At 39.9% G+C, this 144,179-nt stretch overlaps 1 protein-coding gene and 1 pseudogene across 1 annotated transcript; one reads left to right on the top strand and one right to left on the bottom strand.

The window, feature by feature from the left end:
• The first annotated feature begins 32,254 nt into the window (after positions 1-32,254).
• Positions 32,255-32,894, top strand: LOC116472288 (cofilin-1-like; annotated as a pseudogene).
• A 5,135-nt stretch (positions 32,895-38,029) lies between these two features.
• CUNH1orf185 (chromosome unknown C1orf185 homolog) lies at positions 38,030-128,904 on the bottom strand. Its single transcript, XM_058442800.1, has 5 exons — positions 128,835-128,904; positions 74,135-74,240; positions 69,123-69,258; positions 40,102-40,138; positions 38,030-38,412 (listed from the first exon to the last, which is right to left on the bottom strand). The coding sequence occupies exons 1-5, from the start codon at positions 128,902-128,904 to the stop codon at positions 38,108-38,110; spliced, it is 654 nt and encodes a 217-aa protein (XP_058298783.1). The 3' UTR covers positions 38,030-38,107.
• Between the last annotated feature and the right edge of the window lie 15,275 nt (positions 128,905-144,179).

Raw genomic sequence — 144,179 nt, 5'->3', positions numbered from 1 at the left:
GTTGTTTTCATGCCTGCTAATACAACATCCTTTCTGCAGCCCATGGATCAAGGAGTAATTTAAACCTGCAAGTCTTATTATTTAAAATTACATTTCATAAGGCTATAGCTGCCATAGATAGTGATTCTGCTGATGGATTTGGGCAAAATACATTGAAAACCTTCTGGAAAGGATTCACCATTCTAGATGCCATTAAGAATATTTGTGGTTCATGGGAGGAAGCCAAAAACCAACATTTACAGGAGTTTGGAAGAAATTGACTCTATAACTCATGGATGACTTTCAGAGGGGTTCAAGACTTCACTAGAGGAAGTAACTGCAGATGTGATGGAAGTAGCAAGGGAACCAGAATTAGAAATGGAACCTGAAGATGTGACTGAATTGCTGCAATCTCATGATAAAACTTAAATGGATGCAGAGTTGCTTCTTATGGATGAGCAAATAAGTGATTTCTTCTTCTTTTCTTTTTTTTTTCTCTTTTTTTTTGAGGTGGAGTCTCGCTCTGTCACCCAGGCTTGAGTGCAGTGATGTGATCTCTGCTCACTGCAACCTTAACCTCCCATGCTCAAGTGATTCTCTTGCCCCAGCCTCCCAAGTAGCTGGGATTACAGGTGTCCACCACCATGATTGGCTAATTTTTGTATTTTTAGTGGAGACAGGGTTTCACCATGCTGACCAGGCTGGTCTCGGACTCCTGACCTCAAGTGATCCTCCTGCCTTGGCCTCCCAAAGTGCTGGGATTACAGGTGTGAGCCACCATGCCCAGCCTCTTTTTTTTTTTTTTATATAGAGACAGGGTCTCGCTGTGTTGCCCAGGCTGGCAATCATGGCTCACTGCAACCTTGACCTCCTAGGCTCAAGCCATCCTCCTGGTTCAACCTTCCAAGTAACTAGTACTATATGTGTGCACCACCCTGCTCAGCTAATTAAAAAGAATTTTTGTGAGGAGATGGGGGTCTCACTATGTTGCCCAGGCTGGTTTAGAATGCCCAAGCTCAAGTGATTCTCTCACTCTGGCCTCCCAAAGTTCTGGGATTACAGGTGTGTGCCATTGTGCCTAGCCAGAAAGTGGTTTCTTGAGACAGAATCTACTCCTGATGAAGATACTGTGAAATGTAGAATGGTAGAAATGACAACAAAGGATTTAGAATACAACATAAACTTAGTTGATAAAGCAGCAGCAGGGTTTGAGAGGACTGAGTCCAATTTTGGAAGATATTCTACTATGGGTAAAATGCTATCAAATAGTACTGCATACTACAGATAAATCTTTCAAGAAAGGAAGTGTCAATTCATGTGGCAAATGCTACGTTGTCTTTTTTAAGAAATTGTCACAGCTGGCATGGTGGCACATGCCTGTAATCCCAGCTACTTGGGAGGCTGAGGCAGGAAAATCGCTTGAACCCAGGAGGCAGAGGTTGCAGCGAGCCAAGATTGTACCACTGCACTCCAGCCTGGGGAAAAAGAAAAGAACCTTCACCCAGCAAAAAAAAAAAAAAAAAAGCCTGGGCACAGTGGCTCACGCCTGTAATCCTAGCACTTTGGGAGGCCAAGGCAGGTGGATTACTTGAGGTCAGGAGTTCAAGACCAGCCTGGCCAACATGTTGAAACCCCATCTCTACTAAAAATACAAAAATTAGCTGAGCATGGTGGGGCATGCCTGTAATCTCAGCTACTCGGGAGGCTGAGGCAGGAGAATCGCTTGAACCCAGGAGGTGGAGATTGCAGTGAGATGAGATCGTGTCACTGCACTCCAGCCTGGGCAACAAGAGGGAGACTTGGTCTCAGACAAAAAAAAAAAAGAAAAGAAATTGTCACAGCCACCCCGCCCTTTAGCAAATACCACACTGATCAGTCAGCAGCCATCAACATGGAGCCTCCACCAGCATGAAGATTATGACTTGCTGAAGGCTCAGATGATTGTTAGCATTTTTTCTTAGGAACAAAGTATTTTGGGGCCAGATGCAGTGGCTCACACCTGTAAGCACTTTGAGAGGCTGAGGTGGGCAGATCGCTTGAGCTCAGGAGTTTGAGACCAGCCTGGGCAACATGGCAAAACCCCATCTCAGGCTGGGAGCGGTGGCTCACGCCTGTAATCCCAGCACTTTGGGAGGCTGAGGCGGGCGGATCACTTGAGGTCAGGAATTTAAGACCAGCCTGGCCAACATGGCAAAACACCGTCTCTACTAAAAATGCAAGCATTAGCCAGATGTGGTGGCATGTGCCTGTAATCCCAGCTACTCAGGAGGCTGAAGCAGGAGAATCACTTGAACCTGGGAGGTGGAGGTTGCAGTGAGCTGAGATCATGCCGCTGCACTTCAGCCTGGGCAACAGAGTGAGACTCTGTCTCAAAAAAAAAACAAAACAAAAAAAACTCTACAAAAAATACAAAAATTAGTCTGGTGTGGTGGTGCACACCTGTGATCCCAGCTACTTGGGAGGCTGAGTTGGGAGGATCACTTGAGTCCAGAAGGTGGAGGCTGCAGTGAGCCAAGATCACACCACTGCACTCCAGTCTGGGTTACAGAGCTAGACCCTGTCTCAACAACAACAACAACAAAAAGAAAGTATTTTAAAATTAAGATAAGTACATTTTTTTCTTTTCTTTCTTTTTTTTTTTGTTTTGAGATGGAGTTTTGCTTTTGTTGCCCAGGCTGGAGTACAGTGGCATGACCTCAGCTCACTGCAACCACTGCCTCCCGGGTTCAAGCGATTCCCATGCCTCAGCCTCCCAAGTAGTGGGGATTACAGGCACCTGCCACCACACCTGGCTTATTTTTATATTTTTAGTATAGATGAGGTTTCACCATGTTGGCCAGGCTGGTCTCTAACTCCTGACCTCAAGTGATCCACCTGCCTCAGCCTCCCAAAGTGCTGGGATTACAGGTGTGAGCCACTCTGCCTGGCTAATAAGTACATTTTTAAAGACAGAATGCTATTGTGCACTTAATAGACTATAGTATAGTGTAAACATAAGTTTTCTATGTACTGGGAAACCAAAAAATTTGTGCGACTCTCTTTATTGCTATATTCACTTTATTGTGATGGTCTGGAACTGAACCCACAATATCTTTGAGGTATGCCTCTATACCATATTTTAAAGGTAGAGCTTAGTAAGATTTTGCTGACAGGTCAAATTCAGGTGTGCAAGAGTAGAGTCAAAGGTTATACCAAGGTTTAAGCATAAGGAAATGAAAGACTGGAATTGTTTACTTTGAAGAATGAGACTGAGGAAGAAGTAGGATTTAAGGGAAAGATCTGAAGCTCAGTTTGGACATGCTAAGCTTTATATGCATTTTAAATATTCAGGTGGAGCGGCTAAGTAGGCAGTTTGACACATGAGTTGTAGTTCAAGGGAGAGACCCGGGCTAGAGATAAAAATGTGGGATTTATCAGTATGTAGATGATATTTGAAGTCACAGGACTGAATGAGGCCACCCAGGGAGCAAGTACATACAAGAGAAAGGTGCAAGGAATGAGCTTCAGGAACTCCAACATTTAGAGGTCAGTATATGGGCAACCAGAAAGAGAGACTGAAGGGGAATTATTCAAATTAGATTACGTGAAAAAAACCAGGCACAGAAAGACAAATACTGCATGTTCTTACTCATATGTGAGAGCTGTAAAATGTTGATTTCATAGAGGTGGAGAATGGAATGATAGTTACCAGAGGCTGGGTGGGGGTAGGAAGATGCAGAGAAATTTGTTAACGGGTACAAACATATGGTTAGATAGAAGGAATAAGTTCTAGAGTTTGGCAGCACAGTAGGGTGCATATAGTTAACACCAATGTACTGTATATTTCCAAATAGCTAGAAGAGAAGATTTGAAATGTGCTTGACAAAAATAAATGATAAATATTTGAGGTGATGCATATCTTAAATACCCTGATTTGATCATTACACATTGTATGCATGTATCAAAGTATGACATGTACCACACAAATATGTACAATTATCATGTATTAATAAAAAAGTAAAAAAAGTAATTAGCATGAACCTAAAAAAAGAGAATAGAAAGAAAGCAAGGAGAGGGTAGATTCTAGCAGTCAAATGAAGGAGGCACTTCTAGGAAAAGGGAATAATCAATTCAATCATGTGCTGCTGAGAATTGACACTGGGACTTAACAACATGGAGGCCATTTGTGGTCTTGACAAAAGCAATTCCAATGGGATATTGGGTCACAGCCAGATTGGGAAAGTCTAAGTGAGACTTAGAGGAAAGGAAGTGGACACAGTGAGATTAGATAAGACTTTTGAGGACCTTTCAGTAAAGGGGAGCAGGAAATAGGATTGAAATTGGAAGGGTATGTGGAGTCACGGGAGGGTGATTTTTAAAATGGGAGAAATAATAGCACTTGTGTGTGTGTGTGTTTGTGTGCTTATAGGAATGGCCTAGTACAGGGTTTCTCGATTTGGGACTGACATTTTAGGCAGAATAATTCTTTGTTACGAAAGGCCATCCTCTGCATTGTAAGATGTTTAGAAAGATTCTTAGCATTCTATCCACTAGAGGCCAGTAGTGTGCCCTGCTTTCCTGGGTTGTGATAACCACAAGAGTCTCCAGACATTGCCAAATGTCTCTTGTAGAAGGGGGACGGCAAAATTATTCCCGATCTAGTAAAAAATAAATAAATAAATAAATAATATTGGTGATGCAGAATATAGAATGGAAGAATTGCTGGGGGAAATTTCTTTGAGTTGATGGGAAGGGATGGAATCTACTGCATGATAAGAATGAGTCTGTTAGATCACAGACTGCATCCACATTAACAGAGAAAGCAGAGGTGTGAGCACTGATGTAGCTAGGAGTTAGATGGGGGTGGTGGGAACATATGGAAATTCTCCTCTAGTTGCCTTTGTTTTCTCAGTAAAATAAGCAAAGTAAGCAGCTCGAAAACAAGCACTGAAAAGGAGGTAAGTCACCACAGCATTTGCAGAAAAAAACAAAATCAAAAGGAGGTATTGAAAGTTTTAGGAGACAGGAGAGCTCATGGAAGTCATCTCAGAGAATGAAATATAAAATGGACTGGAGAAATACATTGTGATTGCTAAGCAGCTTTACTATTCAGCAGTAAAGACATTAAGCATAGAGTAAGACTAATTAACATTGGTATGTATTTTTCTCCAGTCCTACTCCAGGTCTTGGTCCAGGTACTGAGTAAGCAGAGAGTTGGATACAAGCAGGACTGCAGATTTGCCAAGAGACTACCATGAAGTGAAGGGAGCAAGGGAGTCCAGGGGATATGCAAGGGAGTGATTATAATGATTGACCATGATATTTAAGCTGGATACAGAAGAACTAAGAACAAGAAGGGGAGGGAAGATTGTGAAAAGGAATGTGGTAAGATCATCAGTGGAATATAGGTCCCTGTGGGATTGAAAGATTGTTGGAGTTGATATTAAATAAAGTGAGCTGGAAATATAGAAAGTCAGAGGGTGGGATCCTTGAAATTGAAATTATGGAGAGACATATTTATTGGTAGGGACAAGGTCTAGGGTATGAACATGGTAGTGAGTTTCAGGGCAGGGTCACAAAAGCAGATACACAGAGACATAAGGTATCCAATTCTGGGGGCTGAGGAGTTACAGCAAGACCTTACTGCAGTAACTAACATAAAAGGTCACCAACTTCCACTCTACCTTAGATGATCAGCCAAACTATTTATGGGAACATCATCCCCCTTGCTAGTGACTGATTTAGGGATGGCCAAATGGACAAGGGAAAATATTGTGGGGAGCTTCTGGAAAATATTTCCTTATTCTACCAAAAGAGGAAGTTCTTCTTCTTCCTCTGAATTTTGTGATGCTTGAAATCTCTGTAGCCATCCTGTTACCAGCCTGAAGATGAAGCTAACGGTGAAAAAGGCAGATAAAGGGAAAATACTGGGCACTTTTTTTTCTTTTCTTTTTTTTTGTTTTTTTGAGACCAGGTTGTCCAGGCTGGAGTGCTGTGGCTCCATCACAACTCACTGTAGCCTCAAACTCCCGGCCTCAAGCTATCCTTCCACCTCAGCCGCCTGAGTAGCTGGGACTAGAGGTGTGTGCCACCACACTCAATAATAATAATAATAATAATAATAATAATAATAATAATAATAATATAGAGAGACATGGTCTGGCTATGTTGCCCAGGTTGGTGACCTCCTGGCCCCAAGTGATTCTCCTGCCTCGGCCTCCCAAAGTGCTGGGATTATAGGCATGAGCCACCATGCCTGGCAGACAGGGACAGTATTTCATCCTAAATAAATTAGAGAGCCAAGGGAAGGGTTTTGGCAGGCTAAGCAAACAAAAGGTTTGTTTAGGCTAAACAAACAAAAGGTTTGTTGAAAACAAGCATTTTCAAAAGGGAAATTCTTTTTCTCTGCCTTTTCCTGTAAGTAAAATTCCTATTGATTTCAAAAATCTACTCATTCATTCAGTAACTATTTACTAAGCACTTACAATGTGCCAATGACAGTTACAGGAACTTAGGATACAGTGATGAACAAAACAAACACTCCTTACACCATGGATCTTTTGTCCTATTCAAGCCAGATAGTACCTTCTCCAAGATGTCTGCCTGAAGTCTCTCAATCATACTTGCTATTTCCTTCTGCTTTTATGGCACATTGTACTACGTTAATGACATTTATCGTAGTCTGCTTCAAGTTGGAGCCATGCTTCAGATGTTAAATATCTCACACACTACACCAAGGAGTTCTTGAGTTTAGTGTCTACGTTATTAAACTGTCTCCCAAGAACAGAATTGGTTTGGAGCAAGTAGCAGTGGATCTTGGTTGAATGAGCAAATTATTCTGTCTACAGCCTGAAGGGGTTAGTCCTACATGGTGGAGCTTTTATTGCAGCTGCTGCCAGGCATTCATTTGGAGGAATTGGGAGCCAATCTGTCATGGGCTTAGGCGATCTGGGAGCTGTATAGAAATGACATTCCCAATGAGTGATTATTACTGATAAGTGATAACACAGTTCATTTGTATGACTATGGGCATAATAGGAAATGAAGGTCTGGATAATTCTATTATGAAATTCAAATAGCTGTCCAGTTTAATGAATGTAAATGGCTCTTTGATGAAGACATGGAATGATGCCAATGAAAATGGTGACTGCAAGTATGAAAATTTTTCTTTGGTTTAAACTTCAAAGACTGAATAACTAGGTCTTATATTCGTTTGAATATTTCACAAATTATTGAAATTTAGAAGCAAGATCTCTGATTTTCTTAAAAAAAGGATTACTGTAAAAACCTAAAGCAATTGTTTCTGCTGGATGTCAAATGGCTGCTGTTTTGTTGCTACACAACCAACAGAGGGAGCCCTTGCTATAGAACCTAATAACTTCCTTACAGAGTTTGTACATTGGTAGAAAGCCAATGGAAGAACAGAAGAAAGAAAAAGAATAGAGGAGTTAAGATGTTAAACAATTTGGTTTTAAACTATATTGTGAATCTGGAATCTCTTTTATGAAACTGGGTTTGGGGGATTACAGATATTTCAAAAGAGTGTGTACGTGCATTGGATTTTTAAAAAGCTCTTTACATACTGCCATAGTGATCATTTATCTTTAAAGCACACAATTATATTACTCTTCTGCTTAAAACTCTCCAATGGTGTCTTCATCACTCGTATGACAAATCCAACCTTATGGGGTTGTAAAGATTAAAGCAGATAATATATAGCATAGTGCCTGGCGCATAGCTAAATTATCAGTAAATTCTTAGCTATTATTTTTTACTACTTTGTCTTTTATTGTACTGATCCTTCAGACCCAATGCTTTCCAAATGGCCACATTCCTACTCTGGCTTTAATCTGCTTAACTCCCTTCTTGTCCTAGAGGTTTCAGGACCTCAGAAATCTTGCCTCACTTACAGTGCGGGAGCTCTTTTGGTACATATCATATTGTAATGATTTGCTCACATGTCTCTCCGACTTGAGAGCAGAAGTCAAATCTCATAAGTTGTTCTGTCTACAGGGCCTAGTAATAGAGCAACCAACTGTCCAGGTTTGCTTGGGATTATTCCAGTTTTGTTTTGTTTTGTTTTGTTTTGAGATGGGGTCTTGCTATGTTGCCCAGGGCTGGGCTCAAGCAGTCCTTCTGCCTCAGCCTCCCGAGTAGCTGGGATTATGGGCACACACCACCAAACTCCAGGCTATTTTTTGTTTTTTAGTTTTGGTTTTTGGAAAAAAGGCACACACATTTATTCATTTTTTTTTTTTTTTTTTTTTGTAGAGACGAGGTCTTGCTATGTTGCTCAGGCTTGTCTCAAACTCGGCTCAAGTGATCTACCTCCCTTAACCTCCCAAAGTGCTGGGATTACAGGCATAAGCCACTGTGCCCAGCTCATACAAATTTATTAACATGTACACGGGGAGAACCATAGAGTGATTACCCTGACTGTTCCAGTTTTAGCACTGAAAATCTCATGTTCCTGGAACTCCTCAGTTCCAGGCAAACCAGGACAACTGGTTATCCTACCACAAATTCTGATACATAATAATAGTTCAATCAATAAATTTGTTTACCTAAGCAAATTATCTTTGATGAGTCAGTTTTGCTTCCTGGGCTTAAGTCTGTCCAACTATAACCAAAAATTTTAAACAAGATAATGTCTAAGGCCTATTTCAACTCTGATATTTTATTTTATTTATTAATTATTATTATTTTTATTTCTTAGGGAGATATTCTCACTCTGTCACCCAGGCTGGAGTGCAGAGCTGTGATTATAGCTCACTGCAATTTCAGTCTCCTGGGCTCAAGTGATCCTTCTGCTTCAGCCTCCTGAGTAGCTAGGACTATAGGTGCAGTAACACCACGTTTGGCTAATTTTTTTAAAAATTTATTTTTTATATTTTGAGACAAAGTCTTGCTCTGTCACCCAGGTTGGGGTGCAGTGGCATGATCTCGGCTTACTGCAACCCCTGACTCCTGGGTTCAAGTGCTTCTCCTGCCTCAGCCCCCTGAGTAGCTAGTATTACAGGCACCTACCAGCACACTGCCTGGCTCATTTTTGTATTTTTGGTAGAGACGAGGTTTCACCATGTTGGCCAGGCTAGTCTCAAACTCTTGACCTCCGGTGATTGCCTGCCTTGGTCTTCCAAAGTGCTGGGATTACAAGCATGAGCCACTGCACCCAGTCCCCTTTCTTTTTAAAGACAAGATCTCACTCTGTCACTCAGCTGGAGCTCAGTGGCAGGATCACAGCTCACTTCAGCCTTGAACTCCTGGCCTCAAGTGATCCTCCTGCCTTGGCCTCCCGAAGGGCTAGGATTACACGCATGAACCACTGCACCTGGCCTTTTAATTATTTTTAGAGATGGGGTCTCGCTCCATTGCCTAGGCTGGTCTTGAACTCCTGGGCTCAAGCAATCTTCCTGCCCTGGCCTCCCAAAGTGCTAGGATTACAGGTATGAACCACCACATCCAGCCCAACTCTGATGTTTTATAACTGGATGTCACATTTATTGCCTGCCTACACTCATCATTTTACTTTATACTCAGGAAATCTTAGTCACCATTCTAAATTTTAAAAATTACTGCTGAAAATAGTCATGATACATAAGTAAAAAGATATAAATCTTATATATGGCATAATACCAATTTTGTAAATATGTATATTTTTATGTTTAAGAGAAGAAAAGTGAGTGCAATTGTGAACTTTTAAGTTGTGGATAGTTTTTCCCACTTTCTGCATTTTCGAAACTGTCTACAATGATTGTATGATTTTATAGGCAGCCAGCAAGAGATACAAAACACTAATCTTTATGCTGATGTGGCAGTGGGTATACTTCATTTGTTTATTTATTTTTCGAGATAGAGTCTCACTTTGTTGCCCAGGCTGGAGTACAGTGGTGGGATCTTGGCTCACTGCAACCTCTGCCTCCCAAGTTCAAGTGATTCTCGTGCCTCAGCCTCCCAAGTAGCTGGGATTAAAGGCACACACCACGATGCCTGGCTAATTTTTGTATTTGTATTTTAATTAATTAATTAATTAATTAATTTTGAGACAGAGTCTCACTCTGTTGCCTAGGCTGGAGTGCAGTGGCATGATCTCGGCTCACTGAAACCTCCACCTCCCGGGTACAAGTGATTGTCCTGCCTCAGCCTCCCGAGTATCTGGGATTACAGGCATGCACCACCACACCTGGCTAATGTTTTTATATTTTTGGTACAGATGAGGTTTCACCATGTTGGCCAGGCTGGTCTCGAACTCCAGACCTGAAGTGATCCACCCACCTCTGCCTCCCAAAGTGCTGGGATTACAGGCATTAACCACCACACCCGGCCTTATATTTTATTTTTTTTGAGATAAAGTCTTGCTCTGTCACCCAGGCTGGAGTGCAGTGGTGTGATCTCAGTTCATTGCAACCTCCACCTCCTGGGTTCAAGCGATTCTCCTGCTTCAACCTCTTGAGTAGACTACAGGCATGCTCCACCATGCCCGGCTGATTTTTGTATTTTTAGTAGAGAGGGGTTTTTGCCATGTTGGCCAGGCTGGTCTTGAACTCCTGACCTCAAGTAATCTGTCCACCTCAGGCTCCCAAAGTGCTGGGATTACAGGTGTGAGCCACCATGTCCGGCCGTCAGTGGGTATATTTTAAATAATTATTTTTCAGAAAATTATTATCTTTGCATGAAGTTGTTTAAAAAAGTTAAGTAACTTGGCTGGGTGCTGTGGCTCATGCCTGTAATCTCAATGCTTTGGGAGGCTGAAGCAGGAGGATTGCTTGAGCCCAGGAGTTTGAGACCAGCTTGGGCAAAATGGTGAGACCTTGTCTCAAAAAAAAAAAAAAAAAAAAAGAAAGAAAATGAAAATGAAAAAATAAGTAACTGACTATATGTTTCCTTCAGTACAATGGTATTCAAACTTTTTTTTTTTTTTTGAGATGGAGTCTTGCTCTGTCGCCCAGGCTAGAGTGCAGTGGCACAATCTTGGCTCACTGCAAGCTCCGCCTCCTGGGTTCACCCCATTCCCCTGCCTCAGCCTCCCTAGCAGCTGCGACTACAGGTGCCCGCCACCATGTCTGGCTAATTTTTTGTATTTTTAGTAGATACGGGGTTTCACCGTGTTAGCCAGGATGGTCTCGATCTCCTAACCTCGTGATCCACCTGTCTCAGCCTCCCAAAGTGCCCGGATTACAGGCGTGAGCCACCGCGCCCGGCCTCAAACTTTAATGTAGGTCTGGAGGGGCCTGAAATTCTGCACTTCCAACAAACTTCCAGATGCTGTTGATGCTTCTGGTCTGAGGAACACATTTTGAGTAGGAGGCTTTAGGGTATATGAATTCTAATCCACATTTGACTATTAATGGCAAAAATGTTTTAAACTCTACACTCTATACAGGGTTAATTACAAAAATTTTAACCATCTCCTTCCTTTGGCAGTGCTTCCCAAACTAACACACCGGGTAAATACAGGCAGCTTCTCTTAACTTTCTGAGAGCTGGTGGAGGACGTATGGGAAACTGTAAAATTCTTGAGGCATAGTGGTTGGGAATTCCTGCCTTACAGTTAGGTAAATTATAGTTGTCTTTTGTAAACAAGATGTCAAATGCATCAAAACCTCTCAGACCAACCAAAATATCAGGATGCTAATGTAGCATTGATAGATGCTATGTTACTCAAAATATTTATTTACAAAAATATTGCCCATGACCAACCACATTCATTTCACAACTGACTAATGGGTCACTGCCTTTAAAAACATGGTCTAGACAATGTTGCTCAAAGTCAAGTTATCATTAAAGTCAAGATATCGTTAATTCTAAGTCAAATCAAACAGACTTCTTTTTCTTTTTTTTTTTTTGAGACAGTTTCTCTCTTGTTGCCCAGGCTGGAGTGCAATGGTGCCATCTTGGCTCACTGCAACCTCTGCCTCCTGGGTTCAAGTGATTCTCCTGCCTCAGCCTCCTGAGTAGCTGGGGTCACAGGCATGTGCCACCACACCTGGCTAATTTTTGGTATTTTTAGTAGAGACGAGGTTTTGCCATGTTGGCCAGGCTCGTCTCAAACTCCTGACCTCAGGTGATCTGCCCACCTCGGCTTCCCAAACTGCTGGGATTACAGACGTGGGCTGCTGTGCCTGGCCTCAAACAGATTTTTACACTTGCAGAATTTTTAAAGTGGAAACTTGGGGATAAATTTTCTAGCGATAAGGTATTGATTAAAATTTTTTTTTTTGTATTTTTATTAAAAAAAATAGAGACAGGGTTTCACTATGTTGGCCAGGTTGGTCTTGAACTTCTGGCCTCAAGCAATCCTCCCACCTCAGCCTCCTGAAGTGCTAGGATTACAGGCACGAGCCACCCATGCCTGGCCATGGTGTTGATATTTATTGACTATCTATTATATTTCAGTAATTATGATAACTATCTTACATCATTTATCTCATTTAATACTCATACCGAAGCTGCAAGGCAAGCACTCTTAACTGCATTTTTCTTATTTGGAAATTTAACCTTGGGGAAGATTAAGTAATGTGCCCAATGTTACAGGTTGAGTAAGTGGCAGAGGTGGAACTCAAACTCCAAATGCCTGGCCTTAAATGGCACTGACTCTTCCCTACCTACACCATCATCACATAGACGTTCTGTAAAAGCTTAGCAACCCTCGTATTTGGAATTCATTCAGATAACCTCTGGTTTTCCCAGTTAAATCCTATCACCTCTAAATATCAATTCCCATTTTTTTCTTTTATTATTATTTTTTCTTCTTTTTTCTCAGCCTTAGAAGGAGAAGATTAAAATTCCAAATTTAGGCCAGGCACAGTGGCTTACACTTGTTATTCCAGCACTTTCGGAGGCCAAGGCAGGAGGACTGCTTGAGCCCACAAGTTTGAGACCAGCCTGGGCAATATGGCGAAACGTCATCTCTAAAAAAAAAAAAAAAAAAAAAAAAATTAGCTGAGTGTGGTGACACGCACCTGTAGTCCCAGCTTCTTGGGGCTAAGGCAGGAGGATCACTTGAGCTCAGGAGTTGGGCTGCAGTGAGCCAAGATTGCATGACTACACTCCAGCCTGGGTGATAGAGCAAGACTCTATCTCAAAAAAAAAAAAAAATCCAAATTTATAAGAGAAAAATAATTTAACTCAACTTGGAGCAGGTGTAAACCCCTATCCAGTCTGCTATAGTCAAAACGATGTCATCTCCTAGTACAGTTATGGCCACCAAGCCCCTACTGTATGGGTTGTTGCTGGGGGGTGATTTCAAAGAAGGAGGCTAGGACAGGGCAGTCACACAAACATATTTACTATACCTGTATTGCTCCTCAGTTGAGAAGGTGGATTTTCTGTCTCCCGCCCCAGAAAAGTCCTCACTGTAGCAACATACTAGGAGAAACTAGATGAGAGTAACCTGCTTTGTCTCCCAATCCCCTGACAAACTCCTCCCTTCCCCTTCCCCAAATATGCAGAAGGGATAGTCCTGGAAGTTCTCACTGGAGGCAGTGGAGAGTGCCAAAATGAAAGGAGCATATGTTTTAGTTTTTGTGACTGAGGACAGTGACAGACTCTTTGGGTCAATAAAGATCTTAGAAGATCCAACAGTAGCCGATCCCTCTCTGTATTTGAGGAATACTGTTGTCCCTTCTTCCCTAGGTCCCAGCAGCTGGCTTTTGCTTCAGGCTCTGAAAACCTGGCATTGTTTATTACATAATTCAAACTTTCCATCCAAGTTGCTATTTTCAACCTTTGAAAAATAAAACAAAATGCAAAATTTCTTTCTGAAAGTTGTTGAATAAAGAAAAAAGCCTCATTCGCCTTCTTAAAAAGTATTCAAAATAGAAAATTGATGTGGTAGTTCTTTAACATATCTTCCTTTATCCTATTAATGTAGGCATATACCTCTGATCACGAGCCACAGTGAAAGTTTCAATTATGCCAAAAACTTAAAACTAAATGAATCAAAAGGCTGTAAAAGCATATGGAAATTAAAAATGCTTAAATCCTTTTCAGATAAATCAAAGAGTACTTTCATCTAATTCCTCTGTTTTTTTTTTTTTTTTTTTTTTGAGACGGAGTCTCGCTCTTTCACCCAGGCTGGAGTGCAGTGGTGCAATCTCGGCTCACTGCAGGCTCCGCCCCCCGGGGTTCACGCCGTTCTCCTGCCTCAGCCTCCCGTGTAGCTGGGACTACAGGCACCTGCCACCTTGCCTGGCTAATTTTTTGTATTTTTAGTAGAGACGGGGTTTCACCGTGTTAGCCAGGATGGTCTCAATCTCCTGACCTCGTGATCCGCCCGCCTCAGCCTCCCAAAGTGCTGGGACTACAGGCGTGAGCCACCGCACCCGGCCTATTCCTCTGTTTTTTTCCCACCCCTGAGGAAGACTGACTTGGTCTTTGATTAGAAGAACACTTTGATTGAAGTGCCTTTTTAAAGAATATTTTTAATATTTTGCTTTCTGTTATTTGCAATATTATTAAAAGTTTAAAAACACTGTTCCTCATTAACATGAAAAAAAGATTGAATTTTTTTAAAAAGTAGAGAGAGGGTCTTGCTATGTTGCCCAGGCTGGTCTCAAACTTCTGGGCTCAAGTGATCCTCCCACTTCAGCCTCCTGAGTACCTGGGACTACAGGTGTGAGCTACTGTGCCCGGACATTTCATTCTTTTTTTTTTTTTTTTTTTTTCAACAACAGTCTTGCTGTGTTGCCTAGGCTGAAGTGCAGTGGCACAATCTTGGCTCGCTGCAGCCTCTGCCTCCTAAGTTCAAGTGATTCTCCCATCTCAGTCTCCTGAGTAGCTAGGACTACAGTCGTGTGCCATCACCCCTGGCTAATTTTTGTATTTTTAGTAGAGATGAGGTTTTGCCATGTTGGCCAGGCTGGTCTTGAACTCGTGACCTCAGGTGATCCGCTCACCTCAGCCTCCCAAAGTACAGGTGTGAGCCACCGCGCCTGGCCCTATTTCATTATTTTGTATGAATGAATAGTATTCCATTATGTATATATACCACATTTCTTTATCCATTTATTCATGGCAGTTTTTTGGGTTTTTTTTTTTTGAGAGACAGTCTTGCTCTGTCGCCCAGGCTGGAGTACAGTGGTGTGATCTCGGCTCACTGCAATCTCCGCCTCCCAGATTCAAGCCATTCTCCTGCCTCAGCCTCCCCAGTAGCTGTGATTACAGGAGCCTGCCACCCTTCCCAGCTAATTTTTTTTTTTAGCATTTTTAGTAGAGACAGGGTTTCACCATGTTGGCCAGCGTGGTCTCAAACTCCTGACCTCAGGTTATCCACCCACCTCAGCCTCCCAAAGTGCTGGGGTTACAGGGGTACGCCACTGCACCCAGCCCATGATGGATGTGTATTTAGATTGGACATTCCATATCTTAGCTATTGTGAATAGTGCTGGAATAAACATGTGGGCATAGGTAACTCTGTAACGTACTGATTTCCTTTCCTTTGTTAAATACCCAGTAGTGGGATTGCTGGGTCATATGGTAGTTCTATTTCTGTTTTTCTGAGAAATCTCCATAATTTTTTTTCCAAAATGGCTATACTAATTTACATTCCCACCAACAGTGTATACGAATTTTCATTTCTCAGTATCCTTACCAGCATCTGTTATTTTTTGTCTTTTTGATAATAGTTGTTCTGACTAGGGTAAGATAATATCTCATTGTGATTTTGATTTGAGTTTCTCTGATGATCAGTGATGTTCAGCATTTTTTCATATACCTGTTTGCCATTTATATGTCCTCCTTTGAGAAGTGTCTATTCAGATCCTTTGCCTACTTTTTAATGGAATTATTTACAGGGTGGGTTTGTTTGTTTGTTTTTTACTGTTGAGTTGTTTGGGTTCCTTGTGTATTCTGGATATGAATAGTTTTGAAAATGTTTTCCCCTATTCAACAGTTTATCTGTTCACTCTGTTGATTGTTCCCTTTGCTAGGCAGAATGTTTCTAGTTTAATATTGTCCCATTTGTCTATTTTTGTTTTTGTTACTTGTGCTTTTGGGGTCTTAGCTATAAAATCTTTGCCTAGAACAATGTTCTGCAGTGGGAAGCAAACATTTAAGGGCATCAATAAACTGAAAGCTGGCTCTATGAAAAAATATAGTGAAATAAATCCTGGTAAGATCATTTTAGGGAAAAGAAGCAAAGGTACAAATAAATAAGACTTAAAAATGAGCAACAACTACCTGTATAGTAGAGATGAAAAATCCTTTTTTTTTTTTGAGATGGAGTCTCACTTTTGTTGCCCAGGCTGCTGGAGTACAGTGGTGTGATCTTGGTTCACTGCAACCTCTGCCTGCCTCCCGGGTTCAAGCGATTCTCCTGCCTCAGCCTCCCAAGTAGCTGGGATTACAGGCACCCACCACCATGCCCTGCTAATTTTTGTATTGTTAGTAGAGACGGGGTTTCACCATGTTGGCCAAGCTAGTCTTGAACTCCTGACCTCAGGTGATCTGCCCATCTTTGCCTCCCAAAGTGCTGGGATTACAGGTGTGAGCCACCGTGCCCAGTTGAGATGAAAAATCATAAGTGAGTAAATATAACTTTATGCCAGTAAATTTGAAAGCTTACATGAAAATGAGTAATTACTTAGAAAAGTATAAGTCAACAGGATTAACTCAAGAAGAGATTGGAAACCTGGCTAATACCATAATGATAACAAATTGAATTGAGCTGAGTTCAGTGGCTCACGCCTATAATCCCAGCCCTTTGAGAGGCTGAGACCAGCTTGGTCAACATAGCAAGACCCCATCTTTATTAAAAAAAAAATTAGTCAGGTATGGTGATGTGAACCTCTAGTCCCAGTACTCAGGAGGCTGAGGTGAGAGGATCACTTGAGTGCAAGAGGTCAAGGCTGCAGCGAGTCATGATCACATCACTGTGCTCCATCCTGGATGAGAGTGAGATCCTGTCAAAAAAAAAAAAAAAAAAATCAAGCTAGGTGCTGTGGCTCACATCTACAATCCCAGCTACTTGGGAAACTGAGGTGAGAGGATTGCTTGAGCCCAGGTGTTTGAAACCAGCCTGAGCAACATAAGCAAGACCCCATCTCAAAAAAAAAAAAAAAAAAAAAATCAGTAATTTAAAAAGTCTACTCACAAAAATGTACCAAGTGAGTTTTAGCACATTTTCTAAGGTACAGATAACCCTGCTGTTCCTGAGATTAGAAATAGAGAGGACTCCTTAATTGATTTTTTGAAGCTAGTATATGCTGTTTATTTATTTCTCAGAACATTAAAGTGGTTGAAAAATACTGAAAAGTAGGTGTTTCAAAACTCACATTATTTCAGGTTTAAATATTCTGTATATACACAGACCAGAATTTAGTATAACTTTATTTGTTCGGGTTTCTGTTTTGTTTTGTTTTTTTTTGTTTGTTTTTGTTTTTTTGAGATGGAGTCTCACTCTATTGCCCAGGCCAGAGTGCAGTGGTGCGATCTCGGCTCACTGCAACCTCTGCCTCCTGCCTTCAAGCGATTCTCCTACCTCAGTCTCCTGAGTAACTGGGATTACCGGCGCCTGCCACCATGCCCGGCTAATTTTTGTATTTTCAGTAGAGACGGGGTTTTGCCACGCTGGCCAGGCTGGTCTTTTCCTGATCTCAGGTGATCCACCCACCTCGGTCTCCCAAAGTGCTGGGATTACAGGCGTGAGCCACTGCCCTGGCCTGTGTTTTTGTTTTCTTGAGACACGGTCTTGCTCTTTGCCCAGACTGGAGTGCAGTGGCATGATCATGGCTCACTGCAGCCTCGACCTCCTGGGCTCAAGCTATCCTTCCACTTTGGCTTCCTGAGTAGCTGGGACTAAAGGTGTGTACCACCATGCGCAGCTAATTTTTTTCTATTTTTTTGTAGAGACATGGTCTCACTATGCTGCCCAGGCTGATTTCAATCTCCTGGGCTCAAGTGATCCTCCTGCCTCAGCCTCCTGAGTAGCTGGGACTACAGGTGCAGGCCACCATACCTGACTAATTTTTTTATTTTTTGTATGGATGGGGTTTTGCTAGGTGGCTCAGGATGGTCTTGAACTCCTGGCCTCAAGCAATCCCCCCACCTCAGCCTCCCAAAGTTTTGGGGTTACAGACGTGAGCCATGGCTCCCAGACTGGAATTTTAGTACAATAGGGAGGCATTGGAAGGTTTTGAGGTGATTGTGGTAATCTGATTTATGTTTCAAAAGATTACTTTGGCCATTGCATAGAGAATGAATTGTTGAAGAAAAAGCAGGGAGATACTTATAAGACTTACAGTAATCTAGGCGAGATAAAATAATGACTTGAATTAGGGTAACAGAGATGAGATAGAAGAGAACAAATCTGGGATATATTTTGGAGGTAGAGATGGTTGGACTAATTCTGAATTCTTAAATGAATTCCGAAAATTCAAATGAATTTTGAATTCATATATCTACTATGTACTATGCATTGTGCTAAATCCTGGAGATAGAAACATTAAAAAGATACAAGCCTTACTTTTAAGGAGCTCATAAAACAGTAGAGGGGATAGATATATAAATAATTATAATACTGTATGATGAACACAGAATTAAGCATGAGGTAAAACACAGGTCCAAAAGAGGAAGAAATTTACTGCCCGAATGCAGGGAGTAGTTACATAAATCTTCACAAAGGAACAGAGAGCTGTCTTTTACAGGATAAAAAGGTAGAAAGTAAAATAGGTGTAGGTGCATGAAACAGCTTGGTGAATTCTAAAAACCCTTTAGGATGAATGAAACCTAGAATTTAAGAATGGGTTTAGTCTCAGGTGGAAGCAATTGAGGAGGTTTAAGTGAGAAATGATAATATTAGATTTGCATTTATGAAATATCATTCTGACCTTATAAGGAAAATGATAGATTTGAGGAATGCAAAACCAGAGGTAGGAGGAACTTCCACTTCCAGCCATCATGTAATAACAGGGATTGTTCTACTTAATTAGAAACCCAGACAAAATTATGAAGTAACGTTTCTGGACATTGGGTAACAGGCATTGCAGGTATATCAACCCTAAGATACGGGAAATAAATGAAGTGAACCCTTGAGTTCCCGACTTACTGCCTGGAGGAAGTTTCCACACTGCAGATAAGGAAAGAGGAATTTAAAGAGTTTTGGAGAACTGCAGAGGATTCTCCCTGAATCTTTGGCTGAAGATTGATCTGTGCACATGTATGAGGAAATTATCTGAAGCTAAATATTGGAAAGCAGCAGGCCAAACAATTCCCATAGCTTACCTAGGGCTGGGAATATTTTGTGTGCAAAGCCGGAGTGGGAAGACAAAATAATATATAAAGGATCAGATAGAGTCCTCAGAAGGGGAACACCTTAGTGGTGGAGCTAAATTTTGCTTAAAGGCTGATCTGGACCCAATCTAACAATTTTTTTTTTCTCTGTTGCCCAGGCTGGAGTGCAGTGGTGCTATCTTGGCTCACTGCAATCTCCGCCTCTGGGGTTCAAGCGATTCTCCTGCCTCAGCCTCCCGAGTAGCTGGGATTACAGGTGAGCGCTACCACACCTGGCTAATTTTTGCATATTTAGTAGAGACGGGGTTTTACCATGTTGGTCAGGCTGGTCTCGAACTCCTGAACTCAAGTGATCCTTCTACCTTGGCCTCCTAAAGTGCTGGGATTACATGCGTGGGCTACTGCGACCAGCCCCAATCTAACAAATCTTAAAGCAAGACTCAAAAGGATCACACTGATTCTATGTCAGTGTGACAAAGTCCAACATTATTTAAATAATTTTTAAAAATCTACCAATGATGAATTTGTAAGCAAATACACTCAACAATGTAAAAACCACATTGTCAGCCAGGCGCAGTGGGCCATGCCTGTAATCCAGCACTTTGGGAGGCCGAGGCAGGTGGACCGTTTGAGGCCAGGAGTTCAAGACCAGCCTGGCCAACATGGCAAAACCCCATCTCTACTAAAAATACAAACATTAGCTGGGGGTGGTGGCCCACACCTGTAATCCCAGCTACTTGGGTGGCTGAGGCACAAGAATCACTTCAACTTGGGAGGCAGAGGTTGTAGTGAACCAAGATGGCACCACTGTACTCCAGCCTGGGTGATAGAGTGAGACCCTGTCTCAAGAAAACAAAAAAACAAAATATCCCACAATGTCTAGTATCAAATAAGAAATTACCAGGCAAATGGAGAAGCAGAAAAATATGACCTTTAATCAGGAAAAAAATCAATCAAAAGAAACACAGAAATGACAGAGATGATGGTATTAGCAGACACAGATTTTAGAACAGCTATTGCAAATACACTTCATAAGTCCGAGTAAGGTTGCTCTCAGAAAAAAGTATATTTATATAAAAGTATATCTATCTATCTATCTATCTATCTATCTATCTATCTATCTATCTATCATCTATCTATCTATCTATCTATCTATCTATCTATCTATCTATCTATCTATCTTAAAATGTAGGCCACAGGAACTGGCATTTTACTTGGTGTAGGAATTTAATGACAACCAAATCACAAAAATACCAGATCTCCTTTTGAGGCCATGGATAATCAGGCTGTTCAGACAATCACCACTTCCAGTGCCTGTTATGTGTTAAATTTAGATAACTACCATTTATATGCTAAAGCAAAAAGAGGAGATTCAAGTTTCTTAATGATGCTGTTGGTTTTTTTCTTATATTATTGTTTTGGTTTTGTGATTTTGGTGAATAATTTAAGTTCAAAGTCACCTGTGGCTTCTAAGGAAAAAAATAACATCCTGAAAGGCAGAAATTATTTGAAACATATTCTCACATGCCCCCTTTAGTTTTGTTTCTAGCAACATGTCTGTAGACCTAAGCTAACTTGACATTGCAATAATCTATTAGGCTTTAAGGATTTTTAGTGAGTTTTTTATATTTAAGTCTTTTTATAGAATTCTTTATAAAACTTTACTTAATTCTTGTTTTTGCTTTCTCAGAAACTCTGTTTTTATTACACCTGCCATCCTTTACTGGATTTTTCTTTTGATTTGTTGTTGACATTTTAGCAATGAGCATCATACTTCTGTCTCCGCCTTAAGAGACCGATGCAGAATGTAAAGCAGAAGCAGTGAACATGGAAGCGGCCGTGGGATTCAGAGACGACATCCATGTGTCTTTTTCCCTTTAGAATTGAAGGATTGACATTTCTCAGTAACTACTTGGCAAAATACGTGTTTTCATAATGTTGAATTTGCCTCTTAGGGAAAAATGTTTCATAAAACACTTGAAAGATACTTATTTTGAAATTAATTATAAAACATTCATGTTTTTATCTTAGGACTGAATTCAAAGGGAAAGGCTTCTTTGCCTTTTAAAAAATTGTTTGACTTTCAGCTTTCTGTAGTTATGATTAAAGCAGCAGTGATGGGTGCTATTTCCTGGTTCTGCAATGCTTTACTTTGCCTACTAAGTGATTTACTTTCAAACCTCATTACAGATAATCTTACTAAAAGAGTTAACATGCACTCTGCTAAAAGGTGTTTTACTGTTTTCCATGAACAGCATTGTATGAACAATGTTTTATGAAATGCTGTCTTTTTGTCCTGTAGATTGCCATATCTGTTATGTAGTTATCATATTGTCAAGTCTTTTGTTTTTTTTTCCTCTAAAAAATCCTCAGACTGGCCAGGTGCAATCGCTTACGCCTGTAATCCCAGCACTTTGGGAGGCCGAGGCAGGCAGATAACAAGGTCAGGAGATGGAGATCATCCTGGCTAACATGGTGAAACTCCGTCTCTACCAAAAATCAAAATTAGCCGGGCGTGGCAGCACACACTTGTAGTTCCAGCTACTCGGGAGGCTGAGGCAGGAGAATCGCTTGAACCTGGGAGGTGGAGGTTGCAGTGAGTCAAGGTTGTGCCACTGCACCCTAGCCTGGGCAACAGAGCAAGATTCCATCTCAAAAAAAAAAATCCTCAGACTCTGTGTCAATCTTCCATATTCTGAATATTATAATACTTTGGCTGTTTCTGTAGAAAGAGTACTTGCAAGTGTGTGTCTTGAAATACCCTCTTGTGTTTGTGTAATATTAGGTTGTTAACTTGAGATCTTTCTAGCTTTCTGATATGGCCATTTAGAGCTATAAATTTTCCTCATAACACTGCTTTAGCTACATCCCAGAGGCTCTGGTACAGTGTATCTTTGTTCTCATTAGTTTCAAAGAACTTTTTGATTTCTGCCTTAATTTCATTATTTACCCCAAAAAGTCATTCAGGATTCTTTTTTTTTTTTTCGGAGATGGAGTTTCACTCTTGTCACTCAGGTGTGATCTTGGCTCACTGCAACCTCCGCCTCCTATGTTCAAGTGATTCTCCTACCTCAGCCTCCTGAGTAGCTGGGATTACAGGCGTGTGGCACCATGCCCCACTAATTTTTGTATTATTAGTAGAGATGGGGTTTCACCATGTTGGCCAGGCTGGTCTTGAACTGCTGACCTCAGGTGATCCATCTGCCTCTGCCTCCTAAAGCGTTGGGATTACAGGTGTGAGCCACCACACCCAGCCAATTGAGTGAATTTCTTAATCTTAAGTTCTAATTTGATTGCACTGTGGTCCAAGAGACTGTTATTATTTCAGTTTGTGTTTGTGTGCTTATGTGAGTTCTGTCTAAGAAGTCAGATAAGCTCTGGAAGCTTTGTTGTATGTATCTGCATATGACTGTGTATCTGGGTTATACTGGCAGGCGAAATCCTGCTCTTGGATGGGGTGGCTGAAAGATAAAGGTTCCCAAACTCTACTTGCTATGTATGTACCCCATTTGTACTTTGGAGAGGTGGAATCATCTATGACACCGCATTTCTTGTAATTGTGCTGTTGCTGGTATAAAGTCAAGTGCCTTCAATGCTTAATGCTCAGACATTTTCCTTAAACTGATTTCAGGTCCTGTGAAAGTGTTTTCGACAACCTGTATAAGCAGTACTTTGTAAAACTTGTTTACACTTCAATAGTACATTGTGATTAAAAAAATTTTTTTTCTTATTTTTGTTATTGTCTTTTCCCACATGTTCTAATACATAGTGATTTTTAAAGAAATATATACTATTTTGCCCAGGCACGGTGGCTCACGCCTGTAATCCCAGCACTTTGGGAGGCCGAAGCGGGCAGATCATGAGGTCAGGAGATCGAGACCATCCTGGCTAACATGGTGAAACCCCGTCTCTACTAAATGTGGTGACCATACCTGTCCAGTATTGGGGAGAGGAAATGGATGAACCGAGTCAGCAGTGAGAAATCCAGACTATGATCCAGCCGGCGACAGAGCAAGATGTCAAACAAAAAAAAAAAAAAAAAAAAAGATTCTATTTTAATTTAGGTACTTCAAATTTAATTGTCTGTGTGAACATTGAAAATATACATTTCTTCTCTCTTTTTTTTTTTTTGGAGTGAATCCATCTCTGTCGGCCAGGCTCTGCTCACTGCAAGCTCTGCCTCCCGGGTTCATGCCATTCTCCTGCCTCAGCCTCCTGAGTAGCTGGGACTACAGGTGCCCGCCACCACGCCCAACTAAAATTTTTTTTGTATTTTTAGTAGAGACGGGGTTTCACCATGTTATCCAGGATGGTCTCGAGCTCCTGACCTCATGATCTGCCTGCCTTGGCCTCGCAAAATGTTGGGATTACAGGTGTGAGCCACCGCCCCCAGCCTACATTTCTCTTTTGAGCAACATTACACTTGTACAGAGGTTTTTAACTGGTTCCATTTTTCTACTGTTACTGATAAGCCTGTAACATTGACTTTATCCTACATATAGTTGGCATTTCAAATAAATGGCTTGTATAGAAAACAAAACAAATATGCTTCATGTGTTCAAAAAGGTAGAGGAAAACATGAATATAATGAGAAGAGAAATAGAAGATATAAAAATGGCCCAGATTGAACAGTGTGTGTGTGTGTGTGTGTGTTTGTGTGTGTGTGAAATAAAAAAATATACTGGATGGGATTAACAGCAGATAAGATACTGCAGAATAAAAATATTTGTGAACTTGAAGACAGAGCAACAGAAACTACCCAAGAGAAAGAGCACAGTGGAAAAAGAATTTTGAAAAAGAACAAATGAACAGAGGCCGGGGTGGTGGCTCACACCTGTGATCCCAGCACTTTGGGAGGTTGAGGCAAATGGATCACCTGAGGTCAGGAGTTAGAGACCAGCCCTGCCAACATGGTGAAACCCCATCTCTAGTAAAAATACAAAAAAATTAGCAGCTATGGTGGCTTATGCTTGTAGTCCCAGCTACTCAGGAGGCTGAGGCACAAGAGCCCAGGAGGCAGAGGTAGCAGTGAGCCAAGATCGCCCCACTGCACTCCAGCTTGGGCAACAAGAGAGAAACTCCATTTCAAGAAAAAAAAAAAAAAACCATCAACAGAGCATCAATAACTTGTGAAACAAAATAAAATGGTCTAATGTATGTGTAATTGGAGTTTAAGGGGGAAAATAGTAGAGGGAAAAATCAAGAAATAATAGTCAAAGTGTTCTAAATTTGATGAAAACTATATATTCACAGATCCAAGTAAAATAAACATTAGAAAACTACTTGAAGGGACATCATAAACAAAATGCTAAAAACCAGTAAAAAAAAAAAGAGACTTTTTAAAGAGCAGCCATATTATGTACAGGAACAAAGGTAAGAACAAATGTATACTTCTCATCAGAAACTATGCAAAATTCAATGGAACAACATCTTTAATGTACTGATAGAAAAACTCTATCAACTAAAATTCTGTAGCAGTGAAAATATCTTTCAAAATTGAAGGCAAAATAAAGATTTTTTTTAGACAAACAAAAGCTAAGAGAATTCATCACCAGCAGACCTGCACCATGTTAAAGAAAATTCTTCAAGCAGAAAGAAAATGATACAAGATGGAAAGCAGAACTACATGAAAAAGTTTAGTGCACTGGAAATTATAAATATATAGGTAAATAGAAAATACGTTTTCCTCACTTTTATTCTTTTTTTTTTTAAAAAAAGGTTAATTATGTATTTATTTTTTGAGATAGAGTCTCACTCTGTTGCCAAGGCTGGAGTGCAGTGGTGTCATCTCGGCTCACTGCAGCCTCTACCTCTCAGGTTCAAGCGATTCTCATGCCTCAGACTCTTGAGTAGCTGGGATTACAGGTGTGCACTACCCCAGCCAGCTATTTATTTATTTTTTTTGTATTTTTAGTAGAGACAGGATTTCACTATGTTGGCCAGGCTGGTCTTGAACTCCTGGCCTCAAGTGATCTGCCTGCCTCAGCCTCCTGAAGTGCTGGGATTACAGGCGTGAGCCACTGTGCCTGGCCCTCGCTTTTATTCTTTTAAAAAAATAATTTACTATTTCAAGTAAAAATAATAATGATGTAGTGTGGTGTTTTAAACAAAAGTAACAGTAAAATGCATGACACCAAAGCACAAAGAATGGTGGGGGGAAATGACATATACTCTTGTAAGATACTTATACAATATACTATATGCACTAGATACAGTCATGCACTGCTTAACAACAGGGATATGGTTTGAGAAATGTGTCATTAGGTGATTTCATCATTGTGCAAACATCATGGAGTGTACTTACACAAACCTAGATGGTATAACCTACTACATACCTAGGCTATATAGCATATAGCCTATAGCTTCTAAGCTACAAAACTACTGTACAGCATGTTAATGTACTGCATACTATACAAAACTGTAACACAATGGTAAATATTGGTGTATCTAAATGTATCTAAACATAGAAAAGGTAATATGTTGTGCTATTATGTTATAATGGATACAACATCACTAGGCAACAGGAATTTTTCAGCTCCACTGTAATCTTATGGGACCATGGTGATATATGTGGTCCATTGTTGACTGAAAAATTATATGGTGCATTACTGTATACAAAATGTATACAAATATGCTATAATAGCATTTTAAGGTAAACTACTATAACGTAAAGACATATCATACAATTATGGTGATAGGTCATTCTTTTCAATTCTCTTTCTTAGTTTCCACATCTGCTGTGAGGCCAATGAATACTGAAATAAGAACAGGGCATCATAGATTTTCTTTTGCCTGAAATCCAGCCATTAGATAAGTTTACCACCTCTTCTTGCTTGCTAGGACCTAGAACGGTAAAATTTTTAGATATTGGTTTGATCAATGGTTGGAGGCCTTTACAGACTATAAAACTGGAACACTGCTTTCAAGATAGCAGGCTGATCAGGCGTGGTGGTGCATGCCTATAATCCCAGCTACTCGGGTGGCTGAGGCAGGAGAATCATTTGAACCCAGGAGGAGAAGGTTGCGGTGAGCCGAGATCGTGCCACTGCACTCCAGCCTGGGCAACAAGAGCAAAACTCTGTCTCAAAAAAAAAAAAAAAAAAGATAGTAGACTGATTACATATGACAGTTGCCCTCAATAATATGCTTGAGAAATAACTGAAAAACTACTGAAAAAAAGTAGAAAATTCTGGTAATGACATAATAGCTTATACTGAATAAATTCTCTTGCAGGTAACAATTATAAACTGAAGGGCCACTAAAACAGAGCAGAAGCTGGAGATTTGGCATTTGAAAGAAGGAAACAATAATACATTAGTTAAGATATATGTTTAATAGGCTTTCCCACTTAGGATATTCCCGACTTTCTGTAATACCTGGAAGCTAGATCTGAAAGCAGAAAGCTAGAGCCTTATTGACCTGAGGAGTTAGAAAAGGAATTTCAAACTGCGAGAGTGCCTGGAAATTAAGGAAGGGAGAAAATCCTAGAAAGGAGGGAGATACGGATGTCACAGCCCCAAATTTGTATATAAATGCCCCTTAAATCCTTGGCTCACTTTTGAACTGCACATGCATGGGTGAAAATCCAAGGGATCTGGAGAAAACAACAGCTGGGGACTGATAGAGCCAAGCAGACGCTTCAGCTGTTGTCAACCACAGTGGAGACAGATTTTAATCTTCAAAGACTTACTTGACTTGAAAGAGGAAAAGCTCTAGCTCTGATAAATATGTCTGACTTGAGCTACCACAATATAGAATTGTGGCTCCTCAACCACTTCGCAGATTTGAGCCAGTTCACAGACCCAGATCCCTTTGGATAAAGAATGAGTTTTGAAGAAACCCTGCCTCTCTGTTTAAAATTTACACTGTAAATCTTTCTCCTAGGCTCTCCACAAAAGCTTTGCAGCCATTTACCAGAGTGACAGTATATTAGGCTAAGGGAAATAAAAACTAGATTTGTCTTATGGATTACTAGATAATGGCTGTGGACTGACATAATTCCTGGAGACCTAAAACATCACAGTGGTCTACTAGTCAAAATAGAGGCTTATGGAGGTCAGGTTATTAATGGAGTTTTGGTTTGGGTTCATCTCAGTGGGCCCATGGTTATTACTCCAGTTCCAAAATGTGTATTTGAAATAAACATACTTAGCAAATGGCAAAATCTCCACACAGGTTCCCTGACCCACGGAATGAAGGTTATTGTGGTAGCAAATGCCAAATGGAAGCCACTAAAATGGTTTTGCCTTTCACAATAGTAAACCAAGAGCAATACCACATAGATTGTAGTGATTAGTGTTGCTTAAGGGATGCAGAGGTGGTGATTTTTGCCACATCTTCTTTCAACTTGCCTATTTGGTCTGTGGAGAAAATAGATCTTAGAAAATGACAGTAGATTGTTGCAAATGTAATCATGTGATTCTTCCAACTACAGCCACTGTTTCAGGCATTGATTCATTGCTGGAGCAAAGAAACACATTCTTTTGAATCTGTTATCCAGCTCGCCACTGGCAAATGCTTTTCTCTCTCTTCCTGTTATTATAGACTACAAGAAGTAGTTTTATTTCACCTGGAAGGATCAGCACTGCACCTTCACTGTTCTACCTCAGGGCTGTATTACCTCTCGTTCTCTTGACCTCCTGATCTGCCTGCCTCAGCCACCCAAAGTGCTGGGATTACAGGTGTGAGGCACTGCGCCCGGCCCTATGCCAATTTTTTGAGGGTTTTTAATCATAAAAGGATGTTGGATTTTATCAAATGTTTTTTCTGCATCTATTGAGATGATCATATGATTTTTGTTTTTAATTATGTTTATGTGATATATCACATTTATTGATTTGCGTATAGTGAACCATCCCTGCATCACTGGTGTAAAACCCCGCTTGATCATGAAGTATTATCTTTTTGATATGCTGTTGGATTCTGTTAGCTAGTATTTTGTTGATGATTTTCTGCATCTATGTTCATCAGTGATATTGGTCTGTAGTTTTCTTATTTTGTTACGTCCTTTCCTGGTTTTGGTATTAGGGTGATACTGGCTTCATAGGATGATTTAGGGAGGATTTCCTCTTTATCTTTTGGAATAGTTTCTGTAGGACTGATATCAATTCTTCTTTGAATGTCTGATAGAATTCAGCTGTGGATCCATTTGGTCCTGATCATTTTTTGTTGGTGTTGGCAATTTTTTTTTTTTTTTTTGAGACAGAGTCTCACACTGTCACCTGGGCTGGAGTGCAGTGGCGTGATCTCAGCTCACTGCAACCTCTGCCTCCTGGGTTCAAGCGATTCTCCTGCCTCAGCCTCCCAAGTAGCTGGAATTACAGGCACCCACCACTATGCCTGGTTTATTTTTTTGTATTTTTAGTAGAGACAGGGTTTCACTATGTTGGCTGGGTTGATCTCGAACTCCTGACCTTGTGATCCGCCTGCCTCGGCCTCCCAAAGTGCTGGGATTACAGGCGTGAGGCACCACGGCTGGCCAGCAATATTTTTAAAAAACTACTGATTCAATCTTGCTGCTTGTTATTGGTCTGTTCAGGATTTCTATTTCTTCCTCATTTAATCTGGGAGGGTTGTATATTTCAAGGAATGCATCTGTCTTCTCTAGATTTTCTAGTTTGTGTACATAAAGGTGTTCATAGTAGCCTTGAATGATCTTTTGCATTTCTGTGGTAGCAGTTGTAATATGTCCAGTTTAATTTTTTTACTCTTTCATTTGTCAATGAGCACTTTGGTTGTTTCCATATGTTGGTTATTATAAATAATATTTGTAATGAACATGGGGGTGTAGATATCTTTACTAGGGGTTATTTCACTTCCTTTGGGTATATACCCAGAAGAGGCATTGCTGGATCATATAATAGTTCTATTTTCAGTTTTTAAAGGAATCTCCATACTGTTTTTCACACTGGCTGCACCAATCTGCATTCCCACTAACAGCATACAAGGGTTCCCTTTTCTCTGTACCTCAGCAGACACTTACTTTTTCTCTTTTTGATAAAAGTCTTCCTAACAAGCATACGATGATATTTCATTTCATTGTTGTTTTAATTTGCATTTCGTTGATGATTAGTGACATTGAGCACCTTTTCTTATACCTGTTGGCCATTTTATGTCTTCTTTGAAGAAAGTCTATTCAGGTCCTTTACCCATTTTTAAATTAGATTATTCTTTTTTTATTTTTAGCTATTGAGCGGTGTAAGTTCCTTATATATTTTGGATATTAGCCCCTTATCTGATATATGGTTTGCAAATATTTTCTCCCAATCCATAGGCTGCCTTTTAATTTGGTTGATTATTTCCTTTGCTGTGTAAAAGCTTTTAAGTTTGATGTAGTCCCACTTGTTTACTTTTACTTTTGCCGCTTGTGCCTATGGTGATCTATCCACAAAATCATTGCTGAGAACAATGTCAAGGAGCCTTCCCTCTATGTTTTCTTCTATAATTTTAGGTCTAATGTTTACATCTTTAATACTTTTAAAGCTTATTTTTGTATACGACGTAAGATAAAGATTCAGTTTTATTCTTTTGCATGTGGATATCTCATTTTCCCAACATGATTTATTAAAGAAACTATCCATTCCTCCATGGCATCTTCTTGGTGCCCTTGTTGAAAACTAGTTGACCATATACTCCTGGGTTTATTTATTAACTCTCTATTCTGTTCCATTTGTTTATGTGTCTGTTTTTATGCCAGTACCATATTTTTTTGATTACTATAGTTTTATGGTAGATTTTGAGGTAAGGCAAGGTAATGCATCCAGCTTTGTGCATTTTGCTAAAGATTGCCCTGACTGGCCAGGCGCAGTGGTACACACCTGTAATCCCAGCACTTTGGGAGGCCAAGGTGGGTGGATTACTTGGGTTCAGGAGTTTGAGACCAGCCTGGGCAACATGGAGAAACCCCATCTCTACTAAAAATACAAAAATTAGCCAGTCTGCTGGTACATGCCTGTGGTCCCAGCTTCTCTGTAAATTGAGGCAGAAGAATCATTTGAGCCAAGGAGGTGAAGGTTGTAGTGTGCTGGGATTGTGCCACTGCACTCCAGCCTGGGTGACAGAGCGAGACCCTGATTCAAAAAGAAAAAAAAAGAAAAAAAAAAGACAAGAAAAAAGATTGCCTTCGTTATTAGGGGGCTTTTGTGATTCCATATTAATTTTATGGTTTTTTTTTCTATTTTTGTGAAAAGTGATATTGAGATTTTGATGGAGATTGCATTGACCCGTACTGGTCCATGGCCTGGGGGTTGGGGACTCTTGGATTAAAGGCTTAAATGTAAGACCTAAAACTATGAAACTAATAGACAAAAACATTGGAGAAACACTCTAGGACATTGGTCTAAGCAAAGATTTTTTTGGGTAAGACCTCAAAAGCACAGGCAACAAAAGCACAAATAGGCAAATGGGATTGCATCAAGCCAAAAAGCTTCTGTTGCAGTAAATAAAACAATAAAGTGAAGAGACAACCTACAAAATGGGAAAAAATATTTGTAAGCTATCAATCCAACAAGGGATTAATAACCAGAATATTTAAGAAACTCAAACAACTCAACAGTAAAAGAAAAAAATGATTAAAAAATGAGCTAAAGACCTGAATAGACATTTCTCAAAACATACACGTGGCCAACAGGTATATTTAAAAATGCTCAGTATTACTTATCATCAGGAAAATGCTAATCACAACCACAATGAGATATTATCTCACCATAGTTAGAATGGCTATTATAGAAAGGACAAAAAATAACACATGCTGGTGAAAATGCAGAGAAAGGAGAAATATTGTAGACTGTAGTAGGAATGTAAACTAGTACAAGCACTGTGAAAAACAGCATGGTGGTTCCTCCAAAACTTAAAGACAGAACTACCATATGATCCAGCAATTCCACTGCTAGGGATATATCCAAAAGATGGGAAATCTGTATACTGAAGACTACCTGCACTCGTGTGTTTATTGCAGCACTAGCACTATTCACAATAGCCAAGAGATAGAATCAACCTAGGTGTCCATCGAAGGATGAATAAATAAGAAAACGTGGCATATATACACAATGGAATATTATTCAGCCATAAAAAGAATAAAATCCGGTCATCGCAGCAACATGGATGGAACTAGAAATCATTATGTTAAGTGAAATAAGACAGGCACACAGTGACAACATTTTATGTTCTCACTCATTTGTGAGAGCTTAAAAAGTGGATCTAACGGAGGTAGAGAGTGGAATGGTGGTTACCAAGGCTGGGAAAGGAATGGTGGAGAGGGGGGTGAAGAGAAGTTGGTTAATGGCTACTAACATAGAGTTAGATAGAAGCCATAAGTTAAAATGTTTGCTAGTAGAGTAGGGTGACTACAGTTAACAACAATGTTATTATGTATTTCAAAACAGCTAAGAAGTATAATGTTCCCAGCACAAAGAAAAGATAAATGTTTGAGGTGAGGGATGTCTCAATAATGTTAATTTGATCATTACACATTGTATATATGTATCGAAATACTAAAATACCCCAAATATGTATAATAATTGTGTATTAATAAATATAATACAAAAATTCTAAGTTTTAGTTTTGTTCATCTTTTCTATTGTTTTTCTAGTATCGATTTATTTCTTCTCTGATCTTTATTTCATTTCTTCTACTAACTTTGGGCTTAGCTTGTTCTTTTTCTAGTTCCTTGAGGTATAACATTAGCTTATTTATTTGAGATCTTTCTTCCATTTTAATGTAGGTGTTTATTGCTATAATCTTCCCTCTTAGAACTGCTTTTATCGAATCCCATAATTTTGGGGATAGTTTGTTTCTATTTAGCTCATCTCAAGATATGTTTGTATTTCCATTTTGATTTCTTCTTTGACACATTGGTTGTTCAGGAGCACACTGTTTAATTTACACATAGTTGTAAATTTTCCAAATTTACTCCTGTTTGTTGATTTCTAGTTTCATGCCATTTTGTCCACAAAATCTACTTGATTTGATTCAAATCTTCTTAAAGATGTTAAGACTTGGTTCAGGTGAGTCCTAGCAGCGGCGTCTTCTGAGGCTCTCCGTGCCCTCTTCTTTTCACTTCCGGAAACATGGCTTCAGGGGTGGCTGTCTCTGATGGTGTCATCGAGGTGTTCAAGGACATGAAGATGTGTAAGTCTTCAACGCCAGAGGAGGCGAAGAAGTGCAAGAGGTGGTGTTCTTCTGCCTGAGTGAGGACAAGAAGAACATTATCCTGGAGGAGGGCAAGGAGATCCTGGTGGGCGATGTGGGCCAGACTGTCGACAACCTCTAAGCCACCTTTGTCAAGAAGCTGCCATATAAGGACTACCGCTACGCCCTCTATGATGCAACCTACGAGACCAAGGAGAGCAAGGAGGAGGACCTGGTGTTTATCTTCTGGGCCCCTGAGTCTGCGCCCCTTAAGAGCAAAATAATCTATGCCAGCTCCAAGGACACCATCAAGAGGAAGCTGACAGGGATCAAGCATGCATTACAAGCAAACTGCTACGAGGAGGTCAAGGACCGCTGCACCCTGGCAGAGATGCTGGGGGGCAGTGCCGTCATCTCCCTGGAGGGCAAGCCTTTGTGAGCCCCTTCTGGCCCACTGCCTGGAGCATCTGGCAGCCCCACACCTGCCCTCGGGGGTTGCAGGCTGCCCCCTTCCTGCCAGACCGGAGGGGCTGGGGGGATCCCAGCAAAGGGAGGGCAATCCCTTCACCCCAGTTGCCAAACAGAACCCGCACCCCCTGGATTTTCCTCCTCCCTTCAGCCCTGACGGTTCTGGCCTTCCCAAACTGCTTTTGATCTTCTGATTCCTCTTTGGCTGGAGCAGACCAAATTCCCCCCAGGAATTCCAGTTGTGGAGTGGCCTGTATTTTTTTTTAACAACACCCCTACTCCCCACCTGTTCCTCCCCCTTCCTATGCTGCCAACTTCTAACCGCAATAGTGACTCTGTGATTGTCTGTTTAGTTCTATGCATAAATGGAATGTTGTGGAGATGACCCCTCCCTGTGCCGGCTGGTTCCTCTCCCTTTTCCCCTGGTCATTCTACTCATGGAAGCAGGGCCAGTAAGGGATCTTCGATTTAAAATAAATAAATAAATAAATAAATAAAAAGACAATAATAAAAAGGCTAAAAAAATGTTAAGACTTGTTTTGTGGCCAAACATATTATCTTTCTGGAAAATATTCCATGTGCTGATGAAAAGAATGTGTATTTTGCAGCAGTTGGGTGAAATGGTCTGTAACTGTCAGGTCTACTTGGTCTAGCATATAGTTTAACTTTGTTGATTTTCTGTCTGGATGGTCTGTTCACTACTGAGAGTGGGGTACTAAAGTCACCTACTATTACTGTACTGAAGTCTATGTCTTCCTTTAATTCTATGAATGTTTGCTTTATATACTTGGGTGCTCCACTATTGGGTGCATAGATATTTCTAATTGTTATATTCTCTCACTGAATTGACCTCTTTTAATCATTATATAATATCTTTCTTTGTCTCTTTTTACAGTTTTTTGACTTAAAGTCTATTTTGTCAGATTTTAATATAGCTACCCGTTCTCTTTAGTTTCCATTTTCATAGAAAATTTTTTTCCATCTCTTCACTTTCAGTCTGTGTGTGTCCTTAAAGCCAAGGTGATTCTCTTGTATGTGGCATATAGTTGAATCTTGTGTTTCTTTTAAATTCATTCAGCCACTCCATAGAATTTAATCCATTTACATTCAAGGTAATTATTCATAGATAAGGACCTGCTGCTGCTATTTTATTAGTTGTTTTCTGGTTACTTTGGTTTTCTTTTTTTTTCTTTTTTGAGACAGGGTCTTGCTCTGTTGCCCAGGCTGGAGAAGGGTGGCATGACCTTGGCTCACTGAAGCCTTGACCTCCTGGGCTCAAGTGATCCTCCTGCCTCAGCCCCTGAGTATCTGGGACTACAGGTGTGTGCCACCATGCCTGGCTAATTTTTAAATATTTTGTAGAGATAAGGTTTGCCATGTTGCCCAGGCTGGTCTCAAACTCCTGAGCTCAAGCAATCCACCCACCTTTACCTCCCAAAGTGCTGGGATTACAGTTGTGAGCCACCGTGCCTGGTGTTTACGATTACTTCATTCATCTTTTGCTATCTTCTTTTTCTTTTGCTGTTTTCCTTTGTCACTTGATGATTTTCAATAATTGTATGCTTTGATTCCTTTCTCTTCATCTTTTGTTTATTTGTATATGTGTTTTCTTTGTGGGTACTATGAGGCTTACATACATCTTATAGTTATAACAAGTTATTTTGAGCAAAAAACAACTTAACTTTGATCACATCTTAAAAACTGTACACTTTTATTCCTTCCCCTCAAATTTTGTTTCTGATATCTGTGGAGCAACTCCATCTTGGATACTAATCTGCCATGCTGACTTCTGATTAACCCTTGTTAATCAGAGAAATGCCTCTAAGACCTCTACCTTAACTACTGTCAATCCTGGCCTTAAGTCAAAACAACCGTGATCATAAATTTTGCCCTTATACAGATTCACATAACATTTTTGCCTTTCCCTGAGGAGTTGACTTCAATTGTCCTACACATTCCTCCCTATGGTATATAAGCCTTGGGCCTGGAGAGTAATGGTGTGGAGATCCACCATCTCATCTTGTGGCTGCTGGGACATGGCTTCTGCTTGTAAGACTCTATTAAATGTTTCTTTCTGAGAAACTAGATATGCCAGTCTCTTTCTTCAGCCTTTCAGCTTCTTTGGAATTTGGGGGTAGGTTTGCATATGCCTGCCCACTGCAGAACAATGTCACAATTTACATCTTTTTTTGTTTTGTTTTGTTGTTTCAAAAAAATTTTTTGTAGAGGTTTTATATGTACTTTAGAGCCATTTCTGAGTACACTGTGGGGACTGAGGTCAGCAGGTCTGTCAGCTTGAAGCATAAATGGGTGTGACTCCTCACAGGTCCCTGGGCTAATGGTTCTAGTAGCAGGACTAGGGCCAAACAGGACTCAGAGCTGAGTCAATAGGGAAAATGGGTCATTTCCAGATCGGCCAGCAAGGGCAGTTCTGCCCTCTCAAAAGGCCCTCTTTAGGCCAGGTGCAGTGGCTCATACCTGTAATCTCAGCACTTTGAGAGGCTTGCTTGAGCCCAGGAATTCAAGACCAGCCTGGAAACATAGGGAGACTCTGTCTCTAGAAACAAATAAAAAAAATTAGCTGGGCATGGTGGAACACCTGTAGGCCTAGCTACTTAAGAGGCTGAGATGGAAGGATTGCTTGAACCCAGGAGTTTAAAGCTACAGCGAGCTGTGATCATGCCACTGCACTCCAGCCTGGGTGGCAGGGTGAGACTCTGTCCCAAAGAAAAAAAAGAAAAGGCCCTCTTTGGTCTTGGGCTGCACCAGGGTTTCACAAACTCCTACCTGGATCCCAAAGCTTAACAAAGGCACTTTTGTCTGTGGATGCCTGTTAAATTACTATTGCTGTAGAGGGATGTCTTGTCAACATCACTCTGCTATTGTTTTTATTTGAAAGTTTCAAGTATGGATAAAGTGTAAATAATGCTGGGTACAATAGCTCACATTTGTAATCCCAGCACTTTGGGAGGCCAAGGCCAGTGGATCACCTGAGGTCAAGAGTTCAAGACCAGCCTGGCCAACATAGTAAAACCCTATCTCTAGTAAAACTATAAAAATTAGCCGGGCATGGTGGCCTGTGTTTGTAATCCCAGCTACTTGGGAGTCTAAGGCAGGAGACACACCTGAACCTGGGAGGTGGAGGTTGCAGTGAGCCGAGATCGTGCCACTGCACTCTAGCCTGGGGAAGAGAGTAAGACTCTGTTTCAAAAAAAAAAAAAAAGTGTAAATGAATGCTAAATTGATAATGGGTAGACTGTGGTTTGTACTGTGTTAACTTAGTTAAGCTGGAATTATGTTTCTCAGAATCCTTTTCTATGTATAGTTCTTGGCTAAAGTTGGCCTAAAGAGGCATTTGTGCAATATTTGGAAAGCAGAATCTAAGCAGAGGCCATTATTCTGTGAAGGTAATCTGCGTATATGTGGAAACAGACTATAGAGAGGCCAGTGGATTCCAGTTTGTCTTTTCTCCTCCGCCCTATGTCCAGTTCTTTTCAGTGTCCAGTTCTTCCTCCCAACTGCTGATCATGTTGGCAAACAATGGCCCTGGGTCTGCCACAAGATGCTTGGCAGCACAGTGTCAAAGGCAGTTGCGAGCTAGGTGCAGTGACGTGCTCCTGTAGTCCTAGCTACTCGGGAGGTTGAGGCAGGTTGCTTGACCCAGGAGTTCAACTGTAACCTGAGCAGAATAGTGAGGCTGTCTCAATAAAACAAAATAAAAATAAAATAGGCTGAGCGCAGTGGCTCACACCTGTAATCCCAGCACTTTGGGAGGCTGAGGTGTTTGGATCATGAGGTCAGGAGTTCGAAACCAGCCTGGCCAAGATGGTGAAACCCGTCTCTACTAAAAATACAAAAAAATTATCCAGGCATGGTGGCGGGCGCCTCTAATCCCAGCTATGTGGAAGGCTGAGGCAGAGAATTGCTTGAACCCAGGTGGCGGAGGTTGCAGTGAGCCAAGACCATTGCCACTGCACTCCAGCCTGGGTGACAGAGTGAGACTCCGTCTCAAAAAATAAAAATAAAAATAAAATAAATAAATAAAAACAAAATAAATTTTTAAATGTTATCCCATATTTCCAGGCTAGGAATCACGGAACTAGGTTGTACACCCAAAGGCAGTTGCTGCTGATGCATAGCTTCCTGTAAACATTCCCACAAGCCTCCCCTCTACAGTCTTACTGTGGCAGTTGGTCAGTGGTTTCTCTAGTTATTCACTTTAAAAAAAGTTTTACTTTTTATTTTTATTTATTTATTTATTTTTCAAAAGATCTCTTGGTCAGAGTTTCAGATTATCTTGCTGGTGACTCCTTCTCTGATTCTCTAGTTTCTCTCCTTAAACTTCACTTCCTTGGTTCCTCTTACAATTGTGTAAGATATAATAATTCTTATATAAGGCATGAACCACTGTGCCTGGCCTCTTTTCTGGATTCAGCATTTCAAGCTATCTTGCAGGAGCAAAATTATACTGCTTACTAAAAGCATAACATGGTAATATTTGAATTATAAGTAATTTATGTGTTTTAAATTCAGAAAAACTAATAGATATTCCACCCAGCCCTACCCACATTGAAATAAAATTGAAAACATCAAAAGTATAAGGAAATGCTGTGGATATTTTATTCAAAAATATATATATGTTTTGGCCAGGCGCAGTGGCTCATGCCTGTAATCCCAGCACTTTGGGAAGCCGAGGCGGGTGAATCACTTGAGGTCAGGAGTTCGAGACTGGCCTGGCCAACATGGTGAAACCTCATCTCTACTAAAAATACAAAAATTAGCCGGCGTGGTGATAGGTGCCTGTAATCCCAGCTACTCAGGAGGCTGAAGCAGGAGAATCGCTTGAACCCTGGAGGCGAAGGTTGCAGTGAACTGAGATCACGCCACTGCACTCTAGCCTGGGCAATAGAGCGAGACTCAGTCTCAAAGAAAATATATATATTATTTTTGTGCTGAAGATTTTTAAATGTTTTTCTCCTATTTGTTGACATACACTCATTTTACTTAATATGTCTTTGGATGAGATACAATAAGTTAAGCTTAATGTTCATGACATCACTCTAGTTCTTCCTAATTTTGTTTCTAGAAATAAGAACCAGCAAGGGACGTAGAGCCGCTCTATGGTAAAGAACAAAAAAAGTAATATTAGCATGGACATGTTAAGAGACTCAGAAGCTGATAATTCAGTTTCAACTTTACCTGATTTCAGTGTATACAAGGTTTCAAAAGAAAAAAGTCATTCAGTATTATGTTGAAGATTTTGTATTTCAACCTCTATGTTTCTTCATGAACATTTTCCCTTAATGTGGTCATCTTTTTGATGATCATAAAGTGTCATTCAGTACACTTTCAGTACCCTCTTCTAATGAAATGGTTGACAGGTATGAAAATACTTTTTCCATTAGAGGTTCCCCGAGAGAAGGCCCTGGAGAGTTACTTTTCACTAGAGAATCATCAGAAAACCAGTCATCAGCTGCTTCTATACTTCGGCTGTAATAAGAATCAGATGGTAATGTTGATAAGCTTAATGTAACACTGCTGCGATTTGTTGCGGAGCTGGTCTCTGAGGGATCACAAATGACATTTTTTGTTGCAAGTCGGGATTCATCTTTAGAATGATGTTTAATTGCTGTAAAAACAGATTTACTATGAATATTATATATTCACAAGCCAACTCTTAATTATAAGGACAATGTCAGAATGGGCAGGATAATGCTATAAATAAATTCTGAGTTGCTATCATCCACATAGTGTTATATGTAATTAGGAATTAGCAATATTTTCATGATAATCAAGAATAGAAAAGACTATTCTAAATTAAATCAACCTGCTTAAACAGAAAAAGACTAATTAGGCTAGAAATGTTTCGAAATGTTCCTTAAAATCAGAAAGGACTGATTGCCTTGTTTTAAAAATAAATTTTAACTATACTGGCATAATTAATAAACTATCATTTTTCACTTATTCAATTTGTGTAAATATTGCATTACAAATTCAGAAAGTTTTCTGAGAAAGAAATAATTATTTATGATATTAGAAATAACTACTACAGTAATCTTTAAAACTCAAAACCAAGCAAAAAACATTTGTAATATACATAGTTTCTACTTGGAGCAAAGGATTTTATAACTAATTTGTTTCATTTTAAAATAGGGACAACTAAACTTCAAAAAAGAAAAGTACATGCCTCCTTAAGCATGTATTAGAAAATACTTGGTCTGCATTGGGAAGGGTGTATGAATTGGCTTTATACCAATAATAGTAACAAATCTTCCTGTAGAGACTTTCAATTTACAAAGCATTTTGATATACTTCTATATCTTATTGATACTCTTAATAATTCTTCAAGGTAGTTACTATGAGCACCACTTCACGAAAATAATAAACAGACTTAGATAAATGACCCATTACAGATCAGATACAAAATAGATCTTAGCTGCCTAGATTTTCATTACTTTGTCTCATGCTTTTCCCATTATAGTATTTAGGCTGCACATTTGCCATTAAAATATGCTGTTTTAGAAAATATAATATTTATACAATATTCTATAATACCTTTTATAACATTTTGCATATTAACTTTTCTTTTTTAAAAATTTATGTATAAGGCCATTCTTGCAAACATACTAACTTTTTTTTTTTTTTGAGACAAAGTCTTGCTCTGTCACCCAGGCTGGAGTGTATTGGCGCAGTCTCAGCTCACTGCAACCTCTTGCCCCAGCCTCCCAAGTAGCTGGGATTACAGGCCTGTGCCACCACACCCAGCTAATTTTTGCATTTTTAGTAGAGACAGGGTTTCACCATATTGGCCAGACTGGTCTTGAACTCCTGGCCTCAAGTGATCTGCCCACCTTGGCCTCTCAAAGTGCTGAGATTATAGGCATGAGCCACTACGCCTGGTCTAAACATATTAACTTTTGTATTTTCTACATTTTTAAAGCTCTGCAAAATATCTTGTTATATTTTATATTCAGCATCTCTAAAATTATGTAAGAGGTAATGTTTTGAGGTACTAAGATGTAATATGCAATATCTTTTTACCCTCAAGCATTACTATGTGACATTGACTATGATACCTTTGAGTACAAATAAGAGATAAAAATTAAAACTTCTCACTTTAGTTTAAGATGCGATATTGCAAGTTTCGCTTTTTCTAAAAAATTTATGCCCTTTTACATACTAATAAATTAATGTTTCCCTTACATTTTCATACCATTAAGATACTTAGATGACATTTAGGAAGCCTCTTGATTCCTCAAGACGTGAATTGCTAAAGTTCATTAAGATTTCTTCTAATAAATTATTGAGAAAAAAATACCTTTTATATGTGCTGCTTCCTTTTTTCTTTGCTCCTCCTACATTAAAAAAAGTTATTTGTATTTTAAAATCAGAATAATTTTTGATATAACTTCTTTCATATATTTTATATGAGAGTAATACATTTTAACATTATAATTTTTAATGGAAAATGTTTCTTTCCACAGTATGAATTTCTTTCACCAAAATATATTGACAGAAAAGAAGAAGTTGAAGTATCATCTGAAATGAATTTGGATTGGTCTAAAAAGGCAGTCTCCAAAATAAGGAATAACAGTTCAAATAGGATTCATTCTCTCCATCCTCAGAAACTTGGTCGTAACTAGAGAATGCTAAAAAATGAGAATTCCTAGACTTGTTTAATGAACTAACAGCAATAATAACAAAAAAGTGAATTCTGGTTGAAGGTCTTTATAAAAATGGGAATATTATTTTTATTTTTATTTTTTTAGAGACATGGTCTTGCTCTGTACCCAGTCTGGAGTGCAGTGGCATGATCATAGTTCACTGCAGCCTCGAACTCCTGGGCTCAAGTGATCTTCCTGTCTCAGCATCCTGAGTAGCTGGACTACAGGTGCGCGCCACCATACCTGGCTTGGGAATTTTTTTTATAGCAAATAAAACATTGCTTAAACAATACATTCCAGATATGTTCTGGGAAGTGTAGTGTTGTAGTAGTTCTCAAACTTTAGGGCATTAGAATTACCTGATGTGCATGTTAAAATTCTTATTCTTGATTATAATATCAGACCCTACTGAAACAGATTTTCTAGAAGTGGGCTTGGGAGTATACATTGTAACACATTCTGCAAGTGATTCTAGTTCAAGTTTTTCTTGGATCACTAGATAAACAATAGGCGAAAGCATAGACCGTTTGGGATGGAGTGAGCGAAGATGAAGCTGGAGAGATAATAGTATCATGTCTTACGTTCTGGGAGAAAATGTGTCAGTGCTCTGTGCTGATCTGCATTTGCCAGTCTCCCAAAAAAGCTTCTTTAGGATACTTATATTCATTTTGTTAGAATAACTCCCCTTTTTTTTTGAGACAGGGTCTCATTCTGTCACCCAGGATGGGGTGCAGTGGCATGATCACAGCTCACTGCAGTCTCAAATTCTGGGGCCTAAGTGATCCTCCTGCCTCAGCCTCCTGAGTAGCTGGAACAACAGGTGCATGCCACTATGCCTGGTTAATTTTTAAAATGTTTTGTACAGATGAGGTCTCACTTTGTTCCCCAGGCTGGTCTCAAACTCCTGGGCTCAAGTGATCCTCCCACCGTAGCCTCCCAAAGTGCTGGGATTACAGGCACCCAACCAGCACTTTTTACAAAGCCAACTTTAATTCTTTGTCACTTTCACCTTTTATTAACAAATGCCAGTATGGGCTTCCTGGCCTTACCTTGGCTAGATTTAAGACCAATTCATTCTGTGACTCCTGTATAAATTACTTTAGAACATTGCTTCTCAGACTTTGATGTGCTGACAGATCACCCTGGGAGCTTGTTAAAATGCAGATTCTGACTTGGTAGGTCTGGGATGGGGTATAAGAGTCTGCATTTCTAATAGGCTCACCTAGGTAATGTTGATATTGCTGGTCTGGGAACCAAAGATTAAGGCCCTAGACTGATTAAAATTCTACCCCAAATAAGGGAATGCCGAATGGGCATTCTTATATACTGCTACATGTATACCGGTAGAATTTTTTCTAGTGAAACTTAATAAACCCACTTCTAGAAATTTATTATGCCAAGTAAATAATTTTGGTTTTGTATAAACATTCAGCTACCAGAATATTCATCCAACATTGTTTTTTAAAACCCGCAGTTTGAAATCCCAAGCCTATGGCTGGGTGCAGTGGCTCACACCTGTAATCCTAGCACTTTGGGAGGCCAAGATGGGTGGATCCCTTGAGCCCAGGAGTTAGAGACCAGCCTGGGCAACATAATAAAACCCCATCTCTACAAAAAATACAAAAATTAGCCGGGCATGATGGCGCATGCCTGTAGAGCCAGCTACTCTGGGGGTTGAGGTGCTAGGATCTCCTGAGCCCAGAAAGTCATGCCTGCAGTGAGCCGTGATCGCGCCACTGCATTCCAGACTGGATGACAAAGCAAGACCTTGTCTCAAAATAATTAATTAATCAATTAATTTTTATAAAATCCCAAGAGTAAGGAAATAGTTAAATGCATTATGATACATAGATATTAATACAATGCATATTCTTTCAACTGTTAAAAATGATGCTACATATCAGCAATTATGGAATAATTTAAAAAATGATGGTAACATATCAAAAAGACAGAAGAACAATCTTGAAGCAGTACCTACTAACTAAATTTGGGAAAATTTGGGCATCTAAATAATGGTAGTAATGGATTATAATCTGCTGAATGAAATAGAAATCCACGAATCCATAGTGGTAATAAAATGACAGAGAAGGGACAGCTGCTTCCTTACATTCATATAAAGCTAAATGACAATTGTGGATGGGAATGGCAGAGTTGGAAAATCACCATTTTGCTACAGTTTAGTTAAGATTTACTCAGGCACAAATAATTTGTACAGCTAGAGAGTAAAGTTTGATAAAGAGAAGGATATTCGTATGGTTTCAAAATGTCTTCACACAGGTCGTTTATTAATCGGAAGGGTAAAAAATAGGAATAATACAGTGTGGCAAAAACAAAAAACAAACATCTTGATTGTGTGATCAATCTAAAATCTCTAATTAATAATACTCAGGAGTGAGGCTGGGCACAGTGGCTCACATCTGAAATCCTAGTACTTTGGGAGGCTGAGGCAGGTGGATCCCCTGAGGCCAGGAGTTTGAGAACAGCCTGGCCGACATGGTGAAGCCCCATCTCTACTAAAAATACAAAAATTAGCCAGGCATGATGGTGCACGCCTGTAATCCCAGCTACTTGGGAGGCTGAGGCATGAGAATCTTGGAGGTGGAAGTTGCAGTGAGCCAAGATTGCACCATGCCACTCTAGCCTGGGTCACAGAGTGACTCTGCCTAAAAACAAAAATCAAAAAAGAAAAAATAATAGCAGGAGTGAGCAAGAGAATATCACTATAGATACCAGATACATTAAATAAATAATAAGGGAATATTATGAACAACTTTACACCAATAAATTAGACAATGTAGATGATGTGGAAAATCCCTTGAAAGGCACAAATTACCAAAACTCATTCAAGGAGAGATAGTAACATGAATAGCCCTATGTCTACCAAAGAAATTGAATTCATAGCTAAAAACTTCTCCACAATGGAAACTCTAGATGACTTCACTAGTGAATTATACCAACCATTTGGTGAATAATTTATACCAATTCTATATACAATTGAAAAAGGCAAAAATCCACAGATAAACACTGTATGCCTTTAGATGTGATAAACTAAATGTGATCACGAGGAAAAGCCAAATTGAGAAGCCACCTACTATATATAAAATAGCTGTCGTGGATTGTTCAAAAATGCCAATATCACGAAAGACAAAGAGAGGCTGAGGAATTGTCCCTGAATAAGGAAGACTGAAGAGACATGACAACTAAATGCAAATGTGATTCTGGGCTGGATCCTGTACTAAAGGGAAACAATTCTGTAAAGGACATGATTGGGATAATAGACAAAAATGGAATATGGATTTTAGATTATATGAAAACATTGAATCAATATTAAATTTCCCCAATTTGAAAACTAAGCTATAAAAATATAAGCGAGTATTTGGGCTGGGTGCAGTGGCTCACATCTGTAATCCCAGCACTTGTACTTTGGGAGGCTGAGGCAGGCAGATCACTTGAGGTCTGGAGTTCGAGACCAGACTGGCCAACATGGTGAAACCCTGTCTCCACTAAAAATACAAAAATTAGCCAGGCGTGGTGGCGCATGCCTGTAATCCCAGCTACTTGAGAGGCGGAGGCAGGAGAATCGGTTGAACCCGGGAGGCGGAGGTTGCAGTGAACCAAGATGGTGCCACTGCACTCCACCCTGGGCAACAGAGCGATACTCTGCCTCAAAAGAAAAAAAATTATATATATATGAGAGTATTTGAATCAATATTAAATTTCCCTAATTTGAAAACTAAGCTATAATAATATGAGAGAGTATCCTCATTCTTAGTGTGTACACTGAAGTATTAAGGAGTGAAGGAAAAGAATATGCATTCTACTTTCAAGTGGTTCAGAAAAAATAAAAATACACACTCATACACACATTTGACACAGTTCATAACTCCTACCTCTTAAACACCTTCTTCCTTAGGCTTTTGGGACACCTCTTGGTTCTCTTTCTGCCACAGTGACTAGTGCTAAATCTCTAAAGTTTGGAGTACCTCAGGGCTAATTATAAGTACTAGATTTTTTTTTTTTTTGAGACAGAGTTTCACTCTCTCATCTAGGCTGAAATGCAGTGGTGCAATCATGGGCTCATGGCAGCCTCAACCTCCTGGGCTTAAGCTGATCCTTCCACCTCAGCTTCCCAAGTGGCTGGAACCACAGGCATGTGCCTATACACTCAGCTAATTTTTTTTTGGATGTGTAGAGACGGGGTCTGTCTATGTTGCCAAGGCTAGTCTTTAACTCTTGGGCTCAAGTGATCCTGCTCTCTTGGCTTCCCAAAGTACGAGGGTTATAGACATGAGCCACCATCCCTGGCCTTATCTCTTCTTTTTTTTTTTTTTTTTTTTTTTGTTTTTTTGAGACGGAGTCTTGCTCTGTCACCCAGGCTGGAGTGCAGTGGCGCAATCTCGGCTCACTGCAAGCTCCGCCTCCCAGGTTCACGCCATTCTCCTGCCTCAGCCTCTCCCAGTAGCTGGGACTACAGGCGCCCGCCACCACGCCCGGCTGATTTTTTTGTATTTTTAGTAGAGACGGGGTTTCACCGTGGTCTCGATCTCCTGACCTCGTGATCCGCCCGCCTCGGCCTCCCAAAGTGCTGGGATTACAAGCGTGAGCCACCGCGCCCAGCCATCTCTTCTTAATATCACTGTACACATCTGTTAAACATAGCAAAACTTCAGTAGAGTTCTTCCCATTTCTCTAGTTTCCTAGAGGAAAATTTATTTCCTTTAAATATTTTTGTTCTCTTCTCCACTGCTCCTTACTAAGATACAATAATTTACATTAGGTGAGTCTGATCACTTATTCCTTTGAATTGGGTGGAGCTAACCTATCAAAAGTCTGAGCTCAGAAATAACGCAACTAGAGCAGAAATCAATAAAATAGAAAACAACAAAGAAAATCAATAAAACAAGCATACAGTTCTTTGAAAATATTAATAAAATTGATAAAACTCTAGCCAGAACAATTGGGGGGAAAAGGGAGAAAACACAAATAAATATCAGAAGTGAGCAAGAGAATGTCAACTATAGATACCAGATACATTGAATAAGTAATAAGGTAATATCATGAACAACTTTATGCCAATAAATTAGACAACTTAGATGAAGTAGAAAATCCCTTGAAAGGCACAAAAAACTGAAACTCATTCTAGGAGAAATAGGTAACATGAATAGCCCTATGTCTACCAAAGAATTTGCATTCATAGCTAAAAACTTTTCCATAAAGGACACTCTAGATGACTAGTGAATTATACCAACCATGTGGGGAACAAATGATACCAATTCTACACAATTGAAAAAGGCAAAAATCCACAGATTCATAGAGCCAAACAAATCACAACCAACATTAAACATAAATAAAGCAATCTAAACCTAAGATACACATTAGAAGAACTGAACAAAAACGAACTATGATTAGACTGCTAGTATTATTTCAGTGGCAACTATGAAAACCAGAAGGCATATTTTCCCTCTACTAAAAGAAAAGAAGTGTCAACCTAGAATCCATTGAAAGAAAGAGAATAAAAAAGGTCATTTTCAGATGACCAAACACTAAGTGAGTTTGGAACCAAAACACACCCACTAAAATAATCTGAAGGATGTAATTTGCACAAAAAGAAAAGTCATCCCAGAATAACAGTTTGATGTTCCAGGCATGAAAGACAATGAAAGTGATCAATTTGCTGGTAAATCTAAGTAAACACTGACTGTATGGTACCTGTATGTAGTAGAGCGCATTACTGTTCCTAATTATTTGCCATTCTCAGTGAGCTAATTATACTTTTTTTGAATCACTGACATCAAGCTTGACTAAGAAATTTGCTTTGGCCAATAAAATGTGAGCAGAAGTGACCACTTCTAGATAGAAGCTTTAAGGGCCAACACTGTGGTTCCACATCTCTCTTCTGTCACAAGGAAAGGATGTTCTAGGATAGAGACTATCCCTTCAGCTTGGATACCAGAATGAAAAGAACATGCCAAGTAGAGCCAATGCTGACCCACAGATGATATGTAATGTGAGAAATAAACCTTAGCTGTTATAAGGCACTAAGATTTTGGGTTATGTGTTACTGAAGTGTTACTGAGAAAAATACAAAAACAATGATAATGGTTTGTACAAGTTTTAAAAAATGAAAAAATGAAAATCTAAGACAACAATAGTAACTCTAGGGGGCACCATTTATATTGTATTTCCTATAAATAATTATCCTTGTCACACAACACTGTGAAGTAATAGATTTAATAGTTAAATATTTTCCTACAAGGGCAGTTTAAATCCAAGACTATTTGAGCCTAACAGACATTCAAAAAACAGTTTTACTCTTTTACAAAAACTATTCAGAGTACAGAAAAAGAAGAAACCCACCCCAATCATTTTATGAACCTAGCATAACCTTGATACAAAGGTCTGACGGCACAGTATAGGAAAGAAGATTTGGCCAGGTGCAGTAACTCATGTCTGTAATTCCAGTGCTTTGGGGAGGCCAAGGTGGGAGGGTCATTTGAGGCCAGGAGTTTGAGAACAGCTTGGCCAACATGGTGAAAGCCCGTCTCTACTAAAAAAAATACAAAAATTAGCCGGGTATGGTGGCGAGCACCTGTAATCCCAGCTATTCGGGAGGCTGAGGTGGGAGTATTGCTTGAGCCCAGGAGTTTGAGGTTATAGTGAGCTATAATCACACCATTCCACTGTAACCTGGTTGGCAAGAGTGAGACTCTGTCTCTGGGAAAAAAAGAAAAAGAAAAAAAAAAAAGAAAGGAAATTTGAGGCTGATTTCATTCATTTACAGACATGTAAAAAATGTAAGTAAAATATTAGCAAATCAAATCATCCATATGTAAAAGAAAAGACATCATGGCCTGGGCACAGTGGATCATGCCTGTAATCCCAGTATTTTGGGAGGTCGAGACAGGTGGACTACTTGAGGTCAGGAGTTCAAGATCAGCCTGGCCAACATGGTGAAACCCCACCTCTGCTAAAAATACAAAAATTAGCTGGGCATAGGGGCGCACACCCGTAATCCCAGCTGGTTGGGAGGCTGGGGCAGGAGACTTGTTTGAACCTGGGAGGCGGAGGTTGCAGTGAGCTGAGATTGCACCACTGCACTACAGCCTGGGCGACAGAGCAAGACCCTGTCTTAAAAAAAAAAAATTCTGGGCCAGCACGGTGGCTCACACCTGTAATCCCAGCACTTTGGGAGGTGAAGGCAGGCAGATCACAAAGTCAGGAGATTGAGACCATCCTAGCTAACATGGTGAAAGCCCATCTCTACTAACAATACAAAAAATTAGCCGGGCGTGGTGACAGGCGCCTGTAGTCCCAGCTACTCGGGAGGCTGAGGCAGGAGAATGGCATGAACCCGGGAGGCAGAGCTTGCAGTGAGCCGAGATCACGCCACTGCACTCCAGCCTGGGTAACAGAGCGAGACTCTGTCTCAAAACAAACAAACAAACAAATTCTGAAGATGAATGGTGGTGATGGTTGCACAACGTGAATGCACTTAATGCCACTGAATTGTACACTTCAAAATGGTTAAAATAGTAAATTTTGTTATGTGTATTTTATCACAATTTTAAAAATAAAAATAAGTGATGTACAAACATAAATGTCTTTTTAATTTAAATATATATATATATATTTTTAACTTTTAGGTTCAGGAGTACATGTGCAGGTTTGTTACACAGGTAAACCTGTGTCATGGGGGTTTGTTATACAGATTATTTCATCACCCAGGTATTAAGCCTAGTACCTACTAGTTATTTTATCCCAATTCTCTCCCTTCTCCCAGCCTCCACCTTCTTATAGGCCCCAGTGTGTGTTGTTCCCTTCTATGTGTCCATGTGTTTTCAACATTTGGCTCTCACATATAAATGAGAACATGCAGTATTTGGTTTTCTGTTCCTGTGTTAGCTTGCTAAAGATAATGGCCTCCATTTCCATCCATGTTCCTGCAACGGGTATGATCTCATTCGTTTTTATGGCTACATAGTATTCCATAATGTATATGTACCGTACCTTCTTTATCCAGTCTACCACTGATGGGCATTTAGGTTGATTCCATGTTTTTGCCATTGTGAATAATGCTGCAGTGAACATACACATGCATGTGTCTTTATAATCAAACAATTTATATTCCTTTGGGTAATATCCAGTAATGGGATTGCGGGGTCAAATGGTATTTCTGTTTTTAAGCCCTTGAGGAATTGCCACACTGTCTTCCACAATGGTTGAACTAATTTACACTCCCATAACGTGTGTAAGAGTTCCTTTTTCTCTGTAGCCTCACCAGCATGTTATTTTTTATTTTTTATTTTTTTTTGAGACAGAGTCTCTTGTCACCCAGGCTGGAGTGCAGTGGCATGATCTCAGCTCACTGCAACCACTGCCTCTTGGGTTCAAGTGATTCTCCTGCCTCAGCCTCCCAAGTAGCTGGAATTACAGGTGTGCACCACCACACCCAGCTAATTTTTGTATTTTTTAGTAGAGATGGGGTTTTGTCATGTTGGCCAGACTGGTCTCTAACTCCTGACCTCAAGTGATCCACCTGCCTCAGCCTCCCAAAGTGCTGGGATTACAGGCATAAGCCACAATGTCTAGCTTTGACTTTTTAGTAATAGCCATTCTGACTGGTATCTCATTGTGGTTTTGATTTGCATTTCTCTAATGATCAGTGATATTGAACTTTTTTTCATATGATTCTTGGCCACATGTATGTCTTCTTTTGAAAAGTATCTGTTCATGTCCTTTCCTCACTTTTTAATGGGGTTGCTTGTTTTTTTCTTGTAAATTTGTTTAAGTTCCTGATAGATGCTGGATATTAGACCTTTGTCAGATGCATAATTTGCAAAAATTTTCTCCCATTTGTAGGTTGTTTGTTCACTCTGTTGATAATTTCTTTTGCTGTGCAGAAGCTCTTTAGTTAAATTATATCCCATTTGTCAATTTTTGCTTTTGTTGCAATTGCTATTGGTGTCTTCATCATGAAGTTTTTGCCCATTTCTATGTCCAGAATGGTACTGCCTAGGTGGTCTTCCAGGGTTTTTATACTTTTGGGTTTTATTTACATTTAAGTCTTTAATCCGTCTTGAATTAATTTTTGTATATGGTATAAGGAAGGGGTCCAGTTTCAGTCTTCTGCATATGGCTAGCCAGTTATCCCAACACCATGGATTGAATAGGGAATTCTTCCCCCATTGCTTGTTTTTGTCAGGTTTGTCAAAGATCAGATCATTGTAGGTGTGTGGCCTTATTTCTGGGTTCTGTATTCTGTTCTGTTGGTCTATGTGTCTGTTTTTGTACCAGTACCATGCTGTTTTGGTTACTGTAACTCTATAGTATAGTTTGAAGTGCAGATGCCTCCAGCTTTGTTCTTTTTGCTTAGGATTTCCTTGGCTACTCAGACTCTTTTTTGTTCCAGTGAGCTGAGATCACACCACTGCACTCCAGCCTGGGTGACAGAGCAAGACTCCATCTCAAAAAAAAAATCAAAATCAAAATAGAATAAAATAAAATGATTTTTTTTCTAGTTCTATGAAGAATGTCAATTGTAGTTTAATAAGAATAGCATTGAATCTATAAATTGTTTTGTGCAGTATGGCCATTTAAACAATGTTGATTCTTCCTATCCATGAGCATGGAAGGTTTTTCCATTTGCTCGTGTCATCTCTGATTTCTTTGAGCAGTGTTTTGTAGTTATACTTATAGAGTTATTTTACCTCCCTGATTAGCTGTATTCCTAGGTATTTTATATTTTTTGTGGCAATTGTGAATGGGATTGCATTCATGATTTGGTTCTCAACTTGACTGTTGTTGGTGTATAGGAACATTAGTAATTTTTGCACATTGATTTTGCATCCTGAGACTTTGCCAAAGTTGTTTATCAGCTTAAGGAGCTTTTGGGCTGAGACAATGGAGTTTTCTAGATAGTGGAGCATGTCATCTGCAAACAGGGATAGTTTGACTTCCTCTCTTCCGATTTGGATGCTCTTTATTTCTTTTTCTTGCCTGATTGCCCTAGCCAGGACTTCCTGTACTATGTTGAGTAGAAGTGGTGAGAGAGGGCATTCTTGTCTTGTGCCTGTTTTCAAGGGGAATCCTTCCAGCTTCTGCCCATTCGGTACAATGTTGGGTATGGGTTTGTCATAGATGGCTGTTATTATTTTGAAGTATGTTCCTTCAATGCCTACTTTATTAAGAATTTTTAACATGAAGTTGTGTTAAATTCTATTGAAAGGCTTTTCTGCATCTATTGAGATAATCATGTTTTGTTTTGTTTTTGACAGAGTTTCACTCTTCTTGCCCAGGCTGGAGTGCAATGGTATGATCTCAGCTCACCGCAACCTCCGCCTCCTGGGTTCAAGTGATTCTCCTACCTCAGCCTCCTGAGTAGCTGGGACTATAGGCATGTGCCACCACACTTGGCCAATTTTGTATTTTTAGTAGAGATGGGGTTTCTCCATGTTGGTCAGGCTGGTCTTGAACTCCCAACCTCAGGTGATCTGCCCACCTTGGCCTCCCAAAGTGTTGAGATTACAGGCATGAGCCACTGTGCCCGGTCCAATCGTGTGGTTTTTGTCTTTAGTTCTGTTTATATGATGAATCACATTTATTGATTTGTGTATGTTGAACCAACCTTGCATCCCAGGAATAAAGCCTACTTGATCACAGTGAATAAGCTTTCTCATGTGCTGCTGGATTTGGTTTGCCAGTATTTTGTTGAGGATTTTTGCATCAATGTTCTTCAAAGATATAGGCCTGAAGTTTTCTTTTTGTTTTGTGTCTCTGCCAGGTTTTGGTATCAGGATGATGCTGGCCTCATAGAATGAGTTAGGGAGGAGTCCCTCCTCCTTAATTTTTTGGAATAGTTTCAGCAGGAATGGTACTAGCTCTTCTTTGCAAATCTGGTAGAATTCAGCTATGAATCCATCTGGTCCTGGGCTTTTTCTGGTTGGTAGGCTATTTATCACCAACTGAATTTCACAACTTATTATTGGTCTGTTCAGTGATTAAATTTCTTCCTGGTTCAGTGTTAGGAACGTGTATGTGTCCAGGAATTTATCCATTTCTTTTAGATTTTCTAGTTTATGTGCATAGAGGTGTCCATAATATTCTCTCATGGTTATTTGTATTTTTATGGGTCACTGGTAATATCCCCCTTGTCATTTCCGATTGTGTTTATTTGAACAGTCTCTTTTCTTCTATGTTAGTCTAGCTAGTGGTCTATTTTATTTTATTTTATTTTTTTCAGAAAACCAGCTCCTGGATTCACTGATCTTTTGAATGTTTTTTTTGTGTCTCATTCTCCTTCAGTGCAGCTCTGATTTTGGTTCTTTCTTGTCTTCTGCTAGCTTTGGGATTTGTTTGCTCTTGGTTCTCTAGTTCTTTTAGTTTGATGTTAGGTTGTTAACTTGAACTCTCTCTAACTTGTTGATGTGGGCATTTAGTGCTATACGTTTCCCTTTTAATACTGCCTTAGCTATGTCCCAGAGATTCTGGTATGTTGCACCTTTGTTCTCATTAGTTTCAAAGAACTTTTTGATTTCTGCCTTAATTTCATTGTTTACCCAAAAGACATTCAGGAGCAGTTTATTTAATTTCCATGTAATTATATGATTTTGAGTGAATTTCTTAGTCTTCATTTCTTTATTTTTTTTGAGACGGAGTCTCGCTCTGTCGCCCAGGCTGGATGGAGTGCAGTGGCATGATCTCGGCTCACTGCAAGTCTTCATTTCTAATTTGATTGTGTTTTGGTCTGAGAGATAGATTGTTATGATTTCTGTTCTTTTGCATTTTCTGAGGAGTGTTCTACTTTTTTTTTTTTTTTTGACAGAGTTTTGCTCTGTCATCCAGAGTGGAGTGCAGTGGTGCCATGTCAGCTCACTGCAACCTCTGCCTCCCAGGTTCAAGTGATTCTCTTGCCTCAGCCTCCTGAGTAGCTGGGATTATAGGCACATGCCACCACGCCTGGCTAATTTTTGTATTTTTAGTAGAGACAGGGTTTCATCATGTTGGCCAGGCTGGTCTCAAACTGTCTGCTTTGGCCTCCCAAAGTGCTAGGATTACAGGCATGAGCGACTGTGCCCAGCCAGAGTGTTTTACTTCTGATTATATAATCAATTTTAGAATATGTGCCATGTGGCAATAAGAGGAATGTATATTCTGTTCTTTTTGGGTGAAGAGTTCTGCAGATGTCTATCAGGCCCATTTGATTCAGTGCTGAGTTCAGGTCCTGAATATCTTTGTTAATTTTCTGTCCCATTGATCTGTCTAATATTGTCAGTGGGGTGTAAAACTCTCCCACTACTATTGTGTGGGAGTCTAAGTCTCTTTGAAGGTCTCTAAGAACTTGCTTTATGAATCTGGGTGCTCCTGCGTTGGGTGCATAGATATTTAGAATAGTTAGATCTTCTTGTTAAATTGAACTCTTTATTATTATGTAATGCCTTTCTTTGTCTTTTTAAAATCTTTGCTGGTTTGAAGTCTGTTTTGTCTGAAACTAGGATTGCAACCCCTGCTTTTTCTGTTTTCCATTTGCTTGGTAGATTTTTCATCATTCCTTTATTTTGAGCCTGTGTATTATTGCATGTGAGATGGGTCTCTTGAAGACAGCATATCAATGGGTCTTGCTTCTTTTTTCCAGCTTGCTACTGTGTCCTCTAATTAAGGCATTTAGCCCAGTTGCATTCAAGGTTAGTATTGATATGTGTGGATTTGATCCTGTCATCATTACGTTAGCTGGTTATTTTGCAGACTTGCTTATGTGGTTGCTTTATAGTGTCACTGGTCTGTATACTTCAGTGTTTTTGTAGTGGCTGGTAAGCATCTTTCCTTTCCATATTTAGTGCTTCCTCCAGGAGCTCTTGTAAGGCAGATCTGGTGGTAATGAATTCCCTCAGAATCTGCTTGTCTGAAAAGGATCTTACTTCTCCTTTGTTTATGAAGGTTAATTTGGCCAGATATGAAATTCTTATCTTTAAGAACATTGAATATTGGCCCCCAATCTCTTCTGGCTTGTAGAGTTTCTTTTGAGAGGTCTGCAGTTAGTCTGATGGGCTTCCCTTTGTAGGTGGCCTGACTTTTCTCTCTAACTGCCTTTAACATTTTTTCTTTCATTTTGACCTTGGAGAATCCAATGATTATGTGTGTCTTGGGGATAATATTCTTGTGAAGTATCTTACTGGAGTTCTCTGTATTCCCCTGAAAGAGATGGATGATATCCTGAAATATGTTTTCCACATTGGTTCCATTCTCCCCATCTCTTTCAGGGATACCAATGAGTCGTAAATTAGGTCTCTTTACATTATCCCATATTTCTCAGAAGTTTTATTCATTCTTTTTTCTCTATTCTTGTTTGACTATCTAATTTCAGAAAGCCCATCTTCAAGCTCTGAGATTCTTTCCTCTGCTTAATACTTGTGATCACAATTCTTTCCTCTGCTATTAATACTTGTGATCGCATTATGGAATTCATGTAGTGTGTTTTTCAGCTCTATCAGGTTTGTGAGGTTCTTTTCTATGCTGGCTATTTTGTCTGTCAGCTCCTGCATCGTTTTATCATGATTTTTAGCTTCCTTACACTGGGTTTCAATGCACTTCTGTAGCTCAATAATCTTCATTACTATTCATATTCTGAATTCTATTTCTGTCATTTCAGCCATTTCAGCCTGGTTCAGAACCTTTGTGGGAGAGATGATGTGGTCATTTGGAGGAAAGAAGGCTCTCTGGCTTTTTGAATTGTCAGGGTTTTTGCACTGTGGGTTTATCTACCATCAATCTCTGAGGTTGCTGACCTTTGGATGTTTTCTTTTTCCTTTTCACCTATTTGATGACCTTGAGGGTTTTATTGTGGTATAAGGTGGATTCAGCCAACTGGCTTCATTTCTAGAATATTTTAGGGGGCCAATCCTCAGCTCCCAATTCCTAGACTATGTGCTCTAACTCTAAGGGACTTGCATTGGGCCCTGACTTTGTTCTCTGGCTCAAGGTTGGGAATTCACTTTGCTGGGGGCGCCGAGGTGCTCTTGGACCACTGGTCACTACACTCCAATGGGTGGTGTCAGCCAAAGCATTTAGTAGTGTGGCAGCAGTGGGATCATTTCTATATACTAGCCAGAAAACGACTATTTCTACTGGCCAGCAATCCATGGCCAATCATTGCTTATTTTAGGTTTAAATGTAGAAAGTTGTAAAAGACTATTGCTCTTACTCTAATGACACAAGCAATATGGATAAGCTTAACTATCTTTTTAAATTTTTTTTTCTTCCTTTCTCTCTCTCTCTCTCTTTCTTTTTGCTAGAGATGATGTCTTGCTTTGTTGCCCAGGCTGGTCTCAAACTCCTGGGCTCAAATGATCTTCCCACCTCAGCTTCTCACACTGCTAGGATTACAGGTGGGAGCCACCAAGCCCAGCCAATAATCATCGTTTAAAAATAAAACAAAAAACTAAATTCCAGAAGGTGACAAACCCTTAATAAGAGAGAAGATATCTGCAGTAGCTCTTACCACTGACTAAAATTGCGAAAGGAGGAGGAGGAGGAACTGCCATAGATGGGAGAAGAATTGCAAAAGCAATTCACAGATGCAAAGCAAAGCAATTCAATGTGTTTACTTTTTCAACAAATAATACTGGAACAATTAGACATGCGTACTGCCACAAATGAACTTTGACCTAAACCTCACACCTTATACAAAACAAATAATGGCTGGGCACAGTGGCTCACACCTGTAATCCCAGCACTTTGGGAGGCCAAGGTGGGCAGATCACCTGAGGTCAGGAGTTTGAGACCAGCCTGACCAACATGGAGAAACCTCCATCTCTACTAAAAATACAAAATCAGCCAGGTGTGGTAGTGCATGCCTGTAATCCCAGCTACTTGGGAGGCTGAGGCAGGAGAATTGCTTGAACCTGGGAGGTGGAGGTTGCTGTGAGTCAAGATAGCGCCATTGCACTCCAGCCTGAGCGACAAGAGTGAAACTCCATCTCAAAAAAGAAAAAGAAAAATTAACTAAAAATGGCCAAACATAGAAATGTAAGATGTAAAACTATGACAGTCAAAATAATCTTGAAAAAGAACAAAACTGGAAGGCTCATACTTCCTGACATTAAAATTTACTACAAAGCTACAATAATCAAGATAGCATGGTATTGGTATGAGACATACACATCAATGAAATAGAACTCAGAGTCCAGAAATAAATGCTTACACTTACAGTCAACTGATTTTTGATAAGTGTGCTGAGACAATGGAATGAGAAAAAAAGACTTTTCTACAAATGATGTTGGGACAATGAGTTGCAAGTGAATAAAGTCAGACACATATATCATACATGAAAACACATAGTTTTAAATGGCTAAAATAAACAATATAGATAGTATCAAATGCTGGCAAGGATGCTTAGAAACTGCATTTCTTGGAGTGTAGTGGCACATGTCTGTAGTCTCAGCTACTCAGGGGACTGAGGTGGGAGGATCACTTGAACCCAGGAGTTAAGAGTCCAGCCTGGGCAATATAGCAAGGCCCTTGTCTCTTAAAAAAAAAAAAGAAAGAAACTGGATCTCTCATACATTACTGTTGGAAATGTAAAATGGTACAGTTACTCTGGAATGAAGTCTGACAGTTTCTTAAAAATTAAATATATTCTCACCAGAAACTGCATTCCTGGGCATTAAATATACGACCCAGAAACTGCATTCCTGGGCATTTATTCTAGAGAAATGAAAACTTACCTCTACAGAAAAACCTGTACATGAATGTTTGTGGCCCTTTATTTGCAAGCTGCAAACTGGAAACATTTCAAATATCCCTCAATGCATAAATGATTAAACTCTGTGGTTTAATCATTAGTATAACACACAATGTTATACTACTCAGCCATGAAAAAGAACAAACTATTGATGCAGCAACTTGGAGGGATCGTATGGATATTATTACCAACTGAATGTATGTGTCAGCTAAAAATTCATACACTGAAATCTTAACCCCCAACGTGATGATATTAGGAGGTGGAGCCTTGGGGAAGTAATTAAGACATGAGGACTTGGACTCTCATGAATGGAATTAGTGCCTTTATAAGAAGAGATATGAAAGTGCGCTCTTGCTCTCTCTGCTCCCTGCCATATGAAAACACAGCAAGAAAAAGGCCATCTCCAAACCAGGAAGAGGGCCTTCACCAGAACCAGATCTTTCAGCATCTTGATCTTGGACTTCTCAGCCTCCAAAACTGTGAGAAATAAGAGTTGTTTAAGCCACCCAATCTATGTTATTTTTGTCATAGCAGCCTGAAATGAATAAGACAGGTATTAAACTGGGTCTCCCAGGGTGTGGTGGCACATGTCTGTAGTCCTAGCTACTCAGGAGGCTGAGGTGGGAGGATCCTTTCAGTCCATGAGTTCAAGGTTACAGTGACCTATGATTGTGCCACTGCACAATCTCAAAAGAAAAGTCAATGTCAAAAGACCACATGCTACATGACTCCATTTATATAACATTCTGGAAATGATAAAATTATAGAGATGGGCAACAGATCGCTGGTTGCCAGGAGCTAGGGAAAGGGAGGGAAGGAGTGATTATAAAGGGTGGAATGGGCTGGGTGCAGTGGCTCACACTCATAATCCCAGTGCTCTGGGAGGCTGAGGAGGGAGGATCACTTGAGGCCAGGAGTTGGAGACCCCATCTCTACAAAAAATTTAAAAATCTAGCTGCGTGGCCGGGCATGGTGGCTCACGCCTGTAATCCCAGCACTTTGGGAGGCCGAGGCAGGCGGATCGCCTGAGGTCAGGAGTTTGGGACCAGCCTGGCCAACGTGGTGAAACCCTGTCTCTACTAAAAATACAAAAATTAGCCAGGCACAGTGGTACATGTCTGTAATCCTAGCTACTCAGGAGGCTGAGGCAGGAGAATCACTTGAACTGGGAAGGCAGATGTTGCAGTGAGCCAAGATTGTGCCACTGCACTCAAGCCTGGGTGACCTCGCCAGACTCCATCTCAAAAAAAAAAAAAAAAAAAGCAAACAGAGCAAAACCAACATTCCAGTTTAAGAAGTGGGTAAAAGACTGAAATAAACAGGTCACACACACAAATATATACAGCTAGCCAATAAGCTCACCATCTTTAGTCATCAGGGAAATATAAATTAAAAGCTATTTTATTTTATATTTTATTTTAATTTAATTTTTGGAGATGAAGACTTGCTCTGTCACCCAGGCTGGAGTGCAGTGGCACAATCTCTGCTCACTGCAACCTTTGCCTCCCAAATTCAATCGATTCTCCTGCCTCAGCCTCCCGAGTAGCTGGGATTACAGGCAAGCACCACCACACCTGGCTATTTTTTTTTATTTTCAGTAGAGATGGGATTTCGCCATACTGGCCAGGCTGGTCTTGAATTCCTGATCTCAAGTGATCTGCCCACCTCGGGCTCCCAAAGTGCAGAGATTACAGGAGTGAACCACTGTGCCTGGCCTAAAAGCACATTTAAATGCCATTTTACACTCACTAAAATAGCTAAAATTAAAAATACTAATACCACCACCATATGTTGGCAAGTCCATGGAAAATTGAAACTCTCACTTATTGCTGGTGGGAGTGAAATAAGTTACAATCACTTTGGAAATCTGCTCAGCAGTTTCTTATAAAGTTACATGTATGTCTCCCCAAGCCTTCACAATTCCAGGTTCAGGTACGTTCCCATGAAAAATGAAAATGCAGGCTGGGTGCGGTGGCTCACACCTGTAATCCCAGTGCTTCAGGAGGCAAAGGCGGGCGGATCACTGGAGGTCAAAAGTTCTAGTCCAGCCTGGTCAACATGGTGAAACCTGATCTCTACTAAAAATACAAAAAATTAGCTGGGCGTGGTGACACGTGCCTATTGTCCCAACTACTCGGGTGGCTGAGGCAGGAGAATCGCTTGAACCCAGGAGGCGGAGGTTGCAGTGAGCTGAGATCGCGCCGTTGCATTCCAGGCCGGGCAAAAGAAGCGAATCGTGTAGAGAAAAAAAAAAAAAAAAAAGAAAGAAACAAAGAAAGAAAGAAAAATGAAAATATATGTTCACTAAAAGTATGTGGTTGTTTAGAGTAGCCTTATTCATAGTAGTCAAAAACTAAAAACAACCCAATATCCATCAACAAGAGAATGCATAAATAAAATGTTCCTATAATGGACTACCACTTATCAATAGAAACAACAAAGTTCTAACACACACAATAACATGGGTGAGCCCCAAAACTTTTATTAAGTGAGAGTAGTCAGACATAAAAGATATAATTTAATTTATATGTAATTTAGGAACAGATAAAAACTAAACCTGGTCAGAAATCAGAAAGCTGCTGGGTGCAGTGGCTCACACCTGTAACCCCAGCACCTTGGAAGGCTGAGGCAGGTGGATCACCTGAGGTCAGGAGTTCGAGACCAGCCTGGCCAACATGGTGAAACCGTGTCCTACTAAAAATACAAAATTAGCTGGGCTTGGTGGCATGCGTCTGTAGTCCCAGCTACTCTGGAGGCTGAGGCAGGGGAATCGCTTGAACCCAGGAGGCGGAGGTTACAGTGAGCTGAGATCGCGCCGTTGCACTCCAGCCTGGGCGACAAGAGCGAAACTCCATCTCAAAAAAAAAAACAACAGACAAAAAATCAGAAAGCTGATACCTGGGATGGGTAGAGGAATTGACTGGAAAGGAGACATGAGAGAATTTTCTTAGGTGATAAAAATGTTCAGCAGTTTGTTTTAGGTGTTGGTTGAATGTATATACAGTTGTCAATGTTCATTAAGTGGAATATCTAAATTCTTTGCATTCTATTGTAGGCAATTAATCTCAAAATATTTTAAAAATTGTATCAATAAAATATTTTTCAAATCACATTAATTTCACTTCAGTGGTATTCTTCCCCAAAACACATAACCCAAGTTATAAATAATGAAAAAAATTAAACAAATCCCAATTGTGGGACATTTTACAAACATGACCAGAACTCCTCAAAACTGTAAAGGTTAGGTTAAACAAGAAAGATGAAGATACAGTCACAGAGCAGAGGAAATTAAAGAAACAAATGCAATGTAGGATCCTGGATTAGGTCCTGAAATAGCAAAAGTATATTCACGTAAAAACTGGTGAAGTCTAAATAACATCTGGAGTTTAGTTAATAATAATGTACCAGTGTTGATTTCTTAGTTTTGACAAATGTACCATGGTAACTTAAGATTTTAGCACTGGAGGAAAACTGGGTGAAGGGTATAGGAAAATTTTATATTATCTGTATGACTTTTCTATAAATCATAGATTATTCTAAAATTAAAAGGTTACTTAAAATCATTTAACAAAAGCACAAACATATACATTTTTCAGTAATAGTAGTTGAGGGCAGTGGCTCATACCTGTAATCAGCACATTGGGAGGCTGAGACAGGAGGCTCACTTGAGCCCAGGAGTTCGAGATTAGCCTCGGCAACACAGCAAGACTCTATCTCTACAATTTTTTTTAAAGTGGACATAGTGGTGTGTACCTGTAGTTCAAGCTACTCAGGAGGCTGAGGCAGGAGGATCCTTTGAGTCCAGGAGTTCAAGGTTACAGTGACCTATGATTGTGCCACTGCACTCCAGCCTGGGCAACAGAGCAAGACCCTGTCTCAAAAAAATTCTAGTAATAAAAACTAACAATGTAATTATAGAACCAGTTCACTCTGCTTAAACTTTGTCAGCAATTGTAACAAAATACTGAGTTTCTCAGTTGCAGTGGGCCCCCAGGTTGCAAGTCACACTTGAGCTTGTCCAGATGAACCAATCATGCCTGATACGTGACCCAGAGCTGACCAGAATGGAAAAGTTAACCACATGCAGAACCTATGTAACTTGAGTTGAGGAAGAGGGACCCAATTAAGAAGTGAGGGGGTGCCCTGTTTTTGTTTTTTTTTTAGAGCTGGGGTCTTGCTATGCTGCCCAGGCTGGTCTTGAACTCCTGAGCTCAAGCAATCCACCCACCTCAGCAACCCAAAGTGCTGGGATTTCAAGTATGAGCCACCGCACCTAGCTCCTGTTTTGCTGAAGTGCAAATTTAAAACCTAAGGACCTGGCACCTCCTCTTTGGGACCCAATCATATGATGCCTTGCTACATTTTTCTATCTCCTTCATAGTTACTCTCTGCCTTTCAAATCTGCTCCCAGACTCCAGCTCAGGGTGACATATTTGAGCACTGCCTTCTAACTCCTTGCCCAGTCGACCTTGCAATGAAGCTTTTTCTTTTCTCAAAATCTGGTGCCATAGTATTGGCTTCTATGCATGTCAGACAGAATGCCCATTGCTTGGTAACAAAATAAGATATGCAAGACTTCTTTAATTATAGCTGGGCATGGTGACTCATTCCTACAATCCAGCACTATGCCCCCTTTATAATTTAGGATAGGTTTACAAGGCCCTTCAAGAATATAGAAATAAAGTATTGCCTCCTCCTGGAAGACTTAGTGTTACTAAAAACTTAAAACTAAAAACCATACTGCTATGAAACTTCAAGGGAATCACTAGCCGGATATATGTCCAGGATTAAGCCTGTTTCTTATAAGTCCTCACAAGCCTAAAAGGAGGATACCAGACTTACATTTATAAGCCCCTAAAAGACTGAAAGCTATTATTTCACAAATGCATAAATAGATAATGTGATGCTGTGGGTGGGCATAGGAGCATTAATTTTTCTCTTCCTTCTAATTCCTTTTCTTGTTTAACCTCCTCGTAAAGTTTATACTTTCTAGATTACACATAAAGATGATGCTGGCACAAGGCTTCCAACCGCATCCCATCTTCTGACCCGGAAAACAAAAACACCTTCCCGTTGGGCCCCTTGGATAAGGTATCCAGAGATTTTTACTCCTCCAACGCTAGGCAAGGCCTATACCCATAAAATGTGCAAGAAGCAGTTACAGAAGATGGGCCTCTGCCCTTCCACAGGCCCTTTAAGATTAAGGAAGAGTAATCTCTGAGGTGGGGAATGAGGTTAGGAAACCAGCAGGACTTGTTTTCTGGTCACAACCCTGCTGACCAAAACAGGATCTTGTCCAGACAGAATATAGTGAAGAAACCCATAGGAACCAGGAGATGGTGACAAAAGTGATCCCTAGCTGCCTTCACTGCTCATTAACATAAGACACTATCACCAGTGGCATGGCATTGACCCAGAAGTTATGACCACTTTCCATGGCAATGACTCAGATATTACTGCCCCCTCCTAGAAAGTTCTAAGTAATCCATTCCTCCATTTGCATTGATCCACCCCTTAATTTGCATGTTATTGAATGTGGGTTTACTGAGTATAATCACAGTTGATAAGATTCCATAGGTTGCTATCTCTGGATGTGCTGCCTGTGAATTAGCCCTGCTCTGCAAAGAGCAGTAATGTTCAACAAAAGATTGCTGTCCAACACCACCAGCTTGCCCTTGAATTCTTTCCTGGCTTTCTCCTAGGCTAAACCCCGGTTTTAAGGCGGCTGCCCTGCAACAAAAACACACCTTAAAAATAGTGCAAAGAGGCCAGGTACAGTGGCTCCCGCCTATAATCCCAGCACTTTGGAAGGCCAAGGTGGGCGGATCACTTGAGGCCAGGAGTTCAAGACCAGGCTGGCCAACATGGCGAAACCCCATCTTCACTAAAAATACAAAAATTAGCTGGGTGTGGTGGCGGGCACCTGTAATCCCAGATACTCGGGAGGCTGAGGCAGAAGAATTTCATGAACCTGGGAGGCAGAGGTTGCAGTGAGCCAATATCACACCACTGCACTCCAGCCTGGGAGAAAAGAGTGAAGCTCTGTCTCAGAAAAAAAAAAAAGAAAGTGCAAAGCACAGTCAAAGAATGGATGAAAACATTCAAATTTATGTACGTGAAAGAGGATTAGATATCCCAAATAAATAACTCTTTCAAAGTTTTATAATAAACAGGCAAATAATCTAATAACAAAAGAAGTAAAAGATAACAGGCAATTTACATAAGAGGAAACCAAAATGGCCAATAAACTTTTTTTTTGAGACAGGCTCTTGCTATGTTGCCCAGGCTGGTCTCGAACTCCTGAGCTCAAGGGATCTGCCTGCCTCTGCCTCCCAAAGTGCCAGGATTATAGACGTGAACTACCACGCCCAGCCCCAACGTACTTCTGAACTTTTGAAACGACAATCATCTCATTCGTTAGCAGAAAAATACAAATCAAAACTACCGCGAGAATCACGAGGTCAGGAGATCGAGACCATCCTGGCTAACTTGGTGAAACCCTGCCTCTACTAAAAGAAATACAAAAAATTAGCCAGGCATGGTGGCGGGCACCTATAGTCCCAGCAACTTGGGAGGCTGAGGCAGGAGAATGGTGTGAACCCAGGAGGCGAAGCTTGCAGTAAGCCATGATCGTGCCACTGCACTCCAGCCTGAGCAACAGTGCGAGATTCTGTCTAAAAAAAAAAAAAAAAAAAAAAAAAAAAACTACACTGAAATACCAAGAGATACAGCCATGGGCTGGGAAAAAATATTTGCAAAGGTCATATCTGATAAAGGATTATTGCTCTCTCTCTCTCTCTCTCTATATATATATATATAGTGTGTGTATATATGTGTGTGTATAAAATATATATTTTAAACTTGTTATATATAAGTTCTTTAAAACTTACGTTCTTTAAAACTCAGCAACAAGAAAATCAATAACTCAATTAAAAATGAATGAAAGATCGAACAGACACCTCAGAAGACAGACAGATAGCAAATAAGCACATGAAAAGGTGTTCAACATCACATGTTACTAGGGAATTGCAAATTAAAATGAGATACCACTATACATCTGTTAGAATGGTGAAACTCCAAAACACTGACAACAAAAAATGCTGGTGAGAATGGGGAGCAACAGGAACTCTCATGCATTGCGGGTAGAAATGCAGACTGATACAGTTTGGAAGAAAAATTGGCATTTTCTTATTAAACTACACACACTCATACCATAAGATCCCATAATTTTGTTCCCTGGTATTTATGCAGATAAGTTGAAAATTTATGTTTATACAAAAACCTCCACACATATGTTTATAGCAACTTTATTCATAATTGCCAAAACTTAGAAAAAAACAAAATGTCCTTCCATAGGTGAATGGATAAATAAACTATGGTATACAACGGAACATTATTCCATGCTAAAAAAATAGGCTAGGCTATAGTTTCAATGTTTGTCCTTCCAAAACTCATGTTGAAACTTAATCCACACTTAATCCACAATGTGGCAGTATTCAGAAAGTGGGGCCTTTAAGAAGTGATTGGGTTGGCCGGGCGCGGTGGCTCACGCCTGTAATCCCAGCACTTTGGGAGGCCAAGGTGGGCAGATCACGAGGTCAGGAGATCGAGGCCATCCTGGCTAAAATGGTGAAACCCCGTCTCTACTAAAAATAGTAAAAATTAGCCAGGCGTAGTGGCGGGCACCTGTAGTCCCAGCTACTCGGGAGGCTGAGGCAGGAGAATGGCATGAACCAGGAGGCGGAGCTTGCAGTGAGCCGAGATCGCGCCACTGCACTCCATCGTGGGTGACAGAGTGAGATTCTGTCTCAAAAAAAAAAAAAAAGAAAAGAAGTGATTGGGTCATAAAAAGATTGATCCATTAATGGCTTAATGGATTAATAGATTAATGGGTTATCACAGGAGTGGGACTAGTGGCTTTCTAAGAAGACGAGAGACTTGAACTAACACACTCAGCCCCTTCACCATGTGATGCCCTATGCCACCTCAGGACTTTGCAGAAATCCTACCAGCAAGAAGGCTCTCACCAGATGTGCCCCTCCTTGACCTTAGACTTCCAAACTCCAGACTGTAAGAAATACATTTCGTTTTTTATAAATTACCCAGTTTCAGGTATTCTGGTATAAGCAACAGAAAACAGACTAAGACAGGCCATTGAGCCATGAAAATACATGGAGAAAGCTTAAATGCACATTGCTAAGTGAAAGAAGCCAATCTGAAAAGACTACATATTGTGTGATTCCAACTGCATGACAAATGTGCCTATTCTGGAAAAGACAAAAACTATGGAAGCAGTAAAAGGATCAGGGGTTGCCAGGGGTTAGAGCAGAGGGAGGGATAAATCAGAGAAGCACAGAGGACTTTTAGGATAATGAAACTATTCTGTATGATACTGTAACAACATGATTGTACATTTGTCAAAACCCATAGACTACATAATACCAAAAATGAACATTATTGTAAACTATGAATTTTGGATTATTATGTGTCAATGTGGGTTCATCAATGGTAGCATATATGCACCTCTCTGATGTAGGATGTGGATAGTTGAGGAGGCTGTGCCTGTGTGGGGGGAAAGAATATAGTGGGACTCTGTACTTTCTGCTCAGTTTTGCTATGAATCTACAATGGCTTGAAAAAAATTAGGTATGAAGACTATAGATACTATTACACACCCATTAGATTGTCAAAAATTTAGAAGCTTGAAAATGCCAAGATTGTTGAAGGTATGAAGTAATCTGTGCACTTATATATGTGTTGGGGGAACGTATATTGACACAGCTACTTTGGAAAACAATTTGGAATTATCTAATAAGGTTGAATATGCACTTACCCCATAATGCAGCAATTCTACTCTTAGGTATAGCCCCTATAAAGATTTCATAGAGAAACAACTGAAAACAACCCCAAACTTAATGTCAACCACAGAAAATCTGATATTTTCACACAATGGAATACCAAATAACAGTAAAAGCAATGAACTATGGCTACATACATCAACTGGAGGAATTTCAGAAATGCAATACTGCACAAAAAAGGAAAGATTAGATATGGAGTTCAAAACACATGAAATTCAATAATATATTATTCTATAACATTTATGGCAAAACTATAAGGAAAAGTAAGGAAATGATTAGCTGAAATTACAGGACAGTGGTTCCTTTAGTGGAGGGTGGGAGTTGGAGGTGTGACAGATACATAAGACTCAGAATATCTCAAAGGTCCTGGTAACATTCTATTTTTATTCTGGGTAGTGAGTATAAAAAATCCATTTATTATTTAAATTTCATGTGTATGTGTATATGTATTCTTCTGTAGGTATGTCATATTTCACAATAAAAGTTTTTGCTAGAAATCAATCTCTAGTTTTTTATTATATTAAACCTATTTTTGTTATCATTTTATCCTCCTGCCCCATAGAAGTCTGCCTGTAGTAGAAGAGGAAGAAGCCAGTACAGAGGCAGAAATTGAGATAAGAAAAAGAGGGACAATACAAAAGAGTTCTTTTGTACTGAAATCGACTGGCTGAGGTTAGCACTACCTTATACTTTTTATACTATTTTTTTCTTATTCTAGTTTGAATGAGGTTCCTGTCACTGAATATCAAGGAGCCTGAATAACAGCCTTAAAAAAGAAGGAAACTTTGTCATTTGCGACAACCAGGGTGAACCTGGAGGACATTATATTAAGTGAAAGAAACCAGGCACAGCAAGACAAATACCCTATGATTTCACTCAAATGTGGAATCTAAAAAAGTTGAACCATAGAAGCAGACAGTAGGATGGTGGGCTGGGATGGCAGGATACCAGGGGCTGGGGGTGGCAGGGTGACAGAGGAGATGTTGGTCAAAGGATACAAAATTTCAGTTAGATAAGAGGAATAGATTCAAGGAATCTATTGTACAACACGGTGATTATAGTTAATAACAATGTATCGTATTGTTGAAAATCACTAAGAGAGTAGATTTTAAGCGTTCTCACCACAAAAAATGACAAGTATGTGAGGTAACACACGTGTTAACTAACATTATTTAGCCATTCCACAAAGTATACATATTTCAAAACATCATGTTTTACATGATAAATATATACAATTTTTGTCAATTAAAAAATAAATAATTAAAAAGAATCCTGAATAATATTTTGTGTTTACTTGTGCATTATTTCTCTCTCCCACTACACTAAAAATTTCATAAAAGCAGGAGCTGTTATCACCCTTGTTCATCTTCAAATTCCCAGTGGCCTAATACAATGCTTGGCATATAAGCACTTCTTACATATTTGTTGAATGAATAATAAACAACCTAACTAAAATTGCACTCATGACACTTTTGTAATTGTCTATTAGTGTCTATACATCCTTAAGTATGGTGGTATTATTATATCATTAGTACCTAGCAAAATGCCTAGTACGTGATGGGTACTGAATAAATTAATATTAAATGCATACATAGAAACAATTTTTCTCTGCAATGCAATCTCTATTTCAAACTGTCCTTCATTTGAAAGTCAGAGGAAATAACCTTTAGAATTAATTTGATGTTTACATCCACCTGCTTAAAATCTTCCAGTAAAAATAATAGTAGAATTGTACGGTGCTCACTACAGGATCAGGCACTATTCTGAGTGCTTTTTCACATAATAATTTCTTTAATCCCACAACAACTCTATGGAGGTGAAATTATCCTTATTTTGCAGATGGGGAAACTGAGACACAGAGAAGTTAAGTAACTTGCCTAACATTATACAGCTATTGGTGGTACAGTCAGAATTGAAATCTGTAATCTGGCTCTACAGACAATGCTCTTGACCATATTACTATAATCCTTCAGTGGTTCTGTGCAGCCTGAGGAGTAAAATTCAAAATCCTTAGGGTGCAAATGAGTCTCATCGCAATCTCATCCCCAGCGTCTTTTTCCACCACTCTCTTCTGAATCCTAGGTTCCAAACATTATAACATTTTTACTGAATATATTGCTTCCTTTCATAGCCACAAGCCTTTGAACATGAGATGTCCTTTGTTCTCTTTCTTCCCGACAAACTTCTCTTCATTTCTTAAAACCCAGTTCAAAATGTCTTCTCTGTGAAGCCCTCCTCGATTCAGCCTTTTTTGTCTGCACTTCAACTTTGTGAGCTCTTATCATATGATGTTGTACTTATTTAGTTTATGTATTTTTCTTCTCTACTGACTTTGAGCTCATCTAGGGCTGGGCTCATATCTTATTTGTTTATTAACCTCAGTGGCAAAACTAGTGCCGATGTACATGAAGTACTCAACAAATGTGTTTGTTTTTGAGACAGGGTCTCTCTCGCTGTCACCTAGGCTGGAGTGCAGTAGCACAGTCATAGCTCATTGCAACTTCAAACTCCTGTACTTAAAGGATCCTCCTGCCTCAGCCTCCTGAACAACTCGGACTACAGGCATGAGCCACTACATCCAACTACTTTTTTATTTTTAAAGTTTTTATAGAGATGGGGTCTCGCCATGTTGCCTGGGCTGGTTTTCAGTTCCTGGGCTCAAGCAATCCTCCCGCCCTTGGCTTCCCAAAGTTCTGGGATTGCAGGCCTGAGCTGCCATGGCCAGCCAGCAAATGTTTGTTAAATCAGTGAACACTGAGTACAACTTGAGTTGAATACTCAAGATATATAGTGAAACTCTGACAACCTATCAGTTTGTCACTATTTATCTATCTACAAAACAAACACTGTTTTGCTTAGCTATTGTAGTTTTAGTCTCTGCATTTTTTTCCTTTGTTCATTTAGCATTGTGTTGACACCATATCACACAAAGTTAATTAGGTGTCTGCCTTTCTCACTTGTACTACACATATACCTTGAAGGTAGGTGCCATATCTTACTATCTTCAATAAAGGGGCCCAGAGGAGCTTGGAATATAGTAAAGGTTTAGTACATCCTTGTCAAAGTGAATTTAATTTCAGTTGGTATGGTTAGGCTATCTGGAGTATCTCTTATCTCCAGATCTTTTTCCTTTGACAAGCCTAGTAATTTTGCTTTCAGTTTTCCTTATGCCATTTATCTTTATCCCTATAGCAATCCCAATATGTGGAATGTAGGTTGTTGGGCTAGAGACATGAAGAAACAACTGTAGAAGGTGATATATTTTCATTTAGCTTTTCAGTTTTCCTATAGTATAAACTCTAACTAGTTTGTCCCTCAAATTAAAAAATAACAGTGGATTCTCTGTCCTTCAGATTTTAAGACAGCAATGCTAATAACATGGTATCAAAAGAAATTGTGGAGAAATAGGAACACTTTTACACTGTTGGTGGGACTGTAAACTAGTTCAACCATTGTGGAAGTCAGTGTGGCGATTCCTCAGGGATCTAGAACTAGAAATACTATTTGACCCAGCCATCCCATTACTGGGTATATACCCAAAGGACGATAAATCATGCTGCTATAAAGACACATGCACACGTATGTTTGTTGCGGCACTATTGACAATAGCAAAGACTTGGAACCAACTCAAATGTCCAACAACGATAGACTGGATTAAGAAAATGTGGCACATATACACCATGGAATACTATGCAGCCATAAAAAATGATGAGTTCATGTCCTTTGTAGGGACTTGGTTGAAACTGGAAAACATCATTCTCAGTAAACTATCGCAAGCACAAAAAACCAAACACCGCATGTTCTCACTCATAGGTGGGAATTGAACAATGAGAACTCATGGACACAGGAAGGGGAACATCACACTCCGGGGACTGTTGTGGGTTGGGGGGAGGGGGGAGGGACAGCATTAGGAGATATACCTAATGCTAAATGACGAGTTAATGGGTGCAGCAAACCAACATTGCACATGGATACATATGTAACAAAACTGCACATTGTGCACATGTACCCTAAAACCTAAAGTATAATAATAAAAAAAAGAAATTATTTGAAAAGATTACTATAAAATATTACACCTTACCTGTAATTGGAATCTCCCAGTATGAAAATTTCGAGAAATAAAAACACACTGAGGATGAGATTTAATCTTTGCCGTTGATGGTTGTTGCCTGCATCTCTCATCAATTGCTTTAAATTTGGAATTTTGAAATAGTTCTCTGAAAAATATTTTATAAAGAATATCATTAAACCTGAATTAGATTATAAAACAATTAAAATCATTATTTCCAATATTTATACATAAAGCTTTAAAATCAGAATAAATACATTATAGCATATTTATTTTTAAAAGCACAAGTCAATTTACATACTCCCTACTCATATGTTAGATTTCATTACATCTGTTTTATTCATAGAATATAAATTAAGCCACTTATTTTATTCATGAAATGTAAATTAAGCTATGTATGCAGGGCTATTGTTTTCAGTTTGAATATCAGCCAGGAGTCTTTGATATATTTCTTTCTGGTTGTGAGAAAATTAATTGACTTTAATGTTAATTAGCCTTTTCATAAAATTATCCTTAATGGCGAAGGAAATTAAATAAAATGCAACTCATTGGTCAATTTTGGTATTTAATTATATTTCTGGCAAAAAGTAAGAGGGGCTGGTGCGGTGGCTTATGCCTGTAATCCCAGCACTTTGGGAGGTCAAGGCGGGCGAATCACTTGAGGTCAAGAGTTCAAGACCAGCTTGGCCAACATGGTGAAACCCTGTCTCTACTAAAAACACACACAAAAAAATTAGCTGGGCATGGTAGCACACACCTGCAATCCCAGCAACTAGGGTGGCTGAGGCAGGAGAGTTGCTTGAACTCAGGAGGTGGAGGTTGCAGTGAGCCTAGATTGCACCACTGCACTCCAGCCTGAGTGACAGAGTGAGACCCTGCCTCAAAAATAAATAAATAGGAGGAAGAAAACCGAATTGACTCACAATGGAAGAGTACCGTAATCTTTTCTTACCCATGCAACCACAAGTAAGTGAGAGAGAAAGGCTTCCTGGCCAGGGAAGCCTTTATTATTAAGGAAGGGATGATTTAACTGGGCATCTGAAGAAACAGCAGTAGTTATTAGGTAGAATGTGGTGGAAGAGGGGACATGTAAAAGTAAGTATATTTTAGACAGAGAGAATATCATACACAAAGACCTACTGGCCAGATTAGGACAATGTAACAGAAACATAGAAAGCAAGAGGGAAAGTGGGAGATGAGATTGGGGAATATGCGTGGGGGTAGACCATGTAAGCCCTTTAAAGTTTTATCTTTAATACAAAGGCAATGAAAAGTCCTTTAAAATACAGTGAGTGTGGGGTAGAAGGGTAGTTTGGGCTGGGCGCAGTGGTTCACACTTGTAATCCCAGCACTTTGGGAGGCTGAGGAGGGCGGATCACCTAAGGTCAGGAGTTCGAGATCGACCTGGCCAACATAGCGAAACCCTGTCTCTACTAAAAATACAAAAATTAGCTGGATGTGGTGGCATGCACCTGTAGTCCCAGCTACTCAGGAGGCTGTGGCAGGAGAATTGCTTGAACCTGGGAGGCAGAGGTTGCAGCGAGCCAAGATCATACCACTGCACTCCAGCCTGGTGACCGATCAAGACTCCATTTCAAAAAAAAAAGGGTAGGGTGACTTGATCAGATTTGCCCTTGGAGAATATCTGGTAGAAGTGTGGAGAAAAGATTAAATGAGTAAGATACTGAAGGTGGAGTCAATTTTAACTCCTTTTGCAGTAGTCTCTGTGGGGGATAATGAGAACTTGGATAGGATGGTGGCAGTGGTAAAGCAGATAATTGAGTAGATATGAGCAATATACGAAGTAAAGTAAATAGAATTTAGTGATACTTCAAGTTTAGTGGGAGTGGGGAGATTCAAGGATGTCTTTCATTTTTATCACCAGCCCCCTAAATTGCTCCTCCCTTTCATCATCTCTTTGTCTCAGTAAATGGCTGAGCTTAACTGAGCTGAGTAAAGTATAAACTACGTATCTGCTTATGGTAAAAAGTTACATGTCAGCATTAACTCTGCCATTTTCATCCAATCTGTCGACAAGATCTGCTGACTCTACCTGCAAAACCTATCCCAGATCCAACTCCATCTTTTCATCTCCTCTACTTCCATGTTAGTGCAAGACACCGTAAACTCTCACCCGGACTCTGCAATAGTCTCCTGACTTGTCTCTCTGCTTTCACTCTTGCTCCATTAAAATTCAGGCTTCATAGAGACATAAAGATATTTTAAAAATATCTTTAAAAGTGTAAATCAGAACTCTCATACATTGCTGGTGAGAGTGTATATACACTTCTGAAAAGTGTTTGGCTGTTTCTAATAAAGCTAATCATATGATCCAACAATTCTAGTTTTAGGTATTTACCTAAGAAAAGTGAAAGTACATGTACTTTATACGTACAAGATTTATACAAGAATGTTTATGGCAGCCATTTTCCTAAGAGCTAAAAACAAAATGACCCCAATGTCCATTAACAAAAGAATAGATAAACCAAGGTATATTCATAAAATGGAATATTACTCAATAAAACAATGAACTATGGATGGATAAATGCAATATAAATGAATCTAAAAATATTATTATTATTATTATTTTGAGACAGAGTCTTGCTCTGTTGCCCAGGCTCGAGTGCAGTGGCACAATCTCGGCTCACTGCAACCTCTGCCATCTGGGTTCAAGTGATTCTCCTGCCTCAGCCTCCCGAGTAGCTGGGATTACAGGCATGAACCACCATGCCCAATTAATTTTTGTACTTTTAGTAGAGACTGGGTTTCACTGTTCACTGGTCTCCAACTCCTGACCTCAAGAGATCTGCCCGCCTCAGCCTCCCAAAGTGTTGGGATTACAGATGTCAGCCACTGCGCCCGGCCTCCAAAATATTATGTTGAGTGAAAAAAACAGACATAAAAAGTCCATATGATCCAAGAACAGGCAAAATTAATCTGTGGTGATAGAAACCGGAATAATTCTTGCTCTGAGGTAGGAGGTCAGGAATGATGCCTGGAAAGGAGCATGACAGAACTTTCTAGGGCAGTGAAAAGCTCTGTATCTTGATAGAGTGGTGGTTACATAGGTGTATATTTGTTGAAACTGATAGCTGTACATTTCAGATCTATGCAGTTGCTTGTATGTAAACTACACCTCAATTTTAAACAGTTATTAAAATGTAAATCAGCTATAGAACAGTCTTTATTTACTTATTTATTTTTGAGACAGAGTCTCGCTGTGTCACCCAGGCTGGAGTGCAGTGGTGGGATCTTGGCTCACTGCAATCTCTGCCTTCAGGGTTCAAGCAATTCTCGTGTCTCAGCCTCCCAGGTAGCTAGGGTTACAGGCGCACGCCACCATTCCCGGCTAATAATTGCCTACAAATTCTTAAGTGATCTGGCTCTTACATGTCTCTTCAATTTCGTGATTGTTTCCCTTTCTCACTGCAGATTATTCACATTGGCCTTCTTTCTGTTTGTTAAACACGTCAAGACCATTCCTTAGGGTCTTTGTATTTGCTCTGCTTTCAGTTTAGACAGCTCTTGCACAAAGTCTTCATATGTCTAGTTCCTTCTAACTCAGATCTTAGATTAAATACAACCTACCTTAGTACACACACATCCTGACTATTTGTTCATTGTCTGTCCCCTGCTAGTGGCATTGCAAATCTATGAAACAGAAACTTTTTTAACTTGTTCACAGTTGTAACCTCAATACCTAGAACAATGGCAAGCACCTAATAAATATTTGTTGGAAGAATGAATAAGTGAATAATTTCTAGGTTTCTGACTTCTGAATGTAGATGGGTAGTGTGTATTCATTTGCAACGAGGAACACTGGAAGACTGTGTGGGAAGATTATGTTACAATTTATATATTTTAAACATTAGACAATGCAAACACTGAATGTATGTATGTATGTATGTATGTATGTATGTATGTATTTTTGAGGTGGAGTTTCACTCTTTTCACCCAGGCTGGAGTGCAATGGCACAATCTCGGCTCACTGCAACCTCTGCCTCCTGGGTTCAAGCGATTCTCCTGTCTTAGCCTCCCGAGCAGCTGGGACTACAGGTGTGTGCCACTACATCTGGCTAACTTTGTTTATCGTTAGTAGAGAGAGGGTTTCACCATTTTGGCCAGGCTAGTCTCAAACTCCTAACCCCAGGTGATCCGCCCGCCTTGGCCTCCCAAAGTGCTGGGATTACAGGTGTGAGCCACGGCACCCGGCCTGAAATGATTTAATAATTAGAAACAGCAAATTTTACAGTTGAAAGGAATTAAGGTGTCAAATGATCTTTTTTCTGTTTCTGGCAAAAGACTACTTTCAGACCATACCAGGGCATTCTGTCAGCTTTTTTCTCAAATATCTCCTAAAGAAAATGTTTCTTTCCTTTTCTGTAATGTTTTCAATCTCTAAAATTGGGAGTCAATTTTTAAAAACGTTTTCACCTTCCATTACAATCAAACCTATGTCTTCTAGAAAATAAAGGCCGGGTGTGGTGGCTCATGCCTGTAATCCCAGCACTTTGGGAGGCTGAGGCGGGCGAATCGTCTGAGGTCAGGAGTTCGAGACCAGCCTGGCCAACATGGTGAAACTCCGTCTCTACTAAAAATACAAAAACAGGTGGGCATCGTGGCGTGAGCCTGTAATCCCAGCTACTTGGGAGGCTGAGGCAGGAGAATCGTGTGAACCCAGGAGGTGGAGTTTGCAGTGAGCCAAGATCATGCCACTGCACTGCAGCCTGGGCGACAGAGCAAGACTCTGTCTCAAAAAAAGAAAAAAAAAAGAAAAGAAAAGAAAGTAGGTCTTGTTATCCTTCAAAATTTTAATGCATGAACATTCCTATCACCAGTACTTCTTTTTTGAGGCCACTTAAAAAATGTAAAGCCTTCCGTCCCCAACCAAAGGGTCTATAACCAAATCCCAAACTACACAACCAATACTATCATAGTTATTTAAGTTTACTTTCATTTGAAAAAGTCCTTTATTGAATTTTTAAAAGAAAAAAAGGTTAAAGAAATATTCGAATAATCCTTACCTTCGTTTGCAAATCAGGAACCACAAAGCTGATGCCAAAGCAAAGAAACCAATTCCCAAAGTGACAGCACCAGCAGCCAGAAAATAGGTCAAGTAATTAAAAAAACCTATACAAACAAATTACGAAAGATTATTTCATGCATGTGTTTTTATTCTCTAGGTAAAACTGAATGATAAACTTCAAATGATATAGCATGTTGTAGTGTTAAGACATTAACCAGGAGATTGAGAGATGGGAATTCTAGTCCCATGCAATTCTAATAAACTCCAAGACCCTGGATTAGAGAATTACACAGGGCCTCCTGATGATTATGGCCCAGGGCACATTTCTTTGACGATGCCAATATTTGAAACCTAGGTTTCGTTTGTGTTTGTACAGCTGCCACCACCTTGTTATCTGTTTGTCTTCTCAGTCTAGCTTTTTTTTTTTTTCTTTTTTCTCCAGTATCATTCCTGGCAGGCCTCCAATATAAGACTTTTTAAGATTTTCATTTTAAGATTTGTGTTATCAATCTCTATAAGGAGGCAGATAAGAGTAATAAAGTAACAAATATGAGGAATTTTTAAGATCTTAGAAATCTTTACAAGTTTTATCTAAAAGGTAAAATGAGGATGGGCGTGGCGGCTCATGCCTGTAATCCCAACACTTTGGGAGATTGAGGCGGAAGGATCTTGAAGACAGGAGTTAGATACCAGCCCAGCCATAGAGTGAAATACTATCTCTACAAAAAGTTAAAAAACAATTAACCAGGGGCGGGGCGCCGTGGCTCACGCCTGTAATCCCAGCACTTTGGGAGGCTGAGACGGGCGGAGCGCCTGAGGTCAGGAGTTCGAGACCAGCCTGGCCAACATGGTGAAACCCTGTCTCTACTAAAAATACAGAAATTAGCCGCGCATGGTGGTACATGCCTGTAGTCCCAGCTACTCGGGAGGCTGAGGCAGGAGAATCACTGGAACCTGGGAGGTGGAAGTTGTAGTAAACCAAGATAGCACCACTGCACTCGAGCCTGAGACTCCGTCTCAAAAAAAAAATTAACCAGGTGTGATGGCATTTGCCTGTTAGTCCCAGCTACTCGGAAGGCTGAGGCGGGAGGATTGCTTGAGCCCAGGAGTTTGAGGTTACAGTGAACTAAAATTGCTCCACTGCACTCTAGCCTGGGCAACAAAGCAAAACCTGTCTCTCAAAAAAAAAAAAAAAAAAAAAAGAAAGGAAAGAAAGCTAAATGAAAGCAATATAAAGTAAAAGTATATCACCAATTTTATAATTGGAAAAGCCTATAGGAATTATACGGTATTACCCTTTATTTTACAGATGGTAAAACTGAGGTCCACGAAAGAAAAGTAATAAACTAAGGTTATGCAGCAAATTAAAGCCAGACCTCTGGGTTTTTTTTTTTTCCTATTATCCTATCCCTGCTACAAATTATCATAATTCTGGTATGTATTAAAAATAATTAGGAATGAAGAAGGCATGGGGTAATTATAGGTTGGTCAAGTCTTCCTTAAGATTCTGAAAGCTGCATAAAGTAAACCGTAGAAAGCTTTCAAAAAACAAAAGAAGGAAAGAAAGCTTTCTGTTTTTTGTGTTTTTTTGTTTTGTTTTGAGCGAGACGCTGTGTCACCCAGGCTGGAGTACAGTGGTGAGATCTCGGCTCACTGCAACCTCCGACTCCCGGGTTCAAGTGATTCTCCTGCCTCACCCTCCCAAGTAGCTGGGACTACAGGCGCACACCACCACGCCTGGCTAATTTTTGTATTTTTAGTAGACACGGGGTTTTACCATGTTGGCCAGGCTTGTCTCTAACTCCTTGACCTCAAGTGATTCACCCACCTCAGCCTCCCACAGGGCTGGGATTACAGGCGTAAGCCATCGCGCCCAGCTGAGAAAGAAAGCTTTCACAGGCGGCTTTATAGAACTTGAACCTTAAGACAACTGAGGAGTATATTATTTTGGGAAAAGATTGAGTATAAAACTAATTGAAGATCTTTGTGTGAATATATTATCAAGTTCCACTAAGAATATGACATGATAAAGACTTTTGTCGTTTCCCTATTTTTATTGTTTCCTAAGTAATTTCCAGCTTCAAGATAGTGCCTGTCAAATCTTAGTTTTCTTTGAGATCAAAAATGTCTACATTCAGGAATTAATTAGTGGTACAAAAATGTTATATAAGATTATTTCTCAAAGTGATACTTTTAATATAAAAACTCCAAATGCCCCAAATTAGGAAATCAATTAAATAAGTTATAATGATGCTATATATGAAAAATATATCTAACATTTATACTGCAAATACTATATGCCAGGCACTATTCAAAGTGCTTTATAAACATTAACTTATTTACTTCTCCAAATTCTATAAGTTAAATACTATGATTTCTGCACTTTACATATGAGAAAACAGATGAGGCAAATTGAGGCTAAATAGCTTTCTCAAAAGAATAGAACTGGTAAGTGGGGGAATAGTAGTAATTTAAATGTTGCTAAGGGACTTTATCATCTAGATTGGGTAAGGAATAGAGGCAGTGAATATCTTTAGATTTTTTTTTTTAGAAAAACAGTTAAGTATAGATGTTAAAAATTTAGGGTAACCAAAGCAATCTACAGATTCAATATAATCGCTATCAAAATAACAATGAAATTCTTCACAGAAATAGGAAAAAATTCTAAAATGTGTACAAAACCACAAAACACCCTGAATAGCTAAAGCAATCCTGAGGGTAAAAAGAAGTTGGAGGTATCACACTATCTGACTTCAAAATGTACTACAATGCTGGTTATTATACAATGCTATAATAACCAAAACAGCATAGCATTGGCATAAAAAAAGCAGCATAGGCCAAAGGAACAGGATAGAGAACCCAGAAATAAATCTACATGTCTACAGCCAACTGATTTTTGCCAAAGTGCCAGGAACACTCACCGGAGAAAGAACAACCTCTTGCAGGGAAAACTGGCTATCCATCTGCAGAAGACCCTTATCTCTCACCATATACAAAAATCAACTCAAAATGGATTAAAGACTTAAATGTAAGAGCCCAAACATAAAACAACTAGAAAAAAAAATAGGAGAAATGCTTCAGGACATTGGTTTGAGAAAAGATTTTATGAATAAGACCTCAAAAGCACAAGTAACAAAAGCAAAAATAGATAAATGAGATTATATCAAACTAAAAAGCTTCTGAACAGCGAAGGAAACAATCAACAAAGCAAAGAGACAACTTGTAGAATGGCAGAAAATATTTGCAAACTATTTGTCTGACAAGGGATTAATATTTAAAATATACAAGGAACTCAACTCAGCATTAAAGAAACATAATCTGATTAAAAACGGGAAGATGATCTGAATAGACATTTCTCAAGGGACGTACAAATGACCAACAGGTATATGAAAAAATGTTCAGCATCACTATCATCAGGGAAATGCAAATCAAAACCACAATGAGATATTATCTTACCCTAGTTAGAATGGCTATTATCAAAAAGACAAAAAATAACAAATGCTGGCAAGGATGCAGAGAAAGGGGAACACTTATAGACTGTTGGTGAGAATGCAAAATAGTACAGCCATTATGAAAAACAATATGGAGTTTTCTCAAAAACCTAAAAATAAAACTACCACGTGATTCAGCAATTCCACTTCTGAGTATATATTCAAAGGAAAGGAAAGGAAATCAGTACACCAAAGTGACATCTGTACCCCTGTATTTGTTGCAGCATTATTCACGATAGACAAGATATGGAATCAATCTAGGTGTCCATCAATAAATGAATGAATAAAGAAAAGGTGGTATATATACACAATGTAATATTATTCAGTCCTAAAAACAAATGAAACATTTGCAGCAACATGGATGGGACTGGAAGTCATAAGTGAAGTAAGCCAGGAACAGAAAGACAAAAATTGTACGTTCTCATTCATATGTGGGAGCTTAAAAAGGGGATCTCATGAAGAAGACAGTAAAATGGTGGTTATCAGAGACTGGGAAGGGAGTGGGGGAGGGGAGGATGATGAGAAATTGGTTAATGGGTACAAACATACAGTTAGAGGGAATATGTTCTCTAATGTTTGATGGCAGAGCAGGGTGACAACAGTTAACAATAATGTATTATATATTTCAAAATAGCTAGAAGATAAGAACTGTAATGTTCTAAATACAAAGATAAATGTGTGAGGTGAGGGATAGCCCAATAACCCTGGTTTGAGTATTACACATTGTTCACATGTATCAAAATATCACACTGTACCCCATAAATGTGCACAATTATGTCAATTATAAAAAACAACCAAAATTTTAAAAGTATCATAAAAGAGAATCTAGATGGCCAATAAACATGTAAAAATGTTATTAATCATTAAGGAAGTGAAATTAAACCATAATGAGATACTATGACCACTATATACAGTGCCTAAAATGAAAAAGAAAATATGAAGTACTGGCAAGGAGGCAGAGTAGCCTGAACTCTCATTCACTGGTGGTGAGAATGTAATTTGGTAAAATACTTTAAAAAACTGTTTAGCATGATTATGAAAGCTGAACACATGCATACTTATGATCCAGCAATTCAACTCTTAGACAAATACCCAACTGAGGAGCATACGTGTGTTCACAAAAACATGTACTAAAATATTTATAGGAGCACTACTTGACATGGCCCACAAATTGGAAACTGTCCAAATGCCAATTAATAGTTGAATGGATAAATTTAAAAGTTGAATTAATTAAAGAAAACAAAATATTTACAGCAATGAGAAAGAATAAACTACAACTATGCACAACATAATGGATAAATTTTATAAACGTAATGCTGAGCAAAAGAAGGCAGACAAAAAGTTCAACCACTTATGACTTATCAATAAACTAGATCTATATGTGTCAGTATGAATAAAACTGAAAAAATAATATAAAAAAGCAAGTTCTACAAATGTATATTCAATGATTCCAATTATGTACTGATTTCACTTATGCACATTTAAAGAAAACATAAAATACTATTTTTAACAATTAAATATTTAAAAAGTATTAAAGTACACCAAATTTTAGTATTAGTTGTCTTTCGGTGGGGAAAGCAGTGGATGGTACTGTGGACAGAACACAAACTTAGACTTCATCTATAATATTTCATTGGTTTTTCTTTTCTTAAACACTTTTTTAGACTAGCCAAGTGCAGTAGTGATGAGAGAAGAAAGAACTGAACAAGGAGTTTGATCTGCAACTGACTGTGCACAATCAATTAAGACTTACTACCTTCGGAGCAGCCTTTTATGGAGTGGCGGGTAAGTGGGGGGGTCTCTCTATATCGCCCAGGCTGGTCTTGAACTCCTGGCCTCAAGTGATCTTTCCATCTCAGCTTCCTGAGTAGCTGAGATTACAGGCATGAGCCACCATGCCCAATATTTCATTTCTTTAAAAAAATTACAGATCTGGCCCAGGCGCAGTGGCTCACGCCTGTAATCCCAGCATTTTGGGAGACTGAGGTGGGCGGATCATGAGGTCAGGAGATCAAAACCATCCTGGCCAACACGGTGAAACCCCGTCTCTACTAAAAATACAAAAAATTAGCTGAGCATGGTGGCATGTGCCTGTAATCCCAGCTACTCGGGAGGCTGAGGCAGGGGAATCACTTGAACCAGGGAGTTGGAGGTTGCAGTGAGCTGAGATTGCACCACTGCACTCCAGCCTGGCGAGAGAGCAAGAATCTGTCTCAAAAAAAAAAAAAAAAAAAAAAACCAGATCTGAAGCTTAGCTGAACAAAAAAATGTTCATTTATGAGGAGATTACACGGGTGTTTACTGTTCTTTTTCCTTTTCCTTTTTCTGCTTTTCTCCAATATGTATTGGAGACAAGGCCTGACTCTGTTGCTCAGGCTGGAATGCAGTGGCACAATCATAGCTCACTATAGCCTTGGGCTCCTGGGGCTCAAGCGATCCTCTGATCCTCCTGCCTTGGCCTCCCAAGTAACTAGGACTACAGGTACATGCCACCATTCCTGGCTAATCTTTTTAATTTTTTGAGACAGAGTCTCACTTTTTTGCCAAGGCTGATTTCCTTTTCTCAAATATTTAAAAAATATAGACATAATATAATCTCAATTTTGTTAAAAAAAAAAAAGAGAGGGAGAGAGATAGCAAAAACTATTTGTATAAAGAAAATAATCAACATTGGTTATTCCTGGGGTAAGGGCTTATAGGTACAATTTTCACTCTAGACCTTTATATCAAATTTGCTACCATGAATATCTTAGAAAAATCAGAAAAAAATTTTTTTTAATGCTTCATATATAATTCCTGACTCATCTATTTAGATATTACAAGTCTCCTTGTAGCACCTTCTATATTTTTATCACTGTGTTTATATCCCACTTAGCTTTCACCTCTGAGAATCTCTGCCCTCCTACCTTTCCTCTCCTTAAAAATTCTCTATTAGGACAGAAAATAAGTGTGATTAGTACACCATTCCGGCCCCTGGTTTAAATGAATCATTTACCTCTCAGGGGAATTTCAATGAGATCTAAAGAACATGAAAGTTTCCAAAACATTTTACCATGGGAAAGAAAAATTACATATTTGCTAATACCTTCAACGAGTGTCGCTTTCTGTCTAAATCAATTCGTAAAATGAGAAGGCTTGACTGTGTGATCACTAAGTTCTGCTCCTACTCTAAAGGTTTAGTCAATATATATCATAAAGTCATATTATATACAAAGATAGTATTTTTACTTTTTTGACTCCACTCTTAAGTATCCTATCTAAAGTAACTCCCCACTTTCAGTAGTCACTCTATCACTCTATTTCTTTGTCTTTAATAATAATCATTAATAATATTCTTTATTTATTGGTTTATTGTCTGTTGTCTGTCTTCTTAGAACCAATATAGTATTCTCAGAGTTTAGAATAATGACTGGTTGCTCAATAAATGATTAAATATTCAATGGATAATGATAGATGCCAGTATTAAAACATGGATAAGATAAGGTTCTTTCCCTCAAGAAGTATGCTGCTTAGTAGGAAGGACACACATATTTTTTAAGTTCAATTTAAAAGTATTATGGGTGTTATAATGGAAGAATAATAGGAAGAATAATACAAAATAAAGACATAGGAAGATCTATAGAAAGATAGGAGAAAGTTTTTTTTTTAAGGCTGCATAGTTAAACATTGCCTGATAATCTTCTATTGCCAATTACTAGTCAAGAATTGGTGATTCGAAGATGAGTAACAGGTGGGGCGTGGTGGCTTACACCAGTAATCCCAGCACTTTGGGAGGCTGAGGCAGGCGGATCATCTGAGGTGAGGAGTTCGAGACCAGCCTGGCCAACATGGTGAAACCCCTTCTCTACTAAAAACAAAACAAAACAAAAAACTAGCCAGACGTCATGGCGCACATGTGTAATCCCAGCTACTTAGGAGGCTGAGACAGGAGAATAGCTTGAACCCAAGAGGTGGAGGTTGCAGTGAGCTGAGATTGCACCTCCAGCCTGGGTGACAGAGCAAGACTCCATCTCAAAAAAAAAAAAAAAAAAAAAAGGAGAAGAAAAGTAACACATGATTATGGAGCATACAATCTAGAAGGGGGCAAGTCATTTAAACATATATGTTCCTTAAAATGTCCTGAGTGCTAAGAGAATAACCTGTTTACAGTGGTATAACAACAGAGGCAGTTTGGCCCAATGCAAAAACAGTTTTCTAGAAATGACACTTAAGCCGAATCTTAAGATTTAGACTGTAAGAAATAGTGTAGTCAAAGGGATTAAGTCTTAAACCTGATTATGACTTTTCCACATGAAAATAAATAAAACTGTCTCACTACAGCACCCTCCAGCTTACAATTGGCCCTTTTCTTACCATTTATAGCCAAACTTCCTAAAATAAAAATTTCTACTTCCATGCAACTTCTATTTCCACAGTGATTAATAACTTCATTAACACAAAATCCAAAGGTCACTACTGATTTTTCTCCCTCTCTTGCCTTAATGTCTGTAACTTAAATTCACTTGGTTTTCCTCCCAACTCTATGTCTATAATTGCATTTGTAGGTTCTTCTTCCTCAGCCTGTCTATATTCACATATTTATATATTTATGTGTTACATATTTATATGTTATAGACCTATATATTAAATCAGAAGTACTAAGTATTTGTACCAGGAGTATTTTCAGATTTTTTTTACAATGCTTCCAGAGCTATAAGTCCTGCTTTTATTTTTGAGTATTAACAAAATACTTGTTTATTTTGCTCTTCTTGAGTTTTGCCAGATTTCATTCTTAGGTTTATGCTGTATATAAGTGGTTTAGTCCAATCAACAAATATCTGTTGAACAGCAAATATGTGTGAAACATTGCATGGGGGACCTAAGGAGGATAAAAATCTGTTTAAAATAAGAATAATCCTTACTCTGAGGTTTAAAAATCTGTAATGAAATATATGCAGGGCTGATATGCAGCCAGTATGTAAAGTGGACCATATTGATTGTTTATAGTTGGTGTCTGCTTTGATCTGATATAAGCCTAACTGGATCTGTGAACTTTGAAAAGCTACTTATTATATTGGGTGGATCTTAATGTTCTTACTTGAAAAATGAGAATCATACTATCTCACAGAATTACAGCAAGGAATAAATGAGATAATATTATAAGAAATTAATAACATAATGGCTGGGTGCAGTGGCTCATGCCTGTAATCCCAGCAGTTTGGGAGGCCAAGGCAGGCAGATCACCTGAGGTCAGGAATTCAAGACCAGCATGGCCAACATAGTGAAACCCCATCTCTACTAAAAATACACAAGATTAACCAGGCATGATGGCGCGCACCTGATGGTGCCCAGTTAGCGGGGCAGCTGAGGCAGGAGAATTGCTTGAACCCAGGAGGCAGAGGATGCAGTTAGCCGAGATTGCACCACTGCACTCCAGCCTGGGTGACCGAGTGAAACTCAGTCTCAAAAAAAAAAAAAGGAAAACATCTGAAACTTAACATGCATATAATATCAGGCCATAAAGCAAGACTCAACAAGTTTTTGTTTGTTTCGTGGTTTTTGGTTTTTTTTTTTTTTTTTGAGACAAGATCTCACTCTGTTGCCCAGGCTGGAGTGCTGTGGCATGATCATAGCTCATTGTAGTCTCAAAGTCCTGGGCCCGACTGATCCTCCCACCTCAGCCTCCTAAGTATCTAGGACTACACGTGTGCCACCATCGCTGTCTAATTTTTAAAGTTTTTGTAGAGATGGAATCTCTCTATGTTGCCCAGGTTCGTCTTGAGCTCCTGGCCTCAAGGGATCCTCCCACCTCGGCCTCTCAAAGTGCTGGGATTTCAAGTGTGAGCCACTGTACCTGGCCAAGACTCAACAAGTTTTATAAAATCATTATTATATATACCATGTTCTCTGACAATAACGCAATTAATCTCTACATTAATAACCTAAAATATACCCTAAGAAAAGCTCCTGTGCTTGGGGAAATTTAAAATCACATTGTAAATAACTCATTAATTAAAGAAGAAATCAGCGGAACCTAGAAAATACACAGGACTAGATAATAATGAAAATACTATGCATATATACTCATAGGAACACAGCTGGAGCCAAATTTAAGGAAAATATATGGCCCTAAGTGCATATATTAGAAAAGAAGTTTGAAAACTAGTGAGCTTAGCATACAAATTACAAGTTGAAAAAGATCAGCAAAATAAACCCAAAGAAAGTAGAGGAAGAAAATAATAAAGAACAGAAATTAATGAAATAAAATTTATGATTCTTGGTAAAGACTAATAAAATGGACAAATCTCTAGTAAGGTCAACCAAATGAAAAAAATAGAAGGCATAAATAAATAATATTAAAAATGAAGAAAACATAATCACAGAACAGAGGTTAAAATAAATACTTTCAATGAATTTATGCTAATATATTTTAAAACTTATACAAAGTAATATATACCTAAAAAGTAACTTACAAAAAGTGACTCAAGAAGTAATAGAAAACATATATGAACAGTATCCATTAAATTGAATCAGTAGTTACAAAATTTCCCCCAAAGAAAACAGAAAGCCCCAATAACTTTACAATTTCTACTGTATACCCATGATTCAAGTATTTCTTATCTTATACAAGCTCTTCCAGAGAATAGAAAGAGATTTCTGGTTGTTCATCTAAATATATTTTCCTCTTCTTCCCAGGCAAAAAGCTAGACTACATGACCCAGCTTCTCATACCTTTAGGTGAAGCCATATGACTGAGTTCTAACCAATAGAATTTGAGTGGAAGTGATGTCATAAAAACATTCCAGGCAATTTTCTTTATGATCTTTCTCCCTTTGGGCTGATGGGGGTGGAGATGATCCCCAGGGAAACCTTGGAAGCCACGTATTGATGTTACCACCATCAATCAACTGGATCTAGTTGACATTTATAGAACATTCAACCCAATGACAGCAAAAGGCATATCCTTTCCAAGTACACATGATACATTATCTAATACAGAGAAATCATTGAAAACTACCATAACTGCTAAATAACACATTTCTAAATAATCATTACTCTAAAGAGGAAGTCTCAAAGGAAAATAAAAAGATATTTTCAACAAATAAAATGAAAACACAGTATATCAGGATTTACAGCATGCCACTAAAGCAGTACTTATGGGGTATAATCTACCATTTTTTTCAAAAAAGGGCAACCTTTTAGCTTTCTGAAATTATAGATCCATTACTATACTATATATTTCATCACAAATTTATTTGACTTTTTATTCTTGATGAACTATAAATGTACATTCCGTAATCTAATCGCTTATGTGAGTAGTCAGGTAGGCTATGGAACATTTTTTGGTTAATTCTGCTTTACTTTTTTTTTTTTGAGACGAAGTCACCCAAGCTGGAGTGCAGTGGCATGATCTTGGCTCACTGCAACCTCCGCCTCCCAGGTTCCACTGATTCTCCTGCCTCAGCCTCCCAAGTAGCTGGGATTACAGGCACCCACCACCATACCCAGCTAATTTTTGTATTTTTAGTAGAGACAGGGTTTCACCATGTTGGCCAGGCTGGTCTTGAACTCCTTACCTTGGGTGATCTGCCCACCTTGGCCTCCCAAACTGCTGGGATTACAGACGTGAACCACCGTGCCCAGCTTGCTTATTTTTAAAGTAAATTAAATCCAATGAATTATATATATCTTTGTTATCAAGCAAAAGAGGCTCACTGCCCAATGTGATTGCAGCAAATACTATGACATTGGGTTTTTGAGAAAAGAAAAAAGAAACGCTTTTTTTTTTTCTAGATAAGGTCTTGCTCTGTTGCCCAGCCTGGAGTGCAGTGGCTTGATTATGGATCACTTCCACCTCAATCTCCCAGGCTCAAACGATCCTCCCGCCTCACTCTTCCAAGTAGCTGGGACTTCAGGCATGTGCCATCACACCCAGCTAATTTAAATTAAATTTTTTTTCATAGAGATGGGATTTCACTATATTGTCCAGCACCAATTGGTCTCAAACTCCTGAGCACAAGTGATCCTCCCACCTCAGACTCCAAAGCTGCTAGGATTAGAAGCATGAGCCACCACACCCAGCCAAGAAGCTTTTTATTGCAAGTCAACCAACAAAGAGACAGGAGTCTCCCTATGCTGGCTTCAAGGCAGTATTTTTATTAGAAAAGTTCAGGGGGTGCATTCTGAAATTAGTAGGTGATTGGTGGAAGGAAAGGGAGGTCTGGAAAGTCCTCAGGCATGTGTACTTATCTCTTCATGCTTTCTCATGGGTCCCATGTGCAAATTCAGGGGGAGTTAATAAAAAACATATGGTGGAAATTCAGGCTGTAATGTCAGCAAATTCATTCTGCACAAACTCTAATTGGCCACATTGGTTTCAACTGATTTTAGTCAGTTTCATTTTCTTACTATTAATAGCAAAGGAAGTTTCAGCTTTTCAGCAAGTTGTTTCTTATGTGTCATCCTGCAAACTCAAGAATATCTGTTGTTAGTTTCTTTAACTCTTTGGAGTAGGATTTCATCTTCAGTCAGCTTATTTGACATTTTATTCTCGATGATCTATAAATGTACTGCGGTTATTCTAAACCTCTGCTTTTTGCTCAAGCTTTCAATTCCATCTACCACTATCCTTAATTTCAGATGACCTCTCACACCTTATGCTATCAAAGCGTTTCTTCCCACATTTAAAAGTGCTATAAACCTTATAGTTACAGTGATTGCAGAAAATTTCAACGTTATATAAAGCAAGGTGATATTTCAACCTTCCTTCTTAAATTTCTTCTTAAATTAGTTGGATCAGCTTTTGCATAAACTGACTAGAAACATTACTATATTTGCTACAAGATTTTTATTGAGGATGGCTTTTGCCACATCCCTAAATAATGTTCGTTATTCCCAAATAGTCCCTAAATAAGATGCTATGAGAAATTATTTTTTTCTTTCTATCAAGGATAACAATGTAGCTGATCTATGTCCTTTCATATTTACTTTATATTTTTACTGATTCATAATAGATGTGTATTTACAGGGTACACGTGATAATTTGATATAATAGAATCAAATCAGGGTAATTGGGATATCAATCACCTTAAATATATCTTATTTTTTATTTTATTTTATGTTTTTTTGAGGCAGAGTCTTGCTCTGTCACCCAGGCTGGAGTGCAGTGGTGTGATCATAGCTCACTGCAGCCTTGACCTCCTAGGCTCACGTCATCCTCCCACCTCAGCCTCCTGAATAGCTGGGACTGCAGGTGTGCACCACCACACCCAGCTAATTAAAAACAATTTTTTTTTTTTTTTTTTTGTAGAGACAGGGTTTCACTATGTTGCCCTAGCTGGTCTCGAACTCTTGGGTTTAAGTGATCCTCCTGCCTCTGCTTCCCAAAATGTTGGGATTACAGATGTGAGCCACTGTACCTGGCTATATCTTTTTTTTTTTTTTTTTTTTTTTTTTTTGAGACGGAGTCTCGCTCTGTTGCCAAGGCTGGAGTGCAGTGGCGCGATCTCGGCTCACTGCAAGCTCCACCTCCCACATTCACACCATTCTCCTGCCTCAGCCTCCCAAGTAGCTGGGGCTACAGGCGCCCACGACCTCGCCTGGCTAATTTTTTGTATATTTAGTAGAGACGGGGTTTCACCGTATTAGCCAGGATGGTCTCAAACTCCTGACCTCGTGATCTGCCCGCCTCGGCCTCCCAAAGTGCTGGGATTACAGGCATGAGACACCGCGCCCAGCCGGCTATATCTTTTCTATATGCTAGTAACATTCAAATTGTTCTCTTCTAGTTATTTTGAAATGCATAATAGATTAATATTAACTACAGTCACCCTGCTGATCTATCAAATACCAGGTTTTATTTTTCCTATCCAACTGTATGTTTATATCCATTAATCAACTCCCTCCCCACATTCTTTCTGGCCTTTGGTAACCACCAATCTACTATCTTCATGAGATCCCCTTTTTTATTTATAATTTTATGGATACATAATTGTTGTACATATTTATGGAGTACATGTGATATTTTGGTACAAGCACACAATGTATAATGATAAAACCAGGATAATTGGAATAAACATCCCCTCAAACATTTATTATTTCTCTGTGTTAGGAGAGATCCATTTTTTAGGCTCCCACATATAAGTGAGAACATGAGGTATTTGTATTTTTGTGTTGGGCTTATTTCATGTAACAATGACCCCCAGTTTCATCACGTTCCTGCAAATGACAGAATTTCATTCTTTTCTATGACTTAACAATATAATAATATTCCTTTGTGTATATATATCACATTTTTTTCTTTTTCTCTCTCTCTTTTTCTTTTCTTTGAGATGGAATCTTGCTCTGTCACCCAGACTGTAGTGTGGTGGTATGATCTTGGCTCACTGCAACCTCCGCCTTCCAGGTTCAAGCGATTCTCCTGCCTCAGCCTCTGGAGTAGCTGAGATTACAGGCATGTCCCACCACGCCTGGCTAATTTTTTGTATTTTTAGTAGAGACGGGGTTTCACCATGTTGGCCAGGCTGGTCTCAAACTCATGACCTCGGGTGATCCACCCACCTTGGCCTCCCAAAGTGCTGGTATTACAGATGTGAGCCACTGCACCTGGCCACCACATTTTTCTTTTAAATTGACAAATAATTGTACATATTCACGGCATACATAGTGATATTTCATACATATATAGTGACCAGATCAGGGTAGTTAGCATACATATATAGTGACCAGATCAGGGTAATTACCATCATCTCACAAATTTATCATTTATTTGTGTTGTGAACATTCAGTATCCACCTTCTAGCTATTTCAAACTATAATTCTCCTACAGTGGTATAGAACACTAGAATTTATTCCTCCTATCTAGCTGTTATTTTGTATCCTTTAACAAATCTGTCCTTATTCTCCTTTCCCCTTAAACTTCCCAGTCTCTAGTATCCTCAATTCTACTTTTTACTTCTATGAGGTCAACTTTACTTTAACTTCTATATATGAGTGAGAACATACAATTTTTGTCTTTCTGTGCCTGGCTTATTTCACTTAACATAATGTCCTCCAGTTCCATCCATGTTGTTGTGAATGATAGAATTTCCTTCTTTTTGTGGCTGAATAGTATTGCATTCTGCATCTATGCCAAAATTTCCTTTTTTTTTTTTTTTTGAGACAGAGTCTCTGTCTCTGTCTCCCAGGCTGGAGTGCAATGGCACAATCTCAGCTCACTGCAACCTCCACCTCCTGGGTTTAAGCAATTCTCCTGCCTCGGCCTCCCGAATAGCTGGGATTACAAGCATCCACCACCACACCTGGCTAATTTTTGTATTTTTAGCAGAGACAGGGTTTCACCATTTTGGCCAGGCTGGTCTCGAACTCCTGACCTCAAGTGATCCTCCTACCTTGGCCTCCCAAAGTTCTGGGATTATAGGCATGAGCCACCATGCCCAGCCACCACATTTTCTTTATCCATTCATCTATTGCTGGACACCTTCGTTGATTCCGTATCTTGGCTATTGTGAATAGTACTACAATAAACATAGGGGTGCAGATGTCACTCTGATATACTGATTTCTTTTCTTTTGGATAAATGCCCAGTAGTGGGATTGCTGGATCATGTGGTAGTTCTACTTGTAGTTTTTTGAGGAACCTCCATTCTGTTCTCCATAGTGGTTGTACTAGTTATATTCTAATGAACAGTATATAAGAGTTCCCTTTTCTCTGCATCCTCACCAGGCTTTGCTATTTTTGTCTTTTTTATAATAACTATCTTAACTGGGACGAAATGATAGTTCATTGGGATTTTTCCTTGCAGATAGCTGGTGATAAGTAATGTTGAGCATTTGAAAATATATTTATTGACTATTTGGATGTCTTCTTTTGAGAAATATCTGTTCAGATCATTTGCCCTTTTTTAATCAAATTTTTTTTCTCATTTTACTATGTCTCGAAAAGTTGATGTAGTTACTATTTTTGATCAGTTCATGTTTCAGTCTTTCTACTCAAGATATTATTAATAGTTTACACACCACAATCACAGCGTGATAATAGTCTGTTTTTCTGTGTACTTACTATTACCAGTGAGTTTTGTACCTTCAGATGATTTCTTATTGCTCATCAAAGTTCTTTTATTTCAGATTGAAGAACTCCTTTTAGCATTTCTTATATTACAGGTCTGGTGTTGATGAAATCTCTCAACTTTTGTCTATCTGGGAAAGTCTTTTTATCCTTCATGTCTGAAGGATATTTTTGCTGGATATACTATTATAGAATAAGCTTTTTTTTCCTTCACCTCTTTAAATATGTCACACATTCTCTCCCGCCCTGTAAGGTTTCCACTGAAAAGTCTCCTGCCAGACCTATTGGAACTCCATTGCATGTTATTTCTTTCTTTTCCATTGCTGCTTTTAGGATCCTTTCTTTATCCTTGACCTTTGGGGTTTGATTATTAAATGTCTTGAGGCAGTCTTCTTTGGGTTAAATCTGCTTGGCATTCTAACCTTCTTGTATTTGAATATTGATATCTTTCTCTAGATTTGGGAAGTTCTCTGTTATTATGTTTCAATAAACTTTCTACCCCTATCTATCTCCTCTTTAAGACTAAAAACTCTTAGATTTGCCCTTTGGAGGATATTTTCTAGAACTTGTGGGAGTGCTTCTTTTTTTTTTTTATTCTTTTTTCTTTTGTCTCCTCTGTTTTCAAATAGCCTATCTTCAAGCTACTAATTATTTCCTCTGCTTGATCAATTCTGCTGGTAAAAGACTGATGCATTCTTCAGTATGTCAGTTGCATTTTCAACTCCAGAATTTCTTCTTGATTCTTTTTTATTCTTTCAATCTCTTTGTTAAATTTATCTGATAGGATTCTGAATTCCTTCTCTGTATTATCTTGAATTTCATTGAGTTTCCTCAAACAGCTATTTTGAATTCTCTGTCTAAAAGGTCACATCTCTCTCTCTCTCCAGGAATGGTCCCTGGTGCCTTAGTTTGTTTGGTGAGGTCACATTTTCCTGGATGGTCTTGATGCCTGTGGATGTTTGTTGGTGTCTGAGCATTGAAGAGTTAAGTATTTTTTGTAGTCTCTGCAGTCTGGGCTTGTTTATACCTGTTCTTTTTAGTAAGGCTTCTCAAATATTTGAAGGGACTTGGGTGTTGTGATCTAAGTTTTTGGTCATCGGAGCCATATTTGTATTAGGGGGCACCCCAAGCTGAGGAACACTATAGCTCTTACAGACTCCTAGAGGTACCACCTTGGTGGTCTTGGATAAGACCCGGAAGAACTCTTTGGATTACAATGCAGAGACTCTTGTTCCCTTCCTTTACTTTCTGTCAAACAAATGGAATATTGCTCTGTGTGCTGAGATGCCTACAGCTGGGAGAGCCACTGGGAGTGTGCTAGTTCAAACCTGAAGTTAGCATGGTACTGGGTCTCGCCCAAAGCCTGTGGTAATCACTACCTGGCTACCACCTATGTTCACTCAAGGTCTTAGGGCTCTACAATCAGCAGGTGGCAAAGCCAGCCAGGCTTGCAAACTTCCCTTCAGGGCAGCCAGTTCCCCCTGACTCCAGGTGGGCCCAGAGATGTCATCTGAGAGCCTGAAGTCAGAAACCTTAGGAAGCTACCTGGTGCTCTATTTTACTGCAGTTGAGCTGGCACCCTGGCCACAAGACAAAGTCTTCCCCACTTTTCCCTCCCCTTTCCACAAGCAGAGAAGTCTCTCCCCATGACCATCACTACACTACACCCATAGTAAGTACTGCCTGGCTACTCCTGATATTCACTCAAGACCCAAGGGCTCTCCAATCAACTTGTGGTGAATGTTGCCAGGCCTGGGACTCTCCCTTCAGGGCAATGCACTCCCCTGTGGTGCAGGACAGGTCCAGAAATGCTGTCCAAGAGCCAAGACCTGAAATTAGGGACCCCAAGAGCCTGCTTGGTGCTCTACCCCACTATGGCCAAGCTGGTACCCAAGCTGCAAGACCAAGTCCCCTTTACTCTTCCCTCTCCTTTTCTCAAGCAGAAGAAGGCTCTCCCCATAGCCATCACAGGTGGGAATGTGCTGGGTTACACCTAAAGCCAGCATGTCTCTGAGTCTCACCCAAGGCCCATGGCAAGTACTGCCTGGGTATTGCTGCTGGTTATTCAGGACCCAAGCACTCTTGGGTCAGCAGGTGATGAATCCTGCCAGGACTGGGTCCTTCCATTCTAGGAAGTGGATTCCCTTCTAGCTCAGGGTGTGTCTAGGAATGTCATCCAGGAGCTAGGACCTGGAATGGGAGCCTGAAGACTCTGCTGGTGCAATATCCTATGTGGCTGATCTGGTATCCAAGTTGCAAGACAAACTCTATTTTACTTTTCCCTCTCCTCTCCTCAAGCAGAGGGGAGGAGTCTTTTTTGTAGCTGTGAGCTGTGCTGCCCAGAGATGGAAGAGGGGTGTGCAAACACTCCCTTGGCTGCCTTGGTTAGTGTCTCACTAGGTTACTTGCCCCCAAGTCCACTGGTTCCAAGCTCAGCACAGCAGCAGGACTTGCCAAGAAATTGCAGTCCTTGGGGCCTAGACTGCCTTTCAAGTTTAGTTACGGCTCTGGAACATTTTAGCCCATGGCGGCAAGGCTTGCTGGAACTCAAGTTCTGACAATGGTTCTATTAGGGTGGGTAATTCTCCTCTGGCTATGGCTGGTCTAAATGCTCCCTCCACGGGCTCTGTCTGAGTTGTGCCTGGTATTGCTTTCTGCTGTGACAGGGAGCACTGAGTTCCAGTGCAAAGTCCCACAATCACTACACTTTTCCTCTTCCAAGCACACAGATTCTCTCTCTGCACCACATAGCTGCTGTGGGGGATGAGGAAGGGGTGGCACTGGCAATTCAAAATGCTTTCCTACCCTCTTCAGTGCCTCTTCCAGTGATATGAACTTAAAACCAAATACTATGATTGTTCCTCTGATTATTGGTTCTTATAAAGGTGCTTTTTTGTGTGGATAGTTGTTCAATTGTGGATTGAACCATTGTTCAATTGTTGTGGATAGTTGCTGGGAGGACAATCAATTAAGTCTTCTATTTGTCCATCGTGCTCTGCCTCCACTCCCAAAGTGTTTTAATTTCCTTCTTAATTTCTTCAGTCGCCCATTTATCATTTGGTAGCATGCTGTTTAATTTCCATGTGTTGTGTAATTTCTCGGGTTCCTCTTGTTTCTGACTTCTAGTTTCATTCCATTGTGGTCAAAAAAGATACTTGGCATTATTTCTACTTTTTTCAATTTGCTGAGGCTTGTTTTATGACCTCATATATGGTCTGTTTTGTAGAATGTTCCATGTGCTGATGGAAAAAAAAGTGTATTCTGCAGTACTTGGGTGAAATGGACTGTAAATGTTAGTTCTATTTTGTCTAGTGTACAATTTAACCTCAATGTTTCTTTGTTGATTTTCTGTGGGGGGATGATCTGTCCATTACTGAGAGTAGGCTGCTGAAATCACCTACTATTACTGTATTACAATCTATCTCTTCCTTTCAATCTATTAAAGTTTGCTTTATATACGTGGGTGATCCAGTGGTGGTGCATAAATATTTATAATTGTTACATCCTCTTGCTGAATTGACCCCTTTATCATTATACAGTGACCGTCTTAATCTCTTTTTATAGTCTTGATGTGTAGTCCATTTTATCTGATATAAGTTTAGCTACTCCTGCTCTTTTTTGCTTTCCACCTGCATGGAATAACATTGTTCACCTCTTCACTTTCAGTCTATGTGTGTTTTTATAGGTGAGGTGGGTTTCTTGCAGGCAGTACACAACTGGGTCTTGTTTCTGTATACATTCAGGTACTTTGTGACTTTTAATTAAAGAATAGAGTCATTTACATTCAGTGTTATTATTGATGAGTAAGGACTTACTCCTGCCATTTTGTTGATGGTTTCCTGGTTGTTTTGTAACTCTTCTCTTCCTTTCTTCCCATCTTCCTTTGTGGTTAAGTGGTTTTTACTAGTAGTATGTTTTAACTCATGGCATCTTATTTTTATTGTATCTATTATAGGCTTTTTGCATAATGGTTATGATGAGGGTTACAAAAAATCTTATAACTAGTTATTTTAGAGATGACAACTTAGATCACAAAAAAATAGAAACAAAAGATAAACTAAAAAAACTCTGTATCTTAACTCCACCCCCCACACACATTTTGTTGCCTCAATTTACACATTTTTATATTGTCTATCTATTAACAGGTTGCTATAGCTATTGTTATTTTTGATATATTTGTCTTTGAGTCTTCATTCTAGAGGTATGCATGGATTGCACACCATAATTAAGATATTGAAATATTCTGTGGTTGTCCTTATAATTAACTTCACTGGTGGGTTTTATACTTCCAAATGTTTTCTTTTTGCACGTTAGTGTTTTGTTCTTCCAGATTGAAAAACTCTATGATTTCTTGTAAGACAGGACTGGTGGTGGTAAATTCTCTTAGTTTTTGTTTGTCATGGAAAGACTATCTTTCCTTGCTGAATACAGTATTCTTGGATGGCAGTTCTTTTCTTTCAGCTCTTTGAACTCCTGGTCTCAAGCAATCCTCTTACCTCATACTCCCAAGGCACTGGAATTACGAGTGTGAGCCCTCATGCCCAGCTTTATTTCAGCACCTTTTAAAAATTGTCCTTTTGTTTTATTAATATGGTGTATTACATTGTTTTTAACAACTTTATTGAAGGATAATTAGTACACCCCACACACGTGTTTAGCGTATACTATTTGAGTCTGGATTTATGCATATACTTGTGATACTCTCATTATAATCAGGATAACAAACATATCCATGTTAAGTGTTTTTACCACAAGTAACACACACACACACACGAAGAAACTCCGGAAGTGATGGATATGGACAGAAAAGCTAACAGTTTATTACATGTTAGACAAACTATGTATTTGTTCATACTATCACACTTAGTAATAGTGTATAATCCTTTTTATATGTTTTGTATTCAGTTTGCTAGTATTATCTTGAATATTTCTTTGTGGACATTTAAGAGAGATATGTTCTGTAGTTTTATTTTCTTGTACTGCTTTTGTGTGGTTGTTAGATTATAGTAATCCTGGCCTAGTAGAATTAATGAGAAAGTGTTCCCTCCTCTTCTGTCTTTTGTAAAAGTATTTTTGAATTATTATTTTTAATTCCTCATTAAAAATTGGCAGGGTACATTTGTGATACCACTTGGATCTGGGATATTCTTTGTAAAAGTTTTAAAAATCAATTTAATATCTTTACTTTTTATAGATTTATTGATGTCCTCTATTCCTTCTTGAGTTCTTTTCAATCATTTTTATCTTTACATAAGTTTGCTTATAGTTTTTAGTGTTCCAAGTTTCTCTCATTGTCATGGTTGTTGATATACAAAAATAATGTGGGAGAATGAGTCAATCCACAAATACCCTATGTCTAAAGGTCCTCTGATATAGGAGAGAGAAAACGACTATAACTGCTATAGCTCCCTACCCCTCAGACTTACTGTATGAGACAAATGAGATATTGAATCTAAAGTAAATTAAGAAATTATGCCATTTGATTTTGAGTTTTATCAAAATAGTAGACTGAGCCTATATCTTCTTTTGTGCCAAAATTTAGTAACATAAAAAATGCAGCTTGTAATTAGAAAAAATACAAAATAATATTATAAGTGAGGAATTTTATCAATGGTCAATAACTTCATGAACCATAGTGGTTAATATTTGTACAGCACATAGAATACACATTTACTGTGTTCATATATTTATTATATACCAAAACAGTTGGTTTTGTGATAATGTCACCTAAGATAATATCAAATGTGCCAATTTATCTTTCTTTTCAATTAATCTTTGTATGATATATTTAAAACTATAATATATTAGGAATACATATTTAAGTGGTTTGGGGAAATACATAATACAGTCTTTCGGCATCTTGAAAATGTAGTCCCACTCCCTACTGTCCTGCATAGTTTCCACTGAGAAGTCTCCTGCCAGACAACTTAGAGTTCTTTTATGTTATTTGCTTCTTTTCTCTTGCTACTTTTAGGATCCTCTCTTTGTCCTTGAACTTTGAAAGTTTGATTATTATATGCCTTGGGTTAGTCTTATTTGGGTCAAGTCTCTCCGGTGTTCTCTGAACTTCCTGTTTTGAGGTAACTTTCTATATACCTTCTAGGCAATCTTCACTCCTTTTCATTCTGTTTCCTCCTCTGATTGTATAATTTCAAATACCCTGTTTTGTTTTGTTTTGTTTTGTTTTTTTGCGACAGAGTTTCACTCTTTTTGCCCAGGCTGAAGTGCAATGGCACGATCTTGGCTCACTGAAACCTCCATCTCCTGAATTCAAGAGATTCTCCTGCCTCAGCCTCCTGAGTAGCTGGGATTACAGACATCTACAGGCGCCAACCACCATGCCTGGCTAGTTTTATATTTTCAGTAGAGATGGAATTTCACCACGTTGGCCAGGCTGGTCTCGAATTCCCAGCCTCAGGTGATCCACCTGCCTCAGCCTCCCAAAGTGCTGGGATTACAGGCAGGAGCCACAACACCCAGCAATGTCTTCCTGCTTTTTGTTTTTTGAGACAGAGTCTTGCTCTGTCACCCAGGCTGGAATACAATGGCATGATCATGGCTCACTGCAACCTCCGCCTCCTAGGTTCAAGTAATTCTCCTGCCTCAGCCTCCCAAGTAGCTAGGATTACAGGTGTATGCCACTATATCCGGCAAATTTTTGTATTTTTAGTACAGACATAGTTTCACCATGTTGGTCAGGCTGGTCTTGAACTCATGACCTCAAGTGATCCGTCTGCCTTGGCCTCCCAAAGTGCTGGGATTACAGGCATGAGCAACCATGCCTGGCATCTTCCTGCTTTTTGATTCTTCCCTCTGCTTGATCCATTCTGCTGCTGAGAGGCTCTAATGAATTTTTCACTTCTGCCAGTGTATTTCTTAATTCCAAGATTTGCTTGATTTTTAAAAAATTATTTCAATATCTTTGTTAAATTTCTTTTATACATTTCTGAATTGTTTTTCAGTGTCATCTTGGAGATCACTGAGTTTCCTTAAAACTGCTGCTTTGAATAATCGGTCAGAGACCTCATATTTTGTTATCTTGTTAGGATCAGTCATTGGTTCTTTGCTTTGTTCATTTGGGGAGATCTCTGTTTGCAGATTTCTCTTATGGATGTATGTCTGTATTTGCACTGAAAGATTATTTATTCCAGTAATCTGTATCTCACTTGTTTTGATTTTTATTGGGTATGTTTGCTTAGAGATTCTTAGTAATTTACCTGTTGAATTCCTTACTTTTTAAAATGCCAGGTCTTGAAGAAATCATCTAATAACTAAGTGGAAGTTGCAAAGGATGCCGCAAGAAAATATATATTCTTATCCTATCATCAATAGAAATATCTGAATTGTCAATATGAAAAACACACTATATACATGTATCACCAATTGATATGATTTGAGTATATGTCCCCACCAAATCTCATGTTGACTTGTAATCCCCAAGGTTGGAGATGGGGCCTGTGGGAGGTGTTTAGATGATGGGGGCAGATCACTTATGGCTTGGTGCTGTCTTCATGATATTGAGTTCTTGTTTTATTGTAATGTGTGCCCCCCGACTCTCTCTTGCTCCTGCTTTCACCATGTGATATGCCTATTTCCCCTTCACCTTCTGCCATGAGTAAAAGCTCTCTCCCTAGAAGCTGAGCAGATGCCAGCACCATGCTTGTATAGCCTGCAGAACTATGAGCCAGTTAAACCTCTTTTCTTTAAAAATTGCCCAGTCTCAGATATTTCTTTATGGCAATGCAAGAACAGCTAATATACCAATTCAATCACTAAGGGCATTTTTAAAATGGTGTTAGGGAGTATTATTTAAAGATGCCAAAATAGATGTTGAATTATATAAGTACATTTGATGCCACTAGAGAATGAGAGAAGTCTGCTGACCTTCATACCAAGGTAGTCTTCCAATTTTATCCCTCAAGTTTCCTCTGAATTTTCCTAGGTTCTCTTCACTGTAACTCTTCTTCCAAAAGTTCAGTAGGTCATAAGCCAGAAGACAAATGTGCATCACTGTCTAGGATAAGTAGGTATTAGCTTCCCTGACTTGAATTGGGAAGATGTGATGTCACTAAGGATATTGTTTGCTTTTCTTCATGCAGTTGCAGCATCCTCTGCTGGGCATTATACTTCATAGTTTTTAAGAAAGGCTTTTATAACTGTTGAGGAATAGCTTTTATAGCTTTTGGTATAGTAACAAAATATATAGTACTTCATTATTTTCATTAAGGTATTAACATCCCAAAGCATCATTTAGTGCTTATTGTAAGATTTAAATATATATAAGAGAAATGCAATTATATAAGTACAAATAATACTAATACTACCACTAATAAGTGGTAATGTGCTATTATGAAAACTCTTCAACTTAAAAAAGTTTTTAGAGTTGGGGTCTGACTCTGTTGCCCAGGCTAGAATGCAGTGGCATAACCATAACTCACTGCAGCTTTGAACCCCTGGACTGAAGTGATCCTCCTTCCTCAACCTCCCTAAGTAGCTGGGACTACAGATGCATGTCTTCATGCTCAATTAATTTTTAATTTTTTTGTTTCTTATTTTTTAGAGGTGGGATTACACTATTTGTCTGGACTGGCCTAGAACTCTTGTCCTCAAGTGATCCTCCCACCTCGGCCTCCCAAGTCAGTGGAATTACAGGCATAAGCCACCATGCATAGGTTCAATTAAAATTTTAAGAGGAGGACATTAGCTTGATTGTTGACTAGAAGCTCCTGTGCTTGTCTCCCACACAAAGACAGCCAAAGAAATAAATAAACAACTATATTTTGATGAAAATAACTGAAGGAGAAAACAGAAATATATCAAAGGAGTAGTATAGGCCGGTGCAGTGGCTCACGCCTGTAATCCCAGCGCTTTGGGAAGCCAAGGCAGCAGATCACTTGAGGTCAGGAGTTCGCGACCAGACTGGCCAACATGGTGAAACCCTATCTCTACTAAAAATACAAAAATCAGCTGGGCATGGTGGTGCACACCTGTAAACCCAGCTATTTGTGTGGCTGAGGCACAAGAATCGCTCAAACCTGGGAGATGGAGGTTGCAGTGAACCGAGATCACACCACAGCACTCTAGCCTGGGTGACAGAGTGAATGAGACTCCATCTCAAAAAGAAAAAAAAAGTAGTAGTATAAAGTCTGTAGAGCATAGAAACCCAGAATAGTTACATAGAGAAAAGAAGGAAGCAGCTCACATCCTACCCCATCCATACTCCAGTCAGGACCAGCTCAGAACCGGGCTGAACTTTTCAGTGAAGGGAAAAGGTAAGCAAGAGGAACCCAGCAGCCCTCATCACTACTGAGGTTACTACAGTCCTCACCACTGGGAAATCCTGTATTCCTCAAAGGTGCTAAGCCCAGCAGAGGGAACTGCCTGGTGTCCATATGGCTGCACTTCTTCCAGAGAAGGAGTCAATGCTGTGCTCTGCCCTTCATGTGCTGCTACTCTGCTGTGCCATCTTAGATCCAGAACCATGGCTGGAGGAAGTCCTGCTTTGGAGGTGAGGGGCTATTGCACCTCTCCATTCCTGAGGGTTTGTTACACCTGTACCACCACTGTCTGGTGGTTCACCATCCCTAAATCAAGCTGCTGCTACATGCTATCCCACGGAGTCAAGCTGCTGTGCCCTACCCCTCCCAGTGATTGCTGTGCCCTGCCCCCCAGTGCAGGAGCTGCAGCAGCAGTATCCTACCTTCCAGGGATATGATGCCTTGGCCACCCAGATCAGTAATGCCCCTAGCACTGGAGGTGAAGCAGTGCCTACTGGGAAACTGGTGGCTTGGCTACCCAGAGCAGTCATGTCCTCCTGTACTAGACCTGAGGTAGTGCCTTCTAGGGAACTGGTGCTGTGGGTCACCCAGAGCAGTCACCCCCCAGGTGTTGGAGCTGAAGAATCACTCCTCTTCACAAGATTATGGGTCCCTTGGCTGAGCCAAGCAGCTGCAGTTCCCAGGGCTGAGCCAATGTGGTGCTGCACATCCCAGGAAAACAGAGGACTGGGTGAACTGAAACAACCTACTCTCCAGGCTGAACAACTGCAGAACCTTGCTTTCATGAAACCGGACTATTCCCTAGCAGAGGATGCACCCTGCCTTACCAGGGAGTGGAGTCATCACTGTGCTGCTCCCTGTACCCCAGGGCCCAAGCCACAGCTATGCCCTGCCATTCCTGGGACATTAGTGCCACTGCACTTGACTTCACAGAGCCTGGAATGCTGCTGTGTCCTACCATCCCATAGTCCAGGGTCCCCACTACACAGGTTCTCATCCCCCTCCAGGGCCTGAGTGGCTCCTGTGCTCTATAGGCCTCTGGTTCCCAAACTGCAGCTGTGCCCTGCTTCCCAAAGCCTGAACCTCCAGCGCACCCCTGGTTTTTTTTTTTTTTTCTTGAGACGGAGTTTTGCTCTTATCTCCCAGGCTGGAGTGCAATGGCACAATCTCAGCTCACTGCAACCTCCTTCTTCTGGGTTCAGGCAATTATCCTGCCTCAGCCTCCTGAGTAGCTGGGATTACAGGCGCCCGCCACCAAGCCCGGCTAATTTTTGTATTTTTAGTAGAGACGGGATTTCACTATGTTGGCCAGGCTGGTCTTGAACTCCTGACCTTAGGTGATCCACCTGCCTCGGCCTCCCAAAGTGCTGGGATTACAGGCGTGAGCCATTACCCCCGGCCCAGAGCACCCCTTCTTTACCAGAGCTGGGCCAGTGCTGCCCCTGAGGAGCAGGGGCAGAGTCACAGCAACAACCCAGCCCCCTAGGCCTGAGCAGCTGAGGTATGCACCAGAGTCACAGACCTTAGCTTTATGGCAGTCAGCACCTACCTATGCCTCAGAGAGTGAACATGTGTCCAAATTCCCAGGTGCCACAGTAGACTGGTGAGGTCTTGAGCACAGGACCCTGGCTCCACAGCTGCTCTGAGCACCTCCTCCCTGAAACCCAGCGCCACTGCAGTTGCTTGTGGTTCATGTCAGACTTGATACCAAGAAAGATCTCCTCAGTAAAGACTTCCCATTTTGGGGAAAACAAACACAGGAGGACCCTAAAAGCCCTTGCCATGGAGGACACTAATGGCATATGCTGCTGCTGCCACTGCAACAAACTTCTGCAGCCTAGGTCACTAAGACACCCATGTCATCGCTGACGTTAATGGCAGCTGAAGATTCTGCATGGCAGCTATACTATTACATCTACTTGTAACCAAAGCCACCACACCCTTCCCAGCTGGCACCCTAAGACTCATCTGCAGGTGAAAGCCTTTTCTTATGAACGTCATTCTGTAAAGTTCGGAAGCACTGACAATTCCACCAGATGTGCAGACACCAATGCACAGACAGAGAAACATGAAAAAGAAAACATGACATCACCAAAGGAACAAAATAATCCTCGAATAATTGACCCTAAAGAAATGTAAATTTATAAATTTCCTGAAAAGAAATTCAAAATAATTATCTTAAGGAAGCTCAGCAAGATATATGAGAATACAAACAGATAATTCAAGATCAGAAAAACAACAAAAATGTAAATTAGGAGGGAAGAGTAAAAGTCTACAGTATTTATATGTGACAAAATTTAAGATGTTATCATCTTAAGATAGTCTATTGTAACTATAAGAAGTTTTATGTAAACCCCATGGTAACAATAAAGCAAAAGACTATAGCAGATACACAAAGAGAAAGATAAAGGAATTAAAGCTTAGCTACTAGAAAAAATTACCAAATCACAAAGGTGGACTACAAAGAGAAAGCAAGGAAAAAATGACCTACAAAACAACTAGAAGACAACAGTAAAAAAACAGTTCCAAGAGGGGAGTAATAGCAATAAATGTCTATGTTTAAAAAGGAGGAAAATCTCAAATAAATAGCCTAACATTAAACCTCAAAGAGCTAGAAAAAGAACAAACTAAACCTAACATTAGCAGAAGGAAGATCAGGACAGAAATACATTAAATAGAGAACAGTAAAACCATAGGGAAAAAATCAACAAAATCAGGAGTTTGTTCTTTGAAAAAATAACCAAAATCAACAAACCCCTAGCTAAGTACTAAGTATGAAAAAGAGAAGACTCAAATAAATAAAATCAGAAATGAAAGTGGAGACATTATAACAGACACCTTAGGACAAAAAAAATGTCATAAGGGACTATTATGAACATTATATGCCAACAAGTTGGATAACCTGAAAGAAATTATAACCTAATAAGACTCAATCAGAAAGAATAGGTAGCTTGAACAGACTAATGACAAGTAAAAAGACCAAAGAAGTAATCTAATGATGCACCTTAAGGAACTAGAAAAGCAAGAACAAATCAAACCCAAAATTAGTAGAAAGAAAAAAATAATAAAAATCAGAGAAGAAATAAACAAAATAGAAACTAAAAGAATTACGAAAGATCAATGAAACAAAATGTTGGTATCTGGAAAAGATAAACAAAATTAACAAACTATTAGCTAAACATTAGCTAAACTAACTCCAGTTAAAATTTTTTTTTAATTTTTAACTAACCTCCTTGAGCCATAACACTCCCCCTTTTTTCAGAAACAAAGAGAGAAGACTCAAATAAAGTCAGAAATGAAAAAGGAGGCATCACAATAGATACCACAAATACACAAATGATTAGTAGAGACTATTATCAACAACTATACACCAAAACAAAACAAAAACTAGAAGAAATTGATAAATTCCTGGACACATACAACCTATCAAGAAGGAATGAAAAAACTGAACAGACCAATAACAAGTAATGAGATTGAATCAGTAATAAAAAGTCTCCCAACAAAGCAAAGTCCAGGATCAAATGAGTTTACCACTGAATTCCACCAAACTTTTAGAGAAAAACTAACAAATTCTTCTCAAACTATTCAAAAAATTTGAAGAGAAGGGGACTATTCTAAATTCATTCTACGAGACCAGCACTACCCTGATAACAAAACCAGACAAGGACACAACAATAATAAAATTACAGGGCAATGTCATTCATGAACATAGACACAAATGTTCTCAATAAAATGCTAGCAAACTGAATCCAACAACATATCAAAAAGATATGATCATGACACCATGATCAAGTGGGTCTTATCCTGGGGATGGCTCAGTATATCCAAATCAATAAACATGATATATCACAACAAGAGAATGAAGGACAAAAACCCACCATATGACCATCTCAATAGAGGCAGAAGAAGCATTTGGTAACATTCAACATCTCTTCATCATACAAACTCTTCAACAAATTCAGCATAGAAGGAATATATCTCAACACAACAAAGTCCGTGTATTACAAAACCCACAGCTAACATCATATTGAATGGGGAAAAAGCTGAAAGCCTTTCCTCTAAGAAATGAAATAAGACAAGGATGCTCACTTTCATCACTCTTACTCAGCGTAGTACTGGAAGTCCTAGCCACAACCATCAGGCAAGAGAAAGAAATAAAGAGGATCCAAATTGGAAAGAGAAATTCAAACTGTCCCTCTTTGCAGATGACATGATCTTATATATAGAAAATCCTAAAAACTGAACCAAAAACTCTTAGATGTGACAAACAAATTCAGTAAAGTTACAGGATACAAAATCAACATACAAAAATCAGTAATGTTTCTATAGACCAATAACAAGCTAGTTGAAAGAGAAATATAGAAAGCAATCCCATTTCTAATAGCTACAAAAAATAAAATACCTAGGAATAAATTTAACCAAGGAGGTAAAAGATCTCTACAATGAGTACTATAAAACACTGATGAAAGAAATTGGAGAAGGCAAACAAATGGACACATCCCATGCTCATGGATCTAAAGAATTAATATTGTTGGCTGGGCACGGTGGCTCACACCTGTAATCCCAGCACTTTGGGAGGCAGAGGCAGGTGGATCAACTGAGGTCAGGAGTTCGAGATCAGCCTGACCAACATGGTGAAACCCCGTCTCTACTAAAAATACAAAATTAGCCAGGCATGGTGGCGCATGCCTGTAATCCCAGCTACTTGGAGGCTGAGGCAGGAGAATCGCTTGAGCATGGGAGGTGGAGGTTGCAGTGAGCTGAGATCATGCCACTGCACTCCAGCCTGGGCAACAAGAGTGAAATTCCGTTAAAAAAAAAAAAAATTAATATTATTAAAATGACCATGCTATCCATAGCAATCTTTAGATTTAATGGAATCCCTATCAAAATACCAATGACGTTCTTCACAAATCATAGTGGTTGAATTCATGGATGTGGAACCTGTGGATATAGAAAACTGACATATACCCTAAGGAAATGAAATCAGTATATCAAAGAGATGTTTACACTTCCATGTTCATTCCAGCATTATTCACAATTGTCACAATATGGGAACAACCTAAGTGTCTATAAACAGATGAATGGATAAAGAAAATGTGGTATAATACACAATGAAATACTATTCAGCCTTTAAAAAGAAGGAAATCCTGCTATTCGTGACAACATAAATGAACCTGGTAGATACTATGTTAAGTGAAATAAGCCAGGCATAAAAAGACAAATACCACATGATCTTACTTATATGGAATCTTAAAAAGTTGAGCCGGCACGGTGGCTCATGCCTGTAATCCCAACACTTTGGGAGACTGAGGCAGGCAGATCATTTGAGGTCAGGAGTTCAAGACCAGCCTGGCCAACATGGTGAAACCCCGTCTCTACTAAAAATACAAAATTAGCTGGGCGTGGTGGTGCCTGCCTGTAATCCCAGCTACTTGGAGGCTGAGGTAGGAGAGTAACTTGAACCTTGGAGGCAGAGGTTGCAGTGGGCCAACATTGCACCACTGCACTCCAGCCTGGAAGACAGGGTGAGACTCTGTCTCAAAAAAAAGAAAAAAGTTGAAGTAATTGAAGTAGAGAGTAGAATGGTGGTGGAGGGCGAAGTGGTGGTGGAGAAATTATTTTTTCTCTTTTTCTCTTCTATAGTATAGAACGGTAGAATGGGGGCAGTGGTGTAAAAAAAAAAAAAAAGAGGAAAAATAATTTAGATTTACTTGAGAGTATATCACCCTTAAATCGCCCACCAACTTAGGTCATTTTTTTAAGCTTTAGATAATGAAGAGCTGAGGCAGACATCAGTTTATAACTGCTTAAAGAGGAGAAAATTGCAGATATGCAAGATAGGAAGCATTTTTACACATTGAGGGGAAAAAAGCAAACTTGTTAAATTTATATCATTAAGAGATCTGTGAAGTGACAGATATGTGATGCTAGAAAAAAATGAAAACTCCTGCTCAAATAGTTTCAATAGATCCCTAAAGTTCAAATTTCTATCATAGGATTCTAGATCTTTTTATGAATAAAGAAAGCATACAAACACAGGGCAAAGGCATTACTAATTCTTTATTGCTAGCCGGCCACATGGTTTAAGGATTTGGAGATAGGATTTGGAGATAGGATTTGAATTCAAGTCCTTGCTCCAATACTTAGCAGCATTGTTACTTTAGTTACTAAATTAGATTTTGCCTCAACTTGTCTTTCAAACTCTATCTCCCAATGCATTTGCTTGCCATACATATACATATTTTTTTTCTTTTACACCAGAATACTCATCACTTCCTAAATATGCACCAGGCTTTCCATCTTTAGTCATCGTTTACCTAGTTCCATACTTCTGGAATGCTTTTCACTCAACTTTTTTACTTTTTGGAAGCTTACCTACTTTTTAAAAGTTTAGTATAAATGCCACCTTGTCTCTGAAGCCATCTCAGATTTCACCAGATGGAATTAATTCTCCTTCACCTTTTTGTTTTTTTGTTGAGATGGAGTCTCGCTCTGTCGCCCAGGCTGAAGTGCAGCAGCGCCATCTCGGCTCACTGCAACCTCCGCCTCCTGGCAGAGATTCAAGCAATTCTCTGCCTCAGCCTCCCGAGTAGCTGGGATTACAGGCGCCCACCATCACGCCCAGCTAATTTTTAGTATTTTGAGTACAGACAGGATTTCACCATCTTGGCCAGGCTGGGCTTGACCCCTGACCTTGTGATCCACCCACCTCAGCCTCCCAAAGTGCTGGGATTACAGACGTGAGCCACCACACCTGGCCTCTCCTTCACCTTTCTTACCTCTGTTTGTAGTTTATCTATAGCACCATCAGTCTATTTCACGAATATATCTGCCTTACAAAATCACATAAAGTCAGAACTGGAACCTGAAAGAGACTGACAGCCTGAGGGGCAGTTTGGTCACTTTAGTTCTCCCTTAATTTCAATATGTCTCTACTCAAGCCATCCCAAATACAGTCTAAAGTTTGTGTGCTTGCTATTGTCAATTTCAAGACAAATCTCCTAACTCTCACTTCCAATCAGAATGCACATTCCTTAAGCTCCTTTTTAAGGAAATGCAGGACCTCTTACAGCTAAGAGGTTGTCTTTTCCACTAGATAATAAACTCTTTTCGGAGCTATGTTTTCATATTTCTCAGAGTGCCCTGACTACATTCCCTATTTGCTACATTGAAGGAAAAACAAAAATCCCTCAAGAATCAGGAGACACATAGCAAGACCCCATCTCTACAAAAATAAAAGTCAGGTGTGGTGGCATACACCTGTAGTCCTAGCTACTTGGGAGACTGAAGTGGGAAGATTGCTTGAGCCCAGGAGTTTGAGGATACAGTGAGCTATGCACTCTAGCCTGGGTGACAGAGTGAGACCTTGTCTCAAAAGAAAGAAAGAGAGGAAGAGAGAAAGAGAGAGAAAGAGAGAAAGAGAAAGAGAGAGACAGAGAGAGAGAGAAAAGGAAGGAAGGAGGAAGGAAGGAAGGAAAGAAGGAAGGAGGAAGGAAGGAAGGAAGGAAAGGAAAGAAGGGAGAGGAGGCAAAGAGAAGGGATGGGACGGGATGAGACAGACAAGGCAAGTCAGGAGGAAGCAATTGAGCATGCATGTGCTAACGCTAATTTAACAAAGGGTCAGTAGAGACAGATGCTTTTTTAGCATTAAAAGATCTAAAACTTAGGCTAGTAAGAATATGAATGTAGTGTACATGTCAGATGAGAGCTATTGATACAAGATGAATTTTCACAGTGAGAGATGTCTAGATGTCTGATTTTTTTTTTATATATCCAGAGTAACCAAAAACAAACAAAAGAGAAAATGGGAAGAAAAACTCGGAGTTATTCTTCTCCATCCAGCAGAGAAAATAGGCAAGATAAATGATAATGATAAAGTGCCACTGCATGACTAAGGCATGATTTCCTAGGCATACCTGTTAGAGGAAAGGCTACAACCTGAAGTAGAGGGGAAGAGGGCAGATTGTGGGTGTTTTGAAGTATGGAAGAAGTGACAAAAGAGTTCAAATGTGCCAGGCACAGGGAAAAGAGAGAAGAAGGTATTCTAAGGAAGAGAAAGTTCTCTGTAGGATATTTTTCAATAGTAGAGGAAATGCCCAAGAAAAGCGATGTGGTCCTAGACACATGATTGGTGCACAATGAGCTGGACTGGGGATACCATGGCCAACTTTTCATTTCTGTTTTTTTGTTTGTTTACTTTTGTTGTTGTTGTTGTTGTTGTCGTTGTTTGAGACAGGGTCTCACTCTATTGCTGAGGCTGGAGTACAGTAGCACAATCATAGCTCACTGTGCAGCCTTGAAGCTGGGACTACAGGAACACACTGCCACACCTGCATGCCCAACTTTTCATCTCTCTCATGCAAGTTCTGCATGATTTAAATTTTACCATCGTAAAACTGGAGTATAGAATTAATTTAACTTTATTTGAGTTTCCTTGTTTGTTCAATCAGAAGAGAGGGGAACATTTTTACTCCCTTTTCTGATTAGTGTAAGGCATCTGAGATACATCTGGAGTAGGTGACAAGGAAAAAAATTGAAAATCTCTCTTGGAACTCATCTGACTGTTAAACATATTTTATTTCTTTGAGTCTTCTTTTTTTCTTCCCAAAAGGCACTGAAGCCTTAGATAAAGAGCCTAGTACTATGATCACATAGTCATCATTCAAAACTAAAGATAGAACATATTTCATTTTTCTTAAACCAATTATCTAGAACAGACTCTAAATATAAACGAGAGTACAGGTACTGAGGAATTACCACTTACCTATCATATAGAGACAGGACAGTCTGTATAAACATGAGATCGGGAGTAATAAGAGACTTGATTTCAATTTCTGCTATGGTCTGGGGGATTCTGGATGAGGCATTCACTTCTCTAAATTTTGATTAAAGTGAAAAAGATTTCTGGCCGGGCGCGGTGGCTCACGCCTGTAATCCCAGCAATTTGGGAGGCCGAGGCGGGCGGATCATGAGGTCAGGAGATCCAGGCCATCCTGGCTAACACGGTGAAACCCCGTCTCTACCAAAAAATACAAAAAAAAAATAGCCAAGCATGATGGCGGGCGCCTGTAGTCCCAGCTACTCTGGAGGCTGAGGCAGGAGAATGGCGTGAACCCGGGAGGCGGAGCTTGCAGTGAGTCGAGTTTGTGCCACTGCACTCCAGCCTGGGTGACAGAGCGAGACTCCGTCTCACACAAAAAAAACAAAAAACAAAAGAAAGATTTCTGTGAGAAAGTCCAATGAGACAATGTATGCAAAACTAGCAAAAACATTGTATTATATAAATATATAACATTTCAGGCCAGGCATGGTTGCTCATGCCTGTAATCTCAGTGCTTTGGGAGGCTGAGGTGAGAGAATCACTTGAGCCCAGGAGTTTGAGGCCACCCTGGGCAACAGGCGAGGCCCTTTCTCTACAGAAATAATAATAATAAAAAACTTACCTGAGCATGGTAGTGTGCGCCTGGTAGTCCTAGCTGCTCGGGAGGCTGAGGCAGGAGAATTGCTTGAGCCCAGGAGTTTGATGCTGCAGTGAGGTATTGAGAGGTGACAGCATGCTGGCAGTCCTCACAGCCCTTGCTTGCTCTCGGCGCCTCTGCCTGGGCTCCCACTTTGGCGGCACTTGAGGAGCCCTTCAGCCCACCGCTGCACTGTGGGAGCCCCTTTCTGGGCTGGCCAAGGCGGGAGCCGGCTCCCTCGGCTTGCAGGGAGGTGTGGAGGGAGGGGCGCGAGCGGGAACCGGGGCTGCGCGCGGCGCTTGAGGGCCAGCTGGAGTTCCGGGTGGGCGTGGGCTTGGCGGGCCCGTCACTCGGAGCAGCCGGCCGGCCCTGCCGGCCCCAGGCAATGAGGGGCTTGGCGCCCAGGCCAGCAGCTGCGGAGGGTGTGCTGGGTCCCCCAGCAGTGCCAACCCACCAGCACTGCGCTCGATTTCTCACCGGACCTTAGCTGCCTTCCCGCGGGGCAGGGCTGGGGACCTGCAGCCCGCCATGCCTGAGCCTCCCACCCCCTCCATTGGCTCCTGTGCGGCCCGAGCCTCCCGGACGAGCGCCACCCCCTGCTCCACAGCGCCGGGTCCCATCAACCAGCCAAGGGCTGAGGAGTGCGAGCACACGGCGCAGAACTAACTGGCAGGCAGCTCCACCTGCAGCCCCCGTGCAGGATCCACTGGGTGAAGCCAGCTGGACTCCTGAGTCTGGTGGAGGTGTGGAGAACCTTTATGTCTAGCTCAGGGATGGTAAACGCACCAATCAGCGCCTTGTCAAAACAGACCAGTCGGCTCTACCAATCAGCAGGACGTGGGTGGGGCCCGATAAGAGAATAAAAGCAGGCTGCCCGAGTCAGCAGTGGCAACCCGGTCGGGTCCCTTTCCACGCCGTGGAAGGTTTGTTCTTTCGCTCTTTGCGATAAATCTTGATACTGTTCACTCTTTGGGTCCACGCCGCTTTTATGAGCTGTAACACTCACCGCGAAGGTCTGCAGCTTCACTCCTGAAGCCAGCGAGACCACGAGCCCACCTGGAGGAACGAACAACTCCAGACGTGCCGCCTTAAGAGCTGTAACACTCACTGCGAAGGTCTGTAGCTTCACTCCTGGGCCAGCAAGACTACGAACCCACCAGAAGGAAGAAACTCCGAACACATCCGCACATCAGAAGGAACAAACTCCGGACACGCCGCTTTTAGAACTGTAACACTCACTGCGAGGGTCCGCGGCTTCATTCTTGAAGTCAGTGAGACCAAGAACCCACCAATTCCAGACACAGTATGATCACACCATTGCACCCCAGCTTAGGTTACAGTGAGACTAGTCCCTAAAAAAAAAATACACACACACATACACGCAGGGTAAGTAGGATGAAGTCTAATCTAACACATATTAGACTTCATCCTACTTACCCTGAAAAAATAATCCATTTAATCATACTTACATGGTTAAAGAGGAAATTTTTAGTACACTTGTGGTGGGAACTACATTAAAGTGAAAGAGAAATAATCATAAATATTCCACAATTAATTTCAAGTGTTTTCAACAAAGAAATAATCTGTTGCTAGAAAGAGGACTTGTTAAAACCTCACTGTGTGATTGCCTTTCATTCTGCTTGCATAAATTCTTATTTCGAGGAGCCCCTGTTAAGTACAAGACTGACACATATAACTGACAGAAGTTTTGAGAACAGGGGAAAAGTACTTGGATCTTTAATTTCTTGTTCAAGATATGTATAAAAGTCACAGTTGTCCATATTCCTTATGACAGTTCTTTTATGTTAGACATAGGAAAATAATGTCTTCAGAAGCTTTTCTCTAGTAACCTAGGATATACTTCAATGCAATGACATTAGCCTAAATAATGAAAATTGAAGAACCGGTTAACTATCAAAAGTATAATCTATGAAATTCTTGGACAACTATATAGCCTATAGACTGCTTTTTCAAATCTCAGAAATAACATTTAAAAATACTAATAATGTGCACTCATTGAGAGGAAAAGCATTGTGATCTCAAGTTTACCTACAGTTATTGTGACAGTTTGATCATCTATGGTGCACGTCTTTCTTTTATTTAAGGTACTTGAAGCAGCAGGCTTATGAAAGTTCAATTTTAATGATGAGTAATCCATCTCACTAAGGAATATATAAAATTAACTATTAGTTTTCCTATTTGTCTTGTTTATCTGGCATAAGACTTCCTGGCCTTCAAGTTTTAAATCCATGAGAAGAAAATTATACTTTACATTTGTGAAAAATGTTCCTGTGTTTTCCCCTGATGCTACTATTCTGTAGTTAAAACACACACACACACACACACACACACACACACACATATATATTTACAATAAGACAACTTTTTTGGTTTTAAATACATTTGAAGTTGTTAGGAGACTGTCATGAATTTTTAAATAAATGTAATGGTTACTTTTTTGTGTTTTTCCCTGATGTTACTATTCTGTAGTTTAAAAAAAATATACTTATATTTATAATAAGACAGTTTTTTAAGTTTTTAGTAATACATTCAACTTGTTAAGAGACTGCCATGAATTCTAAATAAATCTAATAGCTTTTTGATACGTTTTCATTATTTGAATGTGATTTAATAACTCAAATGTGACATTGACTAATACCTTGAATATTCTTGTCATATTACAATCAAATCTACATTTTCTGTAACTTGACTCTTTTGAACTTTGGTTGATTTTTGTCAACAGAGGTTAGGAAGACTAGGGACTTTGACTTCCTTTTTTGAGTGCATTTTGGTTGGTAAATGATATTTCTGAAAACACTTGCCAAGTGTCTCTACCATTTATTAAACTATGTAAAGACCATAAACCTCCATGACATGCTTTAAATAAAACATTGCGGGACTTTTGTCCCTATATTTTCCTATTTAACACATAGAATAGTTTTGAAGGTAGTTGTTTAAACAGGTCATATGATTTTCATGTTCTGAAACTCTATCTTTGAGTTGAGAAATGTTAACAATCTACTAGAGACATAATATCTATTTTTTGTTTTTAGTTTGAAATGATTGTTTTTGTCATTCCGAAGAGAGTTAGTTAAATTTAACACTAAGATGCTTACTAAGCCTTTTTTTATTTCCATGAGCATTTCTCAATGCATTTACCAACCATGTGTCAGATCATACTGTTAATATTTATTAAAGTATGTTGCATTAGGTATTCTTTTCAACTGTTTTCTCTTCTTTTTGGTTAATTTAAAACTTTCTTATAATACATAATTTGATATCTCTATGTTTCTTCAAGTTTATAATTCCCAGCAATATCACTTTTTCTGTTAAGGTAGAATTGAGTGTCTTTTTCTTGTTGATTTTTTATAGATATTTTTATCTTGCTGACATTTTCTTCTGTTTGCTTTATAAAATGATTTTTAAATATTTCCAAATAAAAGTTTTTGTTGCCAGTTCTTACCTTTATTTTGTGTTCAAACTCTTAGTTTGAATATCCATAAAATCATTTTCCTCCCATAAATTAAATTTTTTGAAGTATAGCCTGCTCTGCATTTTAAAATGGTAGCTGTCCAATATAAGTAGTTTAGTTAAGCACTCACATTGATTCCCTTTTATTTGATCTGAAAAGCATAATAAAATACGACCATAATATAACAAAACAGGTGTTTTAAGTCACGTTATTTAATATTAAATTATTAATATTTGTGATTATAATTATTTTGTAAAACTCTAAGAAGGAATGATTTAAAAATAACATTGGAAAAAATCTGCTGAATAATACAGTAATAAAATTGACTATGAAATGAAGCTGCCTTATGAAAATTTGATTCTATTAGCTTAAGTTGGGAAAGTAATCAAAACCATATCATCTATTAAATGAAAGTAATGATAGCATTTACCTTACTATGGATTGTGAGGATTAAGTAAGATAATGCACACAAAGTGCTCAGTATAATACCCAGTACTCTAAAAACTTAATAAATGCTAACTATGATCACTCTCCCCCTATTTTCCATGCTGTCCTCCACCCTCACCCCACCTCAGTCCCAAACTGCTTTGCCTCTGAAATTTCAACTTTTATATTCCATTCTTTGATGATAATACACTTCTCTCTGATCATTATTTCAGTTTTTACTACCTTAATTCCACTATAATTTTAGTGCATTGAGATTCCCATACACTTGACTTTTCCCTTCCCATACCCCCAATTTATAACCACTCTTTGGCTTTACTTCCAGCCCTACTTCTTTCCCTATGCAGCACAAAACCCCATAGTCCACAAATTTAATAGCACTCCCTTGGGTTTTGTTAATCCTAATGGTGTATCTATCAGTCGTCGGATCTGAAGCCAGAAAAACCCTGGGTTCAAATTATGGTTCTATTATTTACCAGCTGTGAGAACTGAGCAAGATGTTTGGCCTCTCTTGGTATATGTATAATGATGATTGTTAAAGTTAAATGCAATAATGTATATAGAGCATTTACCACAGGGGCTGGCATATATTAGACCTTCAAGCTAATGTTCTTTTTTTAAACTACACAAACAACTGATGATTACACATTCTTAGTAAAACATTCACGCAACACAAAAACACACGCAGTAAAAAGGTAAATATTCCTTCATCTTGATCTCCCCTTTCGAAACTACACACACACACACACACACACACACACACACACATACACACACACTACACTTCTCTCTCCGCAGATAACCACTGTTAACAGTCTGATCTGTATTCTTCTGGACTAAATTCTACTTATTCATTGACCCTATGCTTAGGTACCATCTCTTAGGTACCATCTCTTAGGTACCATCTCCTCCTGAAGTTTTCTCTGATTCTCATAGACAGGATCAGTTAACTCCTCCTATTTGCTTCTTACCTTTATCAGAGTACCATAGTGTATTTATGTTTAACTTTTGGTTTATATCGAGCCTGAATTGTGAATATCCTGAGAGTGAAGGCTTTTTTTTTTTTTTTGAGACAGGGTTTCACCATGTTTCCCAGCCTGGTCTCCTGATCTCAAACGATCTGCCTGCCTTGGCCTCCCAAAATGCTGGGATTACAGGCAGGAACAACTGTGACTGGCTGTGACCGGCTGGGGACTTTCTTTTTAATCTTTATATTCCTTGGTTTGTTGAAGTGTTTCATACATTTTTGTTGAAGGATAAATTACACTGTCTTCATTCTCTTCATGGTCTAGTGGGGATGCGTAAATAATTCTAGGGGGAAAAAGCAGGATGTTAAGGAATCAGGTTAGAAACATATTCCAGGTAAAGTAATGGTTAAGAATCCTGTAAAGTAATGGTTAAGAGTCCTAACAAGTGTGAATAGAAGTAGACTGCAGAAAACAGGAATGTGTGCCACAAATAGAGTGGCACCACAATCAAATATTAATGTATGCCAAAAATTTAAAAAGAAGTGCCTATTATATACACATTATATTAACATATTTAAATAATTTTTTAGTATTTTTTGGGCCAGAGACTTAACATCATTTTATGAGGTGGGTAATTATTATCTCCAGTTTACACAGAAACAAAGTGAATGAAGACGGACATAATCAATACCCTGCCCACATCCTCTTGCCCACCACTAAGGCCACCTGCAGCTTCAATGGGAGTTCCCATGCATCTCATGCCAATGGCTTCAAATCTCAACTACTTATCTTTCTGGCAGCAAAAGCATGCTGCTCAAGGGAAGGCTGCCAAAGGAAGTACCAGAGAATTACATTCCCAGGAGTAACCCTCAACCACTGAGAGAAGGGAATTGGTATATCCCAGTTTTCTTGCCCCTCAGTGGAATAATTCTGAGTTCTGTTTTATATAGTCTTTCAGAGGGTCTCCAGTAGAATTGAGTTCCAGTTGCCCTCAGTAGAAACCTTATTTATTGACACAATTTTTATTGGCTTTCCTCTGTTACCAGTCTCACTTCCTTACCATGCTTCCCAAATAAAGTTCTCTGTATCCTAATTCTTGTCTTAGGGCCATAGTTGTGTGGGAGCCCAATTTAAGACAAATAAATTGCTTAAAGTAATACACAGCGAATAAATAGCTTAGATTCATGTGTCCACATAGCCCACACTCCATTATATTTATACTATGTTTTAACTTTTTTTGAACATTCTTTTTCCAATTCATTAGGCGTGTTACATAGGCTGGCAATTATATTCACATGTGGCATAAACTCAGAGGGTGGGGCTATAGAAATTCAAAAGTGAAATACTAACTTTGAACACACATCATTTTTGACAGTGAGTAAGATGGATCCCATTTTGAAGAACATTTGATGGATTATACTAACAGAAAATATATTCAAGCAGAATTGGTTGCTTTTATCATGTTCTATGCTTATGTTTCATAAGTTAAGTTTCAGCAAATCTTAATTTTGGAATAAGTTAGCGTTGATATTACTTTTTACCCCTAGTACATTTCATTATCATTACCCTGCAAAAATGAGGTCATCCATAAAGGAGAGGCTCCTGACTTCTACCTTAATTAGCATGTGGTGGGAAATAATTTTCTTTCCAGAAAGTGTTCAGATATAAGGAAGTGGGGAATGAGGATTATGTCATTATTCCAAAGACCATTTTGGAAGGGTGAGAATAAGGCAACTTTTCTTAGTTTTAGAGTGAACACTTTCTTCTTTTAAAAATTTTTTGAGCCTTTCCCTTACAATCAGTACAAGGGATCCTTTATTGCAAGCCGCAGGCGTCAACTAGAGCACAGACTCTTCAAGTGACTCTAGATCAGAGAGAGGAAAGCCATTGACTCCAAACCCCCAAAGCCCAGTGGAGGCCAAGGAATGGGAGCAAGAGAAAACGAGTGAAAATTGGTGCCATGTTGCTAACTCAGACCTGCAAATAGGAGACTCCACGTAGGCCACCAACCCCCATAGGAGCAAAAGGAGCGGGGGCCATTCTCCCCCGCGCCCCCAGTACGCTTGAAGCTTGCTGGGTGGCAGTAATGGAGAGTGAGGACTGAGGACGAGTGAGGAGTGGGAAGACCAACCAGGCCAACTCATGAGCCTACAGGTGATGCGCGTGCCCAGAGCTTTCGCAACTGGGCGGTGCCTCTGCTACTGGCTGGAAGCCAGGGCCTCGCGCCTGAAGCCGGGCCAGGCCTGGAAGCTAGAGTCTCTGGAAAGCCAGGACTTGAAGGCAGGAAGCCTGGGGCTCGGGGGTCAGAAGCTGTCGCCTCTTTTGGAATGGTTAGCTGAAGTTGGCGCCAGGCCCTGGTTGGATGTAACTTGATGGAAGGGGACCAAGCCTCCCACTGTGCCCCCAGCGGTCTCCTTCAAGTCAATTGCCACAGTCCCCGATCCAGGCTCAGGTTTTTTTGAGGTAACCTGTTTCCGCAGCTCGCCAAACCCGGTGGAGTGTCAAGTCTTCGTCTTGGAGAATTTCGCCTTTGCCCTTCCTTCTAGGCAGTGGCTACAGGGAAGAGCTTCAGGCTGAGTTTCCCCAGGACACACTGTAGTTAAGTCACTTACTATTAGCATTTAATTCAGCAGCATGTAGTAGATTTATATGTGCATCCAAGTCGTGAAACAAAGGTCAAACAGTTTGACTTTGCGTATTAACTTTGGCATAGTAATTTAATTTTTTTCAACCAACATGTGGTACTAAGAGTCTTTGTGCCAAATCCCAAGGAAATGAAACATAGTACTTGGTCTCAGGGAGCACCCAAATTAGGTAAGAATGCTCAATTCAAGCACAGCAATACTTCTTCATAGGTGTTAAATTCAATGAGCATTTATTAAGCATCCATTAGTATTAAGCTCTGTGCTAGTTATTGGACGTAGGAAGTTGAATCATTCTTCGTCCTAGTGCTCTGAGCTCACAGTCTTGGTGGGGGAAAGGGAAAGAGCAGAAAACGATTACCTTTAAAGGTATAAGACAAACACTGATATTTAAAGGCCACTACCCAGATTTAAACAATCGAAAGTACAGGAGACAGAGAACTGAGTTATATGTATAGAGGGAATTGGAAAGGCTTTGTAGAGGAGGTAACATGAGTGAGCTGGCCGTGGAAGGAGAGGTTATGTTTATAAGTAGAGTTCTGGCTCAAGTACTTTCTAACAGATCTTACTTGAGGGCTTTGCTCCATTTTTATCTTTTATTTTCTCTGGCTGTCTAGTCTACTTTGCCATCCACCGACCCAGCCCTTTATCTGTTTTCTTGGTACTAGCCTAGGCTAAGTTATCACATTTACAAAGGATAATTACCTTTTATTTAAAAAACTTACTTCTGCAGGGACAGTATTTGTGAAGAAAGAATTTTCATTTTTTAGAATTTGTTTTAGCCAAGTCAACAAAGCAAGGTTCCTGTAGCCCATCTGTTAGAACACAAAAATAGCCTCACTATGTAGAAACAGATGTTTAAAATGGTATTCATTAAAATGGATTCCACCTGTAATAGAAAACAGACAATGTATGCAAAAGGAATGTTGTAAGCTGGCAGTACTCGCTATCACTTTCCATTCTGTTAGGAATGTATATTTGTGGGTGAAATCTTACTAGTAGGAATATGCTTCTGGTTTTAGTGTCTAGTGATAGGGTTATTAGTCATATTGAAACACAATTACCCTAGACTCCTTAGGAGGATAGAAGTCATGGGAAAAAATTCCTCTAGAGTGAGTGTCTTCTTACCAATGAACAAAGTTGTCTTTGATAGAAAAGTCATGACTACCCTATATTAGTGGCAGAAATTAACATTTACCAATTACCTTCTGTGTCAGATGCTTTGTTGTCACTTTTAGAACAATCCTGTAATGGAGATATTATCCTTATTCTATAGGTGAGGAATTTGAGAATGTGCAATAAATTAAATAACTTGCCCAAAGTCACAGCTAGATTAGAATCCAAGACTCACCTTCCTAAGCCAATGTGCTCTTTCCACTATTTTGTTGCCAAATGCCAGGAGTTCGGCCTAGGTCTTATTGCTCTCCATATAGAAAGCCAATCACTGAGAAAAGAAATATTGCCCAGGAAGGAAAGCTTTATTGCAGATGACGTCAACCTAATAATCAAATCTGTCTCTCCTTAACTGGCTAAAATTATGGGCTTATATAATAGGGAAGGAAAACAGGAGGGACAAGGAAGAGGAGTTGGTCAACAAGGAGCAGGTGCCTCTCATTGTTCAGGTGTGGTGATCTGGAAAGCCTCAGCTCCCTGCTACCATCTGGGAGGCCTGATGGTAGTTTCCTGAGAAAGAAACTCAGATAAGACAAATGTAAATTTCTCAAGCTTCAGTTTTATGGGAAAATTGGGCTGGTTTTAATTTCACATAGATTTTGCAACAGTGGAGGCACAAAGAGGTTAAGTCACCTACACTTTCAAGTGGAGTATTTGGGATGCAAATCCAGGTCTATCTGATTCCAAAGCTTAAACTTGTGTCCCTCTTCTATATATTTTTGGTCTTTGCCTCTAGTTCATTTAGCCCCATTTATGTCATAGAGGAAAAGCAGACACCATCTAGTGGAATAGACAGAGTTCTAAATTATAATTAGCAAGCCCAGGCTAGCAGTTATAACTGTAAGCAGCTCAGAAAAACATTATGCAAACTGGTGAAAATACATGAGCCATTTTTAACGGATATCAAAGGGAGATTACTTCTTATTACTTCTTAAATCGTAGTCTTTTATTCATTGATCCAACAAATATTTGTTGATTTCTTTGTGTGAGGCATAGGAACAATCAGACAAAAGTTCCTTCTTCATGGAGTTTGCATCCTGATTGGAGATGCAGGCAATAACATAAATATAAATAATTTGTTTATTTCTCCTTGCAAAAAAAGATAAATATAAATCAGAAAAATATCTTGCACATTAGTTGGTAAGTGTTGAATAGAAAAATAATAGGGGCTGGGTGCGGTGGCTCACACCTGTAATCCCAGCACTTTGGGAGGCTGAGGCCGGCAGATCATGAGATCGGGAGATCGAGACCATCCTGGCCAACATGGTGAAACCCTGTCTCTACTAAAAATACAAAAATTAGCTGGGTGTGGTGGTGTGTGCCTGTCGTCCCAGCTACTTGGGAGGCTGAGGCAGGAGAATCGCTTGAACCCGGAAGGCAGAGTTTGCAGTGAGCTGAGATCATGCCACAGCACTCTAGCCTGGCGACACAGCGAGACTCCGTCTAAAAAAAAAAAAAAGAAAGAGAAAGAAAGTAGGGACCAGGTGTGGTGGCTCATGCCTGTAGTCCCAGCACTTTGGGAGGCCGAGGTGGGTGGATCACTTGAAGTCAGGAGTTTGAAACCAGCCTGGCCAACATGGAGAAACCCTGTCGTTACCAAAAATACAAAAAATTAGCCAGGCATTACGCGCCTGTAATCTCAGCTACTCGGAAGGCTGAGGCAGGAGAATCGCTTGAACCCAGGAGGCGGAGGTTGCAATGAGGTGAGATTGTGCCACTGCACTCCAGCCTGGGCAACAGAGTGAAATTCCATCTCAAAAAAAAAAAAAAAAAAAAAAGAAAGAAAGAAAAAGAAAAAAAGAAAAGAAAGTAGGGAATGGGGGTAGGAAGGCTATGGTGGGGACTGTTGCAATCTTCCCTGTGGCCAGGGAGGACAGTAAGGACAGTATCTAAAGGAGCCAAGCAGAGATTTGTAGGAAATGTATTCCAATGGATGGAATATCAAGCGCAGACTTGACATAGGTGTGGCAGGAACCGAATATGGGAGGCATAGATACTAAGGTAAGGTTGGAGTGATAATGGAAGGAGACTCAGATCATGAAGGGTCTTGTGGGTTGTAATAAGGACTTTGACTTTTACTGAGTGAGATGGAAACTATTGAAGAATATTGAAATAATGAGTGACCTCATCTGCCTTCTATTTTAACATGATAAGTTTGGCTGCTGTGTTGAGAATACAACAGTGGAAGAAGCATAGACACCAATTAGGAGGGTATTGCAGTGAGTAATCCAAGTGAAGGATCCCCAACAAGACCTTGGAGAAAGGGATAAAGCTGAGGTCAGGGTAATTATTCCCCTGGATTTCTTCTTACAAGGTCACCTGGTTGTATCTCTTGACAAAAGACTATTCCTCTCAAGATAGCTAAATTTACAAAATTATTCCTTTTCAAATTATAACCTCCCTTTCCTCGTCTCTTTGGGCCTAGGGGTGGTGGCATCTTGGCTACTACAGGTATTGAGCTTGGCATGATTGAACTATCCCTAGAGGTTTGCCTACACCTATATCTTGTAGGTAGCTCCCATAATTCCCACATGTTGTGGGAGGGACCCCGGTGGGAGGTGACTGAATTTTGGGGGTGGGTCTTCCCTGCACTGTTCTTGTGATAGTGAATGAATCTCACTATATCTGATGGTTTTAAAAATGGGAATTTTCGTGCACAAGCTCTCTTTGCCTGCTGCCATCCACGTGAGACGGGACTTGCCTCTCCTTGCCTTCCACCATGGTTGTGAGGCTCCCCCAGCCACGTGGGACTGTAAGTCCAATTAAACCTCTTTATTTTGTAAATTGACCAGTCTTGGGTATGTCTTTATCAGCACTATGAAAACTGACTAATATAGTAACTTGGTACCGAGAGAGGGGTATGGCTGAAAAGATACCTGAAAACGTGGAAGCGACTTTGGAACTGGGTAACAGGCAGAGATCGGAACAGTTTGGAGGGCTCAGAAGAAGACAGGAAAATGTGGGAAAGTTTGGAACTTTTTGAATGGCTCGGCCCCAAATGCAGATAGTGATATGGACAATAAGGTCCAGGCTGAGGTGGTCTCAGATAGAGATGAGGAACTTGTTGGGAACTGGAGCAAAGGTGACTCTTGTTATGTTTTAGCAAAGAGACTGGTGGCATTTTGCCCATGTCCTAGAGACTTGTGGAACTTTGAACTTGAGAGAAATAATTTAGGGTATCTGGTGGAAGAAATTTCTAAGCAGCAAAGCATTCAAAAGGTGACTTGGGTGCTGTTAAAAGCATTCAGTTTTAAAAGGGAAACAGCATAAATGTCTGAATAATTTGCAGCCTGACAATGTCATAGAAAAGAAAATCCCATTTTCTGAGGAGAAATTTAAGCCAGCTACGGAAATTTGCATAAGTAGTGAGGAGACAAATGTTAATCCCCAAAACAATGGGGAAAATGTCTGCAGGGCATGTCAGAGGTCTTCATGGCAGCTCCTCCCATGGCAGGCATGGAGGCTTAGAAGGAAAAAGTGGTTTCGTGGACTGGGCCCAGGGTCCCCGAGCTGTGTGCACCCTAGGGACTTGGTGCCCTGTGTCCCACCCACTCCAGTTATGGCTGAAAGTGGCCTACGTAGGGCTTGGGTTGTGGCTTCAGATGGTGCAAGTCCCAAGCCTTGGCAGCTTCCACATGGCGTTGAGCCTGCAGGTGCACAGAAGTCAAGAATTGAAGTTTGGGAACCTCCACCTAGATTTCAGCAGCTGTATGGAAACGCCTGGATGCCCAGGCAGAAGTTTGCTGCAGGGGTGGGGCTCTCATGGAGATCTTCTGCTAGGGCAGTGTGAAAGGAAACTGTGGGGTCAGAGCCCCCACACAAAGTCCCTACTGCGGTACTGCCTAGTGGAGCTGTTAGAAGAGGGCCACCATCCTCTAGACCCCAGAATGGTAGATCCACCGACAGCTTGCACGGTGTGCCTGGAAAAGCTGCAGACACTCAATGCCAGTCCATGAAAGCTGAGCTGGGTGAGGCTGTATCCTGCAAAGCCACAGGGGCGGAGCCGCCCAAAACCATGGGAACCCACCTCTTGCATCAGCTTGACCTGGATGTGAGACATGGAGTCAAAGGAGATCATTTTAGAGCCTTAAGATTTGACTGCTCTGCTGGATTTCAGACTTGCATGGGCCCTACATGTAGCCCCTTTGTTTTGACCAAATCCATTTCTCCCACTTGGAACAGCTGTGTTTACCCAATGCCTGTACTCCCACTGTATGTAGGAAGTAACTAACTTGCTTTTGATTTTGCAGGCTCGTAGGCAGAATAAACTTGCTTTGTCTCACATGAGACTTTGGACCGTGGACTTTTGAATTAATGCTGAAATGAGTTGAGACTTTGGGGGACTGTTGGAAAGGCATGATTGGTTTTGAAATGTGAAGATATGAGATTTGGGAGGGGCCAGGGGCAGAATGATATGGTTTGGCTCTGTGTCCCCACCCAAATTTCATCTTGTAGCTCCCATAATTCCCATGTGTGTGGGAGGGACCCAGTGGGATATGATTGAATTATGGGGGTGGGTCTTTCCTGTGCTGTTCTTTTGATGGTGAATGAGTCTCACTAGACCTGATGGTTTTAAAAGTGGGAATTTCCCTCCACAAGCTCTCTCTTTGCCTGCTGCCATCCACATAAGACAGGACTTGATCCTCCTTGCTTTCCACCACGATTGTGAGGCTTCCCCAGCCATGTGGAACTGTAAGTCCAATTAAACCTCTTTATTTTGTAAATTGACCAGTCTCAGGTATGTCTTTATCAGCAGCATGAAAACAAATTAATACACTAGGATTAAATCAAAAGGACACAGACCCAAACTTGAAGTGGTTCCCACTCCAGATATGAGACAAATTTAACCTCAATAAGGATCATAATCACAAGAGAGTGAAACTCATCAAATCCATGAGTTCACAATGATAAAAAAATTGCTCACAATTAGAAAATGATAGGAAACAAATGTGTTACCTTGAAAACCGATAACGGGAAAGATCAAAAATTTATCCTGCCTTTCCCAAGCTGGGCGCAGTGGCTCACGAATGTAATCCCAGCACTTTGGGAGGCCAAGGCAGCCGGATCACCTGAGGTCAGGAGTTCAAGACCAGCCTGGCCAACATGGTGAAACCATGTCACTATTAAAAATACAAAAATTAGCTGGGTGTGATGGCACGCACCTATAATCCTAGCAACTCAGGAGGCTGAGGCAGGAGAATCGCTTGAACCTGGGAGGTAGAGGTTGCAGTGAGCTGAGACTATGCCACTACACTCCAGCCTGGGTGACAGAGCGAGACTCCATCTCAAAAAAAAAAAAATTATCCTGCCTTTCCTACATGAACTATACCATTGGATAACCAAATAATAGGTGAAGAGAAGCATCACTTTATTGAAGTATTTCAACTAATGAAATAGAAATATTAACATTAGAAGGCTGGGTGCAGTGGCTCATGCCTGTAATCTCAGCACTTTGGGAGGCCAAAGTGAGTGGATCAGTTGAGATCAGGAGTTCGAGACCAGCCTGACCAACATGGTGAAACCCCGTCTCTACTAAAAATACAAAAACATTAGCTGGACGTGGTGGCACAGGCCCGTAGTCCCAGCTACTCGGGAGGCTGAGGCAGGAGAACTGCTTGAACCTGGGAGGCAGAGGTTGCAATGAGCCAAGATCACACCACTGCATCTCAGCCTGGGTGACAGTGTGAGACTCTGTCTCAAAAAAAGAAAAAAAGAAAGAAAAAGAAATGTTAGAATTAGAATACCACCACTTTGAAAGTCCCAGTGAATTAATGGCTATAAGCATTCAACAGCAATAATTGTTCGCATCACAACCAGACATGATGTGCCTCTTAATGAAAGACCACAACACTATATGGTTTGGCCAAAGTGAATGACCCTTAGTCTGCTCAAACCTCTGGGTTTAGCTGTCAACTTGCAAGAAATAGAGGATTCAGAGAAACACAACGAATTGCATGCTCCTCTGACATAGTTTTAAGGGTGGTCATTTTCTAATAATTCATTAAGCTACACATTTATATGTTACTCTTTATCTGTGTTTTATTTTACAGTAAAAAACAATAAACAAAATTTCCCACCATGCTTGGTAGGATTGCCTTTTCCTCCTTGGAAAGTCTCTCAGTTTTTGTTCTGTGTGTGTGTGTGTGTGTGTGTGTGTGTGTGTGTGTGTATGTGTGTGTGTGTGTGTGTCTCTGTGTCCATATATCTATCTATATACAGTTGACCCTTGAACACCATGGGCATTAGGGACACTGACTCCATGCAGTTGAAATCCACATATAACTTTTTTTTTAAGAGATGGGGTCTCGCTCTGTCGCTGAGGAAACTGGAGTGCAGTGCATGATCACGGCTCACTGCAGCCTTGACCTCCCAGGCTCAAGCGATCCTCCTACGTCAGCCTCCCGAGTAGCTGGGATCACAGACGTATACCACCACACCTGGCTAATTTTTGTATTTTTTGTAGAGATAGGGTCCAGCCATGTTGCCCAGGCTGGTCTTGAACTTCTGGACTCAAGCAATCTGCCCACCTCAGCCTCCGAAAATGCTGGGATAATAGGCATGAGCCACTGTGCCTGGCCACATATAAGTTTTGACACTCTAAAAACTTAACCACTAATAGCTTTTGACCTGATTTGACACTCTAAAAACTTAACCAGTAATAGTTTTTGACCTGAAGCCTTATCGATGACATAGTCAATTAACACATATTTTGTGTTACATGTATTATATACTGTATAGTAATTAAGCAAGCTAGAGAAAAGAAAATGTTATTAAGAAAATAATAAGGAAGATAAAAAGTATTCACTATTCATTAGGTGGAAGTGGATCATTAGAAAGGGCTCTATCCTACTCACACTGGGTATGCTAAAGAGGTGGGGTTGGTCTTGTTGCAGGGATGGCAGAGGTGGAAGAAAATCTGTGTATAAGTGGACCTGCACAGCTCAAACCCATGTTGTTCAAGGGTTACATGCACACACACACACATATATACACACACGCATGTATGTATGTATGTATGTATGTATGTGTGTATGAATATTGGGCTGCCTATGGTGGTAATAACATTCGGGACAAACAAGAATGTGACTGAAGAACTTGAAATCTGGGGAATGAGATGTCCATATGGAGGCTTTGAAAAGCTTTGACATTTACCTGGAAATTCTGAAGGCTACTCACATACATAGGACTGTGGACATGCCTGAGCTATGGGCATGGTCAGAAAAGACTTGAGAAGGCCCTAAGCTCTTACCTCTGACTGACCTTGAGTCTGCACAAGCAGGAATTTACAGCTAAAGCAGAGATGTGAACTACCTGCCTGAGTGTTAAAGGTTTGCCCCAATGTGCCCGCAGGAACTCTTAGCAAAGTCTGGGAGACTTATTGGTTCTGGACATTTGAGGAAATTTCTGCAATTCTTAGCTGATGACTAAGCGAACTGAGCAGATTCCTCGGTGACCACACTTGAAAAAGGATAGAGACTTTATAGAATTCGTTCAGGAAAGTTAATAAGAAACAGCAACAACAACAAACAAAACAAATAAACAACCAGCAATATTAATAAACTCTGGGATGGGAGAGAGTCTGATTTCCACAGTTGTTACATTATATTATTTAAAAAGACTATATTCAACAGGAAATTTGAGACTCAAAGGGCCCATATATTGGAAAAAAAAAGCAGTTAATAGAAACTGTCCCTCAGAAAGCCTTGATGCTAAACTTACAAGCCCAAGTTGTTAAATCAGCGATATTAAATGTTTGAAGAACTAAAGGAAACTATGTATAAAGAACCAAAGGAAAGTATGAAAATGATATAAAACTTAAGAGAGAATATCAATAAAGAGATAGACATTTAAATAATTTCTTTTTAAATAACCAAATAGAAATTCTAGAGTCAAAAAGTACTGAAACAAAAAATTCACTAGAGGGTTTCAAGAGCATATTTGAAAAAGAATCAGTGAACCTGAAGATAAACCAATGGAGAAAATCTGGTCTGAGAAAGAGAAAGAAAAAAAGATGAAAAAAATGAACAGAATCTTGCAGATTTATAGGATACCATCAAGCATACCAATATATGCATAATGGTAGTCTCGAAGAGAGAAAAAGGAGCAAAAAATATGCTTGACAAAATAATGGTCAAAAACTCCCAACGTTTGATGAAAAACATTAATCTATACATCAAAGAAACTCAACAGACTCCAAGTATAGTTGACCTTTGAACAACATGGGTTTGAGCTGTTCAGGTCCACTTATATGGAACTTTTACTCACCTCTGCCATCCCTGAGACAGCAAGACCAACCCCTCTTTTTCCTTCTCCTCTTTAGCCTACTCAATGTGAAAACAGAGGGAATGAATTCCTTTCTGATTACCCACTTAATGAATAGTAAATATATTTTCCTTATTATTTTCTTTTCTCTGGCTGGCTTAATGGTAAAAATACAGTATATGATACTTACAACATTAAAAAAAGTGTTAATCAGCTGTTTATGTTGTCAGTAACACTTCTGGTCCACACCTATACACAACATAACCAACTGGAAAACCAAGGGCACAGAGAGTATATTGAAAGCAGAAAGACAGAAGCAACTTATCATATCTGAGGTATTCTTGATAAGATTAACAGCCAAATTCTTTCCAGTAACTTTATGAATATAAACTATTATTATGAATATAGACTATCAGACTGATTCCAGCTCCATATAAAAATATTTATGGACCATGACAAAGTGGAATTTATTCCAGGAATACAGGCTCAGCATACATTATCATATATCATATTAATAGAATAATGGACAAAAGCCAAACAGTCATGTCATAGATATGAAAAAGCACTTGAGAAAATTCAACACACTTTAATGATTAAAAAAATAAACAAACAGCCGGGCGCGGTGGCTCACGCTTGTAATCCCAGCACTTTGGGAGGCCGAGGTGGGCGGATCACGAGGTCAGGAGATCGAGACCACGGTGAAACCCTGTCTCTACTAAAAATACAAAAAATTAGCTGGGCGTGGTGGCGGGCGCCTGTAGTCCCAGCTACTCGGAGAGGCTGAGGCAGGAGAATGGCGTGAACCCGGGAGGCGGAGCTTGCAGTGAGCCGAGATCACGCCACTGCACTCCAGCCTGGGCAACAGAGCGAGACTCCGTCTCAAAACAAACAAACAAACAATAAACCTGGAATAGAAGGAAACTTCCTCAGCCTGATAAATGGCATCTATGAAAACACACTGCTAATGTCACTTTGTGGTGAAAGGCTTGAAAAAATTCTCTGATCTTAGTCTGTGTTACTATTAATATAAAGGCATACCTGAGGCTGGGTAATTCATGAAGAAAAGAGGTTCGTTTGTCTCACGGTTCTGCAGGCTGCACAAGAATCATGGCATTGGCATCTGCTTCTAGTGAAGGCTCCAGGCTGATTCCACTTATGGCAGAAAGTGAAGAGGAGCTGGTAATATGCATATCATATGGTGAGAGAGGAAGCAAGAGAGAGACTAGAGGAGGTACCAGGCTCTTTTCAACAACCAGTTCTCATGGGAACTGAAAGTGAGAACTCACTCTCGTGAGAATGGTACAGAGCTATTCATGAAGGATCCACCCCTACAACCCAAACACCTCCTACCAGGCCCCATCTTTAACACTGGGGATCAGATTTCAACATGAGACTTGGCAGGGCCAAACAAATCATATCCAAACCATAGTACCACCTAAGACCAGGAATAAGACAAGGACATTCACTCTTGCCATTTATATTCAGTGTTGTACCAAGGGCTGCATACCCATCAGTCAGAATCCTTGTGTCATGGCATCCTTCAGGTGTCACTTTTCCAGTTGGAAACCTCTGTGGCCAGTGGTGCCTTTGCCAGAGTTTTGCTCAAGCCTTCTGGGCTTGTTCCACCCACTTGGCCTGGCAGGCTGTGCTCAGCTCATGCTACTGGCCTGGCTCCCACACCTTCAAAGGATGATCCAGGCATGGAGAGGAGAGGGGTGCACAAGTAAGCAAGCATGGGGTTTGGCTGCTGCACACAGCCAAGCATTGGCTGCTGTGGTGGGGTGGGCAGCTCCAGGTGCCACCACAGGTGCTGGCTCTATTCAAGCCTGTGGCTGGATCAGATGCACTGTAAGTGGCTTCTGCTGTGGGCACTCACATCTGGACAAGGGGAACATGGTGGCACCTGGAAGCTCCAAGATGCTAGAAACCACAGAGCCCCAAAGAGGGTGTCACAGCCCTGGCTGGGGGACCCTGTGCATCTGGGCTCCCTGAAGGGCTGCAGATCTTCTCTCCTTCTCATTGCCTGCAGTGTGACGAGTGGGGCGGAGGCAGGTGTTTTAGCTCTGTTTGTGTTATAGCTCTTTCAGTCCCACCATTCAGCAGGTCTTGAGTTCTTGTCCTGTGTCTGGAAGAATGAGGTATGCAGAAAACTGGAGGGTGAGCAAGGCAGAAAGGAACTTTCTTGAGCAAAAGAGTGACAGAACAGCTCTTGGGAGACCTGGAGTTGGTAGCTCCTTTCCACAGGCAGGTCATCCCAACTAGTTCAGCCCTCAGTGGAGAGGAGCCCCAGATTAGGTAGTTCCATTTCACAGGCAGGTCATCCTGACAAGTGGCCAGCTCTCTGGGGAGAGGAGACCTGGAGTCGGTAGCTCCTTTCCACAGGCAGTTAGTCCTGATGAGTGCATCCCTCAGCAGAGAGGAGACCAGAATGGGTAGCTCCTACCTGCAGGCAGATCATCCCAACAAGTGTCCAGCTCTCAGCAGAGAGGACACCCGGAGTGGATAGCTCCTTTCTGCAGGCAGGTAGTCCTGACGAGTGCAGCCCTCAACAGAGAGGAGACCCAGAGAAGTAGCTCCTAGCTGCAGGCAGGTTGTCCAGATGAGTGTCCAGCTCTCAGGGGAGAGGAAACCCAGAGTAGGTAGCTCCTTTCCACAGACAGGTTGTCCCAACAAGTGTCCAACTCTCAGCAGAGAGGAGACCCAGAGTGGGTAGCTCTTTTCCACAGGCAGGTCATACTGACAAGTAGGGGAGACCTGAAGTGGGTAGCTCCTTCCTGCAGCTGGTAGTCCTGACATCTGTATGAGTCTAGCTAAGTAACATAGTTTTTATGGGCTCAGAAAGGAGGAAGTGTGTGCTGACTGGTCCATGGGTGGCCATGGGCAGGCCTGGAAAAAGCACCATAAGTTCTCACTCCAGGCCACAGACTCCACCTGGAACTGACAGCCCAGCCCCAAGGCTTCATGCCATCCATGGCTTGAAGGTTGCGTTTCACTGGGAACCCACCCCTTTCTGCCCAGGAGCCTGTCTGCCTCCTGTCACCATCAACATGTTGTCTATGCCGCCCAGGATGTTCCTGCTGAGGGTTGCCTACAGGCCCACACTGAGCCACCCTCAGCACCCCCTTGGTCTCCATCTTGTGCTTTTCAGTTCCCAAAGTCTGGATGGCCTGAGATGGCAGGGGGTTGGCATGTCAGCACTACCCTGAGTGCGTGGGTACCCAGCTGGGTCACGACAGTGCCTGGGCTCTGCCACAACTTTGCTCTGCCCCAGAGTGGGGGCCAGGAGCAGGGAGAGGCCAGGCAGTGGGAGCAGGCACTTTCAAGCCTGTGAGAACAAGGGGCTTCCTGGGCCCCTGAGAACTCAGGGATGCCTGGGTCCGTGGCTACAGCTGAGAAGCTGCAGCTGTGCCTGGGAGCATGTGGCTCTTGCTCCACTGACTTGTTAGGGGGTGGGGCTCCCACCTGTTCCCAGCCCCCGTGGGCTCAGCAGAGTGTGCAGCTCCAGTTGTGCTTCCCCTGCTGAAGCCGCCATCTTCACAGTGGCTACTCCAGACAGGCCACTGTTGTCATCACTTGCACCAACCTGTAGGTGACAGTCTTCCTCTAAGAAGCCAGTTCATATATTCAAGAAGTTACTCCTCCATGAAATATGCAAAGAAACAGCCCAAGGCTACAAGAAATACACACACATGAAATCAAAGAAACAGGACACCACCAAAGGAACACAATAATTTTCTAATAACCAACCCCAAAGAAATGGATATCTACAAATTGCCTTCCAAACAATTAGAAATAATTGTTTTTAAAGAAGTTCAGCATGCAATAGGAGAATACAGTTGGACAACTCAGTGGAAACAGGAAAAGAGTTTATGGCCATACCACCTCGAACATGTCTAATTTCATCTGAAAACAGAGAAAGAATACATGAACAATACAAGAAGTTCAGCAGGAAGATAGAACTTATAAAAAAGAACCAGGCTGGGAGTGGTGGCTCACACCTGTAATCCTAGCACTTTGGGAGGCCAAGGTGGGTGGATTGCCTGAGCTCAGGAGTTTGAGACCAGCCTGGGCAACACAGTGAAACCCCATCTCTACTAAAATACAAAAAATTAGCCGGGCATGGTGGTGTGCACCTGTAATCCCAGCTACTCAGGAGACTGAGTCAGGAGAATCACTTGAACCTGGGAAGCGGAGGTTGCAGTGAGCTGAGGTCATGCCACTGCACTCCAGCCTGGGTGACAGAATGAGACTCCAACTCAAAAAAAGAAAAAAAAAAAAACAAAGAAATTCTGGAACCGAAAAACCTAATGAATGATATTAAAAACACAATAGAGAACTTCAAAAATAGACTTTATTGAGCAGAAGAAAGAATCTGTGCCCTTGAAGACAGGTTATTTGAAATTATCCAGTCAGAGGAGAAAAAAGAATGAAAAAGAGTGAAGAAAGTTTATAGGACTTATGGGACACCATCAAGCCAACCAATATATGCATAATGAGAGTACTAGAAGAAGAAAAGCAAGAGAAAGAGGTAAAAATCTTTTTTAAAGACATAATGGGTTAGGCGCGGTGGCTTATGCCTGTAATCCCAGCACTTTGGGAAGTCAAGGCAGGTGGATCACCTGAGGTCAGGAGTTAAAGACCAGCTTGGCCAACATGGTGAAACCTTGTCTCTACTTAAACTACAAAAATTAGCCAGGTGTGGTGGCAGGCACCTGTAATTCCAGCTACTCAGGAGGCTGAGGCAGGAGAATGACTTGAACTTGGGAGGCAGAGGTTGCAATGAACTGAGATTGTGCCACTGTACTCCAGTCTGGGTGACAGAGCAAGACTCCGTCTCAAAAAATTATAATGATAATAATGATAATAAAATAAAATAAAGAAGTAATGGCTGAAAACTTCTCAAATTTTGAGAGGGAAATGGATATCCAGATTAATGAAGCTTACAGGTTTTCAAAGAGGGTCAATTCAAGACTACACCAAGGTACATTTTAATCAAATTGTCTAAAATAAAGGACAGTGAAAGAATTTTAAAGCTGCAAGGGAAAAGTAATGTATCACATATAGGGAATCACCATAAGACTCTCAGTGGCTTTCTCATCAGAAACCTTGCAAGCCAGAAGAGAATGGGATGATATATTGAAAGAACTGGAAAAAAAAACTACTTACCATGAATCTACATCTGGCAAGATTATCCTTTAAAAATGAAGGGAAGATGAAGTCTTCCTTAGACAAACAAAAACAAAGGGAATCTGTCACTTCACTACTAGCCCAGCCATAAAAGAAATGTTTAAAAGAGTTATTTCTTCAAATTGAAATGAAAACACACTAAATAGTATAATGAAAACATATAAATGCATAAATATTATGGGTAAAGGAAAATATATGGACAAATATAGATTAATATAAAACTATAATGGTGGGGCCTAACTTACTTTTAACCCTAATATAAAAATTAAAAGATAAAAATTTGTCAAAGGATACACAATATAAAAGGCAACAAACTCTGACTACAAGAACACAAAGTGTAGGGGTGGGGAGTAAAAATGAAAAATGGTTTTTGGTTTTGGTTTTTTTTTTTAGAGACAAGGTCTTACTACATTGCACAGGCTGGTCTCAAACACCTCGCTTCAAGCAATCCTCCTGTCTCAGCCTCCCAAAGCACTGGGATTACAGGTGTGAGCCACCATGCCTGGCCAAAAGTATAAAGGTTTTGGATGTGATTGAAATACTTATAAACTTAAAATAGATGGTTAGAAATACAAGATATTTTTCATAAGCCTCAAGTTAACCACAAAGAATAAAACCTGTAACAGATACAGAAAACATAAAGAGATGAGAATCAAAGCAAATCACTATAAAACATCAAATAACAAATGAATATAATAAGAGAGGAAGAGAGGGACAATATAACTGCAAAAGACACAAACCAGTTAACAGAATGGCAATAGTAGTCCTCAGCTATCACTAATTACTTTAAATGTAAATGGATTAAACTCACCAATTAAAAGGCATAGAGTGGCTGTGTAATTTGAAAGAACAGGATCCAATGATATGTTGTTTATAAGAGACTGATTTTAGAGTTAAAGACACATATAGGCTAAAAGTGAAGAGATGAGAAAACATTTCTCATGCAAATGGTAACCAAGAAAATGCAGGGGTAACTGTACTTATGTTAGACAAAACAGATTTTAGTTTAAAGCTGCCTGCAGCCGGGCACGGTGGCTCACGCTTGTAATCCCAGCACTTTGGGAGGCCGAGGCGGGCAGATCATGAGGTCAGGAGATTGAGACCACGGTGAAACCCCGTCTCTAATAAAAATACAAAAAAATTAGCCAGGCTTGGTGGCGGGCGCCTGTAGTCCCAGCTACTTGGAGAGGCTGAGGCAGGAGAATGGCATGAACCCGGGAGGCGGAGCTTGCAGTGAGCCGAGATTGTGCCACTGCACTCCAGCCTGGGCGACAGAGCGAGACTCCATCTCAAAAAAATAAATAAATAAATAAATAAATAAAGCTGCCTGCAGAGACAAAGTCTTGATATAATTATAAAAAGGTCATTTCAACATGATTATGTAACGATTATAAATATGTATATACTCAACAAAGAGCATCTAAATATATAAAGCAGATATTGACAGATCTGAAGGCAGAATTTGAGAGTAACATGATAATAGTAGAGGATTTCAATACTCCACTTACAATAATGTACAGAATATCAAAAAAGAAACAGAAAACACTATAAAATAAATGATCCTAACAGATATATAAAGAAATTTGCACCCAACAACAGAAGATTACCCACTTTTCTCAAGCATATATGGAACATTCTCCAGGATAGATCATATGTTAGATTACAAAACAAGTGACCTAAATTTAAGAAGATTGGAATTATTCCAAGTATCTTTCTGGACCACAATGGATGAAAGTAGAAATCAATAATCTTAAGAAAATAGGAAAAATCACAAACACATAGAAACTCAACAACAAACTCTTGAACAATGCTTGGGTCAAAGAGGAAATCAACAGGTAATTTTAAGAGTATCTTGAGGCCAGACATGGTGGCTCACATCTATAATCCCACTGCTTTAGGAGGCCAAGATGGGAAAATTGCTTGAGACCAAGAGTTTGAGGCTAGCCTGGGCAAAGAAAAAAAAAAAAAAAAAAAAAGAAAGAAAAAGAAAAGAAAGAGAGAAAGAAAGAAAGGGAAAAAAAAAGAGAAAAACAGTAGAACATACCAAAACTTATGGGGTGCAGCAAAAGCAGTACTAAGTGGGAAATATATAATGATAAATGCCTACATTAAAAGAAGAAAGAAGGCCAGGCACAGTGGCTCACACCTGTAATCCCAGCACTTTGGGAGGCCGAGGTGGGAGGATCACTTGAGGTCAGGAGATTGAGACTAGCCTGGCCAACATGGCAAAATCTCATCTCTACTAAAAATACAAAAAATTAGCCAAGCATGGTGGTGCGTGCCTGTAATCCCAGCTACGTGGGAGGCTGAGGCAGGAGATCACTTGAACCTGGGAGGTGGAGGTTGCAGTGAGCCAAGATCATGCCACTGCACTCCAGCCTGGGTGACAGAGCATGACTCAGTCTCAAAAAGAAAGAAAGAAGGAAAGAAAGAAGGAAGGAAGGAAGGAGAGAGAGAGAGAAAAAGAGAAAGAAAGGAGGGAGAGAGGGAGGGAGGGGAGAGAGTGAGGGAGGAAGGGAGGAAGGAGAAAGATCTCAAATAAGATATTACATCTCAAAGAACTAGAAAAAGCAAACTAAGCCCCAAATTAGTGGAATAAAGGAATTAATAAAGATCAAAGAAGAAATAAATAGAGAATATTTCTATTTATTTATTTATTTTTTTGAGACAGAGTCTCACTCTGTCACCCAGGCTGGAGTGCAGTGGCATGATCCCGGGTTGAAGTGATCCTCGTGCCTGAGCCTCCTGAGTAGCTGGGATTACAGGTGCCCACCACCATGCCCAGCTAATTTTTGTATTCTTAGTAAGAGACGGGGTTTCACCATGTTGATCAGGCTGGTCTCGAACTCCTGACCTCAGGGATTCAATTCCTGCTGGGATTACGGGCATGAGCCACTAGGCCTGGCCTCAAATAGAGAATTTTGCAAGCAAGAGAAAAAATTCCATAAGACTAAGAGTTGGTATTTTGAAAACAAAAAATCAACAAAAAATCTCAGTCTTTGCTAGACTGAGAAAAAAGAAAAAAGACTCAAATAAACCAGAAATGAGAGAGGACACATTGCAAAGAGTGCCTCAGAAATAAAAAAAATTGGCCGAGCATGGTGGCTTACGCCTATAATCCCAGCATTTTGGGAGGCCAGAGAGGGCGGATCACTTGAGGTCAGGAGTTCGAGACCAGCCTGGCCAACATGGTGAAACCCCATCTCTACTAAAAATACACAAATTAGCCAAGTTTGATGGCTCATGCCTGTAATCCCAGCTACTTGGGAGGCTGAGGCATGAGAATTGCTTGAACCCAGAAGGTGCAGGCTGCAGTGAGCTGAGATCATGCCACTGCACTCCAACCTTGATGATGGAGTAAGACTGTCTCAAAAAATAAAATAAAATAAAAAGAATCATAAGGGACTATTATGAACAATTTAATTATATACCAATAAACTGTATAACTTAGAAGATTAGAACCATATACCCCGAATTAAGAAAATATAGAAAGCCTGAAGAAACCAATAACAAGTAAGAACATTGAATAACAATCAAAGCCTTCCAGCAAACAAAAACCCAGAATCAGATGGCCTCCTGGGTGAATTCTATGAAACATTTGTAAAAGAATTAATACCCTTTCTCCTTAAACTCTTCCCAAAAAGATAAGGAATACTTCCAAATTCATTCTATGAGGCCAGCATCACCCTGACACCAAAACCAGATAAAAACACTATACAAAAAAAAAAGAAAGAAACAAAGAAAGACAACTAAAGAGCAATAGTCCTAATGAATATACATGCAAAAGTCCTCAATGAAATGCTAGCAAACTGAATTCAATTGCACATTAAAGGGATCATACACTATGACCAACTTGAGTTTATCCTTGGGAGGTAAGGATGGTTCACTATATGCAAATCAACCAATGAGATACAGCACATTAACGAAATGAAAGAAAAAACCACATGATCTTCTCAATAGATGCAGAAAAAAACATTTGACAAAATTTGCCATCCATTCATGATTAAAGCTACAACAACATAAATATAGCAGGAACTTACCTCAAAACAACAAAGATCGTATATGAAAAGCCCAAACCTAACACCATAATCAGTGGGGACAGGTCGAAAGCTTCCCCTCCAAGATCCAATACAAGGCAAGGATGTTCATGCTTGACGCTTCTGTTCAACATATTACTGGAAGTTCTTGCCAGAATAATTAGACAAAAATAACATTCAAATTGTAAAAGAATAAGTAAAATTGTAAAAGAATAAGTAAAATTATTATCTCTGTTTGCAGGTGACACAATCAAATATGTATAAAACCCTAAAGGAAAAAAAGACTGTTGGAACTAACTAACCAATTTAGTAAAGTTACAGGATAATCAACATACTAAAACACACAAACAGCAAAACTACCTGAAAAGGAAATTTAAAAAACAATCCCATTTACAATAGCTACAAACTTAACCAAAACAGAAACACTTGCATGCTGAAAATTATGAAACATTGATGAAGGAAACTGAAGAAGACACAGATGAATGGAAATACATCCTATGTTCACGGATTGGAAAATTCAATATTGTTAAAATGTCCACATTAGGCCAGGCACAGAGGGCTCATGCCTGTAATCCCAGCACTTTGGGAGGCTGAGGTGGGTGGATCACCTGAGATGGGGAGTTCGAGACTAGCCTGACCAACATGGAGAAACCCTGTGTCTACTAAAAATACAAAATTAGCCAGGCGTGGTGGTGCATGCCTGTAATCCCAGCTACTCGAGAGGCTGAGGCAGGAGAATCCCTTGAACCTGAAGCTGGAGGTTGCGGTGAGCCGAAATCACACCATTGCACTCCAGCCTGGGCAACAAGAGGAAAACTCCGTCTCGAATAAAAGAAAAAAAAAAGCCACATTATTCAAAGTGACCTACAGATTCAGTACAATCTCTATCAAAAGCCCACTGGCATTCTTTATAGAAATAGAAAAAATAATGCTAAAATTTATATGGAACCACAATAGACCCCACATAGCCAAGTCAATCTTGAGCGAGAAAAATGAAGCTGTAGGCGTCACACGTCCTGACTTCAAAATATATTACAAAGTGACATTAATCGAAGCAGCATGTTGCCGACATAAAAACAGACATATAGACGAATGGAACAAAATAGAGAACCCAGTCAACTGATCTTTGACACAGGTGCCAGGAACACACAATGGGGAAAGGATAACCTCTTACATAAGTGGTGTGGGGAAAACTGATACGAGCATACTTAATTTTATTGTAGTTTGCTTTTTTGTGCTTCACAGATCCTGCATTTTTTATTAATTGAAGGTTTGTGGCAACCCTGCACTGACCAAGTCTATCGGTGTGACTTTTCCAACAGCATGTGCTCACTTTTGGGTCTCTGTCACATTTTGGTTATTCTTTTGATATTTAAAATTTTTTGTTATTATTATATCTATTATGGTGATCTGTGGTCAGTGATCTTTCATGTTATTATTGTAATTGTTTTAGGGCACCACAAACTGCACTTATATGAGATGGTGAACTTAATTGATAAGTATTGGGTGTGTTTTTGCTGCCCCACCAATCGACGTTCCCCCCATCTCTCTCCGCCTGCTTGGGCCTATTCCCCAAGACACAAGAATATTGAAATTAGGCCAACTAATGATGCTAAAATGGCCTGTAATTGTTCAAGTGAAAGGAAGAGTTGCACATTTATCATCTTAAATCAAAAGCTAAAAGCAATTAAGCTTAATGAGGAAGGCATGTCAAAGGCTGAGATATGCTAAAAGCTAGGACTCTTGCACCAAACAGCAAAGTTGTGAATGCAAAGGAAAAATCCTTGAAGGATATTAAAAGTGCTACTCCAGTGAACATATGAATAATAAGAAAGCAAAACAGCCTTATTGTTGACAGAGAGAAAGTTTAGTGGCCTGGATAGAAGATCAAACCAGCCACAATATTGTATTAAGCCAAAGCCTAATTCAGAGCCAGGCCTTAACTCTCTTCAATTCTGTGAAGGCTGAGCGAGGTGAGGAAGCTGCAGAAGAAAAGTCTGAAGCTAGCAGAGGTTAATTCATGAGGTTTAAGGAAAGAAGCCAACTCCATAGCATAAAAGTTAAAGGTGAAGCAGCAAGTGCTGATGTAGAAGCTACAGCAACCTTTATCCAGAAGATCTAGCTAAGATAATTGATAAAGGTGGCTACTCTAAAGAACAGATTTTCAATGTACACAAAACAGCCTCCTACTGGAAGAAGATGCCATCTAGGACTTTGATAGCTAAAGAGAAGAAGTCAATGCCTGGCTTCAAAATTTCAAAGGGCAGTCTGACTCTCTCATTAGGGGCTAATGTAGAATGTGACTTTCAGTTGAAGCCAATGCTCATTGACAATTCTGAAAATCCTAGGGCTCTTCAAAATTATGCCAAATCAATTCTGCCTATGCCATCTAAATGAACGACAAAGCCTGGATGAGAGCCCATCTCTTTACAGCATGGTTTACTAAATATTTTAAGTCCACTCTTGAGACCTACTCCTCAGGAAAATGATTCCTTTCAAACTATTGCTGGTTATTGACAATGCACCCAATCATCCAAGAGTTCTGATGGAGATGTACAAGGAGATGAATGTTGTTTTTATGCCTGGTAACACATCATCCATTCTGCAGTCCGTGGGTCAAGGAGTAATTTTGAGTATCAAGTCTTATTCTTTAAGAAATATATTTTGTAAGGCTATAGCTGTCATAGATTATGATTCCTCTTACAGATCTGGGCAAAGTACATTGAAAACCTTCTGGAAAGGAGTCACCATTCTAGATGCCATTAAGAAAATTCATGATTCATGGGAGGTCAAAATATCAGCATTAGCAGGAGTTTGACAGAAGTTGATTTCAGCCCTCATGAATGATTTTGAGTGGTTCAGGACTTCTGTGAAAGGAGTCACTGAAGATTGGTGGAAATAGCAAGAGAACTGGAATTAGAAATGAAGCCTGAAGATATGACGGAATTGCTGCAATCTCATGAGAAAACTTGAATGGAAGAGGAGTTGCTTCTTATGGATGAGCAAACTGGTTTCTTATGATGGAATCTACTCCAGATGATGTGAACATTGTTGAAATGACAACAAAGGATTTAGAATATGACATAACCTTAGTTGATAAGGCAGCAGTAGAGCTTAAGAGGATTGAGTCCAGTTTTGGAAGAAGTTATCCTGTGGGCAAAATGCTATCAAACAGCATCACATGCTAGAGAGAAATCTTCCATGAAAGAGTCAACTGATGTGGGAAACTTCACTGTTGTCTTATTTTTAAGAAATTGTCAGCCAGATGCAGTGGCTAGTGCCTGTAATCCTAGCATTTTGGGAGGCTAAGGCAGGAGGATCGCTTGAGCTCAGGAGTTCAAGACCAACCTGGGTAACATAGTGAGACCCCCTCTCTGCAAAGCAGTGTTAAAAATTAGCTAGGCATTGTGGCACATGCCTATAGTTACAGCTACTCCAGAGGCTGAGGTGGGAGGATTGCTTGACCTCAGGAATTCAAGGCTGCAGTGAGCCATGATTGTGCCATTGCACATCAACCTGGGTGACAGAGTAAGACCTTGTCTCAAAAAAAAAAAAAAAAGGAAGAAAAAAGAAAGGAAGGAAGAAAGAAGGAAGGAAGGAAGGGAAATTGCCACAGCCACCCCAACCTTCAGCAACCACCACACTGATCAGTCAGCAGCTTCAACCTTGAGGCAAGAACTTCCATCAGCAATAAGATTATGACTCACTAAAGGATCAAATGAATATTACCATTTTTTTAGCAATAAAGTATTTTAAAATTAAGGTATGTACATTTTTTAGACATAATGCTGTTCCATACTAATATACTGTAGAATAGTGTAAACATAACTTTTATATGCACTGGAAATAAAAAAAGTCATGTGACTCATTTTATTGTAATATTAACTTCACTATGGTGGTCTATAACTGAATCTGCAATATCTTCAAAGTATGCCTGTACATTTGTAATTTTGATAGATTTTGCCAAATTGCTCTCATGGAAGTCTACTACATGCGAATATCAACAATGTAGTGGAATTACTATTTCTCCACATCCTCACCAACATGGTAGTATATTCAACTTTTTTTCCTTTGCCAATTTAGTGGGGAAAATGATATCACAATGTAATTCTAATTTATTTTTCTTATTAGGAGGAAAATTATTTTTAATGTGTTTGAGGTATTTGTATGTTCTTTCTGTGAGCTGTCTGTTGCTCAAGACTTAAGGGAGAAAATGAGTTTCAAACCTTTTTTTGAGTAATATTGTAGACCAGAAAACACTTCTGTCATTTAATTTTAGATTATTTTTTAAAAGTATTCCTGAAAAGAGTTAGGGAAGTTTGCAAGGACCAAAGATTCTAGTTACATATGATAACTGCACTGATGTAGCTATATATGTAACAGAAAAAAATTGAACAATTTATTTCAAGCCTCTAGTTCATTTCACTTTATAATAGATGAATTTCAGAAAATACGTATCTTAGAAACACTTCCTGTAAAAAGTTTTAAGGTACAGTTTTTTAACAAAATAATGATTAAAAGGATATTAACTGTCAACCTACATAACAAAGAGGGAGACTCTCTAAAATATTTATTCAGGAATAGACATTGCAACGGGAATTACATGCCATAGTAAATTATGTGTGCATTCAGGGAGGTAAAGGAAGACAAACTTTTTTGAAGGAAAAATGAGGAGGATTACATCATAGTTTTTGAGATAATTATCCTTGACTATAAGTATCATTCACAAGGGTGGCTCCTGTCCAAGGTTGGACAGGCAGTTGCTGGGCATGCTGGGCAGATATTCTCATAGAAATTTTTTGGTTTTTGTAAGGTTATGATGGCATTTGTGCAAGGTTGTGGTTTCTACAGTCTTTTATGATAGCTCTTATTACCAGGCATTCATATGAGAACTCTCCCTTCATGACCTTCCCCAGTTCTAGTTGTCAGAGTTTTTAACACAAACGACATTTTGATTCTGACAGCTTTCACATAATCATTAAGGCAATTTACCTCCCATTTATTTTCTATTCTTGTTTATAGTTATCTAGAATGTTGTCATAATATAATCAGTTTTCCCATAGTTTTATTATGTTGCATTATTAGAAGAATTTTGGATTGATTAAAGATTTAAATGACAGACCTCAAACCAGAAAAATCCTAGAAGAAAACCTAGGAAATATTCTTCTTGACACTGGCTTTGGCAAATAATTTTTGGCTAAGTCCCCAAAAGCAATTGCAACCAAAGTAAAAATTGACAAGTGAGACCTAATTAAACTAAAGTGCTTCACAGCCAAAGAAACTATCAGCAGTCAACAGACAACCTACAGAATGGGAGAAAGTATTCGGAAACTATCCCTATGACAAAGGTCTAATATCCAGAATCTATAAGGAACTTAACAAGGAAAAAACAAAGAACCCCATTTAAAAATGGGCAAAGGACATGAACAGACACCTCTCAACAGAAGACATATAAGCAGCCAATAAACATATGAAAAAATGCCCATCATCACTAATCATCAGAGAAATGAAAATTAAAACCACAATGAGATAACATGTCATGCCAGTCAGAATGGCTATTTTAAAAAGTCAAAAAACAACAGATGCTGGCAAGGCTTCAGAGAAAAGGGAATTCTTATACACTGTTGTGAGAATGTAAATTAGTTCCACCACTGTCGAAAGCAGTTTGGAAATTTCTCAAAGACCCTAAATCAGAACTACCATTCTACCCAGCAATCCCATTACTGGGTATATACTCAAAGAAAAAAAAATCATTGTACTGAAAAGATACATGAGCTTCCATGTTCATCACCACACTATTCACAATAGCAATGACATGGAATCAACCTAGGTGCCCATCAGTGGTGGATAGGATGAAGAAAATGTGGTACTTATGATAAAGAAAATCATGGAATAATACACAGCCATGAAATATAGTGAAATCATGTCATTATCAGCAACATGGATGGAGCTGGACATTATAATCCTAAAACAATTAATGTAAGAACAGGAAACCAAATACTGCATGGTTTCACTTATAAATGGGAGCTAAACATTGAGCATACATGGACATTAAAATGGAAAAACAGACACTGTGGACTACTAGAGTGGGCCTCAGGGTGTGCCATGGGTTGAAAACTGACTTTTTGGATACTGTGCTCACTACCTGGGTGTAATATACCCATGTAACAAACCTGCATGTGTACTCCCTGTATCTAAAATAAAAGTTGAATTTTTTTTTTTAAGACAGAGTTTTGCTCTTGTTGCCCAGGCTGGAGTGCGATGGCGTGATCTCGGCTCACTGCAACCTCCGCCTCCCGGGTTCAAGCTCATTCTCCTGCCTCAGCCTCACAAGTAGCTGGGATGACAGGCACGTGCCACCACGCCGGGCTAATTTTTGTATTTTTAGTAGAGATGGGGTTCCATCATTTTGGCCAGGCTGGTCTTGAGCTCCTGACCTCAAGTGATCCACCTGCCTCAGCCTCCCAAAGTACTGGGATTACAGGCATGAGCCACCACCGTGCCTGGCCAAAGTTGAAATTTTTAAAAAAGAATTTTGTCTCAGAATACAATGAGAAAAAGTGTAGTACATTTAACATTTTGCATACAAAAATTAAACAATCTTAATTTGAAATGTCTGTAGGACTTTGGGTACATAGATCTTTAAATTAAATTTCCATATTAAAATCTCTTATATAGTCTGAAATTCCAAGAACCAGGATTGTGTTGTGACAAGAATTTGGGCTTTGTAGAATTGGATTAAAATCATGGCTTCTTAATAGCTGTGTGAGATTGATTAAGGTATTTAACTACCAAGAGTCTCAGTTTTACTCATCTGCAAAGTAGAAATAAAAATACCAACTCAAGGCTGGGTGCAGTGGTTCACGCCTGTAATCCCAGCACTTTGGGAGGCCGAGGTGGGCGGATCACTTGCAGTCAGGAGCTCGAGGCCAGCCTGGCCAATATGGTGAAACCCTGTCTCTACTAAAAATACAAAAATTAGCCGGGCGTGGTGGCAGATGTCTGTAATCCCAGCTACTCAGGAGGCTGAGGCATGAGAATCTCTCCAACCCAGGAGATGGGGGTTGCAGTGAGCCGAGATCACACCACTGCACTCCAGCCTGGGCGACAGAGCAAGACTCCGTCTCAAAAAAAACCCTCAGAAGATTGTTGGAAGGAATTATATTAGATAATGTATCTAAATGCCTAGCTTATACTAGGGTCTACAATAAAGGCTATTTCTCCTTTCTCCTTTGTGTAAATATAGTAATGAAAAATTTTTTCCTTTTTAAAAAATTTTAAAAATGTATTTTATTTATTTTATTTTATTTTGTTTCGTATTATAATTTGACAGACTGTTGCTCTATTGCCCAGGCTGGAATGCAGTGGCACAGTCATAACTCACTGCAGCCTCAAACTCCTGGCCTAAAGCAATCTTCCTGCCTCAGCCTGCTGAGTAGCTGGGACTGTAGGTGCATGCTACCTCACCCAGTTAATTAAAAAAAAAAAAATTATAGAGATGGAGTTTCAATTTGTTGCTCAGACTGGCCTCAAACTCCTGGCTTCATGTATTCTTCCTCCCTCACCCTCACAGAGTGCCAGGATAACAAGTATGAGCCCAACTGAAAAGTTTTAAATGTAATTGTAAACTCTAAATACCAAAGCCTTTTAATGAAAGTGTTACAAAAAAAAATGTATTCCATAATCTTCTTGAAAAATTATATTAATTGCACCCATTATTTGATTTAAAAGAAGTGATTCATAACCAGTGGTTGATTAAACTGAGATTTATTTAAACTTTCTTTTTTCCACTAAAAAAACTACTTTGTATATGCCCTTTTATTTTATTTTTTTTTTTGAGACGGAGTCTCGCTCTGTCGCCCAGGCTGGAGTGCAGTGGCACGATCTTGGCTCACTGCAAGCTCCGCCTCCTGGGTTCACGCCATTCTCCTGCCTCACCCTCCGGAGTAGCTAGGGCTACAGGCGCCCGCCACCGCGCCCGGCTAATTTTTTGTATTTTTAGTAGAGACGGGGTTTCACCGTGGTCTCCATCTCCTGACCTTGTGATCCACCCACCTCGGCCTCCCAAAGTGCTGGGATTACAGGCGTGAGCCACCGCACCCGGCCATTGTATATGCCCATTTTTTACAGATCCTAAAGTTAAATCAAAATGACAGGTCAGGCCCAATGACTTAGGCCTGTAATCTTAGCAGTTTGGGAGGCTGAGGCGGGTGGATCACCTGACGTCAGGAGTTTGAGACCAGCCTGGCCAACATGGTGAAACCCTGTCTCTATTAAAAATACAAAAATTACCCAGGAGTGGTGGTGCATGCCTGTAATCCCAACTACCAAGGAGGCTGAGGAAGGAGAATCGCTGGAACCTGGGAGGCAGAGGCTGCGGTGAGCCAAGATCCCGCCACTGCACTCCCACCTGGGTGACAGAGCAACACTCTGTCTCAAAAAATAAAATAAAATAAAATAAAATAAATAAAATAAAATAAAATAAAATAAAAACAGTAGCATGCAAATACACGTTTGTATTTATATATGTAAACACACATACACATACACTATACACACGAAAATACATCAAACTAAAATATCCACTTGATGTGTTAAGCACCACTGGCCAGTTTTAATTTTTATTTTATTTTTTCCTGAGACAGGGTTTTGCTCTGTTGCCCAGGCTGGAGTGCAGTGGCATGATCATGGCTCACTGTAGCCTCGAACTCCTGGGCTCAAGCAATTCTCCAGCCTTGGTATCCCAAAGCACTGAGATTACAGGCGTGAGCCATGGCACACAGCCTGAAATTTCATATAAACAATTTAACCATGCTAGAACTATTTCAATCGTTTATTTATATAGTTGAAGCACTTTGAAAGTGAGGATAATTACTTACAAACATTTTATTTTATTAACTTAAACATTCTTCATGTTCATTTTCTTGTAAATAACTTTCATTTACAACATTTCCAAATAAATGTTTGTATAGCCCGACTATTTAATAAATATCCACAAGATGGTGCCATGGTTAACATGTTAACTTGGGAATTTAAGAATTAAAATGTAGAAGTGTTCGACGCATCATTGTATATGACAAAATTACCATCAATTTTTATGCTCTTATTACAATAATAGTCACTTATGCATTTCAGATGCTCAAATTACTACATTTCATTACCAAAATTTTTTGTTATTTGTAAACATATATTTACTCATATGGGAATATTAAGTAATAAAATGATATGCAAGTTGCAAACACAAACATAAATTGGACCTTTTATACTTCATAGATTAATGGGTATGTGTTTAATGATCTCAACTTTTAATGCCAAGATTTAAAATAATATTCAAATGGCATCCCATTAACTAGTTTATGTTAAGCCTAGTTATTGGCAAGGTCTTTGCTAGCTACAGACTGAACTGAATCCCTCCTAGATTCATTTGTTGAAGTCCTAACCCTCGATGTGATATTTGGAGATGAGACTTTTGAGAGGTAACTTTAATCAGTTCTTGAGAGTGGAGTTCTCATGATGGAATTAGTGCCTTTATAGGAAGAGACACCAGAGAGCTTGCTTTCTCTCTCTCCACCATGGAGAACAT

Source organism: Hylobates moloch, unplaced genomic scaffold (genome assembly GCF_009828535.3).
Source record: "Hylobates moloch isolate HMO894 unplaced genomic scaffold, HMol_V3 SCAFFOLD_8, whole genome shotgun sequence".
NCBI lineage: Eukaryota > Metazoa > Chordata > Mammalia > Primates > Hylobatidae > Hylobates > Hylobates moloch.
This window is presented reverse-complemented; position numbering and strand designations above follow the sequence as displayed.

Coding starts and splice junctions, on each gene's coding strand:
- CUNH1orf185 (XM_058442800.1), bottom strand. CDS start 128,904: ATGGCGGCTTCAGCAGGGGAAGCACAACTGGAGCTGCACACTCTGCTG. Junction 69,259..74,134: donor TTCCTGATTTGCAAACGAAG/GTAAGGATTATT, acceptor AATATTTTTCAG/AGAACTATTTCAAAATTCCA. Junction 38,413..40,101: donor GGAAGCAGCACATATAAAAG/GTATTTTTTTCT, acceptor CTGTTTTTACAG/CAATTAAACATCATTCTAAA.